The sequence below is a fragment of the Micropterus salmoides genome, unplaced genomic scaffold (assembly GCF_014851395.1).
Source record: "Micropterus salmoides isolate LMB-PRFRI ecotype aquatic unplaced genomic scaffold, ASM1485139v1 Ms_hic_scaffold_18, whole genome shotgun sequence".
Classification (NCBI taxonomy): Eukaryota; Metazoa; Chordata; class Actinopteri; order Centrarchiformes; family Centrarchidae; genus Micropterus; species Micropterus salmoides.
The window spans coordinates 14,584,561-14,697,810 of NW_024040928.1; the positions used below are offsets into that span (position 1 = coordinate 14,584,561).

The following is a 113,250-nucleotide window of genomic DNA, read 5'->3' on the forward strand; positions in this document are numbered from 1 at the left end:
ATAAAATACTAGAAAAACTGTCAGCAAAAATTAGGCCTTCCCCCCATCACCTCCTCTCTCTAACATGAACAGGTGATATTCTAATTTCATCAGCACCCACACCATGTGATTAAAGCTTGTGAGCAACCAAAAGAAGGGAGCGTTCAAGAACCCATACCTGGCTCCTACAATGATATAAGTTATAAGTGTGTAAAAAACAAATTGCTGAGCCAACACATTAATGGTGAAGTCATAGTGTAATCCATTCCTGCAGCATAACTATGCGCAAGATTTATATACTTTCTGTGGAAACCCACCTATTTTACACTTTTGTAGAGACCACATGAGCAGATAACATCTTGCCATCTAAGTTAATATTTCTTCAGTGAAAACAAAAACATTACTCACCTGCATTTACACTGCATGCATATCCAACATTATACTTTGTAAATGCAGAATGTGTGTAGTCATAATTCTGCTTATCTCACATGTGTGACAGCTCACATTTTAGTATATAAACCGGCCCATTACCGTCTCTGTAAGTTATATGCAACAACACAATCTGTTGAACCTGTATCTGGCCAGCTGCTCATATTAATCAAAGAGCCCACTTCCCTTTATGACACAAAGCAAATAGTCATAAATGCTCTTATCAGCCTTTCTAATACTGTGGACATTACAATCAGATTCATGGTGGCATAAACTATTACATTTCATCTTTATCATATCAAACAATCACTTCTTTTTCACGAGCACAGTTTATAACTGCCAGACAGCATGTTGCATAATGAAATTCAAAGCAGTCTATCAGCTGGAGGGATCTCACGTTCTTTACTTATATTTACATGTATTTATGTGGATTTTGTTTTTCCACAACAGGCAAACAGGTATGATGAATGTAGGGCTGCGGTCCCTCTGGGACATGTGGCTCCCTGCAGAACTGATCTGTGGTTAGGCAACGTCCAGCTTTACTGTAAAGAGAGCCTCAGTCTGTGCAACGTTTTATCACAGAGGAGCCTCTTCATCATCTCAACATGTTGTACTGACAAATAAAGACTTTCTTCTGCAGTGTAATGTAAGGATGACATAATTGCAACCATGTCTTAATAAAACTGAGTAATACCTAAATAATTGTTGTACTGAAATAAAATACCTTTTATTTTAATATTCACAGCAACTTCCAAAACATACAGTATGTCACTAGACAATTTAACAACAGTTACATATATAGTCATACATGTACTGTATAGAGTCAGATGTCAGTAAACAGGTATGTTTGCATCCTGTGAAAGACAGTGTAGCATTCTCCACAATCAAATATGAGGGACTTTTTCAGACCTCTGCTTTGTATGATCCCCCTTTAATTTGGAGCACTTTGATTAATCAATTAATATTCCTTTCTCAAGGTCTTTTTATAAACCTCATCATTAATAAAAGCAGACATTCAATTAGCAGCCGAATCTTGATTGCCAATTTTGTCATAACAGTCTCCCTTTCTATGCTTTTTTTTTTTGGTTTGTTATAGTTGGGAGTGTGGTGCAGGTAGGAAGAATTAACTAATTTCATTAATCTAATTGTCATCACTTTCAACCATCCCACTAATAAGTACAAATTAATATGATTAATCAATTTGACGACATAAACTCATTCAATTACAGTTTTTCAAAGGCAAGTGGGTGTGTTGGGGTGATAGGGAGGTGCAGCGAGTGAAGGGAGGTGGGCAGCTGAGCAGCTTGCTCTGTGAGGAACCCAGCCCACAAAATTGAAGTCAAGTCAGGCAATTAGTCATTGTGAATGATAAATAAATGGGGATGGATTGTGGAGGGCAGATATGCCACTAACTACCGTCTTATTTGATCAGTGAAATTTGGTGCTTTTTATGTAGAAAACTAACCAGACTATAGACCCTAGATTATTGGCTGTTTTAGTAATTTTAGACCAGACTGTGTCCCTCTTCTGTTTACCTGTAATCTGAATTCAGTATAAGGACAATAGCGAGATAAAACAAAAGGTTGCTTTTAGATATGATTTAATGCAGAATTGTCCCATGTTGTTATGTACATGTCCTTTTTCATTTTCTTCCCTTGTTTGCTGATCCACCATTGGAGTTAGGCACAAACTTCTCAATAAGAACCACAGGCTGCACAAAACGAAATTAAATATAAAGATTAAATGAGTGAAGATTACTGCTACAAATGTTCTGTATGTAGCGTATTATACAGTAATCTTTTGTAATAGGCCTTTTTATGTAATATAGAAGAATACACATACAAAACAAACAATACAAAACAAATGTGAGAACTACATGACCGGCATTCAAGGTCAATGATTTAGATGATTTTGGTCCTCGTTGTGGTTGTCCTAATTCAAATTAGGCTCCTACTAAGATTCGAATAGTATGAATGGCTGCAGATGAACGTCTCTGGAGCGTATTTAAAGCAGATTTTATTTGTATATTTCAGATCTACTGTACTGAGAGAAAGATATGCTGGCGCAGCACTTTGGGTTATGCCCTTTAATGCGCTCTATCTTATCAGCCCAGCATCACCCCTATTTAAACCAGTGTCTGATTGAGCAGTGTGATGTTGTTTGGGTCTTACTATTGGTAATAGTTTATAGAGGCAGCGTCTCTAATTTGTGAAGTGAGGTATTATAGAGGAGACAATTAGACTGAGGTTCGATTGCCGTATAGAAGCTTGGATGCTGACAGTCAACACAGAAGGCTTTCAAATGTCATACCAATTAATCTATCCAGCCATCAAACAATATTCTGGAAACAAAGTCAGGGGGGGCGATCAATCCGCATCACTTTTCTCCTCACCGGGTTATGGGAAAATTGATTTGTCAAACAAAGCATTTTGGAAGCAGTGCATGGACTTGTTCGGGATCCATTAGCCTCCATTGAGCATTTTGTTTAACATAGGATTTTCATCACAGAGAAAATGCAGTGTCCTCAATACTGTGAGCAACAACTTTACGATTTCTGATTTCTTTGTTCTTGCTTAGAAAGCTTTAGAAAGTGCTGATGAAGACAGAAAAGGGCTCACCTCTAATGCATTTGAAAATATTGGTCTCTCATATATTCATCAAAATTATAAAGAAACACTTCCAATGGTATTGTTATTAATGAACGGTATAACAATCAGTCCCCTTTCATCCAAAAAGCATCAGGCATTAATCCCCAGTATCAGTATTATTGTACACTGTGGGGCTATCCTGCCATCCTATACAGCGTGGCTGCCCTAAGCTGTATCATGAATTCCCTGTGCAGTGTATTGTTCTAAGACAGAACTGTATCACATTGTGCCCGTCATGCTGTTTTAGAGGGGAGAGAGCTTCCTCTATGGGATTTCTCCCAGCCCTATCCCCTGATAATGTATCTCTCCCTAAAGGCTAGGCCTCCGTGACCTTGTCTTATTCATTGAGGGCGTCTTAAGCGAAAGAACTGAATCCTGAATGGGCCATTTCCCCTCTTTTAACACCCCTTTAATGTCATCAATGAAATATGAAGTCATTAGGCGATATTAAAACACTGCTGACAAACTAATTAACGGGAGACATTAAACAGGACGGGCTTGATTAATCCGCTTTAACGATTCTTTTTAAGTGGTTCTGGTCAAAATTAATACAGATTTACTGGTGATCTTAAGAAAAAAATACTCTTATGTGTATCAGACCTCAAGGGCAACCTAAAGTCACTGGTCTTTTGCCTCCCACTGCTCTCTCTGTTGCTAAACAGATTCTCAACTCACACAGTTGGTCCCTGAGTGACAACAAACTACTGTAGGTTGTTTGGACACACATGCTGTAAGTCTACCCAAAAATATTTTTCAGGCTATTTTAATTTATTGTTTCATAAGGAGACTACTCAGAATAGTTACAAATATTATTGTTGTTTATTTAAATAATATTAAATCAATTAGCAGCCTGAAAGATATCCATGTCCATTAAATGTTTTTGGATCTGAAAATGAGTATGACTTAATAACTTTTACTGTTTATTATTATCATGATTAATAGACATAGACCGTAAGTGTTTAAATAAAAATATATTATATATTTTTTTTTTTTTTTTTTTGGTGGTTCTTTGTTGTGTAGAAATGTCTTTGTAAATGTCTCCCTCTTGTGGTAAAAACGATCCAGGGTCAACTGCTCAGCATCAAACATTTGTTGTGGGCAGCTGTGAACATACCAGAGTAGTTAGAAATCACCTCTGACCAGGGGTGATTCTAGGATCAGACCTTTAGGGGCGCTCAGCCCCTAATGAGAATGTAGCATGCACATAATGCCTTGCAAAAGTGTTCACTAATTGGTGGAGAGTATAAGTAGGCCTTCTAGAGAGGAGCTGGTGCAGAGTGGAGCAGGTCAGTTAAGGTCACTTTGTGATGAAAAGTGGTGGGGACATAAGGGCTCAGATAAGGGGCGTGATGATACATTTGAGATTTGAGCCATGATGCACGAGAACAAGAGCACTATTTAGATTAAATATTTGATTGTGTGCGGTCGTCCTCCCCCAGAAGATTTTGAGCATTAAACTCGGTGAATGCTCCGTATTTGTATAGTGTCTTTCTAGTCTTTTCAACCACTCAACACTACATCACATTCACCATTTGCACACATTCATACACTGGTGGAACAGCGTCCCCCTGTAAATGACCATCAGTGGACCATTTAGTGTCAGACAGCAGTATGGAGCTGCAGGCTCAGAGGAGGGAGGGTGTTAAAAGTGTTTCCTAATTTAAGTGTTCAGTCATGTGTTTTCAGTTAAAGTTCAGCTAAAGTAGTAAAAATCTTTATTTTGGTTGCACAAAATCTGTGCAGTATTATTTCTATTAGTAGGCTATAATATTCTAACATTAAATTAAAACTAATTTCATAGCTAGGCCTACTGTTAGTAGTGTTGGGCAGGAACTGTAATAATATTACTTTTCTCATTTTACATTTACTAATTTTACCAGCAATTAGAAGTGTAACAGATTACTATTTCCAAGACAGTAATATTATTACAGTTACTAATCCAAGTAAGGCTTACTGAGTAACTGAAAGCACCATCCTTAGTTTTGTCCGGTTTTTATATAAATATGCTGTAGTGCCAAATGACGCTAACAACACTGGAACCGGATGTGCACGGAATGTAGCTGCTGACAAGCTGGAGTGACGATAAACCAACATTGTAATCCCAGAAAATAAAGTAAAAAGCTAATTTAATAAAAGCAGTTTACTCCGAGCTCCTCCAGCAAAAGGCGTAGTTGTCAGAGCATAATCCAGTCCGACCATGGGTGTTTATTTGTCCAAAAGCTGGAGCGCTGCTCCCTGCTCCTCTAGCCCAAGTTTAGCAGCTCTTAGCTGGCCTGCAGATTTTCAATTGCCCGCTCTGCCTGGCCCTCTCCACACAACGCTCTGAAGCCGTCGTTGGCATACAGACAATGTCAATATTTGATAGGCTATCACGACTCAGTATCATGCAAATTTCTGGCTTGAGTTGAAAATATTCAACTCACCTGAATTCCTTCGCGTTGCCTTCGCGTTGCCTTCGCGTCGCCGGCACCGCCCCCTTTGCGTCGCCAGGAAATCGTGGCTCTACGCGTCTTTGCATTGACTTTGTATGTAAACTCAAAGCCCTGACCGCACCAGTACTGGGCGGCAGGTCAGCTGCACTAGACCTGATGTTATTCAAGTCAGTTGTTAGTATAAGATTACAATAGGCCTATTACTTACATAATCTCAGCATATTCAATACATTTTTATATACTGTATGTTTTACCACTAGTTTAGGCTTATTATGAATATTATATTCCAGGTACAAGAGTTGGGAAGTAACTATTTACATGTAATTTAGTTACGTAATTGAATTACAAATTAACTAGTAGGCTGTGTTACAGTTAGGCCTACTGTGGAAAATGTGTATTTAAATCACTGTTACTTATGAAAATGTTCATGATAACACTGGGGGTTAAATCTGAATATTTTCTGTAAAAAGCTTGGCTATATGTTGTACAATATTAATTTTGTTGCTTTACATGTTTTTCATGTGTCCAATGTCTTTCTTTGTCAGTTCCAGTTGTTTGATTGGTTCTCTAATTAATAAATCTCTAAATGATTATGCACCTATTTCTTCTGCTGCAGCTAGCTGGGTCCTGCCTCATCTTTGCCTGCCACATCAACTTCCACCAAGGAAGCGGCCAGTTAATTTGGCGCATTCAGCTGCCTCTTGTGTCGACATCTTTTTCTTCTTAATTCTTGTTTTTTCGGCACCACACCTTTCTTATTCCTCTTTCTTTATTTTCGCCATATTTACCGTCTCAGTTGTCCTTATCACACAACTCTGGGCTGTCATCAGAACCGACAAAACGTGGCAAACCGGTGCAAAAGGTTTTGATTAAACTCGCCCCAGATGAAACTCCTTCGATCGGCGCCGTTGAGCCAATCATAACTTTTAGCAAAAACTAGGATCCGCTGCTCGTATCCCCCTCATTATTGAAAGTGTTGGTTTGGCCCAGACTGACAGGCACCCAAACAGCGTTCGCTGAGCTGACTGGTTCCCTTCCATTAGAAACTGAAAAATGTCAGTATTTAGGGACATAAAACCTGTTCAATGTAAGAAAAGCCATATGAAACTGTAGGCTAATTGCTTGTTCCTTCTCTTTCTTCTTCAAAATTTAACATTAGAGGACAAAAAAATAATTTTCAGAAAATAATAATAAATTATTGTATTACTTTTAGGGGTGCTTAGATGAAATTAAAAAGTGTCTAAAATCACCCTGAAAATCACCAACATCACTTCCTTATTTGACTTATTACTTTATAGGACAACAATCAACCTTTGGCATTATGTAGAGGACACAAGGATCAAAAGGTGCTACAAGTACATCTACTACTAGGCTGATGATAACAATAATGATGAAAAGAAGAGTAATATGTGTGTCCTCAAAAGTTTTTCCCCCAAACGTTAATCAAATTTTAAAAAATAAATAAATAAATGAATTAAAAGCAGATTAAGTTTTCTCAAAAATGCAGTTCTAAATTAGGTATATAGTCTGTTTAATGTAGTTTTAGAGAGTTTATCAAAAATGGGTATTCTTTTCAAATAACGGTATTTGTAAACAAACGTTTTTCTTTATAACATGTATTTGTATATTTAATAAATCCATAGATTGAACAAAACATCGAGATCATACACTGGTGACTCTGTGGGCTTCCGGAAGTTGTCGCCTGAAGATGTGTTGTGTTTCCGTCATCAGTGTGTGTCTTGCACTGTAGCATTAGCTGTTCAACATCGACGTTTCTAAGCGTTTTTGAAACAAATTTTCAGGAGGCTAAAAGTGCACAATAGTTAATTTAACGGGTAACCGTTCTTACTACAGATGTGGTATTTATATTGTTTGTTTAATGCGGTCTGGCCCAGTCGGGAAATGAAAATGTAACGTTTGCTATCGATTTCTGGTCGGTGAGTTAGGTCAGCGTTAAGTTAGCTGTTAGCTTTTTTAGCCACTCAGGCCCGACTGTATGTGAGCACAAAGGCCGTGTACATCGCCTCGCTTTTTTAAACAATGTATCCCTCCTGGGGAAATTTTGGTGGACCCCAGCCGCCAAACTATGGAGGTTCTGGGCCCCGTAACGTTAAGCAGCCTGGTGGAGGCCACCCCGCCCCGGCAGTGGGGTTCGGCGGCTTCGAGGCCCCAACCAGCGGCTCGCTGTTCTCCAGCCTGCAGCAGCAGCACCTCCAACAGATGCAGCAGCTGCAGATGCTGCACCAGAAACAGCTCCAGTCTGTGTTACAACATGGTAACAGTGCTAATACGTACGCAGGTGGACATACAGGGCCATCGTGGCATTTAGAAGGATCAGGACATTCAGACAGTGGTGTTGGAGCTCAGTCCTACTATAACGTCAAACAAGACGAGACTCCTGCTCCGCAGGTTCACCCACAGCCTCCTCCGCCTCCACCTCAGCAGCAACCCAACGAGCCCCAACCGGTTCCTCCCCCTCCAGAGCCCCCGTCGTTAAAGCTACCGGAGAACAACGGTGCTCCCAAACCCAAAGAGGCCAACAAGAAACAATCATCCACGACAGAAGACGACAAATCCTTACCTTTGCAGGTAATGTCTTGTATCTGTCCAGTCAGTCATGCTCAGTTAGTCATACTCAGCAGCTGTTATATGGAATAAGTTAAGCGACCCAAAGTATTGAAGGAAATTGATGGAGTGTCTGAGTTCAAAACCCCTGTAAATAATTGGTGTATAGTATTTAGTGGTTTTGAATGTATGTGCTTTCATCTTTGTCATTTGTTCCCCCTTCCATCGAGGATTACAATGGATATAAGCATACAAGCTGTTTTATGTTATCCTTTACAATTTAAAATTGTACACGGAGTCCATATTCTGTATTTTCTTTTTGTCAAATAAAATCAATCAATCAAGAAACGATACAATCCAGTCTAAAATCTGGGATGTTATACATATGTACAGCGTGAGTCTTTGTTATTATTTATGTAATGGATTATTACTTTGTAATATATTTCAGCTTTTTTACCTATTTGTGTTTAGACTTAATACAGCATAGAACATCAATACATAAGGAACAAGCTACTCTAATTAATCAGAGAAAATATAAATTTAATTCAGAAGTATAGCCCGGTACTGTACATGAGTAATGTAAATGAAATGTGCAATGTTAAGCATGTTACTAGTATTTGTGCTTGAAGTGAATTTTGCATCAATTGGGTTTAATATGTTTTTATGTTTTCAGAAAAGTGAAATATGAGCTGTTTAAGATTTATTTATTACTGTGTCATTTTAAGGTATACTCTGATTATTCAAATTATTATTATTATTATTATTTAAATTGATTTAGTAAAGTTTTGTTTCAGGCCATTGGCTTAAAGTTGAAAAATGTAATCCTATTGCAGTTATCACACTGAGCAAGGAATTGGCAGGTGATACCAGGAAGGAATGATTCCACAAACAATTACTGCATTTAAAAATGAATGGATATTTCTTAGTATAATAAACAAGTTTCAGCATGTGTCCTATTTCAGGGTTTGTAAAGACTATGCGTCAAAATGTTTGTTTTACTAATGAATCTTCTCTGTAAGTTACTGACCTAAGTCTGTGAATGATGTAAATAAAGAGAACAAGGTTCCTGGTGTGCTTTGTCTGACAGATGTCCTTGTAATTGCTTCACCCAGGAACAACAGCAACTTTGGTACAAACAACATCTTCAAAATCTACAGAAGTTAAAGCAAGAGAGAGCCAAACAGAACCAGAAAGATGGTGATGGTCCTGTGCCTCCACCACCCGTGGGACAAGGGGTTCCCCCTCCTCCTCCATCAGAACCACCAAAAGGGGCACCTCCTCCGCCCCCTCCAAAAGAGGAGCCCCCAGCGCCACCTCCACCTCCCGAGGAGGGAAGGGTAGGTATTCCTGAAATGCTAGTGGTGTTTATGTAAGAATTCAAACTCAAAGATTTTAAAATTGTTGGAACACTAAGAATACATTACCCTACTTATAGTAGGTTGTTTCTTATTTCACCATTTTAATTCTACACTGCTCAAAAAAATAACACTTAATCATCACAGTGCAAGATCAAATCAGTTAAACTTCAGTGATATCAATCTGTCCATTTGGGAAGCATAAGCGATTGTGAATCATTGTCACCTGTTTTGGTGCAAATGAACGTGACAACAGGTGCACTGGAGAGGCAACACCAAGACAACCTCCAAAAAAGGAATGGTTTTGAAGGTGGTGGCCACAGAAAATTACGCTCTCATTATCCTTCCAGACTGATTGTTCTCATGAGGGCGTCTTCTTGTGGGATATGTGCTCACAAACCAGCACCGTGCAGCTCGATTGGCATTCACCAAAGAACACCAGAATTGGCAGGTTAGCCATTGGCGCTGCGTTCTCTTCGGCTTGACCGGCTTGACAGCGTTGAGTGTTCCCGTGCTCGCATTGTGTGAGTGAAAATCATTAGTTGCGCATTGATATTAATGATCGTGTGAAATTTTAGTAGCCGCAGTCATTAATTCAGCAGTGGGGGAGCACTGAATATAGGGAGAACATGTCTCTGTTATGGTTCACGTGTTGTATTACATGTAACAGTGTTTTTCATATTGGCGGATATTCACTCCGCATTTGCTGCAGGATCTCTGTATGAAAGCAGCTATTGTCTTTGTGAAAGAGAGAGGAAGCAAGCAAGCAAGAGGAGGGGCTGAGCGAATCTCTGCACTGTACGCAACTCAACAATGTAATATGAGTTTACCATTTTAAATAGTAAAAAAAAAATCAATATGTGGAGGTCAGCGTTGATATTGTGGCAGGCCGCTACAAATAAATCAATGTATGGGGAGCACTGCAAGTCATTTCTACCTCCTTGGTCGGATCTTTACAAATACTTTGCTTTAAAAGTACCAAGTGGTCACACAGTGGGAAAAAAAAGAAATCCTGTGTAGACAAAAAAGGTGCAACGATCTTTTTATATTCGCATTGTAGCACTGAGTTGTAATCGAATCGTGAGGTGTAGGTCTGCAGCTAACGATGATTGTAGTATTTGAAGCTTCGATAGATTATTTCAACGATTCATCGATGCGTCGTTTAAGAAGTACTTTTGCGTTGTGTTTTACCTCATCTTCGGTATGATTTTGAATCCAGCTGATGGTTGGTGATTTTAGTTTCCATTGACTGTTGTTACATCAAAATATTCTCATACAATACAAGAATCATGCAATGTACAGTAAAGTCATCTAACATAATGAGAAGAGAACATCTCTCTCACTCTATCATCGTGTGTTACTCTGCAGAGCGTGTACAATTGTTGGTAGACCACACAGAAGGAGTGGAGCGAGACAAGATTGTCCACTAGTTAATCAAATATAATATATAAATAAATAAAATATCGTTCTCTTGGATGAAACAAAAGCTAAAATGTGTCAGCAATTATACTTTGGCAGCCATTAATACCTGGCCCAAGTAAAGAAACACTTGCTGTAGCTTTTAAGTTGTGGCCTGGAGTTAATTTTTTCTGTTTGACTATAACTCACAACACTGTAACATTAGAACATTAAATCAATGCTATAATATGTGTTGTATAATTAATATCTATAGTGATTACTGTTTTCCTGTATATTTTAAAACTGAACAATGCTGCAGTAAAGGCAAATTATTTGCAAGTGCTTTTGTAAGTTCAGTATATGGCGGCATTTAAGAACGCTAGATAGAGATATTAGATATCATATTAGATATTAGATTATTAATAGATCTAAACATTGTTTATATTGTTTGCATGAATTTACAGAGAGAAAATGTAGGAAAATCACCTACATTTACAGAAACCGTAAGTCCCACCGCCCTCTCTCACATCATCACAATGTCCATAGATATTTAACCCCAGGTTTTGATGATTGCCATGTCATGAATGTGTGAAATTCACGGGACGAGCACATTCATTCATCTTTCCCCCAGTAATGGTGATAATGATTGTTATATGATAATGATTTCTGGAATCTGGAACAACTCGTTTTGACAACTTGCTTTGCTGATTGTAAATACATTCATCTAGAATGTTTTTTTCAAAATAAGCCAACATGTTAGAATGCATCAGTGTCTGATGAATATATTTGATCATACCACCATTTTGTGCCAGCTTTCTGTGCCTGACAGTTTGGGATATTTGGTGCAATGGAAACAATGTGAACAGTACTCAAAAATATTGAGATTTTGATACCCAGGCCTGTTTGACCAAAGTTACACATTGAATGTTTGTGTAATATGTTCTCAGTAGTGCCTTCCTTCCATCTAAAAAAAAAAGTCTCATCCCTTCCATTACAAACTACCCTCAGTTATTTCAAAAATATTATTTGTGAGTTATGCTTTGTTACAATCTTGCCTTGTTTATTTTCAAAGCCCGAGGTCCCACAAGACCCAGAGGAGGCTGCCCGCCTCCAGCAGTTACAGGCTGCAGCAGCGCAGTGGCAACAAGTACAGCAGCAGAGAGCAGGCTTACAATACCAGGCTCTCATGCAACAACATGAAAAGCTTCAGCAGATCCTGGAACAGTACCAACAGCTAATTCAGCAACCTGCAAACCTACAGGTAGGTAAATGGGGATTTTTTTGACAGCTACTATGTAGTTGGCTGTTTCCCCTGCTCTTACATTGACCTGTACAGAAAACAACATATTCAAAGAAAGCATAGTATGTATAGTGGAACCAAAGAGGTTATAACTTAGACCTGTAAACCCATCAGCATCTTGGGAGGCCCATACATTTTCATTTTTTCAAATAATGTCTCACTTCAACTAAAAATAAAAGGCATATTTCCCTCAATGTCTTTTGTTGCAGTCAATGTCTGCTGAAATGCAGCTGAGGCACTATGAAATGCAACAGCAGCAGTTCAACCCTTTGTTCCAAGATTGGGATCGCTCCTTCGTCCTGTGGCATGAGCAGTTCCAGACCTATCCCCACAAAGACCAACTGCAGGACTATGAGCACCAATGGAAGCAGTGGCAAGAGCAGATGAATGCTACCAATGCCCACCTTCAAGAAAGGGTGGCCACTCTCACTGCCATGGTACCATTCGCGTCAAGCCAGTATGGTAGTGGGATGGTGGGACAGTATGGTCAATACCCTGGACAAGACCTTCAAATGCAGCAGCAGTCAGTGAAACCGGGTATGCAGCATTCCCCAGTTGCTGTTGGTCCCAGATCTCAAGGCCCACAGACTGCTGGCTTTGGGCCACATTCAGAATCTCCTGCTGGGACCCCGGTGAGAGGAGGTAGCCCTGCTGGCATAGTCAGACCCCCAGGTCCCCCCACCGTTCAGCCACCAAGCTTCAACAGCATTAGGGGTCCACGGTCAGTAGTGAATCTTTCATTCTACTGGGATTTGTCTTTCATTTTTTGAAGAATGGGTTTTCAAAAGAAAAACGTTTCAAAAAATCAGTTTGGAGTATTTGAATTTAGGCAGGCTAAATTGGATTATAGTACCTTGTGCTTAAAATGAATATGTATTGTTTTATATTGCTAGGCAATCACTGAGAGTCTGTAATAGAAAGCTTATGTTAATGAAAATGTTTTCTTATAATTTCAGTCCTACTGGTCCTAGTGGAAACAACTCTAGATTTGACCAACCACCGCAGCGTTTTGATGGTCCCCCGAGGTTTGACCAACCACAGCAGCGCTTTGATGGTCCCCCGAGGTTCGACCAACCACAGCAGCGCTTTGATGGTCCCCCGAGGTTCGACCAACCAAAGCAGCGCTTTGATGGTCCCCCGAGGTTCGACCAACCACAGCAGCGCTTTGATGGTCCCCCAAGGTTCGACCAACCACAGCAGCGTTTTGATGGTCCTCCAAGGTTCAACCAACCACAGCAGCGCTTTGAAGGCCCCCCAAGGTTCGACCAACCACAGCAGCGCTTTGATGCCCCCCCTCGATTTGACCAACCAAGGCACCGTTTTGACGGTCCGCCCAGATGTGACCAACCACGGCAGCGCTTTGATGCCCCCCCTAGATTTGACCAACCTCGATTTGGGCAGCAGCCTAGGTTTGAACAGCCCCCAAGGCACACAGGCCCCCCACCACGTTTTGAACGCCCACCTGTGCCCCAGCAAATACAACAGCAACGTCTCCAACCTAAGTCAGAACCAGCCAATAAACAACCTGCCAGTTTGGATTCCAAAACTCCAGGAAAATCAGCTGAGCAGCTAAAGTCTGAAAAAGACAAAAGTGAATCTGAACCAGATAAACCTAAAGCCAATCCTGAAGACATGGCAGATGACAACATGCTTGGAAATGAGGGTTTTTTTGTCCAGAATGAACCCATTCCTCAGACATTACAAACAAACACAAAGCCAGAGGAACCTGATGGCGATAATGCTTCGAACAGTAGTGAAAAACCCAAACCTGTTAACAGTAAACCTTCTGTAACTGCTCCTTCTACTGTAGCAACAAAGAATACTGCTACACAAAATCCCCTCAAACCAGATGGACCACTCACAAACAACAAACCGCCTCTGGTTCCAACATCTGCTGCTATCAAACAGGAGCCACAAGCCTCTGGCCAAATGCAGTCAAGACCAGATCCTCCAAGGCCTCTCCCTGTTAGGGGACGAGGCCAGCCCCCGTTACCTGTCCAAGTGCACGGACGAGGGCGTGGCCAGAGGGGCTCTGGAGAGTTCAGTGGACCAAACACTGTACCGCTTGGGGAGAAGATGGGAGAAATGTCTTATGACTACATGCCACCTGAAGAGGACTTGGGAATATCAGAAGAGCAGGAAGACTATAACTGGCGAGATTCTACATATGAGGAGTGTGGTGGTGAGGATTTGGAGGTGCCCCCTGAAGAAATGTGGATGCCAGAGGAACTTCACTTCTCAACAGAGGAAGAGTATTATGAAGAGCCAATAGGAGGGCCTGCAATGGGGAGAGGAGGGCCTGCAATGGGGAGAGGAGGGCCTGCAATGATGAGAGGAGGGCCTGCAATGGGGAGAGGAGGGCCTGCAATGATGAGAGGAGGGCCTGCAATGGGGAGAGGAGGGCCTGCAATGATGAGAGGAGGGCCTGCAATGATGAGAGGAGGGCCTGCAATGATGAGAGGAGGGCCTGCAATGATGAGAGGGGGACCATTTATGGGGAGAGGAGGTCCACCTATGGGGAGAGGGGGACCACCTTTGGGTAGAGGCGGTCCCCCTATGGGGAGAGGCGGACCCCCTATGGGGAGAGGAGGACCCCCTATGGGAAGAGGAGGACCAGCCATGGGAAGAGGAGGACCAGCCATGGGAAGTGGAGAGCCAGTCGACATGCATTGGGAGGAACCTGAGTCGGCAGAGTATTCAGAGGAAGGGGACCCTTACTGGGGAGAAAGGAGACCTCCAATGAGAGGCATGAGACCCCCGTTTCCACCTGGTCGGGGTCGTCCCCCACGTGGTCATCCTGGTTTCATGCACCAAGGAAGAGGACGGCCCTCTCACCCAGCACACGGGCCAATGGACCATGAGCCATTAGGCCACGAAATAGACAATGATGATACTGAATTGAATCCAGCAAGTCACCCCATGTACCATGAACATGACCCTCATAACCATCCGATGCATCCTGATGTAGGAAGAGGCAGGCGTCGTGTGCCACCACCATCTCACGAAATAATGGATCCTATGGAGGAACCATTGTACGATGAAGGAATGGAGAGCGAATTAGGGTGGCAACCGCCACATGGCAGAGGCCCTCCTCTGCCTCCACATGAGATAATAGATACGGGAGGAATGAGGAGGAGACCTGTAGGTCGAGGAATGGCTAGAGGTATGTGGCGGCCAGGTCAAACACATGAGGAATATGAAGAGGGATACAATGAGGGTTACGTCGAGGATTATGGTCACGGAGAATCTGGGTATCGCTGGCGGCCACCACGGGGCTTTCCTCCTGATGACTATCGGCATGAGGCCAAGTACTACGAGTCTGAATGGGACAGAGAGCGTGCTCCTCCTGAAAGGGACTATCCTCCCCGCATGCCACCACCAGAGCCCTACAGAGATGGCCACTGGCTAGAGGAAAGAGAACGAGAAAGAGGTCTCCCATATCCTTACGATGAGCATGATAGGGAAAGAGGAGAACTTAGAATCCGTGAATATAGGGATGAGCCACCGTACCGTCAGGAAGAGCCGCCACCACCATCACAACCTTCAGAATGGGATAGGTCTTCAAGACTTCCTCCACCACCAGAGAGAGGCTATCCTGCTGACTATGAGGATCGCAGAGCTTGCTATGAAGAGCACAGAGAAGACCCTCAGTTGGATCGACCTCCACCTTTACCTCCTGCACCTGTCACAAACTTGCCAGAGTGCTCAGTTGATCCGGCAACACAAGAAACAATCGGAGCAAATGTACTTGCTCTCTCCCAACGCCAGCATGAGATCATCCTGAAAGCAGCTCAAGAGCTTAAACTTATACGGTAATTTCTAGACTTTGATCATTGATATATACATTATATGCTAGGCTCACACAAATTATATCCTGATTTATCTATATTGGAAAAAAGCCATTCAGATTGCAGTGTTATGTGCCTAGGTTTTGAAATATTGACCACTGAGATTTTTGCCACCATCTAAAAACTCTAGTTGCAGCTCTGTGGCATTCTGCTTATATATTACTTACTTTACTTTATGGTCAAATTGATCTACAGGGAATTGCAGGAGGGGAAGACACCTGGTACTGAACCTCAGCCTGCACCAACTGACATCCTGCCTGAGCTTCCCGCTGGTCTTCTCGGTTTGGAGATCCCACCAGAAGTCAGGAATGCTCTGAAGGTAATTTATTTTCACGAACACTATTTTAGGCCCATCCGTAAGAGTGCATTGCTGTATGAATGACAGGATTATTAGTTATGTAAACTGATTCTAACCATGTCAGTCAAGTGTAAGGAACAGCATATAGAACCACTAGAGGACAAATTCAGTTTTAATCTTATTTTTACTTTGCCATGTTGTATTTAAATGTTATATCTTATCAAATCCGCCATCCTTAGGGCATGACTGCAGCTTCACATACAGCTGTAACTGAACCTGTGTCTTGGGATACCAAGTCTGCTGCCACAGATTACCAGCCATCTCTCACTGCTGCACCCCTTCCAGTGATTCCAAAGACTGTGGATTATGGGCATGGGCATGGTATGAGTGGCAAAAATGAACACACAAAATATTTTTAACAGATGGAACTGGTTAAGTTTCAGGAATTTGTTGGTGACATTAACACTCAATGTTTCAGAGCCTGGAGCAACCGTTGAGCGGATCTCTTATGGTGAGAGAATTGTGTTGAGGCCTGACCCACTGCCTTCAGACAGGGGCTATGAAAAAGGTGAGTTTCAATACTTGAAAGTCCACGTTTCTCTAGTCAAACAGGACTTGCTTTTGCAATTTTCTAACTGTTGTTCATGAACTATTTCATTCTCCTAGAACTTCTTGGTCCCAGAGATCCTTACAGAGACCCGTATTATGACAGACGATCAGACCCTTACATGGACCGCCGGGATTACAGTAGAGAGAGGGAATTATACAGAGAAAAACTTCCACCTGAATATGAAAGAGAACGATTTGAGAGGGAGCGCTATCCCCCAAGAGAAAGAGATGAGAGGTAACATGTTTTCTCCGTGGCTCTAACTCCCATTTTTCCAAACAATGGGGAAGTGCGCAGCTTTCGTACATATGTAATATTCTTTTCTATTTGTCTGTTTTTGATTCAAGCACACAGTCAGTGGTTGAAGAAAGGTACTATGTCACATTGTGTCATACATTGTGATTTTTCTTCAGTGTGTGCCAGTTTGTAACCTGAAATTTGGTTGACAAAATGAAAAGTAAATATGCCCCTCCTCTGTGTAGATCGCCACTGGCACCCTCTTTGCGTTCAGGATACCGGGAGAGAGACCGGGATCTTCGAGAAAGGGAGGGAAGTGACAGTCGTGATCGAGATGAACATTATGGAAGGCCTGGCTACGATAGACCTGGCTACGATAGACCTCCATACGAGCGCACTGGACTTGACCGCAGCGGGCCTGAACGTTACGGCCATAGCTCCTCACCTTACGGTATGTTCCGTTGTCATATAAGTCAGATGTGTTTGGTAGAATTTCACTGAAACTCTTTCTCAGTTACTAAAATGAGCTGTGTTGGTAGATGTTGACAGAGGATATGGTGGAAAACATCTACAACCAGTTAAGTAAATGTATAATAGGAAAAAATAATGCCATTTAGAGAAGTACTTGAATTGCAAATAATATCATGCAGTGGACAGAAGAAGTTACCCAGAGGACCGAGGGCCTCCCACTGCACCTTCCCTCCCTCCTCCACCTCAGCCACCACCGCGAGTTGAGAGGAAGCCAGAAATCAAGAATATCGACGATATCCTCAAACCACCTGGCAGATTGTCTCGGCCTGAAAGGGTACTAATTACTGTTGCAGTTTTTTTTTGATCTAACAGTATAACATTGTTAATATTGAGTACTCATTTAAGTGATATATTTAACAGATTGTTATCATAATGAGAGGACTTCCAGGAAGTGGAAAAAGTCATGTCGCAAAGCTCATTCGGGTGAGTTGAGTCATATCAGCAAATCTTAGTCTAATGTAACTATAATGTAATGCAACTGAGCGTTGACAACAATTTACAACAACAACAATACTTTTTGTAACAATGCAAATAGAAATATGAAAACTGCTTTTCAATCTTGCCGACATTAAGGATAAGGAAGTCGATTGTGGCGGTGCGCCTCCAAGAGTTCTTGTTTTGGACGACTATTTCATGACTGAGGTTGAGAAAGTTGAGAAAGACCCAGACACAGGGAGAAGGGTCAAAACCAAAGTGAGTCTAACATGAAACACAAGACAAAGTGGTGCTAAAATGTCACAATCAGTGAGCAGCATCAACTGGCAGGTGTATAAACAATAATAATACAAAAAATCTGTCTTGCAGGTTCTTGAGTACGAGTATGAGCCAGAGATGGAGGATACCTACCGGAGCAGCATGCTTAAAACATTTAAGAAAACTCTGGATGATGGCTTTTTCCCCTTCATCATTTTAGACACTGTCAATGACAAGGTTAAACATTTTGATCAGTTCTGGAGCGCAGCCAAAACGAAAGGCTTTGAGGTGAGTTGTATTCATTAATAGGTCTAAAAAAAATGTTTGTCCGATCGGCCCTGTGCTAAAGAGGTTTTGTTTTGTTTTTTTACTTTCAGGTATACCTGGCTGAAATCACTGCAGACACTCAGACTTGTTCGAAGAGAAATGTCCATGGGCGCACACTGAAGGACATAATGAAGGTCTGTAAGATCGGTTAGCTCTCTCAGATTGATTTGTGATAAGAAGAATGTTGACTAAAAATCATGCATATAGCATATACTTTTTAATAGAGCTATCTGTACACAGATGTCCAACAATTGGGAGCCTTCACCTCGTCATATGGTGCGCTTGGATGTCCGGTCCCTGCTTCAGGATGCTGCTATAGAGGAGGTGAGGTCTTCAACACTTGACTGTTCTCATGATATTAAAGTCCTTACCAGTTACCAAGCTAAACTAACATGTGCTTGTTATTAGGTTGAAATGGAAGACTTCAATCCCGATGACGAGCCCAAGGAACCCAAGCGAGAGGAGGAAGAAGAGGGTGATCTGGTAGGAAATGAAAAGCTTACATTTATAGCCACATAGTTTTCAGATTCATTTCCACTTTGTATTTCCATCTATCACATACGATTTGTCCAGTAATTTATGATTAGCCATTAGTCTTTTAATTATTTTGTTTTATTTACCAGGTGAGTTTTAAACAGATCAAATAAAATAGGTGAAATTCATGGAAAGTCATAGGTTAATTAAGAGCAGAACAGAGAAAATATAAGGGAGCAAGAGACAGACAAAATACCGTTGTGACTCAGTCCTAAAATATAGCTGCAACACTCCATTAACTAAAGGAACAGTTCCTGTTTTTTCACATTTTTTGAGCTTTTGCTCAGATTTAATTGTTTGACCGTTAAATTTGAAATAGTTTCTTCACATCAAGTTCAAACTTCATATGATTGCTTCTTAACTTTAGTCTGACTTTAGCTTTTAAAGCAGCTTCATTTAAAGCAAAATGATAAAATGTATTAAAAAATGAGGATTGAAAAAAATCTCATGGAAGTGTTGAAACATTTAATCTGGTTTAAACATCTTGTTGGGCAAAACATGTTTATGCCTAATTAATTACTCTTTACAACTTATTATGAAATTACCACAAAGTTCAAAATTCTAATTTTTCTGCCAACTTAATTTTACAAATTTGAGGTAAATATTGCCTTTGATATGAAGGAAAATGTTTACAGTAGCATTTATAATCAGACACTACAATAATTACTTGTCCAGCTCTAACAATGTTGTACAACTACTCTGGTGAAATATGAGCAAACCATAGAAAAGTAAAATGTTTTATTTATTTTTATGTTATTTATTTAAGTTGCATCATCCTTTATAGCTGTACCACTTACTGCTTATACTAGGGCCACACTGCCTACCTCTACCTGTGACTCTCCAAATGAACTGTGGGCTGCCCTAACCTGTTAGCATTGGCGCTTAAATGAAACGCAAGGGTTGTAGCGACGCTGCTGACAAAGGCTGTGTGGGATCAGACTTTTGAAAGTTTGAAAATGTAAATGTTTTCTACGGTACCACCGGTAGAGGGATTGTCCCCACATGGAGTATACAAAACTTGGTACCAAACTGGACTGCTTGGCAAAATGTCATGAATTTGTGATTATGAAAGTCATTTTCAAAAGAAGAAGGCAAGAAGTAAGCAGCAGAAACCCAGCAGAAACAATAGGCCACTGGCCGTGGGTGCACAGTTAATAATGCCTAATAATGAAACACCTAACAACAAATATGCTTCACCTTACAGTGGCTATAATTACAAAAAAAATGTCAAAAAAAGATGACAATGGAAACAATGTGAATGAGTTGCTCATTTTGATGAACCTACAGAGAATTATCACCCAAATATGTTGCTCCCCTCGGCTTCATGGAGCTTTGTACCCGCAACGTTTTTGGTTCCTTCTTACTGCTCTCGTGTCCCAAGAAATGTTTCTTACAGTTTTTTCTATGCAGAGGGCACAGAGATTATTGAAGCAGTCTTGTTAATTAAGCTGTAGTCATTATTGTTAGAAATGACTCTTGATACCCTAGGTATGGGCTATCAAATGTAAATGCAGATTAAATGCATTGATAGTAGGAATGGTTTCCCTGCATTTTGTTATAAAATACATGCCTATCTGCCACTCAGTTACAGTGGACTGTTACTCCTCTAAAAACAATATAACAGACTGCTGCATACTTTAAAAATATCTTTATACAAAACTAAAGGTAAAACTTCAACTGTTCCTTATATCCTTTCAACCATTTTTTAAAGCTTACTTATGTGTAGTTTAGAATGAACAACTAAGTATATGAAATATGTTCTATTTTCTTCCACATGAAAATACTATATATAATTTTATTACTATATGGTTAGTGTTTCATAGTAATTTAATACTGGTTGATAACCTCTAGAAAATGCTTTATGTTCAAAATAGTTTACAGTATTTTATTCTATTATTGAATGCATTTTATTTACTTATTAGCAATATAATACAAACACGAGATCCTGTCCCACTCTCTTAAAATTTGTGGTATTAAAGCTTTCAACAAGCTGCATGCACAGGAGAAAACAGCAATTTTCATAGCCTTTGTTCCTCACACAAAAATGCTATTCTATATATATATATATATATATAATAAAATCTTTTACATGCTTTTGTTCTTTCTAGTTTACATTAGTGGTAAGAAGTTTGAAAGACAAGAGATTCTTCCCATTAAGTTTGCAGCAGTGCCTCATAGCTTTGTAGACCATCCTTGATGGAAATCACATACTCGAAACTTCCCTCCTGGATGGTTGCCTCCTTGAGCCACCCTGACTTGTACAATTTGGTCTGTCATATTTAATTAGGGCTGCACGACTGTGGCCAAAATGATAATCACGATTATTTTGATCTATATTGAGATCACGATTATTCATTGATTTAAGGACAAAATATTTTTATTGCACTTTCAAATTTAAATAAACAGGCAATTGCCTTCACATCCATGTTGTGCTGCGTTTCTGCCAATGTAAATCTTTGCATCAAAATAAGACTGGTCCTTAAAATGCATCATCTCCTTGAAGCAAAATATAAATAACATTTTTACCTGGAAAGTCCACAGAGTCCGGGTGCTGCTGAGCCACGGTTTTGTTCCATCCTGTGCACAGCGTTAACTTCCACTAGAAGCGTCTCAGATGCTTTGCAGGAGCTGAGCACAGTGTTGGCTTGTTGTTATTTTGTCCTTTTTGTGCTTCTACCTATGGCTTCTACTCTGCTTACCAGCAAGGGCTCTCCGCAACCCGGTTTTGTTCGGTTGTCTGCAGGCTGCAAAAGGAGCATTTCAGAATAAGATGGTTTTGTCTGCTCGATTTTGCTGACATGTTAAAATTTTGTTGATTTGGTAATCAGTGCTTGCTTTTTGTGCTTCTTCTATAATTAAGTAGGCTATGTAAATAAATTGTTCTTTTTTGTCTGATTTAACTGTGTCTTTTGTTGATTTATGATCAAGATTATGCACAGTGTTTTATTTTGAAAATTGACCGGGTCTATGCCGATCTGTGTCTGACTTCCTGCCCAGTTCGATCTGCTCTGTGCAGCTTGACACGGCTTTCAGTCAAAAATAGACTTGTGTATTCTAGGGAGGCACCGACTCCCTAGAAGAAGCACTTCCGGTGTTCGGCCTAATAAGTCAAAAGACAAAAAAAGATGCAAAAATCGCCGTTTGCAGACACTGTTCTGCTGAATTGTCTCCTAGCACGTCCACACCATCTGTGGGTGACTTCTTAGAAAAGGCAACAAACGGTCTGACCCGCTTGTAAAAATGTGAATGTACAGGTATTCTTCACATTTTTTCATTATATTCGGTTTCAGCTTCGGCCAAGAATTTTTATTTCGGTGCATCCCTAGTGTATTCTTTGCGGAGTTGAGCCGAGAGCTGCATCTGGCACATTTCTGGGTCGCGCTGCGGCTGTGTCTGACGCACTCAAAAGCATAGACTAGAAGGGCCGTGACCAGCTCTGGCAGCCGCGGCGCAGCGCACACATGCAGACTCGTGGACTTTGCGGTCTACTCTGGACTGTAGCAGCAGGAGGGTGCACGCGCAGCTAAATCGGCCCCTTGGCTGTAAGTTTAGGAAGCGCTTGATTTGATATGTAGCAGACTTTTCCATAAGCGGAGCACACATTGTACACGGCGATATCGCCGTCTATCATGTTTATTTAATTGTGGGAAGCTAAAATCGTAATCAATATCCGATTAATTGTGCAGCCCTATGTTTAATATGTACCATATTATTTTTATGTCTGTCGAATTTCTTTAAACATGAGCAAATTTCATAAGCTGACTTTGACATGACTGTAGTGTATGTAAACACTTAAAATTTTGATATGTCATTTTAATCTGTTCTACTCCTAGAAAGTAGAACTAAGTGCACTCTTGTAGATATGTTCAATGGACACTCTGATATGTACATAAAGTTAAAAATGTCCGACTCATTAGCGGAACAGGACACACTGTTTACTCTTGATTATGCTTTGAAATATGTAATACTATGTTTGCAATTGTTACACCATTGAGTCACTGATTTAGCTGAGAAATACATCTTTGAGGATGGTCCTTCATTCATCAGATTAAAGGATGAAATATGCTTGGTGCAAAATTAAAATAGTGACCAAAATGGATCAAGATGTGTGCATTAAACTCAGTATTACCCACAAATGATAATGTTTCTGGGGCCTATAAATAAAAATGTAAAGCTGCTTTGATCAATCAGCCAGTTAAGACCTGCAGTTTCACACAGGGCATGTAGGTCATCTCCCAACGCTGCTTTTCATTTTAATTGTAGTAGCAGTCAAAGGCTGAAGTCCCATCCAGCCTCCACTTAAACCGAACTGTCTGAACTGCAAGTCTAAAACTGCTGCATTATGGCCTTGCATTTGAATCTCTGGGTGTAATTTCCATAAACAGATATCTGCATATGAATGCAGAATCTATAGGCAAGGGGCAAAATGACTGGTACGCGGGTGAGGAAGTCTTGGTCCGTAAATCTGTTATATAGTTATGCACCGGAAGCCCTTAAACATCGGCCGTGCCCAGAGGCTATATCGTCTGATGACAATATAGCCTCTGGGTTCAGAGAATGCACTGGGTGAGACTTTAAGACTGCCGGGTTTGGTTGCAGAAGCAGAAATATACAGACATTTTTAAATTGTAATAATTACAATAATATATCCAAAACCCTGATGAGGGTTTTCTAGCACCTCAGTGTTTAAATCCCTAATAATCACAGTGAACAATGGATGTAGCACAGAATGCAGAGGTCTCGTGGTCTGTTGTCAAGTGTCAAGAAAAAATCAACAAATGTTGATGTGATGTGTTAACTGCAAAACAAGAACTCAAACAGGGTCAGGCACCCTGTTAGTTTGATGGTTCCATTTGGGCTCATCACTGCCAGGAGTGTTAAAGCCTCTGACTCATAAATGGCTTTCTTCAAACCGAACAGATTTTAAATGTTAAAAGCGGTCGGATCATGCTGCTATTGCTCAAAAACTTAAACTTAACCTGTATTTGAAGCGCATGTAGGGAAGAGCTCCTAAAAGTTTTTGGGTTTTTTGGGTTTTTTTAAACACTTAAAGAGGTCATATTATGCTTTTCGGCCTTTTCCCTCTCCTTTATTGAATTATATACCTTTTTGTGCATGTAATAGGTTTGCAAACTGAAAAAGCCCAAAGTCCACCACAAAGGGAGTTCCCATCTCCCACAGAAAACACTGCCCTGAACTGCCTGAAAACAGCTCGTTTGAAACCCAGCCTTTTCTTACCTTTTCTTGTGACATCACAAGAAAATACATGCCATAATGCTCACCTAGCGGCTAGTACACGCCCTCGAAAACACCGGTGGAAAAACACACTGAGCTGCAGCACACAGTAACAAGACATCCGCCTGCTGCCTCTCCTCTCCCTTCCAAACATTAGCTACCCTCCAGGCAGTCAATAGACAAAAGTTGTTACTCTGATGTAGAGACAGAGCTCAGTTATAACTTTTATGAATGAAAGATACTTTTGTTACAGATTAATAACTCACCACTCTGAAACTCTTGCTCCAGTCTATGTTGCTAATCTGTTAAGGGGAACATATACAGCTGAACCGAAGCAGTGTTTACCGGCTTTTCACGACCCGCCCTACTCTGCTTCTGATTGGCTAGTAATCCTTAACAAGGAACTTCGCATGTGCAACGCCCAACAAAGATCTTGTAGAAGTGAGATGCATCACTCCCAAGCTAAAACAGAGCATTCAACACAGGGTGAAAAGAGGAGCTGCAGCAATGTGCAGTATGACAAAAAATATGGTGTTTTTTGAAAATTAAACCATGTAAACCTGTTCTGGTACAACCCCTGAATACAATCATGAACCTGAAAATGAGCATAATATGAACACTTTAAAAAAACACATTAATTGAAACAAGTTGCCATATGATGGTAATGGACTGTTTCAAATTGTATAAAAAGTTTTGATGATTTCTTTTGTTGTAAATCTATGTGATATTAGATAAACTATTGTAGTTGAAATAATGTTAAGAAGCATTTACAACAAAAGGAATTTACAGACATCAGACTGTCTGATGTCTGTACTGTAGTTTTTATCTCTTCCAGACCTGGTTTTGTGGCCCCTCAAAGGCTACACACACCTTTATGCAATTATATAAAATAGGAAAATAGAAAATAAATGTTTCTTGTGTGCAATGAGAAAAAAATGTATATTGAAGCTAAATAAAATCATATAAAGAACAGTTAGCTTTATTTTAACCTCTTCCACTCAACCCCTCCCCACCATAGACCCGGTTTTTGTCTTATTTGGGGTGGACAGGGAATCTTTAGGGGGAGATGGCAGGTCAACAGTATTTGACACATAGAAGTGGTATACATCTTCATTAATCTGTAATAAACATTTTGTTTTGGTTATTCACCTATTCAAATTATAGAGTTTATAAGGACTTGGAACTTTATGATTGAAGTATATGATGGCCATTCCCATGCTTTTGTCTCATAAGTAATCAATTTTTGGGTTGATTCCATTTGTTACACAGATTTGGTGCAAAAACTTTATTTTTTTAAATTATACTACTCAAAAGTCCCTCCAAATTACTATTTCAAGATGCCAAAGACCTTGAGGAAACCATAGAAAATGCTGTGATTTTGTATCAAAAACTTTTAGAGATTTCTATAAGAACTGCATTTTTCGGCAATTGGATGGCGAGCACTTGTGTTTTGGAAATTGTTTTGAAACCCCCTTATTGTCAGTTTACCTAGGAAAGCCATACGTCTTTGAATGTCCTAGATCTCTATTTTTTTCTTTTTACCTCCAATAGTCCTATTTATTCAATTCCAATACTGTTTAAGACCCCCAGTTTGCAGAAATATTCAAATGCATCATTTTTAGAATAGGTGAGGAAGAAAAAAGGCTTTTGCATGCAAAAACCTGTATGTTGTTGATTATATAGTTTTATATGATACAATCTTTGCTGAGCTGTAAAACCCACCTGCTACAGCCTCTGAAAGACAATGATGTTGGCAGTGGATGTAGGCGTCCTTGTGGAGTTTATCTATATGCTTGCTTTAAGCTAATATATATTAAAAACATCGAGCTAAATACCGTTCTTTAAAATATATGATACTTAAGGATATGTGTTGAATCATTAATTAGATAACTGTATTTAACAATGTACTAAAACTGTATTTTTTTAATGTTATTGTTGAAACAAAGTGGTGCTGGTGCTTCAGGTCTTATTCTGCTGTAGCACTGTTATTCCAAAATTAATATGCAGTATATTTTAGAAATTTTACCCCACATCACAGTTGGATGTGGTCCGATATTGTCTGTTGCGACCACATCTAACGGTGATGTAGTGTTGCACAGGAGAGCACCGTGAAGTGCTTTATTGCACAGTGTGTATATAAAGCTTACAGCAGTGGCTACCTGGCAATGCAAGCTGGATATCCAGCCTGAATGTAGTTTTATATTCTCAGTTAAAGCCTGTAGGGAGGCAATGGATTTTCTTTGTAATCTCTGTTGTCTTGCAAAGCAACTGGTTGCTTTCATTCTTAAGCTTTAATCATCAAGCTGATAAACCTGAGCAGATGCTGCTGGAAGTTGAATTTCCAGCAGTGTATCTTTATCATTAATCTCAAAGTCATTAGACTTCCTGTCAGTACTGAGTGGGCATGTACACACGGTGCTTGATTGATATCTCTGTGACTCGTGAATGTCCCCGTAAAGCTCCGCCCATCTCAAACCTGAGCAGAGGTCTAATCAGGAAGAATAATAGAAAACACCTTTTATGGGGGTTTTTAAGTGTTAGGTAAAATGTATATTTTGACTGATGTAGATAACACCTTAAAACTTAGAAAACCAAATAATAAACAGCACACCAAATGCATGTCAGAAATAAAATTAAAAAAAATTTAAATATATTTTAGAATACAAATCTCATGTGGAGTTAAATGAAAGTTTATAATAATAATAATAATAATCTTTATTTGTAGAGCACTTTTCAAAAACAAGTTACAAAGTGCTTTAACAAGTGTAAAGACAATAAATATATATAGTTATATACACTGCTCAAAAAAATAAAGGGAACACTAAAATAACACATCCTAGATCTGAATGAATGAAATAATCTCATTAAATACTCCTTTCTTTACATAGTTGAATGTGCTGACAACAATGCTACCACTAGAGTGAAAGCACCGCCATTATTATTTTTTTGAGCAGTGTATATTATTATACTCATTAGCTTGCACTTATCCTCTGTGGTCCCTTCCCACTTAAAACTTGGCCCTGTTGTTAGCTCAGGTAGCTTGATTTGATTGTTAAGTATTGGGCATTCACTTGGATTTTTCCATTTTTAAAAGGTAGTTAGCTCAAGTTCAAATCTGTGTGGGACCGTTCAAAGCAGGGTGCACCATTGTTTAACCCATCTGGGAGTAGATGTTTAGTTTCCAGTGTTCCTTTTTGTAGAGAGGCATGTTTAGCTTACTGTTGTATTAAGAAAGCTGTACTTAACAGAACATGTGTGCCATGGTGTCAAAAAGACTGTGTAGGGACACAAACCGTGTCAATAAAATATCAGAACTAATTTGACTTAAAACCAGCAAACATGATGTTAAATCATAACAATTTGACAGATATTGCAGCTGTAATCAGCTTTACACATTTTATTTCATTGCTCATTGTAGAGGCTCTCTAATCTGTCATCACTTGGAGTAAAGCTTTTGGCAGAGTTTCATTTTATGAATGAGCTTGAATTTGATAAAATCTACCTGTTTCCTTAAATTAACATCATCTCCGCTGGAAAAAAAAGGGTGCAATCTCTTCAAGTGAAGTATCTAACTAGTCATACTATCTAGGATAACTTTATTCAAGAATAAGAAACTATCCTGAAAGATTTAATTGCACTTATATTAAATATATAAGATTATATGGTTTTATATAAATTCCTATAAAAATACATATCTTGATTGCTGACATCTTACCTCTCAAAATGTCCATTGAGCTCCAATTAGGTATTAAGAGAAATGAATAAAGGTGTCAAAAGAATACAGTAGTGTCTTCTTAATTAGGAACTAGTGCAGATGCTGGACTGTCAGAAATCTTTGGTTAGCTCGCCAGCCAGATAGCATCAGTGTAATTTGAAAACTGGGGATTGGTCAGAGAGAAGTGACGCAATGAAAAGCTCTGATCCTGATTGTATAAAAGTTTGAGCAGCACTACTGCAGACTCGGACACAGGGGCATTGTTCTTTGTAATGTGAAATGTGTTGATCACACGATCGTTAGCGCACACAGGCAAACGTCATGATTGGAGTTTTACTTTTTTTGTTTTTAAGGAAAGCACTTTGTCACTGAAATTGTGTTCTCCAAAGCAGAGCACATCTGCTATCCACTATTTTTTTTAGCATGTAGCTAAGAACAAAGGTTTAGTCTGAATACATTAGTTTATCTCTACTTGCAAGAAATATCTGCATGCCAGTGTAACATTATATGTCTTAACTAGATAAGTCCTCATGTATTCTCATCCTTCAGTTTTCTCTGTTGTCTTTCAAGTATTGATAAACCAGTCTCCTCTCTTTTCAGCCAACCCCCGTTTTCCCTCTCCCTCTCTTATCCCTGTATCACCCTGTTGTTTAACCATTGCAGTGTTTCTTTATTATATAGGCCTACATTCCAAAAAGCAAATGGGAGATGGACACGTCTGAGGCTAAACTCGGTAGGTATTCCTTTTTATTAAGTCTTTATTATGACTGACTACTCCATCTTTTACCTCTGTACTATAGAGGCGCCTTCAACAGTACAGTGCATTTCATGTCCGGCTACTTTGATTTGATTCATGATATTTATGTCTTAAAGCTGTGCATCTTTTAATCTTATAATGTATGTGTTATGTATGTCATGACCATGCCTGTGAGGAGAAATGGATTCATCAATGAATAACAGTGATTTTTACTGCTGCCATGCTTTACCTTCTGTGCACACAGCATGAAAGATGCTTCTAATTCACCACAGTTAAACAAAGCCCACAGTGTGTTGAAATAAAGGGTGAATGTACTGATCAAGTTCTGCATAAAAGGCCTAAAAATGGGAAATGATATAGTTTTTTCCCCACCCAATATACATGTAAACATCCTGATCATTTCTATAAATCCCAAGCCAGGTGAATGAGGAGGGAAGTGAATAAGAAACAGCCCTCTCTCTGTGTTATTGTATGTGACTGTGAGGCAGAACATTGCTAAAACGGATCAGGCTGAATGACTCGCAGAATGTTAGTTGTTGAGTGATGAAGTTAAAGTTTTAGCAGGACGGCAGAGCTGACCTGGCCAGTAATCTTCCATTTATACAGACAAGTTGGACGGTCTGGGGAGCAGTGGAAAGAGGAAACGTGAAGACATGGCAGGCCTGGATGACTACCTTCAGCTGCCAGACGACTATGCCACACGCATGTCCGAACCAGGAAAGAAAAGGGTAAATAGACACGCTGTGCTACAGAGCTGCTGCTTTGGTCATCTACAAATGTGTTTGTTTGCCAAAGAGGCACAGAGAAAATACCGAATGTAAAAATCCAGTTTAAAAATATACCATTTTTGTATAATGTTAAGTGTTAAATAATGTAAGTGATTTACCTTAATTGATGTCCATTTATCCATTTCCTGGTCATAACACCAGCACCCTGGTTGCCGTCCTTGTTTTGTTAAGGTTCGATGGGCTGATCTTGAAGAGCAAAAGGACGCGGATCGAAAGCGCGCCATCGGCTTTGTGGTGGGTCAAACGGACTGGGAGAGAATAACGGATGAGAGTGGAAAGCTGGCGCAAAGAGCTCTCAACCGCACCAAGTATTTCTAAGAAGATAATCTTGTCCCCCCCCCCCCCCTTCATTTAAAGGTATGTATGTTACTCTTTTGCATAATGTTGTACAGTAATTCTATCTGTGTTTAGAAAATATAAAATGGTGATTAGTATCCAAATTCTAACATTTGACAAGGATATATTTGAGGCCCTTTTTATTACATGCCCTCTATTAAAAATGTACTTTATGGATCAATAGATGCAAGTGAATGGAAATTGTTAGTTCAGATGTATATGATAAAAACATTTGCAGAAACCTTTTAATCCACTGTTATGTCACCATGGATCATCAAGCCATTTGTTCAGAAAGACTTACACGTCTTACCTTTTATCAAGATTATGCGCAGTAAATACAATGCTATGATCAAATCAAATGTAACCTCACTAAGTTTGAGTGGATGCAAATATTTTATTCCACATAAAAGGATAGTTTTGTGTGGCTGAGTATACTTGAATTTACAAGACAATACTTTACACACTATGTAATTAACTATATATAAAAGGATAACATGATTGTAGCAGTAGCAGAATCAAATTGGTCTTTGGCAAAATTATCAGTGACTTCTTTTTGTTCCTACAGGTGTCCAGAATGTGAAAACACTGAAGCTTACCTTTTGGTGAAACATGACTCATCAAGGTGACATCACCAATAGTTATCAAATTCATAGTTATGTCATTGATAAGGATAAGTCCAGTTTTCTTTCTTATTTTTAAACAGACACTCTGGTTATTTGCCAATAAACTTGTAGTTTATGATTTTGTGCTGTTTCCTGTATCTAGTCATATTTTTTGCTGTTTTATACTCTTCATGCTTCCTGTACTGTACACATGTAGCACAATTTCTTGGTCCATGCATACTTGAAAAAACGACAATAAAAGTTTCACAAAATTACCAACTTGGGGAGTCTTTCTTTCATTGTCATTTGGGCTTCACCATTTTTCACCAAATTGTTTAACTGCCCGATATTACATGTTTAGCCCTGTGACATTTTTTAAGGATGACTGTTATGAGCTTTATCACTGTATATGGTTACGTTAGAAGATTGACAATAAGAGAGTAAATGGTAACATGACATTTTGGTGGAGTGTTTTTATTAGAGCCTGACTGGTAAGACCTTGATACCAATTTTAATATTTGAAATTCTTTTTTTTTTTCCTTCTCTTCAGAAACCAAAGATTATCCCTAACATTTGCTGTGTGTTATGAGTCCTCACCAAGAAAACAAGACATTTTGACGTTTGTTTATTGTTATAAATAGCTCTTTGAACTAAAGTACAGCTTATTATGTCAGCAGATTGCTGTATTTATGTGTTGCGAATAGGGGAGTTGCAGAGTGCCCTCTGGTGGACTAAATATGCAACGACAACACTCATAACATGATGGAAGAATACGTCTTCTGTCTGTTTGTTTTTGTCATTTATCGGCTGTTATAACAGAGATACCAATTAATCTGCAATTAGCTCTTATCCGCCGAAAATATAAGCACAGCAATTTATCCGTCAGGCTCTAGTTCTTGTGTACATGTAAAATGTCCAATCACGTCTATGTTGACCAAGAAAGTTTACAAGACACTTTCCTACCTGTAGGTACTTTTCAGACTAAAACTTGATGTGCTAATGTATTGCATCCCTATATAGTGTACACACCTCTGTGGATTACATTTGAGCATTTGCAATTTTCTCCTTGTTGCACTTAATAAGAAGATGCCAGTTTAAAGTCCTACTAGGTTGAAATCGCACGAGTTTATTTAGTAAATGGGCTCAACTTGTGGCTTGTTTGCAAGTGAAGATGGGGTGTAATGTAAGTGCATGATCTTCGGACTGAAAAGGATCACCTCACTCTGTGTTACTATAACATAGTCAGTTATATTGGAGCACTGTAATAAACACAAAAATGGTTGCAAGGTTCATGGTGTTCTCAAGAACTCTCAATTTCCAAATTTGTGATGGTAAACAACTGGAAAGTAAAGTCAGGAGTACTGTGAACACTGGGACTCAAGATGTTGGTTTCTTCAATGACAAGTCAGAGCCCACAGTGGCTTTTCATTCAGCTGATTATTACTACATGTAACCCACAATTAACTATAATATTCATGTAGTTTGAAAGAACAAATTAAATGTCGTGCTCCTAATGAAGTGCTTTTATTTTTGTTTATAGGTGTTTCAAAAAAAGTCTCAGAAGCCAATTTAACTTTGAAAAAAGCTGAACTGGCTGCAAAATGTATCTGAGAAAAAAACATATCTACTACGACTGCTTAGTGCGATCATTTTTAAATATACAGTCAGTTTGACCCTTTTTCACATGGGCCATTTAGAGCAAGGTAATTCTGCATGCTGCAATTGAGTTTTCTGAGGAATTTCATTACAAACTGTTAAGTGCCTACATGTGCACACTGCATATCAGTATTTAAATTAACCAAATGTAGTCTCAGCAGTTAATATATGGCATTGTACGCAAATGTATTCACGTTTTTAAAAATAAATTTATATTTAAATTTGCACTTACAAAGCAAAAGGTCCAGAATTTTCACATGAGAAATTTACATCTGGATTATAAACAACTGAAGACAAAGAAAGGATCGTCAATTCTGACCGAACACAGAAGCACTGATGAAGAGCATGTTTGATTTACCTGTGGACAGCCAGCCACAGTGTATTATTTGGAAAGTGGATGGATCTTCATGGTAAGTATGGAAGAGTGACAGAAACGCTGCAATTTTAACTACAGTTTATGTGGCTATTGAGATACTAAACAACATAGTGATTAACTCCTTTTAGAATTAATGTAACTTCCATTTTATATATCCTGTACATTCACACCGAATGGCAATAATGAGCTCTGCTGAATATTAAAAATGTTTTTCTTATGTGGTGTGGACCTTGTTTTTCTGTGTCTATTAAAGAAAAATGCTCCTCAAAAACAAGAAAATGTGTTCTGTGTTGCACTTTGTGATTTGAAGACATTTCACTGTGCTTCACAAGCACAACATATGTTATTGCTATATGATATGGTGGATATAGCAAAATACATATGTCAAGATACATCATGATGCCTTTGATAATCTCAGCCATCAGTATGTATGTTTTTACATTATAGTGTCTTCTAAGGTAAACAAAATAGTTTGCAGCTCAAGGCACGAGTAAGTCCACATTGTGACAGAAACCACTGTGGCACATGTTGTCCTCCGGTTGGTTCTCATCTCTCAGAGCGATGATGTTTGAATTCAGCTGGTACCTCACTGTCCAGCTTACAGATCACCTTGTAGATTGCTTTCTTCCACGATGGATCGCGATCCTTGCCCATTGAAATGGCAACATAAAATTCTCTCAATGTAATCTCCGCAACCTCCAGGAATCTGTTAGGGACCTGTGAATCCACAGGAGAAGATCAAAGACTTAACACAAAAACTGTTCACGCTCTAACTGTGTGTGTGTGTGTGTGTGTGTTTGACATGAAGGGGAAATTTTGTAGACTGGAATTATATTTACGATAATCAGAGTCAGGCCTGGCGAATCAAGGTAAGTAAAGAGTCAAAATTTAGCAAAGGGTCTACAATTAATTTAGAACAATAATAAATTACATCAAAAGCCGACACCTTTCTACTACTTTTTAATATAAAACTTCATTTTTTTTTTTTCTATTTTCACATTTCTGTTGTTACTTCCTAATATTGTTGAATTCAAGCAAAGCAGGAGCTGGTGAGCAGTATTATGTTGTCCGGTTAAAAATCACTTTAAAGTGCACTCAAAATTCAGTCCACTGTCAGAGGGCCTTCATGTACATGAGGAGACACTAGATAAGTGGTTTAGTTTAGCTGCAACGATTATTTGATTAGTTCTTAACTATGAAATTAATTGCCAACTATTTTATTAATCGGTTTGAGTCAGCTGATTACAGCTTCTTAAGAGTAAAAATGTTATGGTTTTATTACTCTATAACAGTAAAGAGAATATCTTTGGGTTGTGGACTAAAGACATTTGAGGACGTCATCTTGGACTTTGTGAAACTGATTGGCATTTTTGTAAATTTTCTGACACTTTATAGACAAAAAAACTAATCGATTAATCAAGAAAATGAAAAACAAATAAAATAATTTTAGTTGCAGCCCTATGTAGTTGTAATTGTGTACATCGCCAGTTGCCAACATGTCAACCTTCCCACAATAGGGGATCTTATACGGTGATCCTGCACACTTTCAGAAAAGAAAATCTGGTAAGGCAAAATAAAATGGTCTAAAAATGTTTAATCTTCTTAATCTTATTTTATTTTGAAAATATCCCTGCCAGGATTTCTAAGGCTGAAACCTAAAAGAAAAGAAATCTGATAATGATTGACCGTTATTCATTTTCTTTACACAATCCATGACATGAAAATGCATTTTTTTATAAGGATCCCTTATATTAAAAACTATTGCAACCTAGAAATGTTCTGGGACTGCACTGACTACTCCAGTGGACTAACAATAGATTGGTGACAGTGTTTGAAAACGTCTTTGGCATTTCTGTACCTCAGTTTCTTGTCATATATTGGCTGACAGATACGCCTATACTGATATCTGCTATGAACTAGTATCTTATGATGTATATCATTGTGAATGAGATGTTTGACAAACAATTAGTTGTTGTTTTTTTTAACTCATGCCTTAGAGACCCCATGATGTTTTTCCTGACCACCATTTGGTCAGAATGCCGCCTTGTACAAATATCAGAATCTCAAGAGTAAATCTCCCAAAAATTTTTTGAGCACATTTATGCTCCGCTGAGGATGGACCGTTTCTACTTTGGATAATCAATGTGCTTGTACACAGATTGGGTCAGAATCTAAAAGGCAAATGCTGAGGCCTTTTCTCTAACCTCACTTTTCCTTTTTATCAGCTTCAACTGAAACGACAAATACTAATATACTGGTGAAACACTGGTCAGGTGTTAATTTATTGCAGGGTTGTTGTATTGCATTACAGCATACAGATTTTTAAAATATGTTTTGGTTTCTCTGTGTAAAGAGTGTCTGCCACTTAGTGATGCTAAAATGATGGATTTTACTTGACTTATTCAGATCAGCTGTATTGATGACATGTTAAGGGATATCGCATTCACGAGAATTCTCGTGAACGCGATATCTCAAACACTTCGAAGGAATTGCCTCATATTTGGCAATGTCCACTTGGACACAAGGATGCACTGATTAGAATTTGGTTGTCAAAGGTCACTGTGACCTCAAAATGACCTTTACAAACACGTATTTGGCCATAACTCAAGAATTGATGCTGTAATTATGACAACATTTCACACAGATATTTAATGGGATGCAACGATAAAGTGATGACATTTTTTACCCAAGAAGTCAACGGTCATCTTCACAGTGATGACATAATGTCCTGGAAAAATTACTTTTTTTTGGCTGTTATTTAACAATGTCACTCAGGAACAGAAGGGAAGATGGACCTTTTTTCACAAAGGTGACACTTGACTAAAAATGTCAAAGGTCATTGATACCTTTTTTGATTAATTTCATTAATCAGTTGAATAATGTAATGTTCACCTATGTATCAACAATATATTGACAACTTAAACTGTAGCCAAAAAATAACGATACCTTTTATTCAGTTCCTTCCAATCTTTCCTAAATTTGCAGTAAGATTTTGCAAAATGCAAAACAGGGTGGGGAGATACACATTTACTAAAAAATAATATGGCCATATGGATTTGTGTGTGTATATATGTATGTGTGTAATTAAAACCTAATATAATGATCCGGATCCATTTCCATAGCACATCTGCCACTATGTAAAATAACTTTATCACATTAGAAGTACATCTCTCATTTTCTAAATATCTCCAAAACTAAAATTGTGGTAAATATCCAAATTTTACACCAGGAAAACAATATTTTTCAAATATATGATTCCAAATACTAATTGTGACACAAACTTCACAGTATGCTTTTTTGGTTAATAGGCTGCATCTTGAATTATAGTTGGCCGCCTTATATGTATTAATCAGATAGCATTGACTTCTTCTAAAACTCATCTACAGTCAAACCAGTCTCACTGTCCTTTGATAGTACTCCCCGCTGTTTTATTATGGTGTAGTAGTTGAAGTAGTTAGTAAAATTAATATTAAAGCTATTATATGTTAAATAGCTTGATGTTCATATAAACGGTCAACATGAACAATATTTAACTGCATTATATATTCCCAGACTAACAGCGACAGTGTTTGTTAATGCTACATCTCTATTTACAAAACTCAGTTTAATTATATAACCCATTATATTGTGACAGTAAATGTTCCTACCTAACAACCTACCTATCTTATGGCCTTTTGACTAATAATAAAATCAGATTAGGCTGTTGTATGCCTAATGTTCACTAATAGAGTGGAAACTTAATAAGAAGGTTTTTCCTTATATTAATATTAGTTTGGGTTCTCTACTATTGAGAATCAGAGAGATCCTAATGCTTCAAAAGCAGAGTACCCAAAAGTAAATTAGCATGAAATCTGCACTCCAAGTGTTATGGCACATCTCAGGCCTAATAAAGTAAAATACTCCACACGTGGAAGACCAAGTGATTTTTTAAACACTTTTAAACTAAAGACTTTTTCTTTTTTACTTTGATCCACCTTCCCTACCTTTCTCCTCCTAAGCAGTTTTGTCCATCCATCATAGCCAACTGTTTATCCTGCGTACAGGGTCGCGGGGGCCAGTTTTGTGACTTTTTAAAATATATTTTGTTTATAGTAGTTAACACTGTTAAGTACTGTGACTTGTCTCATTTTGTGATGTAATTCACATGATGGACAAGTTTAATCAAAATAATTAAAGATAAAAGAAGAAAATCTTCTACATTGCATAGATTTCAAATATTATCCACCCAGCACAATTTCATTCCCATGGTTTACGCATCATCTTGGAATTATCTGTACGCATTAACACATCTAATATAGCCAACAGCAGACAGGTGTTCACACATGTGGCACCTCTTGCTATAATGAATCATGCCTTTAAATTCTATGTTTGTTTGTTTTTTTATACTTACAGTAAATGGCATATATTGCTAAAGCAATTTATAATTTACCATCTGTTTTTTATTGTTGGAACACAATAAATTCATCTTGTAAAGCCACTGTCCTTTATTGATTTCTAAAATCCATACCATTACAAATGAGGAGACGCAGATGCAGTGAAGCAGGCTAAAGATTTGAGACTATTGATAAATATAAAGTACAACGTGCACATCCAATAGAAGTGAATCGTGTTGGACTGCACTTGATCAAAATGACACAATAAAACAACCTCACTGAAAGCAAAAAATACATCACAGTAGGATCTCACCAGTATTTTGCACCTAAGAGCAGTAAGAACTATAGTGTGTAGAATCATTTACCTGGAAGTCATTGGCTTTGTTGTAGTGCATGTTGAGAGCTCTGAACAGTTCTGATTCTCTCCCCACAGTCAGACCCCTCACGTCGGCCACTCCTTCTGTGAGAGCGTGTCGGGCAAACTTCTCCATCTGGATGTAGTAAAACTCCCTGAAGTTACTGAACCACTTGATGAGCTGAGAGGTGATACAGCGAGTGAACTGAGGACGAAACAGAAAAACAAGTAAGTGAGACGATCAGAGTCCCTATTGTCTGATTGGATATAGTATGAGTCATTTGTCTTTATGTGAGAGAAGCTGCTAAACATGTTTTACCATGTACATTTTAAAATATAGAGCAAATAAAATATGAATAAACTGTATTTTACCACATCTCTGTGTTGCCCTTTTTACACATTGTGTTTTACAGAAATGTAATAATGATGTAAAGTTGTTAATCCTGATCTGATTGCCTGATTATAATGCTGCTGACAAATAAAAAACAATGTATTAACTTGTGTGGAACTGATTCTTTGTTATGTGGAGACAGATGCATTTTGAATCATAAAACATGCAGCACATTAAAATCCACAGACATTAGCAGACTGCTTTTTTATACAGATTTTCTCTAAAAATAAAAAATAAAAAGCGGCTAGACATAGGCCTGCTTAAATGCAAAATACAGCAACTTTCCCAACATTGTAACAAATGCCATCTCTATCTGTTGGAAGCATTTTCTCACCTGCACATCATGGAAACACATCTTCAGCACCAGTGAGCTCGGGTAGCGAGTGTAGAAGAATATAAGCTTTGCTTTCTTCAGATGATTTGTTGTCAGACCTTCCTAAATGCCCCAGTGTTAAGGAGAAAACACACACATCCTAGATATAATGAAACTGTGTGAATTTTGTTGACAAGAAATCATTAAAACTCAGGACAAATGGAGAGACCGCAGTTTTCTTCACTTTGGAACATCAAAGGGAGGACTTGTTGGATTATGTAAGGTGCAAAGTTGTCGATGAAAAGACTAATTTCAGAGCACATATCTGGGGTAATGATAAGGTTTGTGTTCGGCAGAATTATTATTGTGGTTATTTGGACCTCAAAAAGGCAAAGGAAGAATGATTACTTGTGTCTAAAGGCAACTGCTTTAGAAGCTACAATAAGGAAAGAAAATCTTACTTCTGTCACTGCAAGAGAACATTATAAAATATCAAATGTTACTACATCAGTATGGAAACCTGTAAAGGATACATTCAGCATGTACAGGTTGTTCTTCACCAGGCTATCGGACTCAATCTTGACATGAGGGAGACACAGACTTTGCAAAAACATGGGATCCACCGACACACTGTGAGTCTGTGGGCTTCTGACACATCTGGAGTTGACCTTTGTTCTGACTTTGACCGAATTCCAGTGTGCGTCAAACCTCTCAAACTTTGCTTGACCAACTTCGGAGCATCCATCTGGCAAGCATCCGAGGGCATGTTGAGGGGCAGTGTTGTGATTCTTCTCTGGCAGCTGATCTTCACGCAGAGCCGAGTCGTGACTCAAGGGGATCGGAGGTTTTGGACCATGGTGAGCTCTCGATTCGGACTGGAGGACGGACTTGTCGGCTCTTTCCGATCGAGGCTTTTGCACAACCAGAGACAGAGCTTCGGTTTGAACACCAGGGACGTGCACCGCTGCGTTCCCACAACACGACTGTCTTATGTTATTATCTTTGCAAACCGATGAGTGAAGAGGCACATCAGTCTCCACATTCCTCTCGTCATTTGGCGATGTCTGTAGGCGTGGCATACGTTTAAAAATAGTGTCAACGCTTCTGTTGACAGCTCTGGACAGTTCATACTTTAAAACATCTGCCATCAGCTGTGTTCTCTCAGGTTTGGATTGGGAGAAGTTGAATAGCTTCACCTTCTTCCAGCCGTGATCTTTTCTACTCGGGCTGCTCTCAAACTCACTGTATGAATTTGTTCGTGCGTCCCTTGGAGATGCTTCAGGAGAATCGTTCCAAGTGGGATATTGCTCCTCCTTTGTACTGTCTGTAGTTTCAGTTACTCCATCCACATGGTTGAACCTTGTTCTGAGCTGTCTGAGGTGCTGATGCTGAATATCAAGCTGCTTTCTCGCACTGCCAGATCCATTTCTTTCCATGTGCTCCTGGTGTAAAGGCAGATCTTGAATCCTTTCGTTGTCCTGCATACCGTCTGCCTCCTCATGCTGATTTGTCATCACATCTGTGCAGTGCATACCAGGAGAGCCGGTCATGCCTTTGATGATATTTTCCACCCTGGCACGCTTTGCTCGACGGCCACTGTTTAAGTACCAGTCATGTCGACCACAAGAACTGGATGCAGGAGATGGGTGCCTTCTGGCAGATAAATATCCAGTATCTCTGGATGGATTGAGCTTCAGCTGTCTGGAACAGATCATTGAACCAGCATCGCAGCTGCTGTAATAAACGCTCTCCGGTAGCATTTTTATGTTCTCACTGTCTTTGTGTAAGGTCACAGAAGCACCAGACGCATCTGAATTTGACGGCACAGGGTCCGATTGAAAAGAGGAGAGGCGCTCTGCAGGGCAGCCGTCAAGGCAAATGTTGCTGGAAGAATACATACCTTTGCTCCAAACACTTGGATTCATGCTTGGTGGATAAAAAAAAAAAAGACAGAAGTGAATAAAAACATTGTCATTAATTATAAAATGGAGGTGTTACAAGAACTAAAAGTCAAATTGCTTCCTGGAATTCTTGAACATGTGACAGCAACAAATATCAATGAAAGCTTGGATTTTTGCAAACTTAAGTACATTCCAACTTGAAAATATGAAGCCAGAATAATGCATATTGTCCAGATAAAACATAATTGTTGATTTAAATGAAGCATTTTGTATTTTGGCAGAATTCCTTTTGCACAACTAGCAGAGACATTATTTTTCAAATCTTTGAAATTGTTATCTTCTCACTTTTCTGTGTCCCTGTAATGCTGTAGACTGCCATGCAAGTTTCTCATTTGCACCTTGTTTAGCTGAATAAACCATTTTAGACTCAATTCAAACATCTTACAGTCTGATTTGATATGAGAAAGTAAAAACTAAACCTGTAGCTTAAATAATAATAAGTACAGCTACATACAGTATTATACAACCTGATAACCCACCTGTTGCCTTTCCAAAGGGACCCGAGGGAGCTTCCAGTCTGGATCTCGCTGGAGGAGAAATGACTCATATTTGTACTGGTCCAGCTGAGAGCCCCTCCAACAACCAGGAGGCGTGGTCTAATATGCCAACCTATCCCACCGATCCCACCCCTACCTGCACATAAGAACATTAAATTTCGGCTATTATTTGAACCGGATAACATACTGTTAATGGACTAAGTGAGGAATAAATGCTCAATTCAAATGTTATTTACTTTCTTATCATTTTATATGAACAGTACCATTGTGCCTACTGTGAAATTAATTTGAAAGTGTAGTGTGATTGCTACCTAATTCAGACAATGGTACAGTCCTGTTGGCTTTAAATAAATGGCATTATTTTATCTCTTTGGGGAACCCTTTTATTTTCTCCTTTTTCACAATGTTTGTCAGGTTCTAGTTAATTACTTTATTCAGTCCCAGCTCCCGCCGCCCGGTCCCTCTGTCCCCCGGTCCCCCCTCCCTACCAGCCGCAGTGGTTCCTCCCAGCGAGCTTCTGCGCTGCTCTTTCCTTCAGCTGCTGTCAGATAAGAAGCTCACCGCCGGCAGCTGTAGCTATGTTATCGCGGTCCAGATGCGTATACCAGACGCTTGGCCGTTCTCTGTCAGCGGCTAGCCAGGTAGGTCGGACAACACCAGTGGACCAAGCCTGTGTATGGGCTCTAAAACGGTTTCGACAGATTAAAATAATACACAGCTAGCTGTTAGCTCCCCTTTAGCAGACGTTGGCTTGTGGAGCAGAGCGTCGCCTACAAAGAGCAGACACACCCGGGCAGCTGCAGAGGGGGGGAAGCAGCAGTGTACCATTAACTGTCTGGACTCTATTTAAGGCTTTATTTCAAGAACAAAGCCGCACCTAATATTAGCTTTAGCCAGCAAGTCATAACAAACTTACACAAACTAACAAACTATCACCTATGTCCCCTGTAGTTTACTGTCTACTTTCTTTTACATGTTCTCAACCGCTGGTTTGGCTCTACACCAATGAGACAGGCTAATGTTAGCATGTTCTGGTGCCCTGTGGTTGTAAAGGCAGGTGTGTGGCAGAAATAGCCCATGTCAAGTCAGACAATTTCAGCTATCTCTCCAGTGCTTTGAGCAGGTATTGAAGCTGAAACATGATCACGATGATAATAACCTGTGTGTCTCGCCAAGAATGATTAGCTACTACTCCCTACTTCACAGAGACCACAGTATGGTGCTGTTGCTGGCAGTGGATTATAGCCTGCATAGAGGTTATTATTATTAGGTACATAACTAGGGCGGTAACTAATGATTATTTCTATTATAGATCAGTTTTGTTTGAGAAACGTAAATCAGTGAATGTTCTGCAGGTTTTGCTTTAAAAACTAACTTTTAAACACCTGATCAAGTAATTGTTTCAGCTCTAAAGATAGTGGGTAGGATTTATTGAGTGTCTACTGTATTGTAACAAAATCAGAAAGTGAAACTAAATATGATGGTGGTTCATCACTCATTGAAATGTTTTACTCTCATGGTATGTTACAGTTCTAGTGAGTTAGAACAATGAAAACTCCAGTGACTTGGTTGCTACACTCGTGCACATGCTTTGAATCAGTCAGTTTTATATGATGTGGTCAATTTCTGAGAACTCCATTGTCCCCGGGCATCCCACAACTATAGGTTTGTGTTAGGATCGCCAGGCAAAACAGACAAACATCCGTGTGAAAGTAGCCAGAACTAGACCGGCTTCTTCATCAGAGGCCCTGCCCTGCAAATACCTACACACAACCTATAACATACAGCAATGCAGCACAGTTGACCATACAGCAGCCTGTTTTTGTCAGCATTATCTTCCAGTGAGGGGAAGCAAATCTCTGCTGTCAGTTTTCCCAATGTCTCAGTTTGTTCTCTATATTATATTTAGACTTTACGTTTGAAGCATATTTTTTACTCTCTGTCTTTTCAGGCTGATAACGTGCTCTTCCGACAAAGTGTATCAGGTAAATGTGTTTCTAACTAAGTAGACTAGACCTTTTAGCTGGAGTTGAGAACCTCATCGGTAATGCAACATCTCAAACTGCAGTTTGTATTTTTATTGCTCATAAATAAACAAGCTCTGTGAGTGGTTCATCCAAAGCAGAATAAGTGATGTTTTTTGAGTGGCTGAGGTGCCTCAGAGCCCACAAGTAGTTAACACCAGCTTTCAGGGAGCTCCACTCATATCTCAGGAGAAGCAGTAGTTACAGATTTTGTTGATTATGTTTCTCTCTTTTCTTTTTCTGTCTTAAGGCCTCTCTGTCTGCAGCCGGCTAGTTTACAGGAAGTCTCAGCCGTAAGTGCTCTCTCCAATTTTGGTGTCTGTCTTTGAACGCCCCTCAGTATCAGTCAGTGTAAGAGTTTGTCTATTTCATTCATACAGTGTAAACTGAGTCGTACACCTGTGCAGCAAATGTTATCTCTGAGAGGGGTTTCATGTGGAGTAGAGTAAACCTAAAAACATAATAATGCTGAGAAAGGCATCTGCGTATTTATCAGTATATGTGTGTGTGTGTGTGTGTGTGTGTGTGTGTGTGTGTGTGTGTGTGTGTGTGTGTGTGTGTGTTTAAATGTATTTGTCTAAAAGTACAAGTAATTTTGTTTGTTTTTTTGTTTTTTACATTTAGATGCGAATTTCCATCATCAGCGAATGTCTTTCACATCCGATACTTCAAGACATCTGCTGTTCACAGTATGTACAGTTCTCAACGTCATGTATTGACCTCAGCTCTGCTCAACTTACAGCAACTGACCTCTTCCCCTTTTTTTTTTTGTTTGGTTTTTTTTTTACAGGGGAAGAGGTCATCACAGTCAAAACCCCTGCATTCGCAGAATCTGTTACAGAGGGGGATGTGAGGTGGGAGAAAGGTTGGTATATGTTCTGTCGTAGGTAAAATATTTCACAGGTGTCAGTGTCCCATATTTTATTGCCAATGAGCCAAATGTTCAAAGTAACCATATTTTAGCACATGAAATACATGCTCTTTCGTTGTTTATGCTTTAGCTGTGGGCGACTCTGTGACAGAAGATGAAGTGGTGTGTGAAATTGAGACTGACAAGGTTAGAACAAGACCATCAAACTGAAATCATCTGTATGATTTTTATTTTTATATCACTTTATCAAGAAACCTACTCAAAACGTCTATATTTTGTTCCTCCAGACCTCTGTTCAGGTGCCCTCTCCAGCAGCCGGTGTAATTGAGGAACTGCTGGTGCCTGATGGAGGGAAGGTAGAAGGAGGGACGCCGCTCTTCAAACTCCGGAAAGGAGGTGTGCTTAGTTGTGCATCAGTTATCATTTAGTCACTAAAGTAAACAGACTTGTTTTTTTTGGTTTTTTTTTATATGCCGGTGGCAGTGTGAGACCTAAGTTTCAGTACAATTACCAAAACAGTAGATTGTTGATACTTTACTCGATGTGTTACTATTTTGCAACATATGCCAAGCTTCTGAGATTAACACAAACCGCCTTCCTTTCCCTTAATAATATACAGTATATTATTAGTTTTAATGCGAAACATATGTGTGAAACATGACATAATTCAGTCGGTAGTGTGTGTTTTTTCACCCCCTTGTAAATTTGAAATGACTTCTGTAGTTGTGTGTTACATAGGGACGCAACAATTGATTATTTTCATTATCGATTTAATCTCTCAATTTTTTTCTCAATGAATCGATTTGTTGTTGGGTCCGGAAAGTTGTGAAATATGTCGATCAGTGTTTCCCAAAGCTCAAGATGAGCTCCTAAAATTTCTTATTTTGTCCACGACCAAAAAATATTCAGTTTACTGTCATAAATGGAACCACAAAGTATTCACATGTGAGAAGCTTTTTTTAAAAAATTAGTTAAAACCAAACCAATTAATTTGCCGATTAATCGACTAATCTTTGTAGCTCCATAGCTGAGAAGCTACTCCCAAATGGATACAAAATAATGATTTTAACATTTATTGAATTATGACCGCACTGAAACATACCTTTACAACCATAAGACCCATATTACATGTTTCCTTCTTTACGTCTTGTTTCCTCAGCTGCTGCTGCCAAAACTGCCCCCTCCCCAGCTGCAGAGGCTGCAGCTCCTCCTCCACCTCCAGCTTCAGCCACCACTGCCGCGCCTCCAGAACCCCCAGTGCCACCACAGGCTGCCCCAGCTAAATCTGGTGTGTTAAATCTACTTGCTGCAGAAAGCATTTATTTATCATTATTGTGCAGTATGTATCTGAGTAGGCCAGTGTCTCTCTTTTTGGCTCCTGATGTAACAATCTGTCTTTCCTTCTCTGTCAAGTTTCTGCTGTCAAGCCCACTGCTGCAGCTCCAGCTCCTCCAGCAGCAGGAGTTAGAGGAGAAAACAGGGTAACAAAGATGCTGATGACAAACCTTTTAATGTTTCACCCATGAGTTTTTTGTTTCTTTTATTGGTGGTTTGTTCTCCTGCTGTCCAGGTGAAGATGAACCGTATGAGGTTGAGGATCACCCAGAGGCTAAAGGAGGCTCAGAACACCTGCGCTATGTTGACCACCTTCAACGAGGTGGACATGAGGTAAACCACAGCAGCTCCTGAAAGGATTATCCCAGATTTATCCACACCGATTACATTGTTCTAAAACCTAGCCAGTTAGGATGACAAGCCTCAGTATTAAATATCCTGATTCACATTTGATGGTAGACGCGTGTAATTAACATGCCAATGTCACACTGTGAGCACTGGATATATTCTCTAATCGCTCCTCAATTTTTGTTTCAGCAACATTCAGGGGATGAGGACGGTGCATAAGGATGCTTTCTTAAAGAAGCACAACATCAAACTGGGTTTTATGTCGGCATTTGTGAAGGCTGCTGCTCACGCTCTGACTGACCAACCTGCTGTCAATGCCGGTAAGACAGCGCAGTTTTTCTTTTGTTTAAAATTTAACTTTCACCAAAGAAGCTTTCCTCTCTGTTGTTGTTGTTTTTTTTTTCTTTTTTTACTAAACTTTATTCCAAAAATGTTTTTAACCACAGTTATTGATGATTCAACCAAAGAGATAGTCTACAGGGATTATGTAGACATCAGCGTCGCTGTGGCAACTCCAAAGGTATGACTTTGACTCTAAATAACTTTTATTTATTTATTTATTTATATTTATTTATTTTTTTGTATGAATACTGACTACCGTTGAATTCACCTGAATAACATGTATTTCATTTTAGGGGCTTGTTGTACCAGTGATCCGTAATGTTGAGACCATGAACTTCACTGACATCGAAAAAGCCATTAATGCTTTGGGAGAAAAGGTAAAAAGCTTTGTGTAATATGTACATTAGTACTGTGAGCAGTGCAATATGTGGGCAAAGGTGCTATTACATTAGATTGAAGGTGTGGACGTCAGCAGGGTCACAGCCTCAGGGAAGAGGTTCTTCCTGTGCTTGCTGGTGCGAGAGTGTAGGCTCCTGTAACGCCTGCTGGATGGGAGGAGGGTGAACAGTCCATGGTTCGGTTGGGAGGCATCCTTAATGATGTTTCTTGTCCTGCCCAGGCAGCGCCTTTTGATGAATGTTCTCAATGATGGGTAACTGGGTGCCGGTGATCTGTTTTCACCACAGCTACAGTGTGATAACAGACATCTTAAAATGATTGCGTTGCTTTTCAATCGTGATAAGCAGCCAGTCATTTTAGACTGCTATGCTATTTTGAATAAAATCAATGTCTATCTACGTTCATCACAACAATGAGGAAATCATTTGCATTGTGTGCCTCAGGCTCGTAAAAATGAGCTTGCTGTTGAAGACATGGATGGAGGCACATTCACCATCAGCAACGGTGGCGTGTTCGGCTCCCTGTTTGGCACGCCCATCATCAACCCCCCACAGTCTGCCATCCTGGGCATGCACGGCATCTTTGACCGGCCGGTGGCCATCAATGGCAAGGTGAGAATTATGTGTTCATAGACACAGAAGGCTAAAAGATGAAAGGAGCTATAATTGTGTGAGTCATAGAACAGGGAAGAGGGACTTTAATTTGTCTACTGGGTTTGCAAAAATGTTACTGGTACAAGGTGAAATGTAAGTTTGTTTTCATACTTATTATTATTATTATTATTATTATTAATTAGGAAACGAATGAAATAAAAAGCAAACAAAAGTTGTGCAAGACGAATTATACCGCCAAGTATCTGAGCTACATGACAGACAGTCGTCATGCATACATTTATGGATCTACTGGTTTTTCAGATCTGATGCACTCAAACGTGAGAAAACAATAAACCAGCTTTTTGCTTTGGCAGGTTGAGGTCCGGCCCATGATGTATGTGGCACTGACGTATGACCACCGACTCATTGACGGCAGAGAAGCGGTCACTTTCTTACGCAAGATCAAAGCGGTGGTGGAAGACCCACGAGTTTTGCTTCTGGACATGTGATGACGCTTCTGCCGCCACCTTACACTCATAGGTCAGCTGCATAAAATGAACCCCACATCACAAAAGAAATGCACAGGTCGCACAAGATCGCCAACACTGATTTCAGACTGCAGGGGGATATTGAGGTTGTGTTCCAACACTTACATGGAGCTGAAATAGCGGTGTTGTCTTTAGAGAGAAACTAGAAGTATCTGCCATCCTAGCAATATGCTTAAAATGGTCCTTAGCTGAATCAACAAAGCAAAAAGAAAGCTTAGGACAACAGTTGGCTCACACAGGCTTAAAATGTTGACGATTACTAGCATACAGGTGTATTATTATACCAATGTGCTCTTCAGATGGACATATGAAGCAGCAGACAAACACTCGCTGCATTCTTGTCACAGCTGTGTAATCATGAATCAGGCAATATTTGGCTGCTTGACTTTCTCCCGTGCTCATTAGTTCAAGCTCCAGAGCCACTGTTTCCACAGCGGGGCCAAGCGGAGCTCACTCAGATTTGATGTTTTTAATGTTAACACAGAAGTAAAAGAATTCCTTGGGTTTGCTGCTAGTCATTGTTACTAGCAACAGTCTGGGGGGGGGGGGGGACTCCGCAACCTGTCTGACGAGCAAGTGTTTGGAAGCGATTCAGTTCACTTATATTGCTGCTTTTCACTTTCATCCATGTCCTGTCTTTTTAATTTTTTTTTGTTTTAAACCTACCTTGCCGTTGCCAGGCAGATTCTTTGACCATGAAAATCTAAATATTTTGATCACATTGCTTTTAGTAAAACAGACACACATAAATTGAACTGTTCTTTAGCAGAAAGTGTATAAAAAAATTTTGTTTTTGTTTTTTGTATACTTGTATGTATGTATGATGGAAGTTTTGCAGCAGGTTATGTTGAGCTCCGCTGTCGGTAGAGATTTTCATTGTGTTATCCTATTTATAAAATGCTGGTATCTATTTAAAGAAACAATTTTAAAAAACATTAAACATCTCAAGTTCTTATGTACTGAAACTTGTCTTCCACGTTTACTTTACTAACCTTTTACTTACTTGCTGTATTACCACAGATCCAACAATGATTTACTAGAGCTGAAACGATTAATTGATTCATCCATCCATCAAATTGACTGACTAATCCACTGATCGGCAACTTTTTTTTTTTTTTTTGGTTCCAGCCTCTCTTTGATGATCCTAAAATTAATCTTTTGGGAGTTTGTACAAAACAAGACAATGGAAGGTGTCATATGAGGCTCTCTGAACTTATGATGGCCATTTTTCACTATTTTTGAAGTTGTATAGACCATACAGTGGATCATCTAATTACACAGAACATGAAATTGAATGTAACAGTTGGTTGTAGCCATACGATGGTTTACGTAATGCCAGGCGTACACTGCACAAGAGAAACATTTGACTGCACATTCCACGTTAACTTTCATCCTCTAACAGCGCACTTTGTCTTTTTGAAAAGGACACGGCAAGATAAAAGCACAAGGCCGAGGCGGGGAACGTCTTCACAGTCGATCTTGGCTAGAAGCATTTTATCTCGTGCCAAATGTATTTTGCTTCCAAATTCTCGGCTGCAGATGAATTCAGCGCCCAACACTGATCTTCAAAGCCTCGTAGCCAGCCTACCGCTCGGCTCTTGAGTTGCTCCGAATAATGGGATCATCTCTGACAAAGTCTTAAGGGTTGCTTGGCTCTTTCTCCCACTTCACAAACACAGGCTCAAGTGTATGCAGCTGTGTACGATACCTCTTCAGTATTTCTGTTTACTTTAATAATCACAGGGGACAATAGGTCCTAATGTACGTCTTTGTTTCTCTGCCAGCACCTACACAAATGTCTGAACAACACTGTTTGGAGGAAAAACACAGAATTCATTACGAGAACACAAAAAACCAACATTAGATTACCATGAGAATACTGGAGGTCCTAATGGGCCTGAATACAGCAAACAATGAAACAAGGGTTTCTCTAATTTAATTATTTACTTGTATTACCACTCAAGATTCCATTAGCGCTTTCGAGATCATGCTAATTGGCAGCGAGTGCCAGTGGGTGCATAGATATCTGAAGGGTTTGTTGGCAGGTTTTTGTTTCGTCTTCAAAATTTGGCCAAATCTGTGAATTTCCAATTGGACTGCTCAATAAGATGTGGGTTTTAAGTCTTTGTGTCCATTCAGATGAAAGATGGCCCATTAGAAATTGGCAGCTAGCTGTTTGTTTTCATTAAGCCACATCAGAGAGATAATTTACCTAAATTATTCTGGTATTTTTTTTCTCTCTCTTAAATAAGCCAATTATATCAATGCCATATAAAGAATTGTATTTTAGTCCAATTGGGGGAAAGTGTGTTTTGAATATAAGGTACTAATATTTATTTATATTTTTGTTCTCAAACACTTACTTTTAAATTATTGCGTTCATTTCATGAGGTTTTTTTGAGCACTCTTTTAGCGGACCATCTTAACATATTTTGTGAAATGAACATTGCTTGTATACATGGACAAACTAATTCCAACAAACATCCTGTTCAGATATTAGATATTTCCTCTAATTAAAAGTATTTTCTATGTATAAGCATCCTTTGTGAATGCAGAGACAAATTACTCTTTTTAGAGTAGCTATGGGTTAAAATCCTCCACAGCTTTCCAGCAAGAAATGGACCAAATCAAAAGCATAACCGCACTGGGTGTATTGTTTTTATATTGTCTCCATCTGGATTCAGTTGTTTAAGTACATATTGACAGAAAAGCATGAAATGTCTTCCATCAGTTCCAGTTAAATGAAGACACTCCACCATTAAATTACAACTTTCCCAGCTATGACTCGCATGCTTTACAGTGCTGGTGGTTATGAGAGGGATTCTGTATATGATAATCACGCAGTGTAACTGAAATCCATTCACTGCTCGCCACAAGGAGCTCATCCAACTAAGGTAAGTTTATACGAATGGGCAAAGTATCATTTCTGAATAATCTACAGTATTAAAATAACTGTTGGGAGTTGCTGCAACACAGGCATAGTACATTGTAAATACTTTTTATAATGTGTTTTGATAGTCTTATTGTCAAGTTTTCAATTTCATATTTGACTTTTTTAGTATTTGTTTAAAACAAAAAAACTCTCACCTCACCAAAATACCAAAGCAAATTCCTTCTATGTGAAAATCCACTTGTCAATAAACCCTATTCTGATTTGACATAGTTAAATTTAAACGTTTGTTTAGCACATTTCTCCCAGAGCAACACAGCTCATGTTCTATTATTAATTACTGTAAACATCTGCAAAACCTCTGTAAGGAAAACTGTGGAAGCATAGATCAGTAATGGTGACTGTTCACTAAATGAATCTTGTGGGCCTGAACCGCCCGAGACAGGGTGCAAAATAGCTTGGGACCTCTCTGGCAGCCAGTTGCTATCCCTTCGAGACAAAGGGAAAGACGATGATGAAGAAGACGAGAGGTGGAAGAGTTTGTGTAAATGTTACACAGTGAGCACGAACACAAGTTCAGGCGTGGTCAGAACCTGTATGTTTTCCCACAGCAGCAACACCTGATTAGTTTCCTTTAGTGAGTGTCTTTACATTTGCACTGGTGTGATATGAAGCTCCTCCGAGGTGAAAATAAATGCATTTAGCTGAAATGGGATGTTAGTTTAATAGAGTTGTCCCGCTGACCCACGATATTACTTTGTCAAGCCGTTTACACGACTCACTGAATGAGTTGGTGCATCAGGTCATTGTCTCCCTTGTGGTTACCACTGGAGCCACCTGACAGAAACAGATTGCACTGTTTGATATCACACCTTGAGACAATTCATCAGCACACCCTTGATAATCCTACCATGCAGGGCCTGCATAAGTAATGCTGTATATGCATATTCATAACTGTGCCGTTTCCTTTACAGGCCCTTTTCATTCAACGCTTACCAATGTGGCGAAACAACTAGCCTGCATCTGGCCCTATTCTTTCTCTCCTCTCGGCCCTTTGATATGGATGCCAGCTCTCTTTTTCTTCCTCCTCTTGTTCTGTTGTCATACCAGAAGATTATTTTTGGACAGAGAGAATGAGGCAGAGGACCCTGTGGCCCAACCGCGGAAACAACTCGCAGCGCTGAGGTGGGTGCAGCTGGTTGGTGTCAGAGGTTCAAGTATTCAACACTGGACAGAATTGGGTTGAGTGAAGAACTACAGGTTGGGGGGGGTTGGGGGGGGGGGTCACAGGAAGCTGCTATTAGGGTAGGCGTGTCAGTGGTGAGCAGTACCATTGGGTTTGTGATGCCATTCCCTCCTTGCATTTTGCAAGAATGTTAAACACAATTTGCAAAGTCACATTACCAGCATATAAAGAACACAATCAAATTACAGACTCCATTAGCTTTTATTTGAAGATGTCCCTTCTGGTATCCCTATGTTTATATTAGTGGCGCTGTACATCTCGGTACCTATGACAGCTCTGAAAACTGGCTGCAACAGAGAGAGACAGTTCAAAGACAAAGCTGGACATTTTCTGAAACAGTTTATAGCTGATTTGGGTCAAATCAAGTGATAAAGCACAAGTATCTTCACAGAATCTTAAGAGTAAAGGATCACTACACTCGAACTACACTTGAAGCGTGACTTCATCCAAATAAAACATTTTTTTAACATCTCCGTGACAACTAAGCACTGAAGACCGTGAGTTGTGTTGTTGAACTATTTTCCAAGTCTAAGAATGAACAGAAATTATGTAAATAAGGCAAATAAATCCAAAACCATCTGCATGGTTGGACACCTCTAGGGGAAGTGGGAAAGCATTCTTATTAATGTGGGTGACCTGGGCCTTTACAACAAATCATTTTGGACCACCATAACCTCTTTTTTTTTTTTTTTTTTTTTTTTACAAAAAAAGTTACTTCTAATAAGTACTTTGTCATAATTATAATCATCCTACATACACCAGTTCACAGACTAACCTGTAGATTATGGTGGATGTGCACTTGTGGTCAAACTTCCTGATCAACCACTCAAGCTGTCGCTGATCCAAAGGTACGTTAGCTTCCTGCATGCATGAGAACATCATTTTTATAATGGTTTTCAATGTCATTGTCAAATGTCAAAGTCACTTTCAGATTTATTGTACTCATGAATGACATGTATGCCTATGCATGTATGGCATTTTTAGCGCAGTGTGATAAATTGTCGGCCTGACTTTTACAGCCTTCCTGAAAGCAGAGGTGGAGACCCTCATCGTTCCCTTTAAATCCAAAGCCAGGAAGAAGTCCATGATGCTCTCATTTCTCTCTCCAAGGAATTTCTATGCAAGAATCCAGATCACGTTTTAAATTTGGAAATCGAGTAGAAAGACACATACAAAAAAATTATCTCTTTAGTGTACTTACTTACTACTTAGGACAATAAAAGGTTGTGTGCATGGACATTAAATATTAGTTGATATCCTAGTCTATCTGTTGCTGCATTTCTCTCCCTTTGCTATCCTGAATACTGACCTGAAAGATCTGGAGGGCAGATATGTTCCTGGTGACGGAGCTCATGATGCTGTATTGAACATCCAGAGCGGGATGCGTCTGACGGGCTTGTTCCAGCAGCTCCACAAAGGCCTCACACACAAACACTGTCTGCACTCACACATTTACAGGCTCGTTCAGAGCATAGAAGTAGTCCTAGTAATACTCATCAAATATTCACATACAGATTTATATTTATACATAGTTCAGATGCCGAGGTGGAAATTGTTTTTGCTGCACTTACAGAAATATCAATCTCCTCCACTGCTGATTTCATGTTGTTTTTAACTGTCTTGAGCAGCGTAAGAGCTCCGATATTTGTCAGGGGGTTATGGGAGAGCTGAACAAAATGTACACACACCAAACCTTATATTTAACATAAACTGATCTACAGAGTGCAAAACGTTTCAACTCACCGTGACGTTGATCAAACACAACAAAAAATACCACTAACTCACAACCCTTTTGTCCGCTCACCTTGAGGACCCTGAGGGTGTCGTTGGTGGCCAGGCCCTGGCAGAGCAGTGTCACGGCCTGATCGTCCATACAGTTACTGCTGAGGTCCAGCAGCTGCAGCGTGCTGTTTTGTTTCAGAGCTTGACCCAGCGACTCTGCCTCGATGTGGCCAAAACCGTTCCTCGACAGCTGGAGATGCTTCAGAGTTGAGTTCACCTGAAGAAAGGAAAATGAGAGGGACAAACAGCTGTGATAGGAGACAGGCCGTCAAATATACACTAAAGGCTTGAGCTTGAGCGTGTTTGTCACCTTCAGTCCAGCACTCAAAGCAATTGCACCTCGCATACGAAGGTGATTCCAGCTCAGATTTAGGACTTCAATACCTACATTTCTGGCTTTTAGAAAGAGGAAACAAATTGAAAAAGTCATAATACATTTGAAACTTGAACCCAAATTATATATTGAGTCTTTTAAAGTCAAACTGAGATTAAAATACATCTTTGCGAAGAAATGAGTGTATATAGCCTATATACATTATATACAGTATACTGTATATCATTGGTGTTCATTTTGACTTGTTTACCTATTTGGTGCAAATTGTCCTTACCAAAAATAAATAAATAAATTTAAAGACACAGTGAAATTAAACATATATTTCTAATCCTGTGTCGTTACGTTTAAAAAAATCTGGTATATATTTTTGATTCACTGTTTATTTAGTCAAAGGATTTTGCATAAGTAGTGACATTCGCCTAAATCAGTCAGAAATGAACTACTGTACCTAACATATGACCCAGATGTTCTCCTCCTGTATCACAGAACTTGTTGTGACTGAGGTCCAGCTCTTTGACCACATAGTCACCCTGAGAAGAAAGAAAACGTTGGACTGATGCTTAATGCAAATTTAACAGTTTCTTGATTGTCTATGAAGGTTCTCAATCATCCAGGTCATAGTTATCCAAGGAAGGATAAAATTATAGGCAACTGGACTTGGTTGAAGATACTCAAAGATGTTTCACCTCTCATTCGAGATGCTTCTTCGGAGGCAAATTTATTTATTAGTTAGGATATGGTAATGAAAAACGTGTAGGAGCTCAAATGCTCTTTTGCCTCACTGATTCAATAGTCAATCCTTTGTACTAACCTTTAAAACGTCAGCAAAGCATTTTGCAGCAGAATCATCAAACTCATTTCCTAAGAGAAGAAGGGGAAATTAATTTAATTACTAATCCAAAATAATATCCACTTGTCCTCTTAATTGTGTATTACAGTGGAAATGTTTATAGGTAAATAGCTTGAGAGGTAAATGTTTGTCACCTGAGAGTTTGATGGATTTGATGTAGTAATTGTCTAACAGCATCTTAGATATGATGTCCGCTCCTTCAAGGTGCAGCTGGTTGTTGGAAAGATTCTGAAGTAAAGACATTCAGTCATTTGGAGATTTTTTTAAAAAGCGTTCATTCATTCTAAATAGAGTTATTTTAATACAATATCGTTCCTCTAGCAGTTCAAGGCAGATGAGTACCATGTTGTGCCACTTGTTTATGCCAGGCACATTTTTCTGAACTGATGTATTCAACGTGTTAGTTTTAAAATAGTTACTAGACTCTCAATGCAGATGTTTGTTTGAAGCATCTCCTTCAGATAGCGTGTCCCCTCTGCCCAAAGCGCGTTGTCCTCCAGCTCAAGGTTGGTGATGAGATTGTCACTCTAAAGCACAAAAAGGAGGGTGAAAAATTTAATGAATGACCAAAAATGAGAAACCTGTCAGATCCCATTTCTCTACATCTTTTTCTCTGCACTGAAAATGTAGGAAAAGAGAAACACTTAAAGAATCAAGACCTCATATGTCATCATGAAAACAGTATCTTTAAAAGGATGTACAGAAGCAAAACACTTTGTGAAAGCTATATACCGTAAATTAATAGTGCCATTGAATTTAAATGATCGTTGTACTATTTGTTTCATTAAAGTGAATATCTAATATCTGAATATCTAGTTGAAGGGGGGAAAAAAACGTACTTGCAAAACTATGGCCAGAGCTTTGGCCCCCTGAGGTCCCACTCCATAGTGATTCAGGTTGAGACTAACTTCACCCAAGTGGTGGAGGAAGGAGGAAACGGGAATGGTCCCTGTCCGCCGACAGGCCTGCAGGTACAGCTCTGCACGGGAAAAACTCTGTCTCTGACTCTGTCTCTGATTTGTGGCTTCTGAAAGGAAGTGGGACATAAGAGGTGTGTGTGTGTATCCATCATTATTCTACTGTGTGACCACTGCAACCTACCGTCTGTTTCCAGATCAGTGTCCCACTCATCACCACTATCGCCCTCTTGGCCCTGGGTTGGCTTCTCCTTGTCCTCTATCTGATCCTGGTTTCCCGTGGGCAGGACTGACTGATCCTCACTGAGCTGATCCATCACACCACAAGATCCTGAGAGCCTCACCTGTGTCTGTACAACACCACTAACTAAATACATTTTCTGAAGTACTGTACATTTTGAAGGTACTTATACTTTCATTTTCTACTACTTCCACCTAACCACCCTACAGAGGCAAATATTGTACTTATTACTTTTTATGCTATATTTATTTGCAAAATGTTGTTACTTTGAAGATTCAGATAACAAAACAAAATATAATCAACAAATACATTATGATGTAATAATACATATTAAGGTGAAACTTGATTGATCCCTGGGATAAATTCACAAGCTACCTGGTAGATAGAGGAGCCTATAATAATGTAGTTAAAATTAGCCCCACCTTTACCAGCTTCAACATTAAAGTGCTGAACAAATTAAGTAATGCATCGATAATAAAACAATAGGCTATAACGTTACACTGAAATTGTCCGTTCTGCATGAGCACTTTTACTTTTGGTACTTTAAGTACATTTTAAGGAAACGTTTGTACTTTTACTTAAGTAAAAATTTGACTTCATGATTTCTCCACTGTGGTAACGGGCTACTAACAGCGTTTCTTGAAAGTTAGCGGTTTGCTCGACTTATACCTTGTTAAATGCTTACTTGTAGTTACTATGACTTTGTTGAAGCCCCAGTTGTTATGTGGCAGCGAAGGCATGAAAATTCTGTTTCTATCTGGCAATAATTATTATTTAATAGGCTATATAACGTTATAACGCTGATTTAATTTATGCCCGAGCAGACCAACGTCAAAGAGGAACCATTTACCGTTATTCTGGGCCAAAATAAGTTAATTTGAATCCGTATTTTAAACAAACACTCACGTTTCTGTTAAACAGGCATATAAAATGTCCGCAGAGTAGAGAAAACGGTAGCCTACCTGAGAAAGTTTGGTCAATTTGGGAAGTGTAACGTGTTAAAAAAAAAGAAAGAAAGATGACCGTTTAACTGGAAACCAATGGCCGTTGCTAGGGAGGTCAAATACTCCAAGAACAACCCGGTGGATAAAAATAATATGAGAAGAAAATAAAAGGAAATATAATGGGAAATAGTCCATTACGTTTGTCTTCAAAAGTAGCTGACGACATATCTATCAGTAGTATTTTTAATCGTGTGAAGTCCGACTGAGTTACCGTCGTGCCGTTCATAAAACATTCCACTAGATGGAGCTGTTGACCGCAGGCTGAGTCAATACTGTACAACGCAGCAGATGGGCAATTGTTGTTGCATGAGAAGTGTTTAGTCCACAACCTGTAGGTGTCACGTGAAAAGCATTATGGCATAGGTCTCATAACAACTCAATGTTTTTGCTAATCCTAACCACATGGGGCTTATTCATTTACCTTTACATATCTTATGAAAGCAAGTTCAGGGAGGAAACACCCAAGATCAATGTATTGACCATGTTGTTATAATATTAACTGAATATATTAATTACAAGACTTGCTTTTATATATCTGTGGTGTCAGTGTAGTGAAAGTGAGCTGCTGTTGTGCCTCCTTCAGCAACAGTTTAACTAGTCTTGTAATTACATTGCAAACATAATAATTATTATATAACAAAAACTGAAAACAAGGCTACAAAATTTTCTTTAACTTAATCTTCGTAAAAAATCAAAAGGCAGTGAAATAAAAACTCAATTGAATTATTATAACCATAGGGCAGCTTTAAAGAAAGCAATAAAATCTTAAGATAAATTCTAAAATTTAGCAGCCAGTAAAGGTCAACAAGAGCTGGAATGGTACGCGGTCATGTCTGTTAAAACGCTGTCAGCAGCTTTCTGTGGTGGAGACATTTCTCCTGCTGAGCCCTGAACAAAGGGAGCTGCAAGCAAGGCATGATTGCACAACTTATTGTCACTTGTTCTAGCGTCATAACTCGGAGGAACAAAAACAAGGAACGATACATTTCACTGGAGAAAACCTGAGAAATCGCATGTCTGATTGGGTCAAACTAAATAACAAGACATGCTCTTTCTTGTAGTTAGAAAATAAAATTTAATCTATTCAGGGTACCAGAGTCATACATAGCAGATACAGGTTCAGAACAGACATTGAATGAAATACTGCTCAGCTGAAAAGATTTCCGCTTGTTTTCACAGCTGTTTGACAGCGCAACATGACAGACAGACTGGAAAGATTGAATAGACAAATCACATCAAGTGATTAACAAGCATTTCATATATGTTTATGTATACAAAGCAGTATAAAACAAGTACAATAATGGACAGACAACAAGTCCAAGAAAAAACAAGGGTGTAAACATTTTGTGTATATGTGCTTTTCATGACGCCAGCGTCACCACAAATCGGATCAACCGGTAACTGCCATCGTCAAGGCAGGGTATAGAAATCAACATTACAAAAACAAATAAGTTCTACTCCGTCTGGTGTACTTGTATTGAGTATTGTATCCTAAAAACTCTACTCCTGTATATTTCAGCTAGCATACAAAAGCAAAACTGCAGAACACTAAGCCTTTGTGGGCCTCTTCATTGAAACAATGCCACACAATCTACTCAGGGCTTTTGTAACAGAGCACCATATTGATATTAGTGTGTTTCCTCAGTGTTGTTTCCAGTCGTACTCTACTGTTTCCATTGGTCCCTTTTAATGTAGAGATGGTTGAAGTAACAACTAGGCACAGCGGGTGTCAACAACAACACTTAATGCAGAGATGAAACTGGGTTTTTCCAGTCTTCCAATGGAGAGAGCCAGCTCATGTAGCAGTACTAAGGAAGCCCTACAACCTCAGGTCTTTGGGCAGTCTCCAAAAGTCTTCAGCTTGGAGCTCAAGTGCTTGTTTAGAATGTATTGCCAGTTATGTTTTCATAACTAGTGGCGGTGCTAGTTCGGGCTTCAGGGACTCCATGTCCCTGGTTTCCTGGTTTCACTTGGCGTCGGCAGACAGCTGCTCCAGCAGGGGGTTGGCCTCGCTCTCAGGTGTTTTGACGCTGTCGGTCCTCACAATGCAGGTGGGCCGGTGGAGATTGAGCATCACCATCAGCTGCTGCCTCTCCATGCGGAGCTCCTCGATCTGGGCCTTCAGGTCAGAGTTCACCATCTCCAGACGCTCCGATTCCTGGACAGAGATTCTGAATTATTAGAAGTACTTCAAAGCTGTGCAGGTGCAGGAATTCTGATCATTTAACCCAAGCTTGTTTTAGACGGCTCGTGTTGGGCTGAGTGGCTCAAATGTGCTCTGCCTCAGCTCATCAGTATGCAGTGCTGTGTCATGAACTCACCCGTTGAAGGAAGTCAGTCCGTTCCTTCTTTTTGTTTCGGCATCGCGCTGCTGCCACCTTGTTTTTCTCTCGTCTCCGTTTCCTCCGTTCCTCATCTTCATCCATCTGCAAGTACAGTGTACTGTTAACATGAGAGACACATATTTTATGACTGTATTCAATATAAAAAATATCTGATTTATCAGATACTTTAAATTACATAAACCTACAACAAACAGTAGTGATCACCTAACTGTTGCGCAACCTCTGCAGTAATTCTTGTTGTAAAAATTACAACTTCCAAAATGAATCAGTTTATCATGCCCACATTCTGTATTAATGTAAAATTATCATTTTAATGTAAATGATGGAAACAACGTCATTGTCTTATCTTAAAATGACACATGTTCCAAGTCTGCTATCAGGACATTTTAATTCATTGTAAAAATACTGTTTCTGAACACCCGGCACCTCAATATAAAATCACCTCTCAATCTCTTTATTTTTTTTTTCATCACTTCAGATTATTCACATTAATCCAAATGGTTTGCGTGTGATACTGAAATGAATTTTTTGGTTCTTAACTGACAAATATTAGCTGCAGACTGATGTCATGTGTTGTTGATAGAGGCCTTTGAAACATCCTGAATCTACTACCCTAGATGTACATCTTTCACACACCCTCCTTCTGCTCTATTTTCTCTTCATCCCTACCTCTGTCTTGATGGCCAGCGGCCTCTTCCCCAGCCTCCCCAGGAAATGCAGCGGGGACAGCATGGTGCCCAGCTGGCGGAAGTCAGCCAGCTTGAGTTGATCAGTGAGCGTGGTGGCCGAGATGCCCGCCAGCGGGCCCAGGCTGGGCAGAGAGCCCGCCGCCAGCGAAGGGTCAGGTATCTGTCCCGGCATCATGTCCGACCCGGCCACCACCGCCGCTACGGGAGAGAGAAAAGAGGAAGAGAAGGTACAATTAAATCGAGAGAATAAAGCCTAAAAAGCAACTTTTTTAGTATACACAGTGCAAAGCAAAGTGTCCACACACGTAGAGTCTGGAATATACAAATAAATCACATTTTATTCTCTTTTCTTCTCATTTTATGTTTTTGTATAGAATTACTTTTGCTAGTTCCACTCTGTTTGTAACATGAGCCATACATTTATACCCTTCCTGCATTATATTGCAGAGAGTGTCGTTTGTCTTTATTATGATCTTAAAGTCTTCTGTTCACAAAAAGTTTCATTTACAGTCTTATGACCTTGTCATCAAACATTTTTCTAAATATGGGTTGTTGTTTCCAAGAATGCGTTCAAACGTTAACAGCTTTGACAGCTGTCAACGTTATCTTCTTAGTCAGCAGCCAGTAAAAAAAAAACAAACTTCACGCTGTCAGAAGCTCAACACTCATCTCTGTAGTTTCACATGCCGAGGGAAGTCATGAAACCCTTCGGTATGATCACATAAACTAAGGGTTATCTTCTAACATTTGTGCTTCTGATAATCTACAGAGCGGTTTTCGTAAAGAGGATTCAAAGGATATCAAAAACACTCATGTCAAAACACAGCAGGTCACACTCATGCATTCCACTGCCGCCTTCTTTCAAGCCCCCCTCCAATGTATTTTGACATTTCTGATATTTCATATTTTTCTGAGTCATTTCCTTACAATGTTCATTACCACATAGTTCGCCAAATTTTTTTGACAAATAGCTTAATTTTGTGCTCAAAGTTGCAAAAATTGCTTAGTTGTTAAAACTTTCACCTGCCAACGTCTTATGGTGCTTTCAGACCAACCGCGAATTTTCGCATCGCAACACTTTCCTCGTGTGAGTACATTCGCTGCAAGTGTTCACACACAACGCGAGAAGGCTATTTTAACGCAATAACGTGAATGAACACAACTCGCCATTACTACAACTGTATGAACCCAAAGTAAACATTTTGCTGTGATTAAATAGCAATAAACGGATTAAACTGATGCCGAAATAACTACAACATGATGCAGATTTGTTAAACAACTTTTACAATGTTTGTTTTCTGAATGGAGTTTGGATCGATCAGGGCTATGGGTCACAGTACAATGATAGCTGGAATAAAGTTACAGACACATGTTTTCAGTTAAAAAGCTAAGTTAATAAAAGTAGTTAACTCCCAGCTCCTCCCGCGAGTAAACGGCGTATTTGTCTGAGCAGAATCCGACCGATTATGGGTGTTTATTTATCCAATGTTAGCAGCGCTGCTCGCTGCTCCTCTTCTACAAGTTTAGCAGCTCTCAGCCGGCCAGCAGATTTTCAATCCCCCGCTCTGCCCGGCCCTCTCCACACAACGCTCTGAAGCCTCGGTGACGTACGGACAATCTCAACACTGATAGGCTATCGCGACTCAGCGTCATGCGACTTCTTCGCGTGAGTTGAATATTTTCAACTCACGCGAATTCCTTCGCATCGCCGGCCCCGCCCCCTTCGCGTCGCTTCGCCCCACCCGACAGGAAATCGCGGCTCTACGCGTCTTTGCATTGACTTTGTATGTAAACTCACCGCCCCGCAGGCTTGCTTTGCTTTTGGTCGCACCATTATACACAGTCTGGAACATGCATTTTACTGACGGCCGTTTTACCAATGCATCGGGGGAGGCACCCCCCACACCCCAGCGGTAAAGTAAGCGCACCATAAAACGTAGTGGGAGTTATTGTGTGCAGTGCGTGACAAGACCATCGACTGTATGATTGATAACAGCTGATACGCGCACATCAGTTTCTATGGGTCAGTAATAGCTACTCCTGCCAGACAGTAAAGTGTACTAAACTTTACAGTGTAGTGATGTTAACACAGCATATCGTTAGTGAACACTCCAGCCGGTCAGTTTTTGGTTGTCATGGTAATATATTACGTCCGACTATTAACCACACCCCCATTCTCTGTTTGAGAAAGAACGTTAACCAAAAACGGCAGTTAAAACTGGCTGGAGGAGGGCTTTCAACAATTTGGGGTAGTTTAGAGGGGTTGACCACAGCGCTTTTTAATGTAATCAGGGAGGAATGAGGGAGGAGAAAAAAGGAGAACTTTCGCAGGCCTAAAGGAAGTGGCTGGAGAATTAAGATGTCTCTCTAATTACTGCAAGACCAAGAGTTGGAAAACTTCTGATGGCCAAATAAAAAACAAATGTTACAGATGGGAACAGTGTAACATGAGCCAACGGTACCCTGCCCATCTCTAATCTCTCTGCAGAGGCAGAGTGAGACCAGTGAATTTAAGAAAAGTCTGACTGGAAATTGTTCAGTATTGCTGTAGAAAAATAGACTAAAAATGAATAAAATAAAAATGTCCAGCAGGTAATAGATGGGTAAAAGAGGCTAACATTCAGCTGCCATTTCACATTTTCTGCTGTTGTTAAACCAAACAAACTCACTGGGTGGATCCAATTTGTTTCTGACAAAACCCCTGCATGACTGATACAACTAAACTACTGGTACTTCAATAAACTTGGCGCACTGACAAAATGTCAGCCAGGATTACAGACTGAACCCAAAGCTATGGGGAGTTTATAAAAAGACAGACGATATCAGTGTGGCTTCTACATTATTCCCATTTGCCTTCCGAGTATTCGGCTGAAGCTGAACCCTCCGCAGGTCGGGTACAAACCGAACAAAGCCCCTCTCATTTGGAACCAACAAAGACGTGTATTGTGAAGAGCTGCGGAAACAGCTGCCTTTGCTGGTGGGTGACTAGCTGACAGGCCGACTGTATTGTAAGTTAAACCAAGTTTTTCTTTCTTTGCTACTTGTCTTTTTTTTTGCAGGGCTGAAAGGCAAGCTCTATTAAAAAAGTCATAGAGGAGGTAATGAAAAAAACAAGGTTATGTAACTCTATTCTAATGTACTCCACCCTGCTTATGGGCTGGTCTCACTGTGTTTTTACAGTTGGACTGGGGTTCGCTTTGGAGCATGGTGGAAACCAAATCAGCTCACTTTTTAGCAAGAGGAAATCAACTTTGAGGCGCTTTAGTGTTCTTTTTCTGCTAAATGTTTTAGACTGATCTGTCACGTCACACTTCAAATGTATTTCTTCTATCATTTCATCCACATTATTACGAAGCTTAATAATTAAAGTGACGAGTAGCAAGTACAGTGCTTCAAAGAAATGAAGTCTAACGCTGTAGTTCAACCACAACCTCACATGTTTTTGCTATCTTTTTTGGTGGAGAATACTGCACGTAGCATCTAAAATCCCCATTTTAATGACCTAAAACTTTAGGTATTACAGTACATTGACTCTCAGTCTCCCATTAATCTCCACACTACTTTTGACCTGTCCCTTACCACCTTCAGTCTGCATGATTTATGCGCTCCAATGACAAGTTAGTGTGGAGCCAGCGTCCAATGAGGCATTTTATTATTTAAATCCCCCTCTCTGCCTCCTTCTTCCTCCCTCCCTCTCTCCCTCTGTATGTATACTCCCATTTACACTGCACTTGGCAGCAGCCTGTTGTTTTTGCTGGAGAGGAAAAGAACAAGACAGCCCTGGTTAAAAAAAAATCCCTCTCAGACAAAATTCCCGTTCTCTCAAACTCCCGGGAGAGGTGGAGGAATGGAGGGTCTCTCTGCAGAGAGGCTGTCTAAGAACAAGGCAAACCAAATGCCAGCTAATCCAGGGTGAATGAGAGAGAGAGAGCGCTCTTTAAAAATAGCCAGACGATAGTATAAATTGTTGGACAGCAGTGACTGACTATTAAGTCTTTGATAGAGCAGTAACCTCTGTAAGATTACAAAACCAGTTTGATAAATTCTGAGACTATGGTCCAAGTTTCACATCAGATCTAAAGTGTCTCCCTGCCTCTGCCCATCTTTATGTTTGACTAAATCCATCCAGAAATCGGGCAAACATGAGAAAACCCTCTGTATGTTTCTCTCACGCTGCACATTGCCGACCAATAACAGTGCTGGAATTCAAAAGATGCAATCCAAACTAACCCCTGGTCTGAGAGGACAGCCAGAGGAACTGAAGCACCCATCAGGAATGACTGAGCAAATTGCTCTCAGAGCCAAAATGGTGTCCAATACCCAAGTTGGCCAGACACTCAGGACTGGCTTACAGACCCAGATTAGACTCCGTCCTGGACAAACACCATTTTTCAATTCAAACTGACACTAAAAAAATAAGTCAATTCAGGAATAATCATAATTTGTGTCTATTAGACTGGCTGGTAGACAGTACAATGTAATGCAACCCTGCTTACTCAGACATATTGCAAGGAAAGCCCCCCCATTCCTCGCTATGGCTTGTTGAAGCCTGCAGCGGAGGCCAGACCTTGCCACACACATGTAGAAATACACATTCAGTACATAAACCTCATATCTGTCTGCATGACATCACATAAATCAAAAACCCACCAAGGTAGTTTTGCCAGCGGCATCCGAAACAAGGGTGAAATAATGTCTGCAGCAGGACGCTTATCAATTATGAGACATAAAAGTGAGTTACATGCCTTTCCAGACAATTTATAGTAGTTGTAAACTCAAACACATAACAGACTCTTGACGGTCCTCACTATTGAGTTAAATGGGACTTTTAAGTTGAATAGAAAGTTTTGTTTTATGTTGAATCTGCCACACAAGTGTCTTAAAATCCCCCTCGCATCTTCAACACCCCAGCAAGCCTCGAGACATGAAACCCTCATCTGTACAACAGTGGGAAAGTTTGCTGATGCATGTCTCGCAGTGTGTAATTATACCGAGATTTTTAGATTTTTAAAAAGGAGGGGTATTTTTCTCTCTCTCTCTTTTTTTTCTGTCAGCAGCAGCCTTCAGCCGAGGATTAGTGGTCAGCGTTTGATGATGCAACGGCGTCACTGTGCTTTCGCAGTCGAGCAGAAAAGCCAGTGCCACCGCTTTTAGGCCCACACTAGCCTCAAACAAAGACACCTACACAGTCCAGCACCGCTGCCTCTCAGGGCTGACTGAGAGGAGACGAGCTGAAGCCAAGGGCGGGGAGCGGAAATATCATGTATTAGTTATGAAATATAGGACTGTACCCTTCTGGCTTCAGCCCAAAACTAATCTAACCGCTATGTGAGCCATAGATAACTTGAGGTGTGTGTGAAGAGAATGCAAATTGTGAGGGTCCTATATGTGTGCAGGCAGTCAATGTCTCCAATATACATTACCAATCTGCTGGTTTCTTTGCTCACATACTCTATCTGTCTGCAGCTCAACCAAATGTGTCCATTTCCTGAGTCATTCCTGAGAGCAATTAGCAGCACTGAGGTATTCAGCCCCTTACCAATAGTCAGCAGCACAACTGGAGGCCCTCTTATCCTCATCCCCTATAGAGACGGTGAAGGAGAGGGGCGGGGGCTTACAGGGGCTTTTCAAAGGCTACTCATTACCTTCACATACTGTTGCTTTTTAAAAAGGAGCCCCCTAACAGCTAACCTCTACCAGCGCAGTAATTTTGGTGACTGAAAGCAGGAGTCAAAAGTATTTCCTTGCTGATTTATCTTCGCCCGAGACCCAGAGTTGTTGTGCTGCCAGACAAACTAGACTTTAAATCACTGGATCATGGCATTACGGGAAAGCCATGCGCACTTTCCAAGATGCTATTTGACCACTTTTTGTCAGCATACTTTATTAAAGTCTAATTTTGGACTCATAAGGCAGTGCGCGGCCCACACAGCAGCATCTTGCAAAACTCTTGCAAACAGACTCAGCTGCCCTAACGCTACAAGAGCACTGAAAATGAACAATGAGCACAAAGGCCCGGGCCAAGGCACGCTCTCACAATCTCTGGCCAAGGTCTCGGCGATCATCATTACCGTCTGCACTCAGTCAGGCTGTGTGTTGAGTTACAGCCTTTCACAATCCTCTGAGGAAACCGGGGAATTTGGCACCGACTTTCCTCGAGGACAGGACAGTCCAAATATACAGTATCAACATTCCTTCAACCGCTCATTATATTTTCTTTGGAGGGACGAGACAAAGGCTTGAGAAGGGAAGAGACAACGTAATAATGGCTGTTGTTCTGATCATGCTGCGGTCAGCTCTGGCCATTAAACTCGAGGGTGAGAGTGCGTGGGAGTGGATGTGATTATCACAACAGAAAGCAGGATCTCCTTTCATTTCAGCTTTCATTTCTCGTTCTTATGGGCTAAACAGCTGCTGCTGAAATATTTCAAAAGTCCTCCTGTGAAGATGATTAAACCTTCCCAAAGCAATTCAACACAATTATGAACTTTTAACCTCGCAAAATTGTTAACGATGATGAGACCCTCAGCTGCAGCAGTAATGAGCAAGCTTAACATCCCCTCACAATTACAGTTTGGATTTCTTAGCAGTGAGCAAGCTGGAGTACAGTGCACACAGAGGTTATCTTTTATTCACAATGAAATTACACAAGAGGGCAGGAAGTTTAACAATTGCATTTTATTGCAGACTTCAGCCCAAGAAAGAAAGTTTTTTTCAGGCAAACTGAAACACAAAGCACCTGCAGATACGCACACAACGCAAGAGGACTGTGGCTGCTTTCATTCAAACATTACGATGTGATCATTGGCCGGGTTCCTGCGTGGCCTGCTTCATGCCATTCAAACAGTCACACACCTATATCCTGCATCTGGGTGGTCCGGGGTTAAATTATTGTAATGTTACAATTTTTCTCCACATTGTAAGTCAGGATTAGACATTGCGTGGCGCTGAGCTTTAGCTTGGCCCAGACATAGATTAAATGAATCAAAATATAAGATGCAAACAAAAGCTATTTCAAATGTATGGCGTCTGTCACAAATCCAAGGCAAGTTATGTGCAATCACAATCAATAAGACATTGTCCAAGCAAGTCAAGAAAAATCAGATTTAATGCTGCCTGTTGAAGCAATCACCATTCTTGTGTAACGTGCGGTTGTCATTTTAATGCTATTTCATATTTTGTCCTCTGATATTTCCTCATCTGCCCCACGTCAAGCAGATGCTTGGTCTGATTAAACCAGCCCTAGTGCCAGCACGGTACTATGTGTTCAGCCCTTTTGTTGCTCTGCAAGGCTGTGAGCTAAAGGTCAATGCTTGGGTCGACATTTAGTGACACGACTGTTTTGTGTGCAAACAGAGAAAACCGGCTTCAAGTCTAAAAGAAATTCTGGAAATCTAGAAATCATAACTATGTAAAGAACTTTTAAAGAGCTTTCACTGTTCTCTTTTCTAAATAGAAAAAACACAACACCACTAGTTTTAATGACTCTTTTCTCAGTTACACCTTTGGACATTAGGGTGTTTGCTTCCACAGAGTACATCTAGTCTGTCCTGACACACTGTTTTGACAAACCATGTGGAAAGGCTTATGGGGACTACAATGTGATACTGATAATGTGATACACTCAGCAGTGAATAGCTCCCCCAGCATTAGTATTAGTATCATTGAGCCTAGCTGTTGCATAGTTGGCTCGCTCGCCTGCAATGCGTCTGCTGCCTAGTCAGTGTACTGGGGTGCAGCTTGGCAATTCCAGCTCTCCAGAGACACACTGGAAGGCATTTCTACTTAAAATAAACCCTGTGCGCCCACGTCCAGCCTCTCAGCCCTGTCGGCCCTGCACTACTTGTCGGCTCGCCAGCCCTTCCCCATTAATCCACTGCAGCGTTCCATTTATGCAGAAACCATCCTACGGATGTGCCCGGGCAGGCGCTGGGCCATTTAAACCCTCTGCAGCACACGCTTGTTCACTTAGAAACATGTAAACACAGATAGAGACACAAAGGAAACACATATATAAATAAATAGTTTCCCCTGCGTGGCATGTAGTTGTATGAGCAAGCACTGCACCAGCTGGAGCGCTCACTATATAGGAAAACACTGAACCTATGAACTTACAAATCACACACCCACACATATGATCCTCTGCTATCCATCATATTTGCCATTTCATGATTGGCCTTTAACCTTCAGGCCAACATGGGCAGAAAGCTAAAGCTACATCTGACAGTTACTGTTACACAGGAGAATGTAAATCTTTTCAAAGACCCTGGTGTGGACATGAGGACGATATTTACTGGCTCATCACAACAACACAGGGAAAACAAAAAATTGTTGCGGTGATGAGGAAGAAGTGTAATACTGGAGGTAGTATGCAAACTCACATGCGAGGCCTGCGCACACACGGTGTTGTTTTCTTATTCAGCGCAGGAAAGGTACAGGAAAACACACAGAGCATGTGCAGTATGATGTGCCAAAGATTACAAATATGAGCCAATCTGAGCACACTTTCTTGGCTGTACTCACATTCTGCCAAATAAACTTCACACTTCATTTACATCACTTGTGTTTCAAGGTGAACTAGCAATGTCAAGAAAAGTTTTTGTATTGCAGCATAAGGGGAGCGTCCCTGATTAATTCAATATGTAACAGTTTTTAAAATGCACCATACTTACTCAGAGAAAACTTGTCAGGCGTCTTCTGTCAATGATGCAACTGTGTTTGGACGCTGTAGAAGGTGATAAGACACATATTACTACTCATAGCAGAAGTATTAGTATTGTTATGAGAGCTGAGATGACTTGTCATTTGGATTTGAATTATCAAGCAAAAGTACTAAACATTCTCCAGTTCCTGTTTCTCAAATGGGAGGATTGTTTCTATTTAACATCAGTGTAAATTGCATATCATTGAGGTTGATCTTTGAAAACAAACTATATGAAGACCTCTCCTTGGGCAGCTTTAAGTTTTTTAACAACTAATTGATCAACAACAATTGATCAACAACAAATTGATGGATACATTAATTTATGAAAATTATAATTAGTTGCATCCGTAATTATTATTTCTCCATCCATACAAACTGAGAAACGCCGCTATCTTACACTCATTTTGCAAATCTGGTATTCTTATCTATCAGACGCATTTGGTGAGTAACGTTTTTGACTTTCTAGCGGTAGCGAAGTGAAAGTAGTTAAAAAAGAGTTGGCCAGAGGTAGATGAACTGGATGAGCCAGCTGATTCTAATGTTACAACAGTCTAGACAAATGGTATGACTGTAACGTTACAGCACTAACAAAGTTGAATTCACATGTTTCTGCAAACGTGAAATTAGAAAACCCCTGCGGACTCCGTGCAGTTTGGTGCACCAGACTAGCTTAACGTTAGCTAGTGGTTACTTTGAAAACCCACAGCATGCGGTGCGTATAGCGTTACATAACTGTTTTCACAAGGCTAACCGACACTTCTCCTGTTTAGCAACACTGAAATTAAGACTCCCGAGATGAAAATACCAACAGTCCAACACAAACTGGCGTGTAATTTAGCTGACGGGTCTGTAAATACCGAGCTGTAAAGCGAGAGTTGCTACAACAGTTGTAACAACAACGTTACTTAACGGTTGTGGCAGCAACAAATTGACTTGTGCCGTGGGAGCATGGAAAACTTTAAAACTGTTAACACCTCAGACTTCTTACAGCAATTAAGTGGAAATAAATCCTCATGAGCTGATGTTAACGGACACAAATAGTGCAACAACAAATAAAAAAAGCAATGTGTTGAGACAACGTGGTGAGAAAAGTGCAAAATAAAAAATGCAAATGTGTCAAGCCTGTACCAACATTTAGCTAACTACTACTAGCGCAGCAACAAAGACAACAATAGCAACACATCTCGACGGCTCACACGCAGACTTACCTGCTGTGCGTCCAAAATCCGCAGTACTAATGGGACGGTGTGGGAGTCAGCAGTCGGGTGTAGGTTTTGGGACTAGCTGAAGCCGTTGCATCAGCCCGCTTAAGTACTGGTCTTGTCTGTGAGGGCTCCGGAATGCGGAACTGCCCTCCCAATACGTAAGCATGGATGAAAATAATGTAAGAGGAGGGCTGGAGACACAGAGGTTTGTTTGCTCCACCCCTGGCAACCAGAAAAAACACACAGGCTGGAGGAGAGGAAAGTTTCAGCTGAGGGACCGATAGAGATAGATAGACATGGGCTGAACACACGCCTCAGGCCATAAACGAGTCAACAAATAAATTTATGGCTATAAACACACACACACTCGTCTTAGCTGCAGGTGTTTTATTATTTCACAGAAGGCTGCCAGCAATAACATTATTATTATTAATATTAAATCCAATTGGTAACTTATTTATAACCTATAATCAGTGGTGGATACTCCACTAAAGTCCTGCATTTAAAACCTTACTTGAGTAAAAGTATGTAAGTATTGTCAGCAAAATGTACTTAAAAGTACCAAAAGTTAAAGTACTACAGCATTAAATGTTCCCTGTCAGTGTTTTACTATTATGTATGATGTTGTTTGGTTAATATTGGATAGATAGATGTAGGGTATAGGGTTTTGCTAATTTTAACTACTTTATATACTGTCGAGTCTTTAATCTACAGCAATGCCTCATGATTATGTGAGGTCATCATACCTTTGTAGCATGCCATCTCTCTAAAAAGTCAGCTGACAAGTCAACAAACAGTCCTGTTTCCAGCTGATATAAGGTCGGTTTAAATAGTTTATTTAGATTAAAAAGTTCATTTTCTCAACCCTTAAAGGAACACTTCATCCTTCAGTTTATCAGAAAAATACAAATTCAGAATCACCACAAAAAGTAACTAGTAATTGAAGCTGTCAGGAAAATGTAGTGGAGTAAAGAGTACAATATTTACCTCTGAGATGTAGTGGAGTAGAAGTTTACAGTAGAAAAAAATGGAAATACTCAAGTAAATTAGTACCTCAAATTTGTATTGAAGTACAGTACTTGAGTAGATGTACTTAGTTACATTCCACCACTGCGTATAATACAGTTTTGTAATGGTGGTTAAAACCAAGTCTGAAAGAGGTGCAAGACATCTGAGTACATTTAGAGGGCACTCTGTGTGGCACTGTTCCCAACCTTGGGATTGTGACCCCTTAAACCAGTGTCTACTTGTGACCTGCTCACAAGTTATGGCCTGGAGATGTGAGTTGTTTGACCCAAAGAGTGATTTAACCTTTTCAGATTGTTTCATTTGAATTGATTTTAGAGGTCTGAAAGGACAAGGTACGAAAATGAGAGATAAGTCCGGGAAAATAAACACAATTTTGTGCAATCATTTTCTTTCTCACATTCCCTTCAATCATCTTGTGAGCCCCCAGATTTTATCTTGTGATCTCTTGGTGTGGAGGATTTACAGTGGGACACTTTACCCCACAGCATACAGTATTATTTGTTGTCTTTATTATATTTAAATTATATTTAAAGCCCTCAGAATAGACTTCTTCTGATTGTGTAAGCAAGGGGAAGGATGTGGTGTAGTGCCTGATTACTTTCAGAAGATGTAAATTAGCCATTTAGGCTAAAAAGGAATTAAATTTGTCAATGGCCCACAGCGGTTCCTGCCATCAAATGACTATTTTATGTACTGAAATAAAACTTGCAGCCCACAAGTGGCACATATAAACACATTTAACACCTACTGTTTATTTCCATATTAAACAATTAGGGTTTATAGGTGTTTTTGTCAACATGTTATGGTCTTATTTTCCAATAAAGAGAGTAGCCAAGTGTTTAATCCCTCTGTTATTTACCTTACTTACCTAACTGGTAAGGCGGAGCGCCATTTTGATTTTCTTTGAATTTATTTGTTTTCTTCCTTTGCCCTTCCTGTGTCATTAGGCCCTCAAAGTTGCATTCAGGTGTTTGCGCAGGTTTATTCCCAGTGTGGCTGCTACACATGTTTATAAGACTTATTTCTTTCCTCACACCAGTTAACAGAGAGCTAAAATCCTATTATTCCAGGTGGTAGAGGAAGTTAATGATTAATGCAGTAAATCTTGCAGGATATTCACACATGTATAGTTTTAGCTGCTGTGAAATACAATTTTATTTCCTTTAGGCTCTCCTTAGTAAAGATGTGACTTGATTCAAAACTAAAACACACAAAATCAAACAAAAGTAATTTCTGATGGAGGTTCCAGACAGTTCCAGATAAACCTAAAGTGAATGCTACTTCCCTCTAGTGTGGGCAGTTGCAACTGCATCCCACTGGATAAAACTGAAATGTGACAGTTAAAAGCACATTGTGGATACATGAGGTTATAGTCTTAAATGGATGAAAAAAGCTGTTGGCAATATGATGCTAAATCCCTTTTCTCTCTCTCTCTCTCTCTCTCACTCTTTAAAATTTTTTTTAATTTTATTATAAATGACTAGAATGCAATGTTTGGTTTTTATATATATGCATATAAATGATGCCAAATCTTAATCATCTCCACCTGTGGATTACTTAACAAATATCAATACCAAAGTCACATCTGAGCTGGGATACAAAAAACAACGATTTTGGGGGTGTTATCATGAAAACTGCTATAAAATAGTGTGTCATTGTAATCAAGAACACTCTATTCTCCTGTGCACCTTTTATTATATCTCAGGTTTTTATTGTTACCATTATCTGAGGCTCATTTGGGTTTAACACGATGCCATCTCAACCGTTCCACCTAAAACAAGCAGCTGAGTTATTAGAGGCTCACCAAAATACCAGACTCTGTTCCTTTTTTTAGATTCTAATTTGGTTCTGCTGTGATTTATGTCTTGCATCTGAGGGGAGGTCGGTGGGGGTGGGGGCAGCGGCGGGGGGAGCTGTGCGTCACAGTCGCTCTTAACATAGATGACAAATTTTGGGGGAGGCATTTGGGGTTAATAAAGCAGAAGTGAATCAACAAGCAGAAAGATTTCATAAAACAGGAGGATCCTGGGCATCTTTATTTAAGACAATTCAGCAGTTTTCCCTTTGCAGGTATTGAATTTCAGCTGAATACCTCCATGCCTGCAGGAAGGCAGCCATAGATGTCACTCACTACATGAACACACATGGTGCAGGCCTGTTTGATACTTTAAGCCTTTAAGAGGTAATTGTCCCTGCCAAGAACAATAAGACTTTATAACGGCACTCTGAAAATACAGACCAAGTATGCAGAGCATGTTAATTTGTTCAACAAAATGTTGTTTTTTAAAGATTGTCTTTGAAGACACAAGTTGTGAATGTGTAACACAAAAATTACTTAAAACACTGCTGTTGTGGAAAACTAGGGTCTGATTCAGCATGTGACAAAGACAAGGTGCTTGTCTTTCCTGTTCCCTGTTTGAAAGTTCGGAATTTAACATTCACATTGAGATCTTTGTGTTTCAAAACATAATTTTGGGTGCACTTTTCAACAGCTGGCCAAATGATGAATGGAGAGGAAGTGCAGTTTGTGGTTTTGCAGCTATGCCAAACTCAAGCAGAGTTCTTGCTGTGTGGGCGTCAGTAGTCAAGGAAAAAACAATGGAACAGCTTTCTGCAGAACCAGGCATTGTGTTTTTCTGTCTCTTTGTTCATTCATTTGTAGACAGACATTTACACACGTATTTGTAATAATGTTTGATGCAAAAACACTAGCGTCTCCTTCGCACGTCCCTGGTGAAACAAGATGTAAACAAGTCATATTCTCATTTTCTACAAAGGATGAAACTGATTAAAATCTGCAGGTTTAAGTTTAATTGTTTTGTCATAGTATTATCCAACAACACCACATCTTTGGGGAAATACCCAGCAAACCAGACACCTCCAGACATAATCCTGAATCATCATCCTCCACACCGCAGACGTAATAGAGTTAAATAAATAAATAAAGTTTTATTTTTATCAACGCTCCATTTAATTTCCTTCCTTCCTTTTTTCAAAATAATCTCAGACAGTTGTAATCACATCAAAACACCTCTAGCAATGTGTAAAGACCCTTTTCAGTCAGGTTATTATTAGAAAACTGTGCAACAGATGTCCTATGTTTTGCCATCATGGGAAGTAAATTTGGAAATGGTGCATTACTACAGAATGATATTTTCCATTTTCTGACAGCAATGGTTGGATGGATGAATGGAAAAAATCTTTTTCACATATTTTGTCATAATTAGTTCAGTGATGCACTGATCTACTTAGTGCACAAGCTGGCATGAAGGTGTGCGCACACATACCAACACAGTATATATTTTAAATATAAAACATTCTCCTTTCCAGTCATATACATGACACATGACAGCACACTCCTGTGTATGCAGCACTCACATACACATAAGACACATGCCCTTCTTAATGGATTAATAGTGCCCAAATTGCATGCTGCTCTAACTTTAACACCCCCCCCATCTTCATCTCCATCTCACATCAGCTATCACTCTGCGCCTCCTCACCCACTGCTCCTGTTTCCATTTGAGTTAAAGCTACCATTGTTATTAGTGCTGCAAGACGGGGATTCACCATCTGTTGTTCATCCACCGTATCAAAGTCTATGAAAAGCACATTCTTTTGTACAAAGACATTACATCTTTGCAGTTTTATACACTTATATGCTAATGTTAATGCTCATTTCAAAATAAATCAAATTAATTCTTCTTATTGTATCACTGAAGATCTCCAGTTGGAACCACACAATGCTGTTTGAGTTCATGTGCATTGCAGCACCACCTCTGGCACTGTTACAACGTCTCTCATAGCGTTACTCATGTCAGGTGACCCAGTCTTCCCAAACCCGTATGACATTGATTTATCCCAGTAAATATAGCACTTCCTTGGGAATATCACAGCAAGCAGGAAACAGAGTGGTCAGGAGGTGAATGAGATAACAGAGTTGGAAACAGTGAGCACACAACAAATAATGGAAAGATCTGTAACCAGGCAGTTTGAGACACAGCCTATTACAGTAAACAGGGAAGCTGCCCTTCAAACCTTTGTTCTTTATTAATAAGTCAGGTCAAGTCAGTGCTCACAAATTCAAGGTGCTATACAGACAACAAAAAGCTCATACTGTAAAAACATGCATACATATGCATAAACAATATAGGTTACATATACACATATTGCCAGTACACAAATATGCACCAACCTGTGAGAGTAGGCTTGGATTAAGCAAAAACAACTAACAATCTTGAGAAATCAGTTCAACAGGCAGTTCATTTAATTATAATTAATTACTATTATTTGTAAGGCCTTATAGGCTGCCAAAAGCAGTTGACATCTAATTTAAAACAAGCTCCACTTATCACATGTGAAATGTAACTAATAATAGGAGAAGGTTTAAATAATAAAAATTAATGTTGGCTGAATTCCAATTAACTGCTTCAGATTCAGAGTCCTGGTATTGTGTATGCTGGCTCACTGTCACGCTGTCATGGCTTAGACACTTGAAAAGAACAGAGACATTTATTAGTAGCACCTGTGTTTTTCCTACTATGAGAAGTCAAAAATGTACTTTACTTAAAGGCCTTGCACACCCACACAGGTGTTTTCTGACATTCTGGATGATTAAACCGCTGCTCAGCATGAGTTATGGCAGCGTTATGATGGGAATTATGTAAGGTCACCAAACTTCATGAATAAATAGTAAAGATAAAGATGAAAATTAGACTGTCCTCACAGGTGCAACCAATGTAACAGGAGGGCGAGCGAGTCTGAACCAATCCTAAACAGATCTTTTATCAACCAAAATAATTGAGAACACCTGTGTGGGGTGTACCATCGGTGTGTGTGGCCTTTAAGTACAGTTTTGAGTACTTTCTATTTATCGTATTTGACAGGGACCATTTTGCTGCCAATTCAGTGCTTTTCCTTTGGATACTTAAAGTGTATTTTGCTCTTAAGACTTATGTACTTTAACTAAAATATTGAATGCATGATATAGTTTTCCATCTTTCTACTAAAATGTCTGAATACTTATACTTATACTTCCACCACTGCCACATACACAAATTCAGTCTGACTTCAGCGTAATACACCCAAGTAGGCCTACTGCACTAAAGTATGAGCTACTCATGTTATCTATTTCCATTTTATGCAACCTTTTACTTCTACAGTATTTCACCACAGTTTAGAGAGCAAAAATGTATTTTTATTCTACTACATTTATCTGACAACTGTTGCTAGTTACTTACTGAAATTTTACATATGCTAGGCTACACATTGTTTCAGTTTCAATAACCCCGAAGTGTGTCTACATTTGTTAATAGCCTACTGTTAATACTGAACTATTTTTACTTTAAAATTTAATATATTTAGTTAAAGTAAGAGAAATAAAAGATGTCCTCCATCACTGAAACAGCAGGCAATGGCCTCAATCTCACCCTTAAAGAAAAAACTCTTCCCCTTAAGCTCCCCTCTCATACAGTAAGGCTGTGGCTTGATGGTTGATTGTGAACAACTGTAGCTATGTGACATTTTACAACTCTGAAACAGGCTATGAGGTGAGAATCACACTGCTGGACATGAATAGTTTGATGGAACAAGTGGAGTGGGCAGAGAGTGAGTCAGTAGACATCAGAGCTGTTGACAGGCCCATCCATCATCACTTTAAAATAGCGGGGCACCAAGACATCACGGCGCGCACACACACACACACACACACACACACACACACACACACACACACACACACACAGGGTTGATAAATGAGGAGACGCTCAGTTGTGTGGTGCTTTGAACACTGCTCGCGCTGTAGCTCCTCCTACTGTCGAAAAAAAAGACTGCATCTCTCATTCACACATGAAAACATGGCAGATGTTGTAAAACCTTCAACAAAGACTCTTTGGCATGCGTAATGTAGGCTACTGGTTTGGGTTGAATGTGGTTACATTAAATGCGCCACTGCCGTGTTATTGCGGCCTCGAAACAGTGTTTGCTCGTTGAAGATCCAATCCAAGCAGGCTGTGGTAATTAGGCTTAATGCCCCGTTTGCTGTTCCGAGAAATGCTTCGGCACCGTTAAATTACTTAAAGACCAATTCCCATCATGCACGCGATGCCCGCTCTGTAGTTGATGAGAGAGGTTCGTGTGTTTACGGCACAACAACACTCCTGCTCGCTCCTGCTTCGAGTTTTTCCGGTAAAGTCCTCGCCGGCCCCGAAATATGATACCCGTCGCCAAGGAAACAAAACAACTGCAATTACCCAAATATGGTCATGGGAAGTGACGCAATACGGCAACCGCGTGTTGACGTCACGCACAGCACGCACTGCGCTGCTGTAGAATCGGATTCCCTCCGACCGTGACAACAGTGAACGAGCTATGAATAAATAATTAACCTGCTGTTTCTGCTGCTCCCACTCATTTTAAGCACGCTTAAATCCCCGATGGTTGTACCTTATGCAATCTTGAATCCAAAAATAGGCTCACTGACATCCTTATGGACTGTTATTAATATTAAATTTATTCGTGACTCCTTCGTCATTCCTTCTTGACTCTATTTAGCAGGTTTCCTAAAGCTATCATAGTACATAATCGTTATCAGCAGCTGGAGATTGAACAGTTGTCTTTGAATTGTAGATTTTAGTCCTTCTTGTGCTTAAAAGTTGCTTCACCTTGGAAACAACATTTGAGACACCACAGCTTTAGCTTTCCTGGAGCTTTCAGTCATATCATATTATTTTCATAGAGACACATAAAGCATAAGAAGATAAAGTGTAAAGCTCCCTGCAAGGTCCATAGCCTAGCTGTTCTGGAGCTTTTGATTATATCTCGTGGTTAACAGATGTAGTTTGTTCAGTTGTCATGGATTTAGATCTTTAAACTTCCTTTTTTCCCTATATTGCCCAAGTTAAAGTTTATTCTTGACCTTGAAAAACATCTCATCATTTGGTAGCTGTCGGTTTGCTGTTCTGTTAGAGCTTTCAGTCACATCACATGATCTTCCTCAGCACTCTAAAGATTAGAAGCAAACTCCATCTGCTGATGAAGATTATATGATATGATTGAAAGCTCCAGAGAAGCTACAAACCCTGTATTGAGACTGTTTATTCAAACGTATGTTCCCCGACCAAATGACAAACAGCAAGAAATTGTTTGTGGTTGTCTTATTTTATTTCCAGCGTTATACAATTTTTTGCATCTGATATTCTTTGATAAGTAAAAAAATAAACTATGTCATAAAATACATCTTGATAAAATACATGACGCAATCTTTTTTTATGGAAACACTTGAAAGGACATGTCAAGTTAGGGGACACCTTACAGCAAGATGTTACACCTACACACTACACATTAGTAACCCTGCTATTTTCACGTGTTACAACACAACTTTGTCAACAATATTACATATACAAGCATGATCTAACGTCACATCACATTTAGGGATTTTTAAAAACACAAGATACCACCGCTTCTTGGATTACGGATGACTTGGATTTGCATGCATTTTTGTTACCAGCACAAAGTTTCTCATCTCAGAGAATTGCACCAACAGTATGGAAGAAGTCAACCCCATTACAGTCACAGAAAAACATGTCATCTACACAACCTTTGATGTTTAGTTTCACAACATCAACAACTCACACTACAAAAGATTATTTGAGAGAGAGATCATAGCTTGCTGGCTGGTTAGAATATAATTACAGTATCATTGCATAACTTCTTTGCATTCACAAGGCCAGAAGTGTTGGAGAGTTGAGACTATCTTTCATTAATTCAGACGTGCTGAGGCTGCCTTTGAGGCTCTCGAAGCCCTCAGCCAAGGAATCAATCTCAGAGTAATTAAAGGAAAACACTGTGCGCAAATTGCTACAAGTGGGACTGGAAGACATGACTGGTGTGCTCAAAGATTCAAGGTCGTTTGCCACAGACTTGTACAGCGTTTCCCAGTCTGAGAGGCAGAAAGGGCCGCTCAGGTCTATGTCAGGGACAGACACAGCCATCTCAGAAGTCACTGCCATCTCTAGGCTGGGCACCAAGTCATCCAGGTCGTCTCCTTTTAAGTCCTCCAGATCCTCCTCTTCTGCACTGGAACACAGGAGGATGTTGGAATTCCCCAAAATGGCTGCAGCAGAGATGCAAGGTGCACTGTCCATGTCTTGACCAATGGCGGCTTCTCCAATGGTTGTGTTGCCCTCTGGGGTTTTTCCATTCTCTAAGATGGACAGCAGCTGTGGGGAGGCCGGGGGATCCTGCAGCATTGTGTCAACATCATCTTCATTATCCTCCTCCTCCTCCTCCTCCTCCTCCTCATCGCCATTGTCATTTGCAGCGAGTTTGCAGGATGATTTGTGGGAGGCTAAGACCTGCTCCAGTCTCTCCTTCTCCTTCAGCAGGTCATCTATCTCCGTCTGGAGGGCGGACTTCTCGTCTTCGAGCTTGTCAGTTTCCTGAGGTGAGGAGGGACAAAATTAGAAGAAAAAAATGGCATGAGGGGAGATGCAAACACATGCTACCCTGTGGTGCTCTGCAGTCCTCCCTGCTGTGCTGCTGTTATCTGTAATGACTAGTGACATGTCATAGCTGTATGTCCTCAGCTTCGGAGGTGTGCATGTGCTGTGTGAATGTTTTCATAAAACGGCATACTTACCGCTTGCAGAGTGTCGATCAGCTCCCTCCGTCTGTTACGACACTTGGCTGCAGCAATTTTGTTCCTCTCCCTCCTGATTCTCCTCCTCTCTTCCTCCTCTTTGGAAGGCTAAAATCAATCAGATATAGCCGTTTTAAATGCACATCCCGCTAAGTTTTGCCATGTCAGCAGTTGGCTCTTCAACACCATTTCACTTGCCAACCCCCCCCCCCCCCCAAAAAAAAATCTTAGTTGCTGTGTATGCTGGGAATACTGATCTGGTCGGTGCAGACTGCCTTTCAGCTCAGGCGTTAAAATGCTGCACCACTGGCAGGGTCTAGTCAAGCACGTGAACGCGCACTTTTATGCAATTTCCCATCCCATTCACAAACAGTGCTGTGCAGGTTACTCTAAAAGTACTTGCTGCACCAATTAGACACATTCCAATGACTGTATGCGCTACTCGCTGCAGGAATGTATTTGCAGTACACTAATCTTACTTTAACTATAAAAACAATTGCATCTTCTTTCACGTCCTGTTGAATATATCAGGTTAACTCAATGCCCATAGGCCTATCAACCGCTATCTGATGAATAGAAAAGGATATTATCGAAGAACAATACGGACTCCTGGATAAATTACTTAATTGGCTGATTTATTGACTGAGTTGATTGGCTACACGTAACGTTATTTCTCTGCCCCCTCCTTGCCCTGTTTTCTTGCATAGGCTACCTTGTCTTTCAGCCCTTTCCTGTTGGAGGGCTTTGCCTTGTTTGCACCTGCCGGGGAAGATGGCTGGGTCGCGCCGCGAGTCTTGGCACGGCCGGACGCCGGGGAGACAGATGTGATGACTGTCGGCTGCACCATCCACCTTAGATCCGGCGAGGTTGAGATTGCAGTCACAGTCGGAACAAAGGAGTCTGCTGCACCGGTCTCAATATCCTGGAAAAACCCACATCACAGAGACATGCATATGCATGCTGTCAAACACTAATTTAGCTTATCTGATGGATGAAGAACGTCGTTCGTGTCTGACCTTTAGATGTGCTTAAATGGTACATCAATTATTTGGCTAAGGAATGCCAAGAAAAGACAAAATCAACACTGTCTATATGAATCCATCAAGATCAGATAGTATACACGCCCTCTCATCACATTTTTATCACTCAATTTCATCACCATCATCATCATCATCACTCAAAATGAAAGGTCAAGACCAAGACACTAAGACATGTCTGTGTAAAGTACATTTCCTGAAATAAGAGCTTGCGCTGTCTTTACAGATTCCCCATAGATGCATGGAGTCTTGCATTTGTAGCCTAGGATCATTGTCAGCACGGGGCAGTAATCCTGTTAAAGAAAAGACTGTCTGTGAAATGTACTTGGATATGTGTGAAGATCTTGTACCATATTAGCCTTTTGCAACCTAGCCTTATGCATGAATTATCCTGCAAGAATTTCATTTTCCTTTTTTTTTTTGCATGATCAGATCCGCGTCTACCTTGGCGCTGTCCACTGATGATGAAAGCGAGTCAGGAAGATGCTGGCTGCACCCAGGGGTGTCCCCGCCAGGCGATGCTGTGCTACAGCTGGACGATGAGTCGAACTCAGTGCTGGAGTCTGGATGCATGTTCTCGTCTAATCTCTGCATAAAAAGATAGAATAGTCTGTCTTTTCTAAGTAGAAAACAGACGCCTAAACGCCTTTATATTCCATGTGCCAGGATCATAAATGGTAACTGTGCAGATAGTGGAGAGGCCCCCTTTTTATAGTGAGCTGGAATTTTATGAATGAAATCTGTGTGGTGAGACCGAACCATTTCACAGAGGGTGAGGTAAGAGGGAATAAAAACGAGCACGTTTGGAGATTTAACAATTACATTCCTAAAATGTCTGCACAACTATTTTAACAGACTTTACATTTTAACTTATTTTAATGACTCAAATATTTAAAAAAAACAGCGTACATATACTAAATGACACCCCCGCCTGCAAGAGGCGCCCATCTCCATGAATGAACTACGTCACTTCATGTAGCCTATGCAGCATCTGCATCATATACATTTTGTTCCCTTTATGTCCACATATATGTTCACGAAATCTTAATTCTAAGGGCGCTTTCGTGGCAACAGAGACGAAGGGAGGTGATGTAAATGTAATAAATTAATAGTTTAACAGTTTAAAACAGTGGGCCGGTGTCCCCTCCGATGAGGACAATGCTGGTGTAAAAGCTACAGTGCAATATTATAGAAACAGCTGCAGCAATTATTAATCTGGACCTATATTGTGAATTATTTGATTAATGACCACAGCTGATACCAGCTGATTATGTGGGCTATGAGCTGCTAAATGAAGTGTCATCCATATATCACATTGCCTTTCACCTGTCTCTGCATATGAATAGAGCTCCAGCAACAGAATTGTCGCCGTAGCAAAGCAGCCAATCGCCGAATGGACCGATCGATCCATATATGGTGTTTCCGGTTAACAGGGGCGCGCTGTTGCGCACGGAGAGCGCGCAGACGGACGCGTGGCTGTGTGTGGCCCACTCACTCACACAAAAAGAAAGTAAAACAGGCGCTAAAAGGCTCCCCCGTCATGCACTGTACCTGACAACATGTAACAGCGTCATTACCTGCGCCTTGGCTGACCGCAGAGGCGCTGTAGGACAGAAGAGGAGGGCAAACCCCTGCACTTGATCCACTTAGAATAGCATGAGCACAGCTTTCATATGCACATATAGATCTGTAGGCTAAAGGCATTTAATGATCATGGTAACACACAATAACATCACAATAATGCAGATAATTCAACATAGGCGTCAGTTCAGTATTAGGCTACTAATTGATTGATTTCGGTGTCTGATTTCCTCCTGATCACTGATGAGACAACATAACTGCTTTTCTTCTTCCACTTTCATGTAATTTATTGGCACCAATTAGCCTAGCGTTATTCCCGCACAGCCTAATTCAGCTCATATGATAAAAGGATTGTATAGCCTATGCTGGATATGCTATATTCAGGTTTCAGATGACCTCACAGATCCGCTGAAGTGAAAGGGATAGATGGTGAATAGAGGGGGCCTCTCCCCGCTCAAAGGGGGCTGTGCTCCCGGCAGCTTCCCGGTAGTCACAGCCCCCTCTGAGCTTATTTACCGGCACTTCATTAGGTGGTCGGCTTGAGCCTATTCAGTCGCCGGCAGCTCAAGAACAGAAGGGTTCAAAGGTCGGACATAACTACAGACACCCTCCCTACAGCTGAAAGACTTCAAAGCGACTTGAGCTTGAATGTGCTCAGACCGGTGGAGTTTATTTTTAGACTGAGTGACAGCAGCATTTCAAGATCATGTAAGTTGGGGCAAATAGACCATTTCAAAATAGTCAAAAAAAAACAAAAAAACAAAAAACCATTGCTGCTATGTAGCCTAATGAAATGGCCCAGATTTTTTTGTTTTTTTATTAATTTATTTTAATAAAATAAAATAGCAATAGGGCCATTTATAATGCAGGTTTAACTCACCTAAAAGCAGGCTACGTTACATTGCAAAATATATTCCCCAAAATGTAAGAAGGCTAGCCTACCACCAGACTTCAGAGCAGCTTCTACCCCCTGTGCGACTCTTCAATTCATCCTGAGCACTCCACCATGTAAGATAGCCTAGTTTTATTTAGCCTATAGCCAAATATTTGTAGGATATATGTTAGGCCTACACGTTTGTTTTTTGTTAGTAGCGTAAAGGGAACTACAACTTTATGTCGTGTGTTGCAAAATGATAAATAAATAGGCCTATACGTTGTATCCTATTAGCCGATCTCATCCATTAAATAGCACTCCCCTGTGTTTATGCAAGTTAATTGATTTGATTGGCTATGGTTAGGCCTATCATTTTTAACAAGTTTTTCTGTTTTTGTTCTTCAACTAAATTACCATGGTCACAGAGTGGCCTATATGCTAATTGTTAATCCATCTTTTAATATTGTCTACATCTATTCTTACCTCTAAAGGCTACAAAAAAATTGGCTCTTGTTCAAAACAAATACTCTAAGTAGGCTGCTGAATGGGAAGTTTCTGCTCCTGCCAACCAGTCAAACAAAATACTCAAACAGGCTACATGGTAAACGGGTTGTTTCTCCGTGGAGAGAGCCACACAGCCACACAGCGAGCTCTCACTCTGCCGCTGTTACCGTGAACCAGAGATTTCGGGCCATTCACTGACGTAATGACGTTTTGTAGGTTGTATCTGCGTCTCCGCAGAGCCGGTTTAGTTTTACATAGCTGAGTGATCCGTCGTCGCAACACAAACGATCTTGTTGCTATGCAAAATAAGGACGTCACTGACGCGAAGGGGTGGAGTGTTGCTATGACACCCAGGAATGTTCACCAAAACACGAGCGAACTGCTTTAACCTACACTGCTGCACTTTGACACAATAACACTTTTATTAACAATTTATGCTTTTATCAATGCCATGTTAAAGCTAATTTAACCTACACTACACTTAAAACTATTATTAACACTTTATACTCTTGCACTTTGGCACAATAACACTGTTCAATTTAAATTATGTTGTAGGCTACTGTGGTTGTGTTTATTTGTTGTTGTTTGATACATATATTTGTTTCTGCTGGCTGTAATCGAAATTGTTACCTTGTACCTTGTACTTTGTTATTAACACTTTCTATTAGTGCCATGTTAAAGCATAGAATACCTACTATATTTGAAACAACAGTCCAGCCTGTGGCATGTAGCCTATACACTGTTTAGGGAACTGTTTGTTGTTTAGGGGGATTCCCTAAAGGACCCCTATGCAACAAAGAAGAAAACTTATGGAACTATTGTGAATGTACAAATAAACATTTTGGCCACAGTTTTTGTTTTGCTCTATGTTCATTTTTTACTTTTTGTAAATGCTTAATCACCACAATAAAACACTGGTGAAATTGGATTAATTGGGTTGGTCTTTGTGCTAATTCTATAGGCTGGGGCTATATTAAAAGAAAGGGGCTTTTATGGGAAGGTGAATAATGTAAGTCTGGCTCAGTGTCAATTTACATGGCACTAAGTGTTCTGACATGAATTTATGGTGTTTGTGGCGTATGCTTACCTAAAGCAAATTAGGTACATACCTCGGTCTCCTGCCAATAACTAGAGTCTTTCAGTTAAAGAAAAAGACAATTACCCACGGTTATATTTGCATAGATAAGCATATTTCTTTATCTTCAATTTTTTATCCACATTTCTATACTCTTAATTTGCTCTAATTGGTGTTTGTTGCACACTAGTGTAAAAAGCATGCCACTCATGAGGTTAGATTACAGTTACATATCAGAAAATTAAAAGTAAATAAGATTTGAAGGCGTAAACCAGAGTTTTAAGACTACATTTGAAAATAAGATTTGAATGACGATAATTATATTAGTTTGCTGCGTAATATTTTCAGTGTCCATCTGTGTCTTCAAAGATTTTGCATACATTCAACACACTCCTTTCAAAGATTTTACATTTAAGTAGCCTAAGTTGAGCCTTGCCTACATTTTTTTTTGCATTGAACTGCAAACATTGCAAGAGACAAGTAATTGTTTAAGACATTCAGATCTTATCTTCAAATGTTTTAATCCTATTTTTCTGTTTTAAAACCACAGTTTTCACTTTTAATACTCAGTTGAACCTTCCACATCTTAGTTTTGATGTTGTAATCTCACCAAATAGCCACCCTGCAATTCACTGCTAATATTGTGTGAGCGTGTGTAAAACAAAACTTTTGATGCTGAAAGACTTCTTCTAACACTATGACACAAAACCTGATTGACCCTGTATATGATACTGATAGCTCTGTCCGTGAGCTATAAAAATGCATTAAACGCTCAATAAGAGTAAAACCCAACATGTTCATAGTCTTGATACAAATAGCCTAGGCTGTGGGTGTTTTGATCCATTTGTTTGCTACACGTAGGCTTATAGGTCAGAATTGACAGATCTGAATCAGAATCAGAATCGGGTTTATTGCCAGGTAAATTTTCACATAAGAGGAATTTGCCTTGGTATGAATTGGTGCTTACAGTACACATAAGATAAAAATTGAAATATAACTATATAAAAAGTAAGGAGATCAGAAAAAATGTACAAGTATACAAAAAATATAAAAAGAAACAATAATACTATATTACAATATGCATGTTCAAATGTATCTCTGATGTACTTTGCTGTGTAGGATGTACTTCTGCTGACCATTACCCCAGTTCTTTAGTTTTCACAACAGCCTCTGTGTTTGTTGTCTTACATAACGTCATGTCGCTTTCGGCCAATCTCACATGGTGTGTTTCCCAGCATGGCCCGCCCCTTTTACAGGATGCACCATATATGGAAAATTACGTACTGGGGATCCCGTTTCTGGAAGATTCCATTTCTTGAGGGTGAGTTCAACAATTTGTTTCTAAATGTTACTTTTTGCACTGTAAACATCACTATTTGGCATTGCATATTCAAACGTTAGTGTATGTGTTTGTGTAGACGCAATAATTTGCATTATTGCTGCGTTGTTATGTCCGTGTTTTGGTGTATCTCTCCTCACCGTGTCGGGTGAGGGACGCTCCCCTTTACCGACGTCATTCGGCCGGCCCTGTCTCGGGCTATAAAAGGGCTCCGAGCTGCTGGAGTTGGCAGTGAAACTTTCAGTAGCAGTACAAGGATACGGGAAAAGAGATCGGGATCGACATTTAAGAGTTTTTCGCAAACCTATTCAAAGGATTATCTCATCTCAAGGTTACATTGCCCCTTAGTAGTTTGTTTGGATCTTCCTTGTTTTCGGGAACGATGATGTTTACCGCGTTCAACACGGAGTGCGATTCTTCCTCCCGCTGCAGCACCGCTTCCCCGTCCGGGGACAACCTGGGATACTATCCGTCACCAGCGGGATCTTGCTCCAGCATGGGATCTCCCCAGTCTCAGGTACGTCTAGGCAAATATTACTCAACTTTTATCACATTGCAGGCTATTAATAAGCTATTTAGGCTTTTTATTTTTGTTGTTTTTGTTTGGTATGTGAGGAAGAACTTGGGAAGATTAAGCTCATTTTAGCATTTACTAAATTATTCTATAAAGCTTAAACATAAAGTTTTTAAATAATAAATATAGGCTGGCTGACAAATAGCATAAGCTGAGCTGTGCTTGAAATAGCCCATTGACCTGCGCTGCACACAGCAAGCTTGATTCATTCACCTGGAAACTCCTCAGAGAAAGTGTAACGTCATAGTTGACATCATATGGATATTTTTAACCCACCCAGCTTTTTATAGACCCCTGTTTCATTCATCCTGCAATGCTGCATCCCCCTCCTGAAAGATTACCAAATGTACTGATGATCCTCTTGCTTCCTTATCCACAGGATTTCACTGACCTGACAGCTTCAAGTGCCTCCTTCATCCCCACTGTCACAGCCATTTCCACAAGCCCGGATCTGCAGTGGATGGTCCAGCCTTTGATCTCCTCAGTGGCCCCCTCTCATAGAGCTCACCCCTACAGCTCCAGCCCCAGCCCTGCTTACTCCAGGCCAGCCATGAGGTCTGCACCATCCAAGGCTCACAACACTACCAAGAGGGGCAGAATGGAACAGGTAATTATTATCTGACCACGTACTTCAAGTGTTACATAACAAGTTATAACTTCCATGTTACAGTGTACTTATCAAAGAGCTGGAGGCTTAACATTTTCTTATTATTATGTGCAGATAACACCAGAGGAGGATGAGAAGAAAAGAATCCGCAGAGAGAGAAATAAGCACGCAGCAGCAAAATGCCGCAACAGGAGGCGAGAGCTTACAGACACTCTGCAAGCTGTAAGTGTGCCACAGATGTACCATCATTTGTTAAAGTCTATTTCTCGCCTTAGCTATAATAGCAGTGTTAACAGCCAAGCTAATGCCACTTCCTCTATTTCTCTGCCCCTTGCAGGAAACCGATCAGCTTGAGGATGAGAAGTCCAGCCTGCAGAATGATATTGCCAATCTCATGAAGGAGAAGGAAAGGCTTGAGTTCATACTGGCCGCCCACCAACCCATCTGCAAAATCCCCTCAGATCTAGACACAGACTTCTCCATGGTCTCCATCCCTCCTGCCCACCCCCACCTCTCCACCGCTGTGTCCTCCCAGCCACAGGCCACCATCCCAAAGGCATCCACTTTCACTTCCAGCCAGTCAACCTTCACCACAACCTCCAACTCGATCTTCTCCAGCAGCAGCCCCATTGCCCTCGCCACCACCTTCTCCAGCAGCACTGTCAAGATGACAGACTTGGACGCCTCTGTCCTGGAGGAGTCTCTGGATCTGCTGGCCAAGACGGAGATGGAGACGGCGCGGTCAGTGCCCGAGGTTGACCTGTCCAACTCCCTCTACACAACTCAGGACTGGGAGGCCCTTCACACCTCAGCCAATAACAATGACTTTGAGCCCCTGTGCACACCCGTGGTGACCTGCACACCGGCCTGCACCACCTTGACGTCTTCGTTTGTCTTCACCTTCCCCGAGGCAGAGACCTTCCCCACTTGTGGCGTCGCCCACAGGAGAGGAAGCAGCAGCAACGACCAGTCCTCTGATTCCCTCAGCTCACCAACCCTGCTGGCCCTTTAAAGACTCTTCAAAAAACAATAATACTTCCTATCAAGCATTTATTTCTTGATGTATGAGATCACAGGGCTATGGAATGGACTTGTACCAGGATGCTAATTATGTATGATTTTATTTGCCTTTATCTATACTTGCCTATTACACCAATGTAGCAAGTTAAAAAGCATGTTTTAACTAATACCACCTAGTCGTTTGATGAGTTCATATATGATTTTTATGGTGCTAGATAACAAACCTTGTTGTTGTGTTGATGTGTGTTCAGAGCAATAGTTATTATTGATCCAGTTTGTTTCCTGGTTGATGGAATGTGAGAGTAACTGTGAACTGTTTGTGAAAACTTAAAACTGACGTGCTTTGTTCTTAACCATGGTTCTGAGTGGTCTATCTTAGGATGCAGTTTTCTGTGAAAACATAGTAGTTTTAATTTATGAAATTTCAATTTATTTTTTTACAGATAGATAGTAAAGATGAATGCTGTTTGTATGACATGTAAATAAAAAGATAGTGATATTTCAATTCAATTAGGCCTATTTGTCATGACTCTTTGCGCACACACAAACATGAGTATTTTCTCTGCAGATGTGTAACTAGCAGTGAGACAGAGTAGCAGCTCCAGTGGTATTCAACAGATAATTAAAATCACGTCCAAAATTAGCCTCTATAAGGAATAGAAGAATTTTTTTCCTGCACCTCCACTAGCTCTATTTATTGTTCCGTCTGTTGCCAAGGTTAACTATACGTCAGGGCTCTGACGTCAGTGCGTTCTTTCCATTTTTTTAAATTTTTCAAGCACAGCGCGCTGACGTCGTGCTTCCGTGCCCAAATATAGAATGCTGCGGCGGCGCGTTCCTGCCAGCAGAAAGGAGAGCTGGAGCAGACGGGCAGCTCGGCCAGACACCCTTTTCCGCTAAAATACGAAGTGTTTGTTTCTGGGTTTTCTCTACAGAGACATTTGATTCGACTATTGGCATGTCTGTAGGACAAGTTGCATTGCTTGCCTAATCGAGGCGATAGGCTATGTTTGTCTTAGTGTTCATGTGCTCGTTGCAAGAGAACCCGCTGCACACGTATAGTTAGGCTATAACGTTACAGGAGAAGTCGCAAGAGGATCTGAAAGCAGCATTTTAACCACAACATAGACCCTATGCTGTTCTCTCCACAGTGAAAGACGCGCACACAATGCAGGAGAACAGTCCACAGACAATTCATAAAGGCATATACAACAGTTTGGACTGGACTGGGGTTAGCCAATGCAGACAGCTGGACATGAGGTGTAAAATGTGGCTGTCTGCAAAGTGCCGTGTGTGTTTTTTAATTCAGTCTGTTCCAACTCTTCCTTTCTTCCCATCAGACAGACACTAAATCCACTCCTCCTCTTCTGAAAGCACAGCTGGACCAAGATTAACACATATAATCTATTTAATGATGAGAAGGTCACATGTAAATACCTCATTTGGAAGATGATGATCCAGAAAGTTAATTCACAAAGTCTAGCACATTTATTTTTTCCATTGACTGGCTGCAGGAAAACAGACATAGGTTTTCTTTCCATTCAAAGCCAGATCAGAATAACTCCTGTGACTGATGCGCTGTCTTATGTGCCGTTTTCCAGAATCATAGAACTGACTCCATGCATTTCATATAATTAGTGTGAACATTAGTTTTTAAGAACATTGACCTTTTTTACTTAAGTCACTGTACTTCATGCACTTAAGGTAGCCTACTCTCAAAGCTGGGTGTTACATGCATCTGTCTGACTCTGTATACACTTAAGCAATCCTGTCTCTTCCATCTTTCCTAAACAGTAAATGGTTACTCAGAAGTTCATTTAAAAGCATAAAGAGAGTAAATTCATCACTTACAGTCAATGATGATAGTGTAATTTATGCAACACCTGTGTTTGTCATGAAATCTTTCCTATCCCTGTCTTCTACTTGTCATTCTTTCTCCTCACTTGCCCATTACAAACCTTTATCAATATTTCACCATGTAAAGAATCATCGGAAGGCAGATTGCTTAATGGCTTCTCACAGGAAGTGCGTACTATGTGCACGTGAGAAACATGCTCAGTGGAAGATCGCACAATAACTAACTTACTCTGACGTTTGAGTCCTTCTAGTGTGGACACACCCTTTTGTGCAACACGGCAACACGGCCAACACATCAGCAGTTGTTACTCTGCTTCCTGTATGGATACAGGCCTGCTTCTCCAAAGTACAACCTGAAACAAATCAAAAGAGTTGAATATGTGATATAGTTTAAACAATAAAAGTTGCAGAAGCACAGTGCTACCTCCTTGGTTATTAAAATGCTTGGGCTGAAACTGTGTTTTTACAAAGCCTCCTACTTTGTTGCACTGAGCTGTTGTGTAACAGCTGAATTCTGAGTACCTATCTGTTTTCCTCAGCACTTCAGCAGAGCCTTTTTTTTCCTCAATAAAGCCTCTATGTGCGACCATGCAGCGCCTAATAACTCTGTCTATTAATACCTCTTTGCCGGCCCCAGGGAGATGGGGTAGCAGCAGAAATAGCAGGTGCCTATTGCTTCTTTTAACATCAGCATCAACAGCAGTAAAATTAGACCACTATGACGCCAACCTGCGTCGGTGCTGCAACCCAGGGGAGAAACCAGGCAGCGCCTGATAGAAAGAGAGGAGGAAAGTAAGAGCGAGGCGAGGAAGACGAAAGAAGAAAATGACGACCGTGTGAGGATAGCAGGGAGGGAGACAGACAGAGATCCCTGCCTGGGTGTAATTGTGAGCACAGCAATGATGAAACTGCCGAGTTCGCCTCCGTGCCACTACGACAATAGCTCAGTTTGGCTCAGCTACACAGAAACCCATCCCCTGATACCTTTCATTTGTCAAGGGAGGAAATGAAAGCTTTCAGAAACCATGAATACTTCAGTGTCTTCCCCGTGTGGCAGAGTGTCTGAGTGACAGAGTAGTGCTTTTACAATGACACCAAATTACACTTTCACTGAAGCAAATTATGTCCTTTCCTGACATACCTCTTTCTTTGTTTTACTGTCATAAGTGTCAACAGAGTGAGCCCATCTGACACAATGAAGATATCCTATAAGTAAGTGACAAATCAAATTAAGGTTTGAACTAAGTCTGGATTCTCTGCTCTTATCAGCATATGGCTGCTTTTTTTTTTTTTTTTCAGTACCTAGCCATGAGAAAGAGCACAACTCAAAGAATGACCGCAATTGTTTGGAGGGTGTGTAGACATTTGCGTCAGCATGCAAGCACATTTAAGGAAATGTTCTCCTCTGTAGAGACGGACTTTCGTAATGCTGAACCAGCGCCCAGAGGCGATAAAAAGATTAGACAATCATTCAATAGTAAGATTATTGTACTTTTCCAAGTAGTTTACAGATTGCATCTTGCCCCTAGAAACATTTAACCCACAGTGAATATTGCTCAAAATCTACTTGAGAGATAATGGTAGGTTTAATCAGAAGGTGTGACATTTACATTTCTGTTTAATCAAAACATGCAAAAATGTTGATTAGTCACAGGTATATTAATATTAAATAAAGTTTTAGGAATTTCATTTCCAGCCCAAAACCTCCATAGCATGGAGGAGTGTGTGACATGCTATTCTTAGAGGTTATTTGACGCACTAAGCTACAATACTGGAGGGATTTCTCTATCCAATAATTACTGCTCACTTAACGCCAGACTCCCCACACAACAGCATGTCCTCGTCTCATCTCGTGGGATCAGTAACAAGGACGTTTCCCTGGAAACTGGACAGCTCGATCATATGTAATTGGGTAATCCCTGAGCTGCTGACAGAGAAATAATAGCTTTTGGGATTTTCAAAATACCCCAGCCAACACTGAGCATGATATGTCTGTTTTGTAAACCGGATTTACCAATCACATACAGTTATATAGAGTAATATTAAAGGCATTTCTAAGTAAAAATATATAGATGTAAGACAAGCATGACAAAATGAAAATATATCATTTCTAATACTGGAACTGCAGTATCAATATCTTTTTATAGGAGCAGGTTTAAAATATGAACCATGATAGAAGTATAGCAATCATTGCTCATTCAGCTAAAGCCTGTGTCTACTGTCCAACAGAGTTTACATGGTATGAAAGATGGTCACACATTACAGAGATCAACTTGAACCTCTGAACAGTCTACTGTGGTTTTCACTACCTTGAACTTACATGTTAGCACAAGTCTTCCCACACTCATGTCAACCACACACCTTATTGGTCTCAAGAAAATGGCCATTTTGACCCACTAGGGGGCCCCAAGTCCTAAATGGACTGTATGTAAGGGCCCCAGAAACTTTAGTCATCTCAAAGGAGCACTTTGCTAGTTAAGTTGTTTTGTAAAACTCTCTGCTTGTATGGGTCTATCCTATCTGTTGCAAAGTCTGATATATATTGACGCAAGAGCCTACTTACTTTCCGGGATGTTCAGGTATAATCAAGATCCGTGTCCATTCTGCACAGAGCTTTAAACACATGATACCATGTATTTGTACATATAAAGGGTGATATTTATAGTGAAGGCTACTGTCCCCTTTCACTAAATATGAGGTCAGGTTGCCCTGTTCCATGTTTGGCTTTGTGTACTCTCAGATCTACCTACCTTCAACTGGCTAAATGTTTTTGCAGCAGGCACTGCACAGTGCACATTATCTGAAGCTAGGAATACTTCTGGGATAAATGATGCTGTGTGGTACCTGTACCCTACATCAAGCTGCAAAGCTCAAGAATACAAAACCTGTCACTATAACAAAGTAATCTAAGCTCAACGGCCCACTTACCAGCTTTCAGACTCACTGTATTCTTCAGCAAATTAAGCTTGCTCAGGTGTCATCACATGATCTAAGAGTGCAGCTTCAGTCATGTCTGCATGTCTGGGGATGTCTCTGTTCAAATACGTATCTGGCATTGGATGTGAACGTCCTGCTTGATCATCCATTAACCCCTGTCCTTCAAGTTGCACTAATGTAGTGTTCCTCACAGATGTTGCATGTGTCATGTGCCACTTCAGTTTTCCTCTCTGGGTCTTGTCTTTAGGTAGGTAGGTAGATTTATTTTGTCACAATATAACAGGTTAGATAGTGAAATTGAGTTTGTAACTCCCTTCTGCTACATAGCAGACAATATACATTTATATAGAAGCAATTATAAAAATGGTAAACAGAAATATACTATTCAATGGACAGGTGCTAAGGATGAATTTGAGCTTAAGTGTCTGATAGCTTGGGGGGAAAGCTGCTCTGCAATCTGGTGGTGCGGCAGCAGAAACTTCTATATCTCTTCTATATCTCTTCCCAGGCAACAGGATAAACAGGCGGTGGCTTACTATTTAGGGTGTAGAACGTGTCAACTTGTTTGTGGTAAGTGATTTACGACTTGAAGACTTCGGCTAGATGTTCCAGCAGTCCAGCCACGTAATGGAGTCCCACCTCACCACTAACATAAAAGAGCACATCAAGTGATTAGGCTGCACTTGAGCCAGCTCTATTTGCTCATGAAGACAGTGAGATGCTGATGAAGGTTCTGTTGTAGTTAAAGAGCTTCCATCCTCAACTATTATCACTATGTCACAGTATGTCTCTAATGTTCAAACATCTGTAGTTTAATTAGTCCCCTGTGGGGCAAGCCGTTTTAAAAAAACTTACTAGTTGCTATTTAAAATCTACTAGTACTTATTTATTAGATACTATTAGATACTAACTATTCCCGTTTTACTTGTAACAATTGATTAGATACGAGTAGGCTACTTAACTTTTAGTTACTAGTGACTATTCCATTAACTACTAGTAACTATTCCCGTTTTACTAGTAATGGCCTATTTGATTAGATAGTAGTACTTAATTTTTAGTTAGTAACTATTCCATTAGTTACTAGTTTAGATAGTATAGTACCTATTCATTAGTAACTATTTGAATAGTTACTAGTAACCATTTCCATTTTACTAGTGTCTATTATTCAGATACTAGTGCTTATTTATTAGTTACTAGTAACTATTTCAGTCTTATTAGTAACAGTTCAAATGTTGCAATTATCTTCTCACAGAAAGGCCTGGGATGACCAAAGTTTGTACTAAAGATCTTCTTGCTGAGAGGCGAACCACCACACCACCATGCCACCCTGGTTTAAGCCCACACAACTATAAATATTTTTGTGTAGAGTCATTTCTGTATAAATCCTGAAATGCATTTGTGAATCCTTCTGTGTGCATGAATTAATTCTGAGGCTGATCTGACTCCATACATACAGGTTTATCCGACCATGCACATGCACACACACGTTGACCTCATCATAAGCCCACGGAAGAAGGGTCGCTAAACGGGGCGTAGTTCTTCCTCCAGGTCGGCGGCGGCGCTGGAGGCTTCAGTCAGGCCGGCTGTGTGAGTTGGAACTCGGTGTTAAGCTGGTTGGCTGCTGGCACGGGCTGGTTGGTCGGTTGAGGGTAGCCATGGCTCGACTCGCTGCGCTACTGCTGTTACCGGTTCTTATTGAATCTGTATTTTCCATTTCTTTCTTTTTACCGGTCAACTCAAGAAAGTGTTTACGAGAGGAGATCCACAAAGACGTCCTCGTTACGGGGGAGTATGAAATAAGCGAACAGGCGAACACCAAAACTAATCTGAAGGTGAGCACAGACCTGCAGTTAACGTAACCAGTGTGTGTTGAGGCCTCAGTCTTCTGTCTGTTTTTAAATTCGCTAGCAGGTACAAGTGGAAACTTTATCTTATGTTGAAGATAATCTGAATAGTCGGTGGCTGAAATCTGTTTCAGCTGTTGTTAGCATTGTGGCTAACGTAGGCCCCGAAAAACTCGTCTTCCTGGTTTTAGTAGCCAATTAGCTAGCTAACGTCAGTGCGTGCTAACATTATCGTTAAAGATGCATTTTGGCAAAACCTCAGATTACTCTGACACTGATGAACGCACATTGTATCGACGATTACCGGTGTTTATTTCACAATGATTGTGATTTTATGAAGCGTGAAATAATCCCATCTGTGTCATCGGCTCGGTTCTGCTGCTGTTACACGTCAGTCTTACCGTCCATTCAACTGGCAGCCACAAGCTAGCGACGTTAGCACATTAGCCACTTAATATACACGTAAACAGCTTGTGTGTACAATTATTTTAATAAATGCGGTCTAAAGATCGCCTCCATAAAACATACAGGGCCTTCTATCCTTATTGAATATTGTTATTAACCCATTGTATCCATATTAACCATTTTCCTAATAAGGTTTTGTGAAACAGTCTCGATGTATTAACAGCTGCCAACATTAATGCTTAGCTGGTGCTGCATTAAAGAGGGAATTATTAGTTTTTATTATAATATTTTATACTTATTTTAATGCATTCAATTGGGGCTGCAAGTAGCTTTTTTAGTTTGTATAATATGTTTATTATTTTATCAATTTATAATAAAATCTTTAGAATGACAAAAATTATTTAAATGCCCAACACAGTTTCCCACAGCCCAAGCTGAAATCTTTAAATAGCTTGTTTTATTCAAACAACTTCACCTTACCATCGTTTAAAAGGGAGAAGCGCAGGAAATCCTCAGCATCCTGAGATGTTGGAACCAGAGACTTTTTTCTTCTTAATAAAGGAGTTGATAGACTTACGAAATGAATTACAAACTTTTGTGAATTGGTTAATGGGTTCAGAATAGGGCTGGGAAATAAAACAATTATGATAATTATCTCGCTATAATTTTACTCAATAACGATATAACAGATGTTTAATAAATGTTTGATTTAATTCATTTAAATCACAAATGAATTAGAACTTAAATGTTCTATTAAGATGTTTATTTTGTTAAGGAAAAGGGACTGAAAAAATATTTTACTTAATTTTCTTTAAAAAAAAAAAAAAAGATTTTATCATTGTTTTGAAAGTTCTACCGCAGCTTTAATTAATCATCTGGTTTGTAGAACTTTCACTCAGGAGCAAAAATCAGCCTTTAAACTTGAAAGAAATAATGATTTTACAGTTATCGTGTTAATTATTGATCACGATTGAGATGACATTTTTATCCTAACATTTTTGGCCATATCGCCAAGCCCTGATTTTAGAAATGCATTTAATATTTATATCATTATTGTCTTTAACTTTGTAGATCACAGATTCCTCCAGTCACACTCTTTACTCCAAGGAAGATGCAACAAAAGGAAAGTTTGCATTCACCACAGAGGACTATGACATGTTTGAGGTGTGCTTTGAGAGCAAATCACCCATGGGTAAGTGTGTTAACTCCCAAAACCAGGCAGCTCACACAGGCACAAAATTATAATTTATTTCAACACCAATGTATGTCATTATTTCTTTCACTGACAGAGTAAAGAGTATGCTACAGCTGTTATCAACCCACACATACAATTAGTTTATGTCTTTATCATTGAGGAAGATCAAAGATCTGAGTTTTGATGAACATTTTTCTCCACTTTGTTAAGAAATAAAATGTGTGACATGGTTTGGTGATATTTCTGTTGTTGTGATATGAATAGATTGTTATGAGATTAGAGATGTGAATTTATGGAAATGAACCACACGTCTTGTGTTATATTTGCACAGTAGTTCTTCAGAAAAGACAGTTTTATTCAGCTTATTTGATATGATGCTAAAATCTCTTCTTTTCTTTATTCTTTTTTTTTTTTTAAATCAGGGACTGGAAGAGTGCCTGACCAGCTGGTCAATCTTGACATGAAGCACGGAGTGGAGGCCAAAAACTATGAAGAGGTAAGTGTTGGGAGTCTGAAATGTCTGCTTACTTTTGTAGAGTGAAGACAGACACTGCAGATAAGTCTGTCTGCAGCTTGTAGAGCAGGTCAGTGGATGTGGGTTATTGGTCTTGCACCCAGGATTTCACTACATGTATTAAATATTCTGGTTTGAAAAATTTGAAAGCCAGAGGTTCATTTGAATCCAACTGCCTGCACTCCTGAGCCTGGTAAAAGGTTAGAGGACACCAAAATGTCCTAAATACAGTCTAAACTTTAGTTCTCTTTTGAGAAGTTGGTTTTGGACCTTTGGAAAATTGCAACTTGGTTAAATCTGGAAGTATAGTCCTAGTCAGGATGAAGGTTCTCATTTATCAAACTACCGTAGAAATAAAGTGAGTTCAGATTCAAGAGATGAAACCGACATACAATCCTTTCCCTGAAACTGTTGCCCAACGTTGAAACAAGCAGATCAGATTACTAACTACCTTATTTACTGTTATGTACCCATGTAGATGCCTTGTGCGGTATTAGTGGCACTGCCAAGTATCCATTGTCAAAACATGATAAAGGCGTCATCGTGTCCAAGTACAGAAAATAGAGAGACGTCAGCGGAGGTGGTTCGTTGCCTCCACATCATTCAGTATTTTCCTATATAGGGTCATGTTTTGCATCATCATTTACATTACTTTGTATTCCTTGTGAGTATGGATAGCACCTGGCACTGTGGCTCCCTCAGGTAACACTTCATAAGCGCTAAAACCCTGCAAGCTGAGAATCACCTCCCTTCCCACACATGCTGCACAAACATGACGTACTGTTCTGCTGAAGGGAGTGTGTAGGTGGATGTTCAGGGGAGAGCTCAAGTGGGCGTGCCGGTCTGTGGGCAGCTGGGTGGATCTTAAATTGCACATGAATTCACCTACTTAGATGGGTGTGTTACTTAACAAATGAGCAAGCTGTTCAGTAGATGATGTACTGGTATTTGGTAAATATGCTGGATGAAGTCCCTGTCTCTTGCACAATATTTGAGAATGTGTACTTGGCAGATGGAAGCGGTACTATCAAGTGTTTCTTTATTCTCTGTTCCTAATGGGCAGATGTCTGTCTGGGGCTGCTGCCCAAACCAGTTCAATGTACAGTTTGGTTATTTGGTCCAGACCAAAGGGAACAACAGTGGCATTATTGCTATTTAGTTTTTGTCCATTTCGGGTTCACACAGACTTTTTAGAATCGAACCAACAGTTGCAAACATAAGTCACAGGGGCAGACAGGTAACGTTGGGCAGTTTTGGTATCTTGCATCATCATCACTGCACAGACCAGAGTTCAGTTTTGTGGCTGACGGCACATTGCAGAAATAGTTGTTGTAAGCATTATTAGTTGAGACTGCAGCAACAAAATTTCCATTGTATATAATAACAAACTGATAGATATACTGAAGGAAAGGAAGTGTCCTGAACCACAACGTGTGGGACAATGGTTGCCACAATCCTCAGATAAATTTCGTGAATTTGTTAAATGTGTACACGTCAGACATTTGTTATCACATTATCCTGGAGTTTGTTAAAGATGAAGACTGTCCCTTTTTAGGTGGTGCAGCTGGTCAGTTCACACCAGAGTTCAAATGGCAGCTTTCTCACCAGCCTGAACGAACAAGACTAATAAATACAGCACTTTTTCTTTAAACACATACAGCTCAAGAGTGACACCTGCTGGACGAAGTACATAATGACACTGCTGAAAGTTATTAATGCCTCCCACCATTGGCTTCTCATTATTTTCAAACGGTGGTTTTAGTAACTTCTGTTTTGTCCCTCCAGATTGCCAAGGTAGAGAAGCTGAAGCCTCTCGAGGTCGAGCTGAGGCGACTGGAGGACCTGTCGGAGTCAATCGTCAATGATTTTGCTTACATGAAGAAGAGAGAGGAGGAGATGCGTGACACCAATGGTAAGAAAACAAGTCATTGACCACGTGACTACAGGGAAAGGACAATTGGTTGAATTATAATTGTTACCTCTCTAAATGAATGTACATGCTTATTTAGTTCCTTTAGCAGGGCAGACACTGAATTGATGATGCCTGATTTACTACGAATTCGCCACCCCCAACTAGTTTTATAATCAGGTTTGATACAGTTTGAGGGTCTTGATGCCTTGCCTTCAGTGTGAGCAGAGAAGTCACAGGTTCTGGTCGTGCAGAAAGGCCAATTTAAAATTTGTAGTATGAGTTAACACAAGATTAATAAAGCGTACAGCCTCTGCCAAGCTTTGACAGAGTTTTAATTTCTTGAATTATTAAGTTTTCACTTTTGTGAAAAATTATTACACTTTCCCTGACCAATAACATTTACCCCTCCTTTTTTCACCACTCTCCAGAGTCCACCAACACACGTGTGCTGTACTTCAGCATATTCTCCATGTGCTGTCTCATTGGGCTGGCTACATGGCAGGTCTTCTACTTGCGGCGCTTCTTCAAGGCAAAGAAGCTGATCGAGTAGAGCAGCCCCCTAGCTCCTTACCTCGGGGGAAGCTGTCTGCCAGTCAGCCAACGCATCCCAACATCCACCCTCCTTGGACTAGCTTCAGCAAACAACAACAAGTGGGGTTGAGGGGCTCAAATTCTAGTTTTCACAGCTGTAAGAGAGAGTACCAACGTTGTCCTCTGAAAAATGATTCACCTGCTTATTTAGTGGTTTGAAATATGAAAAGTGCTGTAGGGAGAAATGCGCTGTGAGACATGGGAGGCATATGTCACCGTATTAGTGAATTATGTCTCCATGGTACTTCACATTTCTGTCTGTCTTTTGAGTGTTGCAGCTTACTGAATAAGAACTTGTTCCTTCAATCAGTTGAACAGTGATGTTTGAGCTCAGTTTGAATGGATGTGCCATGAACGAATGTCTTTTTGCCCTTCTGTTGATGTACACATTCTTTGCCATGCCAAGCAAACTAGATCCTTGGTGCCCTTTGATCAAGTGAATGCTATTTGGGGGAGAGAAAAAAAGTGGTTTGTTGTTACTTTGATAAGAAAATTGGCAACCACTGAACTTCTGTGTCACTTAATTTGCATACTTGTTTGGTAGCTAAATTTAACCGTGTCTTTAGTTTTTCATATTGTAAATGCGATTTAGTTGCTTCTACAGGTTTATTATTTGGGAGGGGGGATCGTGCGTTGTCAGAGTAATATTCTTAGTTATAAATTAGGTCACTTCTATGAACTCTTGCACGTTGTAGGTTTTTTTTTTTTTGTTTTTTTGGAACACCTCAACTTTCTCTTGTCACCAGTTAAAAGTATCCAGAAACCAAAAACCATGTCATTTTTAAGAAGGAATTTGCAGCATTATACTATATGCATATGGCTACAAGTAATTTAACCACCTGACTTCTATGATACAAATCATATTTACATGTGCAAGTTTAGTTTCTCTTCTCAGAGTGCAGGGAGTTGGAGGTTTTGATGGGAAATGTACAATAGGCTATTCTGAAGTTTCCTTTCAGTCATATGCCCCTTTTTCTTTACACACTGGCAAATTTAATTGTCCTTTTGTAATTTTCAAAATATCACTTCCTAATTACAGTACTTGCAGATCCATCCAGTGTGCTTCTTTTCTTTAGAAATACTTGTGAGGCTTGGGTTACATGAGAATGTGGGTGGTTGCAAATCTTCATATTGGTTTTGACAGGGATTAATTGAGGCATCTGCCATGGATACATTTTTAACAATGGATATGCGCACTGTGCGCAACCAATGATTTTTATGTTGACTGATAAATTTTGTAAATTTGTGTTGGGCTTTTATTCAATAAAATATTGGATGGATTTACATTAGCTGTGATGTAGTCTAACTCTCTTATGAGGTCTAAAAGGCGGTTTTCGATTTTTTTCTTTTTAGCATTTTACCGACCCGCACATCAGCTGTAATATCACAGTATCGTGAGTGCTACGCTGAAACAGACAAACTAGCATTTAAATGTCATATTTTCGGACTATAAATGTACTTGTTTCTACAATGTTCATAATGTGTAATTCGTGATCAACTTGTTTTGTCTTTTACCTGTTTCAGTGTAAATAGTCACATGACTATGTTCACGTCGTTGGTGCGCTTTGAAGACAGGATGAAGTCATTACATTTATTTGGAAAATGCTTTTAACAAGAGCCAGATGTGAAGAGAAGTTGAGCACACCTCCCTCCCAAACAACCAAAAGCATTCAGAGCGTCACAGTTCAGGGGCTCTCTGTAGCCCTCGTAAATCATCAAAGCTCCACAACATTTGAAAATTCTTATATTCTTTTTGAAATAAAATGCTATCCATGTTGCTTTGTTGAAATCGTGACTAGCGGGACAATAAAATAATGAGGTATTCTGTTAGTTACCATGCTAATGATTTCTATCAGATTAGTTTGGTTTCAAGAGTCATTAATTTGATAAAACTGCAAGAATCATATTGAGGCATATTTTAGATCCCACGCAGTATTGTCCTGGGCTTTGAAGAGAAATCAGGTATATTCCAAGGCTGTTTTTCCACCCATGACATCCTCTTCATTTCATTGTCTGTCACTGATTGGATAATAAGATCTCACTGCTATGGGACTGTGCACCAAAACATCAAAACAGCTAGTTTCCTTTCACACCCATATGAAAGTTTGAAACGTCACAAACAGGAAATTTTTGATACAAAAAATGGAAAAAAGTGCCAATGACAGAAAACCCTTAACCAGCCTACATGTAGGGTGAATCTAGGGTGAAGCCTTACACATGATACATTTCTGTAATACTGAAGGTGTTACCTATCCATTTAAGGAGGAAAGAAGGTTATATAATATTCCAAGGAGACATGGAATACCTTGTAAACTGACCACAAACCTTTCTTTTTGGTAACATTTGGATGATTGGGACATGTTTTATCATTGATTTAAGCTAGTGTAAGCACATTTATTGCACAATTTTATTCATACTTTTATATAGTTTCACGTGCAAATTGTCCTTTTCCTGTTCATCATTATGAAACACAGAGCACACACGATGGTTCTCTATTACAGAGATTTTCAAAGTGTGAGCTGGACCTCCCCACGGGGGCTCTAAACAGTTTTAGGCAAGGCTTAGTGAATGGAAGTGGAATAATATTACATTAGTTATCAAAACAAGATCATAGCCTATGTGTGTGATTTGGTTAAAGACAAAGTTCAGAGATACAGTAGTTGTGGGGGACTGTTTTTCCCCACTTCATAAGAGTCAGAAACTACACTGAACAAAATTATAAACGCAACACTTGTTTGTGCCCCCATTCATCTTGAGCTGAACTCAAAGATCTAAGACATTAAGTACACTAAAGGCCTATTTCTCTCAAATATTGTTCACAAATCTGTCAAAATCTGTGTTAGTGAGCACTTCTCCTTTGCTGAGATAATCCATCCACCTCACAGGTGTGGCATATCAAGATGCTGATCAGACAGCAAGTGTTGCGTTAATAATTTTATTCAGTGTAATAAATGCCTTAGGTTTAGACCTTTTTTTTAATGTAGTTGGTGTAGTCTGAATTTACGTCAAACAGCAATATTAGGCTATCTTGGCTCAATTGTTGAGTGTCTATGGCATCCAATAACATAATGATCAAGTAAACTGGGGGATGGGGGGCTTTTTCCAAGCTTTGCTTAAGGGGAGGCCCTCATTCTCAGACTGTGAAAACCCCTGCTCTCTTGCATTTTCTTCATTAGCACTGTCTCAATCACCCAAAATCAGACAAAATAAAAACATAATAGTAACATATTTTTTTTCCTGATTTTGTTGCATTAGTGCATCCTATTTACATTAAATGGTTGTGCAATATATTAACTTTGAAAACTAGCTAAAGTTTATGTAGTTTTCCACACCTCATGCTTTGCAGCGTCACCTTTCTGTTTGATGCCCACCTATATGATGTCACACCAGTAAGGGAATGTAATTTTCCCTCATCAGGGGAGAAAATCAACTTAGTTATACTGTCCAATTTGCCCCAATCACCCTTAATTCATAAGCTGTTTAGTCTACAGCTGTGCAATCAACTATGTGAGGCTGTACATCAGGTACAGTGGTGCTTTATGCTCAATGCTAATGGCAGTATGCTAACATCCAGATGCTAAGCAGATATCAAATCTTCATTCTGTAGTTCTATTATACTGTACTATTTACAATGAGTTTACATTATACCTGTAAGTTGTTTACCTACTGGTTTCTGAATAACTCATTCAAGTAAGTAAATAAATTAAAAAGTATTTCAATCAAATGTTGTGTTTCTTTTGCCTTCAATATGAAACACCTACCAGTCACACTTGGGACAAAATAAAATGAGCACTTTATTCTGTGACTTTTCCATTCAAAATGTCACACCATACATAAAACTGCATTAAAAATATACAATAATTTAAAAAATATTTTTAATTATATTACTTGAATTAAATGAGGTTAAGTGAAAGATAAACATTATTTTCCAGGCGATTTCCGGGCATCTAGCAAAAGGGAACGATTATGAAGGGGAGACAGAATTTGACATTACACCGGTCTCTTGATATGATTGGCCGCCGCGTTACGGTCAAGTCTCCAGTTGTTTGTTTAACTGCCGCAAACTTGATGCAATAGCTCGTGAAGTGGTCGACCAATCAAATGAGAGGGTAGTCATAATGACCCGGATGAACTCCTGAACCATTTCCTCGTCAAAACACTCTCATGCTAGAAAAAGTAGCCTACGTTTTAGTGTAACAGCAAGTGGTTTTTATAACAGCTATGCCGGGCCCAGACAAAGAAACAGACCTGACGGAGAGAATCGAAGCGTTTCTGTCCGACCTGAAGCGTGGAGGGACCGGGACGGGACCGCTGCGGGGCTCGGCGGAGACAGCCCGAGAGACGACAGCCCTGCTCCGCAGAATCACAGCCCAGGCACGGTGGAGCAGCGCAGGTGCTTCATGCTACTCTGTTTCTCTATTTACATTTTAACCTATGAGTTTAACTCAGACATTACAGTAGTGCAGACAGCTAATGTGAAAGCTGTCACTGTAGCTGAACAACATGGACTCAAATGGTGCAGCTGCTGTCAGACTGTGTTGTTCAAGAGAACGAGCTTCTAATAAAGGCTTTGAGGGAGCAAGTAGACTTAGTTTTGTTTTCTGTATGAGACAGGTCACTCAAATAAGATAAGATGAGACAAAATAGAGCTTTAGATGAAGATATACTTTATTTAATCCCCAGAGGGGAAACTCAATGTTTTTGTTCCCAGTACACTGTTAAGTGCATAGTAAAATAAATCTATTCATACAAGATGTGCATTATACAATGTATACATAATTTTCTTAATTAATCGATTAGTTGTTTGGTCTATAAAATGTCAGAAAATGTTTAAAAATTACAATCAGTATCTTCCAAAGCTGAAGGTGACATTCTCAAATGTCTTGTTTTCTCCACAACCCAAATATATTCAGTTACTGTCAGTTTACTCTGTATTTACCAGAAAATATTCACATTTATGAAGCTGAAATAAAATAATTTTTTCTTTTTTCTACGGAACATTACCCAAACCAATTAATAAATGATCATAATAGTTGGCAATTAATTTAATAGTTGACAACTTATCGATTAATAGATGCAGCTCTCTCTATCTCTATGTTTAAATATGTGTAGAATAAATGGAGGAACAAAGTAAAACTGCCAACTGACTGCAACACATGTGAATGAAAATACAGAGGAAGGGCACTATGAAGTGCTTCTTTATTATTAATTAAAAGCAATTAGTAAACCTGTACAGAAAGGTGCATCGGTGGTATGCAGCAAATGGTACAAGTATAAATGTAACACCAAAATGTTGCACACTCTATTCATAGAAAAGAAAGGAGAAGGAGGACATGATTGAAAACAGCAAGGATAGTAGATTGAGGTTCAGTTTGTCACAATCTTCAACATTTAAAGAAATCCTATTTCCACTCAAATGTTTTGTTTCAGGCGATCTGATGGAAATAATCCGGAATGAGGGGAGGAGGATGACTACTGCCCAGCCGTCAGAGACCACTGTTGGTAACATGATCAGACGGGTGCTGAAGATCATCAGAGAGGAATATGCCAGGTGAAGAGGCCTTAGGGACTGTTGAAACCAGTCACTGCACAGGAAATGTTAAAGATTAAGTTTATTGATTATACACACTCACATTGCCATTGAATATTATGAATGCTGATCTGGATTTATTGCACATAGCAGGTGTGTATACTGGAAAGTCATAAGTCACCTTTTATAGCTTCATCGAAAGCAGCTATACGATCAAAGCAGTGTCCATTATATTTTGCCTGAAGCTTGTGCTTTTTATTATTTATTACATCCTTTCTGGGTTTTATTTCATATTTGAACATTATTAACCTGATCATTTCCATTTTCATAAGAGTAAATTTAATAAAGTTAAGTCTTGTTTGAACCATTGAAAAAGAAAACCCAGCAATATATGCAAACATTTTTAATAATTAGGGAGCACGTTTCCTGGATATAATTATATATTTTGGTACTAATTATAAGGAAGACTGCATATACTATTTAAACCCAAGTAAATATTCAATCTTTATTAATTTATAACTAGAAACTTTATTAGGAAAATGAAGATTCACAAAATAAAGTGTAATGGCAAAAAACGTACTCTTATCTTTCCCTGGTTCCTCCCTTTCATGTCTGTTCTGTATATGTTTATTTGCTGTTGTACTCGTTTTGTTTGTTTGGGGTAAATTTCCTTCTTAAATTATACAATGTCTGTGAAAATGAATGTAGTGTTTCCACAAAAATAGCTTTGCACTCTTCCTCTTTCTATGAGCTTATTTGCTCTGTTCTTTTCTGCAGATCTCGAGGTAGCAGTGAAGAGACGGACCAGCAGGAATCCCTCCACAAGCTGCTGACCTCTGGAGGACTCAGCGAGGAGAACTTCAGACAGCATTTCGCTGCCCTCAAAGCGAACGTCATCGAGGCCATCAATGAGTTGCTCACTGAGCTGGGTACGTTTTGAAAAATTATTTTTAACAAGCATCATTTATCCAGCAGCTGTTATTGGATGTTCATTAATCAAACTGAAGCAAAGTCTGTATTTATTCTGTTACATTTCTTTTTTTCAGAGGGAACAACTGATAACATTGCAATGCAGGCCCTGGAGCACATTCACTCTAATGAGGTCATCATGACTATTGGCCGCTCTCGCACCGTGGAGGCCTTCCTCAAAGACGCCGCACGCAAACGCAAGTTCCACGTCATTGTGGCCGAGTGTGCTCCTTTCTGCCAGGTAGCTCAAACCCATCAAAGATGCAAGACATTTAAAATGAAAAGTTCATGTAGGAAAAAGAAAACTTGGGAGTGACTGAGATAAAAGGTTTGTTATAATCTTATTTGTTCACCTCCCAATAGGGACATGAGATGGCAACCAGTCTTTCAACAGCTGGCATCGAAACAACCGTTATTGCAGATGCCGCCATATTTGCGGTCATGTCTCGTGTTAATAAGGTATTTGGCACCACAGGAGACTTTGAAGCCCGTCTTGTCAGAGCATGTGATTTAACCTGTGTGGGGATCTCTCTTCAGGTCATCATTGGTACGCAGACAGTTCTGGCGAACGGAGGGCTGAGGGCCGTCAATGGGACACACACTCTGGCCCTTGCAGCCAAGCACCACTCGACACCTCTGATTGTTTGTGCTCCCATGTTCAAGCTCTCGCCTCAGGTGAGAAGTCTCTCTAGTCTGCCAGGTTTCTATAATTTCTGCTGAAAACAAATGATGATGAAACTATTTTGTGTCTTTAGTTCCCAAATGAAGAAGACACCTTCCATAAGTTCGTCTCTCCACACGAGGTGCTTCCTTTCACTGAAGGTAACTAGCTAAAGCTTCATCTTTTGAATATCCACTTTTAAGACTTAAATAAATAAATAAATTTTCCTCTTTTGGAGATTAATATAATATCCTAAAGTTCATTTTTTTAATATTTGTATTTCAGGTGAGATTCTCTCAAAGGTCAATGTACACTGTCCGGTGTTTGACTATGTCCCACCTGAGATCATCACACTGTTCATCTCTAACATCGGAGGACATGCACCGTCATACATCTACCGACTGATGAGCGAACTTTACCACCCAGAAGACCACGAACTTTGACTTTAACCAGTGTAATTAATAAATTTAATTAAAGGGTTCATGCTGTGTCATTTGTGTCACTTCTTCACAAAAGTCTTGCACAATGTTAAATTATTTTCATCTATTCCCACATCAGTATCTAAATGTTGAAGGGGGGGAATAAAACAGGCCATGTTATTACAGTTTGTGAAAAACAGACTCCATGTGAAATGTGTCCCAGCATCATTAATAGTGTAGGAAGAATAGACTGACAGCTAAATGCAAGTTATAACTTTATTCCACATAAAAAGGGTGAACAAAACTCTCATTATCCCCGATTGGCAAGTTCATGGCTGAATAATGTTTCATGTCAAAAGTAAGTTGTCAGTGTGTTGATGTAGTTGCAGGTATCCTCCTGGAGGAGGCGGTGTAGAACAAGCAGAGCAGCAGGTTTGTGGAGGTTTTTAATGGAACAAGAAGCAGCAGCAGTAGTGATGAACCTGCTGTGTGACATACAGATAAAATGTTTGTGTGTGTTGTGACAGCAGTTTATGGATCACCCGGTTAGATTTTATCACTATTGTGAAGGTAGAGTTCAGTTAGCAGGATGGGTCTGTTTTTGCCCTTTTGAACAGACAACTGACAAAAAAAGAAAAGCCTGTAGAAAACACAGATGTTGAAGCATTTCCCTTGTATGGACCTCATGTCAGCCCCCCTAAAGCCAGTTTACTTTCATTTTATTTTTTACTCAGTCATTTTAAAGAGCTGTTTACTTACCATGTCTGCAGCTAAATCCACACAGTGTGGCCCTCGTGATATTGAACCTCTGTGGAAAATATTTTACCCTTTTAAACGGTCAAACAGTCCGCATTCTCACTGTGTGGGAAGAAGTGACAATCACCTGTGGCATTTTGACACTGTTGTGAACATATACAGAGTCAAGGTGTTAAAAAGACCTGGACCATGCCAGAAGAAATCTTCAATGTCTTGTCTTTCCTACACAGACTTTCTTTTTAACAGTTAGGCCTATTTCCCCCTAAGAGAAATTAATGAATATCCATGAGGTAGCCTAATGTCATTTAGCTTCATGTTTGAGTAAAACACTTTACACTGAAAACAGCACATGTGTAGAAGAACAGAGCCAAAGACATGGATGGAAGTTCTTTAATGTTAAATCATCTGTCAGTGGATTCAGACAACAGATCAGAAACACCTCAAACTGTTTTTCACACCATAATCACACACAAGAACCCTGCAGATACTTGTTGGAGCAAAGAATCTAAAAGTTTTGTGGAGGTCCACATGTGTCTCTGTGTGTGTTTCCTTAGTTTGAACAGTTACTGCACTTTCTCTAGAACGAAACTATCACCACGAAAACATTGATAAAGATGGAATAGTGTTCATGAGTGATTCAACAGGAAGCTGTTTAATGTTTGTAGTTTTAGTTTGCTGCCACCTGCAGGACATCGTGCGAAGTATCTTGCAGGTGTCCTCCAGGTGGAGGCGGTGTAGAACAAGCAGAGCAGCAGGTTTGTGGAGGTTTTTGATGGAACAAGAAGATGAAGCAGCTGTGTGATGAACAGATAAAATGTTTGCGAGTGTGTCCTGTGACAGCAGTTTATGGATGAGTGTAAAAGACTGGGTCCCGCTGTATCACTCCGGCTGCACTACAGCGTCTATTCAGGGGCGCGATCCCACTACTGAGCGGCACGGGGGCTTTGACCTGCTCCGTTTCCGACCTGGTGCACCCCTCCTTAGACGACCTGGTGGTCCCGGGCTCCCCCAGGAGCACCATATCGATACCGAACTTAGCGCGGACACCCGATCGGCATAGTCCGCTGCAGCTCAGAGCTCCTGAGCTCAAACGATCCGCCAGCCTCAGCCTCCCGGTAACTTGGATTACAGGCGCGCGCCACCGCACCCGGCGGCGTTTACACGCGCTCACAGGACTTTTGACGTGGACTAAAGTGACGTCATCGCCTTCGGAAGGTATCGATCAAACCCTCTGATGAAAGTCCATCAAGGAAATATTAAGTGACCTAGTTTCAGATTATGGGGTTCATGTTGTCTGTGGTTTCATATCTCATTAAAAAGGCTAAAACTTGTACTTGTACTTCTAAGATGTTTATTTGTCATGTAGCCTACTGAAAATGTAATCAAAAAGAAACACTCAAAGTCAGTCCAATAACACACAGATACACCAAAAAAAAGTCTTAGGCCTATTTAGTTAGGTTTAACTGCAGGCTAAAAAAATCCATAACATGAAGAGCTAACTGAATGCAAAGCATTCTTTCTCTTTCCTGCCATGAATGATGGAAATGTGCTAAATCCTTGATTTGCTTATTTTTTGACCTAACAATTTGGAAAATCTAAATATACCCAGTAAGATATATTGGAACCAGCCTATAAAATATTAACTATGTGACTTATTTAATGGTAAAATGTAACTCTCCTCCCAGGCTCCTAAAACCCCCAAATTCCCACGAAAGTCAACAAGGACATGACCTCAGTGTCCATCGATAGATAAATTAGATAGATCACGTGTAATTGTAATGTCTACAGCTCTCCCAGCTGAAATCCACTGGGAGTATTGGTGTGATTGCCAAGTGTAACGTTATGTTGAGTGGTTGGACGTGAAGGCTTGGGATGAGGGTCAGGGGGGAGCATGAGAGGGGTTCTGGCACCCCGGTGCGTTCAAACAGAGAGAGTGCATTGTTCTCTGACCTAAATTTCTTGACCTGGAACTGCAGGGACAAAAAGGTCACAATGAATGGGACGCAACAACATGTCTTCACTCTCCACTGCTCCACACTCGCTGGTCAGACCATGACATCATCCAACTGTCAAACAAAATTTTGACAATTAGCCCCTCTGAAAAGAGCATAGTAGCCAAGAGAGCTGCAACCAGTAGTGTGACATATATGGTCTCAGATTTAGCAAATTATAATGATTCAGTAGTTTGATTGATTGATGATTCAGGAGTCTTTGTATCAATCTGAATCCACCCTCTTTCTTGATCATACATTAGACTGAGTCATTTATTATGGATTATGCCTCTAGCAGCAAAAATAAAATCTTCACGACCTTCTGGTTAAAACTACAACCTCCAAGTACTGAGCAATGATGACTTTTTATTTTTCAAGATTTCACAAATAATAAGAAAATAACTACAAAGAAATATTTAGAAAATAACATAGGCCTACTGTATATATAATAAAGAAAGAAAAACAGGAGATGGGCTGTCCACATGTGAAAAGAAAAATGAAACAAAATCTTGCAGATGAATCAATAAAGAAATGAATGTGAACTGGCACTAATATCAAAACAGATTCAGGTTCAAGAAAAGGCCCCAAACAGGGATTTAAAAGAGATTTGCTGTTTTATTTGAATCATAAGTTTACGAGTATCTTTTTCAGCTGTGACCATGAGCTCATGCCTGTTGGTAGCTTTACAAAAAACTCTCTTCATAGCAGAATTGTCTCATCGTTCATCATTCATGTGTTTGTGACTTGTTCTATAATGTACTGAGTCGATGCAATAAAGTTTTTAGAAAGTACAAAATATCCATTTGTTTGTTTGTTTGCAAAGGAGAAAATCCTGGCTAAGTCGCTCCTGCCTCTGAAAAACGTAAGGTTCAGTATGTTTAGCCTAAATGAAAAAGTGATCACAGGCTTGTGTGTATTTTCCAGGTGTAAAATAATGCTAGCTACAACATAATTTGGTAGCACTGCAAAGCCCTGATCTTATAAAAAGCGATTATTAGAATCTGGAAGAATCCCTGCCTGTCTGTTGCTGACTTCTGGCCTGAACACAAAGTGAACTTCACATTTATCTTTTCTTACTCTGCCTTTCAGTCCCTGCCTTTGAGTGTGCACCTTACTCACTGGAATGACATTTAAATGTGACCAAAAGACGCAGATGTCACAGTCTTTGGCCAGCAGTGCTCATCAGCATCTCAAACACATCCAGTGGCATCATCACATTTATGGGTGTGTCCTGGCGGGGGCACACTTGTCATTTTTCTGTGCTCACGAGCTCGTCTTGGTGCTTAGATGAGAGGGAGGGCGCAGATAAATCTCATTCTCTTTTTCATCATACTGACTTCATTCTTCACAGCCCTTTGATGAGACGGGGGAGCAAACCTGGGTGGAGTCTGGAGATTTACGGCCAACAGAAGCGTGCAGGCCATTAAAGCCCAGCGCCCTGCTAATGAACAGTCAGTGCAATCACACTGAGAGTAGTACAGTATGTATAGAGCTCATTGATCCAGTTTCATCCTCAGGGACATGAATGCTGTAGTCTGACCCTGTCACACAAAAGGACAACATGATTCATCTTTATTTTCTAATCAAAACTCATGTTGGATTATTTGATGTTGTGTATCTGACACAACATGCTGTTATGGTTTAAGCTTCATAATCACTCAAAGCAGAAATTTAATTCAACAGATTAAACACTGCTGAGTAACAATTACTAGATCAAAGGTTGGGAGTCGTCTTCAAAATAGCAACAAAATTGTCTCTGCCTGGTGTGAATGACTGCATCGTGCTGCCACCTCCCCCAGCACACACACACACACAAACACACACACTCACTCACACACAACATCATTATTCCTTTTAACTCCCCTGTGTGTTGACGTGCAGCCGGCAGCCCCAGCTGTTGCCCGGTGATGCAGAGCTCCAAGCTGTGCAGCGTGTTGTCATCAGAGTGGTGGCGTCTCCTGGGAAAGCAGAGATGAGCGCTGTAATTAGCGGGGAACGAGACGAGCGGCAAGCTGAGTGTTCCTGTGGGGCCCCTGGAGGCCTCTGGGGAGTTTAAGACGCGTGGCTAACCTGTGGGGCACTACCTGTGGCATTTAGCGCTGACTCAAAGTGTAGCATATAACAAGTGCTGATTTGTCACACCTAAAGCAATGGAAATAAGCATGTTTTAGAGACAGTGCAGAGGTGAATATGGATTTGCTCTTGAATTCTACACTCACAAGGGGAGATAACACCAATTATCAATTCAGTTAAATGATTTGCCTGAAAAACCTTAAAGCCCTAAGGCACTGCTGAAGCTGTAAAACCGGCACAATGTGAAGCTGAACCCAGAGAAGCTGAAAAACTGGAAGTTGAAACAAATTATCTGAAAAGGCTGTAATATTACATTACAAAAATGTGAAAAATTTAAATTTAATTTGATTACAAAAAATCTATTATTACAAAAGGTAATATTTATGAAAGTTATCAGACTATAAATGTAATTAACAAAGCAATCAGATTTGTATTTTTATTGAATTTTTGTAAACATATATATACATATAATGTAAAGCGATTGTTCTTTCAAATTTTTTATTATAATTTATGCACAAACATGTAAGTTGTATGGTTGAAGCTGGTTCTACTTATATATATAACAATTTATACCGTATATTACTTTATATAGTAGTTGGTCATATTCATCAAACAAACAAATGCATAACATATAAAAAAAAGATTAATATTTTCTGTGATCATTTTTAATCTGTGAAGTTAGTATAGCTGCCAAATAAATCTAGTGAAGTAAAAACTGCAGTATTTACCCTGACTTTTATTTTGCAGAGATGCAGTATAAAGAGCAACAGAGTCCATGTTTTAATTTTGGTAAATGAATGAGGACTTTCACCAAGGAGACAGGCCGCTATTCTTGTCCCATCCAGGACTTTCTTTGTGCTTTGAGACAGATATTTACAATAATAATAATGACACTGTGTGAAAGAGGACGGATTTGTCTACATTATATGAATAAATTGAAAGTTGTGGAAGTTACAAGGGTTGGAGTCACACATTTTGGAAAAAAAGCATAAAAGCAGAAGAGGTGGTAATTCAAAAGCTCTAAATGATGTAAACCATAAAAAGCTCTTGTGCCGCGTTTAAATTTAATTTGTCGCTGAAAGTATGCCGTAGTAGATGATATTAGAAGTTATTACAAATGACAAAAGTGATCATATTATAAAAGTAATAAGATTACATTGGAGTGAGTAGATTGAATTATGAAATTACATTAAAGCAATTAAAGTAACTACAAATGTGGAGTGTGTCAGTCATTAACATCAGCGCTGTAGGTGCTGCAGCAAGCAGGTTCATACCTTGACGGACACATGGGAAAACACAGTATAGTACCACACCTGCAGATCAGTAACTCTTTTAAAGAATATTCGGATTACCAAAGTAATCTGACTACAGCAGTAATTTTTAGGATTGTCCGGAAGATGGTTTCTTATCTGGTTACATCAGCGGTGGAAGAAGTACTCAGATCATTTACGTAAGTGAAAACAGAAATACCACCATGTAAAAACACTCAAATGATAATGATCAACTGACTGGAAACTCAGTTTCATTATAAGAAATCTATTAGAAAATAGATTATAAGCACAAATGTCCTTAAAGAGTTTAACATTTTGACTTCTGAATAGTTTCGGTAGCTGAAAGTATGTATAAGAATAAGAAAGGTACAGTATCCTTTTTTCATAAAAATCACTTGTCTTGAGGATATCATTATTCCAAGTGCAATTTTCCTGACCATCAGATAAAGCTCAGCTAGTGTTTTGTTATCCTTACACTGTTAGCATGTACAGTAATAAAATGCTTGTGTTATGTGTGCGTGCGTGTGTGTGTGCGTGCGTGCGTGCGTGCGTGCGTGCGCATGCGTGCATCCTGTCTGTGTCTGCACGCTCTGGTGTGTGTAGGTGTATGACGGCTGCTTATTCTCCATCTGCGTCTGTTGCTGATGAGTAAAGCCATGAAATAGATCCAGCTGGAGATGTGCAGAGGAGAGCGAGGCCTCCTGGGAAATCATCCACACCTCCACCAGCACCGTGTCAACTTCTTTAGCACCCCAGAGAGCTATCAATAAGTGGGTAATTGAATTTTAAGCACAAACACTGCCGTCAAATGAGCGTGTGTGATGGGGGATGTTTAGCTGTGTGA

At 39.9% G+C, this 113,250-nt stretch overlaps 9 protein-coding genes across 10 annotated transcripts; 5 read left to right on the top strand and 4 right to left on the bottom strand.

Moving 5' to 3' along the window:
* The first annotated feature begins 7,203 nt into the window (after positions 1-7,203).
* Positions 7,204-30,893, top strand: ylpm1 (YLP motif containing 1). Of its 2 annotated transcripts, XM_038727805.1 has the most exons (22): positions 7,204-8,077; positions 9,166-9,390; positions 11,879-12,067; positions 12,316-12,827; positions 13,063-15,918; positions 16,150-16,273; positions 16,492-16,633; positions 16,731-16,820; positions 16,919-17,096; positions 17,207-17,230; positions 17,342-17,547; positions 17,747-17,901; positions 17,988-18,050; positions 18,201-18,320; positions 18,432-18,608; positions 18,698-18,781; positions 18,888-18,971; positions 19,056-19,130; positions 28,813-28,864; positions 29,495-29,616; positions 29,848-30,033; positions 30,578-30,893. In XM_038727805.1, the coding sequence occupies exons 1-21, from the start codon at positions 7,529-7,531 to the stop codon at positions 29,992-29,994; spliced, it is 6,174 nt and encodes a 2,057-aa protein (XP_038583733.1). In that variant the 5' UTR covers positions 7,204-7,528; the 3' UTR covers positions 29,995-30,033; positions 30,578-30,893. The 2 variants fall into 2 exon arrangements, with proteins under 2 accessions (XP_038583733.1, XP_038583734.1); XM_038727806.1 differs by lacking the exon at positions 17,207-17,230.
* A 2,299-nt stretch (positions 30,894-33,192) lies between these two features.
* LOC119909342 (prospero homeobox protein 1-like) lies at positions 33,193-40,019 on the bottom strand. The gene is made up of 5 exons (XM_038727531.1): positions 39,596-40,019; positions 38,612-39,556; positions 38,100-38,201; positions 37,385-37,579; positions 33,193-33,363 (listed from the first exon to the last, which is right to left on the bottom strand). Exons 1-5 carry the CDS (start codon positions 40,001-40,003, stop codon positions 33,193-33,195), a joined length of 1,821 nt encoding a protein of 606 aa, XP_038583459.1. The 5' UTR covers positions 40,004-40,019.
* Positions 40,020-41,041: 1,022 nt separating this feature from the next.
* On the top strand, positions 41,042-47,955 carry LOC119909549 (dihydrolipoyllysine-residue succinyltransferase component of 2-oxoglutarate dehydrogenase complex, mitochondrial-like). Its single transcript, XM_038727807.1, has 15 exons — positions 41,042-41,177; positions 42,488-42,521; positions 42,811-42,853; positions 43,185-43,249; positions 43,351-43,425; positions 43,562-43,617; positions 43,719-43,827; positions 44,591-44,719; positions 44,845-44,912; positions 45,002-45,099; positions 45,304-45,434; positions 45,561-45,634; positions 45,750-45,833; positions 46,299-46,466; positions 46,823-47,955. Exons 1-15 carry the CDS (start codon positions 41,115-41,117, stop codon positions 46,955-46,957), a joined length of 1,332 nt encoding a protein of 443 aa, XP_038583735.1. The 5' UTR covers positions 41,042-41,114; the 3' UTR covers positions 46,958-47,955.
* A 3,359-nt stretch (positions 47,956-51,314) lies between these two features.
* On the bottom strand, positions 51,315-57,194 carry LOC119908961 (leucine-rich repeat-containing protein 74A-like). Its single transcript, XM_038726933.1, has 14 exons — positions 56,219-57,194; positions 55,200-55,365; positions 54,938-55,125; positions 54,518-54,625; positions 54,233-54,326; positions 54,060-54,109; positions 53,697-53,778; positions 53,225-53,310; positions 52,937-53,131; positions 52,704-52,799; positions 52,442-52,570; positions 52,144-52,248; positions 51,908-51,993; positions 51,315-51,419 (listed from the first exon to the last, which is right to left on the bottom strand). Exons 2-14 carry the CDS (start codon positions 55,330-55,332, stop codon positions 51,398-51,400), a joined length of 1,374 nt encoding a protein of 457 aa, XP_038582861.1. The 5' UTR covers positions 55,333-55,365; positions 56,219-57,194; the 3' UTR covers positions 51,315-51,397.
* Positions 57,195-57,319: 125 nt separating this feature from the next.
* LOC119908962 (jun dimerization protein 2-like) lies at positions 57,320-69,357 on the bottom strand. Its single transcript, XM_038726934.1, has 5 exons — positions 69,207-69,357; positions 67,967-68,019; positions 59,275-59,492; positions 58,582-58,686; positions 57,320-58,418 (listed from the first exon to the last, which is right to left on the bottom strand). The coding sequence occupies exons 3-5, from the start codon at positions 59,467-59,469 to the stop codon at positions 58,227-58,229; spliced, it is 492 nt and encodes a 163-aa protein (XP_038582862.1). The 5' UTR covers positions 59,470-59,492; positions 67,967-68,019; positions 69,207-69,357; the 3' UTR covers positions 57,320-58,226.
* An 8,017-nt stretch (positions 69,358-77,374) lies between these two features.
* LOC119908415 (proto-oncogene c-Fos-like) lies at positions 77,375-80,577 on the bottom strand. Its single transcript, XM_038726069.1, has 4 exons — positions 80,352-80,577; positions 79,583-79,792; positions 78,871-78,978; positions 77,375-78,670 (listed from the first exon to the last, which is right to left on the bottom strand). The coding sequence occupies exons 1-4, from the start codon at positions 80,499-80,501 to the stop codon at positions 77,951-77,953; spliced, it is 1,188 nt and encodes a 395-aa protein (XP_038581997.1). The 5' UTR covers positions 80,502-80,577; the 3' UTR covers positions 77,375-77,950.
* A 4,923-nt stretch (positions 80,578-85,500) lies between these two features.
* LOC119909126 (proto-oncogene c-Fos-like) lies at positions 85,501-87,991 on the top strand. Its single transcript, XM_038727202.1, has 4 exons — positions 85,501-85,797; positions 86,234-86,461; positions 86,576-86,683; positions 86,799-87,991. Exons 1-4 carry the CDS (start codon positions 85,663-85,665, stop codon positions 87,471-87,473), a joined length of 1,146 nt encoding a protein of 381 aa, XP_038583130.1. The 5' UTR covers positions 85,501-85,662; the 3' UTR covers positions 87,474-87,991.
* A 5,884-nt stretch (positions 87,992-93,875) lies between these two features.
* On the top strand, positions 93,876-100,025 carry tmed10 (transmembrane p24 trafficking protein 10). The gene is made up of 5 exons (XM_038726669.1): positions 93,876-94,107; positions 95,596-95,716; positions 96,142-96,215; positions 98,019-98,145; positions 98,574-100,025. Exons 1-5 carry the CDS (start codon positions 93,931-93,933, stop codon positions 98,693-98,695), a joined length of 621 nt encoding a protein of 206 aa, XP_038582597.1. The 5' UTR covers positions 93,876-93,930; the 3' UTR covers positions 98,696-100,025.
* Positions 100,026-102,864: 2,839 nt separating this feature from the next.
* eif2b2 (eukaryotic translation initiation factor 2B, subunit 2 beta) lies at positions 102,865-106,384 on the top strand. The gene is made up of 8 exons (XM_038727353.1): positions 102,865-103,129; positions 104,167-104,287; positions 105,044-105,195; positions 105,313-105,476; positions 105,599-105,694; positions 105,773-105,910; positions 105,991-106,057; positions 106,182-106,384. Exons 1-8 carry the CDS (start codon positions 102,958-102,960, stop codon positions 106,337-106,339), a joined length of 1,068 nt encoding a protein of 355 aa, XP_038583281.1. The 5' UTR covers positions 102,865-102,957; the 3' UTR covers positions 106,340-106,384.
* Positions 106,385-113,250: the final 6,866 nt, after the last annotated feature.

What these genes read in the sequence shown, in the direction of transcription:
- ylpm1 (XM_038727805.1), top strand. Translation starts at nt 7,529, where the DNA reads ATGTATCCCTCCTGGGGAAATTTTGGTGGACCCCAGCCGCCAAACTAT. An exon ending in CAAGAGCTTAAACTTATACG is followed by an intron (nt 15,919 to 16,149) that starts GTAATTTCTAGA and finishes ATTGATCTACAG; the next exon opens with GGAATTGCAGGAGGGGAAGA. An exon ending in GGAGAAGGGTCAAAACCAAA is followed by an intron (nt 18,321 to 18,431) that starts GTGAGTCTAACA and finishes TCTGTCTTGCAG; the next exon opens with GTTCTTGAGTACGAGTATGA.
- LOC119909342 (XM_038727531.1), bottom strand. Translation starts at nt 40,003, where the DNA reads ATGAATCCAAGTGTTTGGAGCAAAGGTATGTATTCTTCCAGCAACATT. An exon ending in TGTGTTTCCATGATGTGCAG is followed by an intron (nt 37,580 to 38,099) that starts GTGAGAAAATGC and finishes TTTCGTCCTCAG; the next exon opens with TTCACTCGCTGTATCACCTC. An exon ending in ACAAAGCCAATGACTTCCAG is followed by an intron (nt 33,364 to 37,384) that starts GTAAATGATTCT and finishes GTGGATTCACAG; the next exon opens with GTCCCTAACAGATTCCTGGA.
- LOC119908962 (XM_038726934.1), bottom strand. Translation starts at nt 59,469, where the DNA reads ATGATGCCGGGACAGATACCTGACCCTTCGCTGGCGGCGGGCTCTCTG. An exon ending in CGCTGGCCATCAAGACAGAG is followed by an intron (nt 58,687 to 59,274) that starts GTAGGGATGAAG and finishes CTGTACTTGCAG; the next exon opens with ATGGATGAAGATGAGGAACG. An exon ending in GGACTGACTTCCTTCAACGG is followed by an intron (nt 58,419 to 58,581) that starts GTGAGTTCATGA and finishes ATCTCTGTCCAG; the next exon opens with GAATCGGAGCGTCTGGAGAT.
- LOC119909126 (XM_038727202.1), top strand. Translation starts at nt 85,663, where the DNA reads ATGATGTTTACCGCGTTCAACACGGAGTGCGATTCTTCCTCCCGCTGC. An exon ending in AGAGGGGCAGAATGGAACAG is followed by an intron (nt 86,462 to 86,575) that starts GTAATTATTATC and finishes TATTATGTGCAG; the next exon opens with ATAACACCAGAGGAGGATGA. An exon ending in TTACAGACACTCTGCAAGCT is followed by an intron (nt 86,684 to 86,798) that starts GTAAGTGTGCCA and finishes TGCCCCTTGCAG; the next exon opens with GAAACCGATCAGCTTGAGGA.
- LOC119909549 (XM_038727807.1), top strand. Translation starts at nt 41,115, where the DNA reads ATGTTATCGCGGTCCAGATGCGTATACCAGACGCTTGGCCGTTCTCTG. An exon ending in CTTCCGACAAAGTGTATCAG is followed by an intron (nt 42,522 to 42,810) that starts GTAAATGTGTTT and finishes TTCTGTCTTAAG; the next exon opens with GCCTCTCTGTCTGCAGCCGG. An exon ending in GTTTACAGGAAGTCTCAGCC is followed by an intron (nt 42,854 to 43,184) that starts GTAAGTGCTCTC and finishes TTTTACATTTAG; the next exon opens with ATGCGAATTTCCATCATCAG.
- LOC119908415 (XM_038726069.1), bottom strand. Translation starts at nt 80,501, where the DNA reads ATGCAGAGATTAGACGAGAACATGCATCCAGACTCCAGCACTGAGTTC. An exon ending in CATCAGTGGACAGCGCCAAG is followed by an intron (nt 79,793 to 80,351) that starts GTAGACGCGGAT and finishes GGGTTTTTCCAG; the next exon opens with GATATTGAGACCGGTGCAGC. An exon ending in TGATCGACACTCTGCAAGCG is followed by an intron (nt 78,671 to 78,870) that starts GTAAGTATGCCG and finishes TCCTCACCTCAG; the next exon opens with GAAACTGACAAGCTCGAAGA.
- LOC119908961 (XM_038726933.1), bottom strand. Translation starts at nt 55,332, where the DNA reads ATGGATCAGCTCAGTGAGGATCAGTCAGTCCTGCCCACGGGAAACCAG. An exon ending in CAAATCCATCAAACTCTCAG is followed by an intron (nt 54,110 to 54,232) that starts GTGACAAACATT and finishes TTCTTCTCTTAG; the next exon opens with GAAATGAGTTTGATGATTCT. An exon ending in GCTTTGCTGACGTTTTAAAG is followed by an intron (nt 53,779 to 54,059) that starts GTTAGTACAAAG and finishes CTTTCTTCTCAG; the next exon opens with GGTGACTATGTGGTCAAAGA.
- tmed10 (XM_038726669.1), top strand. Translation starts at nt 93,931, where the DNA reads ATGGCTCGACTCGCTGCGCTACTGCTGTTACCGGTTCTTATTGAATCT. An exon ending in TGAGAGCAAATCACCCATGG is followed by an intron (nt 95,717 to 96,141) that starts GTAAGTGTGTTA and finishes TTTTTAAATCAG; the next exon opens with GGACTGGAAGAGTGCCTGAC. An exon ending in GGAGATGCGTGACACCAATG is followed by an intron (nt 98,146 to 98,573) that starts GTAAGAAAACAA and finishes ACCACTCTCCAG; the next exon opens with AGTCCACCAACACACGTGTG.
- eif2b2 (XM_038727353.1), top strand. Translation starts at nt 102,958, where the DNA reads ATGCCGGGCCCAGACAAAGAAACAGACCTGACGGAGAGAATCGAAGCG. An exon ending in ATCAGAGAGGAATATGCCAG is followed by an intron (nt 104,288 to 105,043) that starts GTGAAGAGGCCT and finishes TCTTTTCTGCAG; the next exon opens with ATCTCGAGGTAGCAGTGAAG. An exon ending in TGTTCAAGCTCTCGCCTCAG is followed by an intron (nt 105,911 to 105,990) that starts GTGAGAAGTCTC and finishes TTGTGTCTTTAG; the next exon opens with TTCCCAAATGAAGAAGACAC.